Source organism: Pogona vitticeps, chromosome 2 (genome assembly GCF_051106095.1).
Source record: "Pogona vitticeps strain Pit_001003342236 chromosome 2, PviZW2.1, whole genome shotgun sequence".
Classification (NCBI taxonomy): Eukaryota; Metazoa; Chordata; class Lepidosauria; order Squamata; family Agamidae; genus Pogona; species Pogona vitticeps.
The window spans coordinates 94,671,446-94,786,276 of NC_135784.1; the positions used below are offsets into that span (position 1 = coordinate 94,671,446).

Below are 114,831 nucleotides of genomic sequence, written 5' to 3' on the forward strand. Positions count from 1 at the left end.
GCAGCTGGCAAACAGAAACAAGAACTTTTAGAATAATCCGTGCAAAGAAACAGAAGACAACAACATTAAAGGAAAAGCAAGAGGTTGCTTCCATGTATTCCAAAGAAAATGTTAGCCAAGATTAGAAATTCTGAAAGACTAACAGGAGAGCACGTTATCTTTTTAAAAAGAGAGAAGGTAAGAACAATGTGCTGAAGAACTCTATGGAAGTGAAATGGAGATGACAGATTGTTTCAGAGAAGAACCCTGTGATGAAAAACTTGCGATTTAAAAAAAAATAAATGCAAAATATTCCCAAAATAATTGGAAGAAATAAATCATCAGATGTAGATGGAATACTTCAAACTACAGACACAGAATCTATCAAATCCTAACAAACACAGAAAATAAAACAATGGGCCCCAGACTAGAAATGTTCAACATACAATCCCAAATAAACAATATGCTAATGACTGCAGTAGCTATAGGACTGCTACACTGATCTTCTATTCAAGCAACTGATGCTCAAGATTTTGTGACAAAGCCCAAAATCCTATGACTTATTACAACCATAGTAATACACTTTAGACGAATTGGCAAAAGGACACACGAGGTTAGCATAGGCATTTGCTATTGCACAACTAAAAATTCCTATGTCAACTTCTTAACCTGCAGCAATTTGCCAGTGAGACTTATATCAGTTTCATTAAGATAGCATAAAAACTCAGTAGAATTTTGACCAAAAGATTTTTTTATCACATATGGAGCGAGACATGCCAGATATTCAAGCTGGATGCAGAAAAGGAAGCAGCACTAGAGATCACAGAAGTCATTGGAAATATATGTTGCTTATTGGATAGTGCCAAAGCATTTCAGAATAAAATCCATCTGTTCTTAATAGATTCCAACAAAGCCTTTGACTCTGTGAATTAATGTGTGCCTTCCGTGTCTCCATGAGTAAAGGGGTATCAAAGGGTTCTTGAGGTAAGGACATGAAAATCTTCCAGTTGTCAAACTTGCAACACTTGCTTTATTGAACAAACTTAACAGGTAAGTCAGTCAGCCTTCTTCTTTAGGCATAACCCCAATTCTCCTAGTACAAGGTGAGCTGGGGGTGACTGACTTCACCCCCCTAATCAGTCCTTTTCTGGAGCCTGACAGTCACTACTCCAAAGGTTCCCCCCTTCCCAGCTGAAGTTCCTTGTAGGCAGTCTCTCAGCCAGTGAAGCTTCCAGATCTGCCTCCAGCATCTCAAGCAATGATTCTGGTTTGGGGTCAGTTCAAACCTCCAGCCTCTGCTTCTGGTGATGAGGCCTGCTGTGGTCCAGGCCTATCGGAATGAGAAAAATCAGCATGATCACAGTCAGTCCTGCCCAGGAGACCCCAATAAGAGGCCAGCCAGTTGGCAGCATCAGCCCAGACATCCTCCGTGTCACCATCAGCTCCACCCCCTATTGCTTCTTTTATACTGTCTACATTTCCCTATCTCTTGATGCCTCCAGATGTCATTACCAGGGTCCATCCTACATAACTAGCTTTCATTCCCAGAAGGTGGTTCCACTGCTCAATCTTCAGGGGGAGGAGTGGGGCTATCTGGGTGTGCTAGCTGAGGGTTGGATTCTCCTTCTGTCTCAGGAGCAATTGCACTCCAGCAAAACGGCCAACCCAACTCCTGCATCTTTCTTGGATGACTTGCAGAGGCTGGCCTGTCTGCTTACATCTTCTTGTTTCTGTTGTACTTGTGAAAAGCTATAAATTGTTCTACAAGAAATGGGTTTGCTGCAATATATGATTGTACTGAAGACAAAAATAATCACATAAGAATTATTTAACTTTTAAGATTAACAATGAAGACATTGCAATAGTTTAATAATTTCTATACCTTGGCTCAATCAGCAGTCAAAAGAAGACTGAGACTTAGAAGAGATCATCAGCCCTTTTGTACCAAGTATATTTCACTATTAATGATCAACCCTCTAGGAAGGCTAATTTGTAATGAGTATGACAAGGTCTGATGAGGTACCTCGCATTTCAAAGCTGAATTAATGTCGTAGTGTGATAGTGGCAGTCTTAAATGCAAAGTCAGAATGGGAAATGGATTATCTACCTCAGTTCAAAGCCACAAACAGATTTTAAGTCTCCTACATGCTGCATAATGAACACAAGGAAACTAGGGATCAATGCTATGTAGATCCTAACATACTGTGTGTCATTAGAAGGTATACATCCATGTCTACATCTACATACCTATTTCCTTTGTTATGTCTTTCTAAGTTGTTCCACACAGGATATTTAAGAGGGTTCCTCTTAGTCTCTGCTTAAACCCATTTTTAAAAACCTTGCTGCTCCAGGGTCATGATCCGAAGGGACTGTTACAGGTTGTTCACCTTTTTCTTCCTTTTACTGCTTCGTAAAATTCTACATTGATTCTCTTCTTCTTCCTATTTTAAAATTGTTGGCTGTTATTATGGGTGCAACTAGACAGGTAAGGTATGTAGGAATGGGTTAAATAGAGTCAATCTGAGTGTGTTGTGGTATTTAAATTCATCTATTTACACACACAATATTAACATTCTCCAGGTACTTTGGGGACAAGAAACGATACCATACCTCAAACCATTCCAATTCTCAATGGCTACCCTCTCTCCTCTGTCCTTACCACCATCCTCCTGCCCAGCACTTACTCTTCTTTCAATCCCCGCTGTTTCCATCACAGCTGGAAGCCACATATAGAAGTACAAAACTCATATCTATTACTATATTATTATTACTACTGTAGCTGTTATTATGGTAAGTAACATAGTGCTGGATTAATACAACCTGTCAAGTTCAGCATTTGTCTAATACATTGCAGTAATCTCTCTTTACTACTTACCACCTCCTCGCTCTCCTGAAGGTAGTGCTGCCCTCCAATGGATGAAGTGCCAGTGCTGCCACTGCCACCACCAACACCCCAACCAAGCCTCTCTTTCTTTAATGTAAACAAGCCCTCTGGGACCAAGGAAAATTTGCCCCCCCCCCCCGGATGGAGGAGATGTCTTCTCGCCAAACTTGGAATGACGTGGGAATCTTCTGAACTGGGGGTTGGAAAGAGATGTAGAGGTGTGATGCAGGAGGCAAAAGATGCTGGGCTTGTCTCTCGTAGTTCACCAGCAGCCTTCCTTCCACTCTTTGAGGGGCAGGGAAGGGTGGAAAGACCAAATATGTTCGGCTTGTCAAAGTTAGAATGTAAAATTTAATCTGCAAGTTTTGCTATACAATTTTATTTATGTCCAGTACCAAGACTACTGAAGTTCTTTTATAAATAGACTATGATGATGATACAAAGGGGTGAAGTTTTCAATGATCAGATCATAAAGAGCACAGACAGAGTTCTGACTCCCATCTTCCAAAGATGCTGGCCCCAGAGACTGGTAAAACGTTAGGAAGAAAAACCTAACACGGCCAAACAGCCCAGAAAACCTACAACCACCAGAGCATAAAGATTTTGCACCTTTCCTAAAATAAAAGGTGGGAATGAAAAATTAACTTGGATTACATTATACTATTAGTGTAATAAATGCATTAGCCTCCTTCCCTCCCCATATGTATGAAAGTTTTCAGGATCACAATACCTCCTGCATCAGACAAAAGTGTTATAAATGGACAGGGATGGTGGTGAGGCAAAAAAAGCCAAAGTCAGGCTTGTCTTTAAAAGTCTTTGTTATTCCCATCTTGTTACAGCTGTGATAGAGGGAGAGAATCAACAGATTTAATCTCAGCAGATACAGAGTCAGTAATATTTCTCCATCTCTATGGACAAAACATTGTTCAGTGAATTTTCCATTTCTTTATTAATTGGCTCCATCAAGTACAACATCTTTATCTCCAGACATGTTACTATAAATACTGTCTGGTAACTGCCTATTTTCCACCTGTTAATGACTTGTGATCTTTAAACAGGTCAGAGACAAGCTTAAATTCACAGCTGCACTTTATGCTTACAATAATGATGGAGCAAAATGCGTTCGCTGAAAAACATATTGGTCAAATCTTGCTGGTTTTTTCCACCCATGGTAGAGCAATCATGGAAGACACAGTAGCTAACTGGAGGCCGATTAATAAGGTGCTAAGAACACAACCAGGGAGAAAATGACAGTTACTAGTAAGTTTCATAATAACATGTCTCAAGACATTCCCCCATGTAAAGTCAATACAGACCAAACGGCATACTTTTACCTAGTAATTAATGTCAACGTGTGGAAAATTGTCACTCTCGAATTGGCCTCCTCAGCCACACTAGATGCTGTTCCAAGTCCTCCATACAGAGCACGTTACCATAGTCTTTCGAGACTGAAGGATGCCTAACTAAACTAAAATGTCAACTTCCAGCACTCTGCATTTGTCCTTCTCCAAGCATTGCCTCTATTTTGTGTGCACTGACAAATATTCAGTTTATTCAGTAATATGGATTCTGAAATCTGGCACTCTGCTATTTTCTTGGTTTATTGAATACTGTATCCTCAAAGGAAATTGGCCTTTGGCTGGGGATTGTGAGCACTACTGTCCAAATAAAAATAACATTTCAGTGCTCCCGCAAGTAAAGCCTAGTCATTTTATTGTCAAATAAATTTCATTATTAATAATATAATTAACGAATTTAATTACTGAACGAATTTCATTCACTGAACTCACGCCTAGAAACTCAGCGTTTGCTCGTTACAGCAAATCAAACATGGGAGCACCCAGCAGATTTCCATCACTCAGAAAGAAAGAAACCACCAGATCCAAATATTAAAATATGGAAGGAGAAATGCACGTTCTGAAGAGTCTTCTTTGCGTTATCCCAAGAAACCTATTAGCTGAGCCTGGCACAACATCACAAATCGGATTCATGATTTAAATCGGCCCCACTGTCTGGAAACGCGCTGTTCGTAACGGCAGACAGATTGAAACTGTCACCATTTTCTGACACTGAACTATGGGGCTAAGGTTTGGAGGGCACTTTCCCTCTTATTCGCCCAGTCCTTCCAAATAAATAAATAAACAAATAAATAAAGCAGTCGCCCAACGGTCCTCCCCCATGTCAACTTTGAGCGAGGAAGCCATTTTTGTGCCGGGCATCGAGACACTTTCCCTCGCCTCCGGCCTTCCATCTGTCCGGGGGGGGGGGGAGACTTGGAGACTTCCTGGGCGGCGTCCACCATCTTTAGTGCGGGTTTTCCGGTCGGTCTCTGTCTCTCTCACACACACACACACACCGTTTTGGGGCAGTTCCCATTCCTCGTTTTGTTTCGTTTTCCCGGACTCTTTTGATTCCCCCCCACTCGTGTCCACACCGGCTTGTCGGTCTCGGGCCACGCTTGGAATGTTCCAAACCAGGCGAACGACGCGAGCCTAACCGGACTTCCTGATACCGAGGGGGTGCCCGGCTTCATCCGCCGCTATTGCTTCCGGGTGAGAGGAGGCGACCTCTGCCCGCGTGACGCCGGCCTTTTCCTTTCCGCTGCTGGTTGGCGCCTGCAACGACGGTCGAGTAAGTGGCGGGGGGGGAGACCGACTATCCAGCGCCATCCTTGCCCGCCAGGCTCCCCCTCGCTCCCTCTGCTCTTTCGGCGGGCTCCTGGGTGCCGGCCGGGGAGGCTTCAGCCTCTGGGCGGGGAGTAGAGGGGGGTCGCCTCACGGGGAGAAGAAGGTCTCTCTCCCGGAGGGGGCCTTGGGAGTCGGCCTGGCTGGCCGAGCCGTGCAGGGCTTTCCGGGCGAGCTCTTCTTCTGGGGGGGGGGGCGGCGGAGAGGCCTCGCCTGCCAAGTGTGGGGCTTTCCACGTGGTGGAATTTATTATGCTTTTAAGTCGTTCGCGCCGCGTATGGTCACGGTCGCCCTCCGTGGGCTCAGGGGCCGGTGGGGGAGTGGAGGGGGAGAAAGGTTGAGCCGAAGCGGGGGCGCCCACATTTGGGGGCCGGTTTTTCTTCTCTAGTGCGTTAGCTGCTCCCTTTGCTCGTGGAGGAGACGAGCACTCCAGAAGCCGAGATTAATTCGGTGTTATTTCTTGACTTCTGTTTGGTGGGTCAGAAGGCCTGGATTCCATCTTCATTCATACAACTGGGTTTAATGCTTCCCCCTTCCCTTTTGGGAGATAATGCGGTACAATATTTAGTTCAGGTTGCCCTTGGCCCTGAAAATCAACCACATATGAGAGTTGGTTAATGCTGCCTTTCTAGTGCTGCAGTCCTGTCTTGGGCTGTTGAGTTCCTGTAAAAAGGCAGTCCGGTGGAAGAGACTTGTAACTGTGCAGGATTGTGGTCTTCATCTCTACACTTACATTTATCTCTCTTGAGTTGTAGGTATTTACATTTGGAAAAACATTGTTCTATAAAGGTTAAAGCATACTCAAGATTTTTTTTAAAAAATTGGAAAGTCTTGTACCTGTTAGCAGGATTTTAAAAAAAGTACTGTACATTGTACTCTTAAAAAACCAGATGGGAAAATTCAAGCCAGTTGTGGGTCTCTAATGGCTGAAAGACTCAAATGTAATCTTAGTGTCTGGATGTAAGAATTCATATCTCCTAGTACAATGGTTTCCAACTTTGGGTAACCAGGGTTTTCATGGACTGCAGTTCCTAGAAGTTTTCCAACAGCAGCTGTGCAGAATACCTGATTGGGAACCAACTTGCTAATAGAAAATAAGCATGCCTCTGAAACCATCAGGGCAGGAACTGATGCCAAATTGCTGTTTCGCATAAAATGCCATTCACACATGTGTTGGCCAGAGTCCTGTTTTGGCCTGCATTTGGGCAGTGATGTCACTGGCAGTGTGCATTTTCAGTTATTAAACAGCGACCTTCCATCCCAAGGTTGGCATGCACAGTGACACTGGTTAACATGGAAAGTCAGATAAGCCATGGGACAGAAGCAGGAATTCTTCAGTTACCAAAAGTGTCCCCCTCTCAGTGATATATCATCCTTTTAGAAATATAATTCATGGAACTGGATTTTGGCTAATTTGTGTAGAAGTGCTGGCATGGCATGGACACCATCCCTGCGTCATTCTTCCATGTGCTTAGTAACTAACTGGTGGGGACAGTACAGTATTGAGACTTCATTGTGAATGGTATGTCATAAATATTTCTAATTATAGTTAGTAGCAGGAAACAGTTTTGATGGGTAGGATGCTTCTGGTAGCATTCTCAGACCAAGTGTGGCCTACAGATTATAAGGAGTACTGGACTTTTATTTGTACAGTTATGAGTGTAGCAATGTGTACTACCTAAGTACAGTAGCATTCTTTTTTTCATGAACTTGTATTACCAATATAAGATCCCAAGACTTACGATAACTCTCTAAGTCTTCTGGGTAGTTGTTGTAGGTTTTTCGGGCTATTTAGTTGTGTTCCTAAGGTTTTTCTTCCTAACATTTCACCAGTCTCTGTGGCTGGCGTCTTCAGAGGACAGAAGTTAGAAACTCTGAAGATGCCAGCCACAGAGACTGGTGAAACTTTAGGAGGGAAAACCTTCAGAACACAACCAAACAGCCCGAAAAACCTACAACAACCATAGGATCCCGGCCGTGAAAGCCTTTGAGAATATATCTCAAGAATAAGCAGTATGGAAGCAACACATTTGCTTGGATGCTATATATTACATAGTTGCATAGTAGTAGTTTTCTAAGAGAGTAAAAACAGTCTTCTGTATCCTACATTTCATGAAGTTAGATCCTGAAATATTTAGAATATCAATGCAAGTTAGTGTGATCCGAGTTTGATTGTTGGCTGGTTCTATGAGTCTGTTTCTGCTTAATATTAAATAGTTCAGTATCTTACATTATTTTATTCATGACTGAGATAAACAAAACTATAGGGTATAGTAATGTCAGGGAATGTTTTCCTGAAATATATCAGACTGTCTTACATAGGTGACAAGAAGGAGAAAGAAGAGCAGACATTTGCAATGAATACAGTGGAATCTTCAGAATCAGGACAGCTGAAGAGAGTTCTGTTGTATGTGCAGATATCTTTTTGGTAGTTGTCATAGCTAAGTAGTTGGTGTCAAACACCTTGAAAACCTCCATCGCTAGTGACTGGCTTTTTCAGGAAAGCCTATACAGTACTGTATTTTGTTTGCAAGAGGAGCAAGGAAGTCATTGCATGGACTATTAAATTTTTTTTCTTAGACATGTTCCCTCCTTTATGCAGATACAAGTGGGTCTCAAGAAGGAAGTATAAACAATCCATCCAAAAGTTGATAGTCTTTTTTTTTCTGCAGGGAAAAAATCTGGTTTGCTTCAGAGGTGACACAATTGATGAGAATATGTTGCAAATTAAAAGGGTGGGGGACGGTCGGTAGCTATCGATGCTTTCACTGATTGTCAGACAAGGAAGTCATCCCCAGTGCAGAATACATTATTTTTGTCTGCTGTTTTATTTAGTGGCTCTGAACCAACCCGTGTGCCTTCTTTTTAAGTGGCCTGCTTGAGTGATTTGCTCAGCGTGCATCTTAATATAAGGCTGCATGGGCAAACTGCACAGTTCCCAGGGTGTCCCCAGAAGAAAGGAGTAGCAATCCACTTCTGAGTATTCTCTACCTGGAAAATCCTAGGAAGTGCCATAAGTGGAAATGAACTTGATAACATGTAATTATTCTTAGTATTATTGTTAACAGATCTGATCCAAAGGAAAATACTTTGCAGCCCTCTGTCTGCATAACATCTTGTGCTTTTTTTTTTGCACAGAAATGGCACCTCGTAAGGGTAAAGAAAAGAAGGAAGAACAGGTTATCAGTTTGGGTCCCCAAGTGGCTGAAGGAGAGAATGTGTTTGGAGTCTGCCACATCTTTGCTTCCTTCAATGACACTTTTGTCCATGTAACTGACCTGTCTGGCAAGTAAGTAGCACATGTTTGAGTCTTGTCTTGCTTATTAATGATCTTTCTAAGCACGGATGGGCATGGTGTGCTCAAAGTGAACATACATAGATGTCCGCATGCATTTCTATGCCTGCTTAATCCAGGATTCATTTACAGTTTTGGGCTAATAAAACTATACATTGAATGGATATCATTATTCAGAAAGCATGGACATCAACATTTTTGTAGGTAATGGCAGTCCTCCAGTAAGCACTGAGGTAGTTTTCTTTTTGAAAAGGAAGCTTAGGCCATTAAGCCTTCCAGGTAGGCCTTTCTCCAGGTGAGCCACTTTAGGTGCCTGTAGGAGCGGCTCTGTCAGGTGTAACACCCACAATGGGAGAGTACTTGGAATTGAAGTCCAAAAAATAAGAATGGCTCACCCCTATCAACCACCTGGCCTGTCACAACGTATGATTGATACTTAGCATTTGGTCTGATGGACCACGTTTTTCTGTTCAGCTTCACAAGGTCTGGTACAATTTTACATCTCAATACTCTTGAACATTTTTGTTAGCATTGTACTGTAGTTGCAGCAGTGTGTGACATTTCCCTGACACTGCAAACAGAGCATGGATTGATCATGGGACCAAGAATAGAAGACTCTCCTTGATTAGAATCATGAGGTTATCCCAATATATTGTAGTGGCACGAGAATGCATGGGACAGCTAAAATGATACTTGCCATGGTTTTCTCCACTAATGTATTGGTTCCTTTTTCAGGGAAACGATCTGCCGAGTAACTGGTGGCATGAAAGTGAAGGCTGACAGGGATGAGTCTTCTCCTTATGCAGCTATGCTGGCTGCCCAGGATGTAGCCCAGAGATGTAAGGAACTGGGCATAACAGCCCTTCACATCAAGCTGAGGGCTACAGGTGGAAACAGGTGTGTATGTATGTGATGATTTTCTCTCTCTCGGAACTTAATTATTCTATTTATTTTTAGTTACATTTTATCCTGCCTAACTAATAGTGAAAATACTTGAAATGGTGAATGTTCTGTGGTGGTGTTCTGTTAACAGCTTTGCAGAATCTGGTTCTCCAGATTTATTGACTATTGCTCCCATTACTCGCATTGGCTGTAGGGGCTGTTGCAGTTCAATGCATCTGAAGTGTTTGAGAAAGGGCTGCTGTAACGGAATGCTTTTGTGAATGCACGGGTAAAGAGAATGTCCCTGTTTGTTGCCATTGTATGCAGAAAAGATAATGTTGGTGAATGTTTGGTTGCCTTTTCTTCTAACTTGATAAGCTGTACTATTACGATGGGCCAAGATGTGATGAAAGGTATTGCCCGTACTGTATGGTAGTGGCGTTGAACAGAATTGCTACTCTTATGTGCACAAAAGCTTTGATGCCAAAGGTAGTAAAATGGAAGCTCTTCTGGACCAGTCTGTACAAGAGAAAATGAGGAAAGAAGAGGTCTCAGGAATTCACAGGGATGGTGCCTAGTATATGAAAGGGATGGTTTACTTTGGGTAGTAAGTATCCTTCTCAAGAAAAATTAGTGTAGCTACTTAAATAATGGAAACTGGTTTTTGAGATGATAGGTAGAACTCTAGTGGTGTTCATATAAGCTTGTGTAATCTGCCAGAGCAAATTACAGTTAGTTAATGAGATTCCAGGGTGCATTTAGTGTGGAGTTGGGTGCATACCAGGCATGTAGCTAAGGCACACCTCCTCATCTCATCAGATAGCTTCAGCAAACTATGCAGACTTTACACAAATACCAGTTGGATTTTGGCCAATAAGGGCAGCTTAACCCTCAGTTGAATGAAAAGTTTACAGGCAATTAGTACACAGTTTCCCTTCCCTTAACTTCAACATCAGCAAGGAGGAGTCTGTGACACCGTGCAAATCTTTAGGAAAAAAACTTACCAAACCAGACCAAAGGTCCATATTGTCCATCTCGTGACAACTTGGGTTCGTTAGCTAGCTTGAAAGTAGGCTGTTCTCCCATTCCACCCCACTCAAGTCCCTGGTTTGATTTATTGTAGATACTCTTGTGCTATGAACAAGCACAGACCAGTTGTTGTTTTCTTTGCAGAACGAAGACTCCTGGACCTGGTGCGCAGTCAGCCCTCAGAGCTTTGGCTCGATCTGGCATGAAGATTGGGCGCATTGGTGAGTTGTCTTAAGAGACAGCCAGGTTTTGCTTTTGAAAGGGCTCTCGAGGAGAGATGCCTTTGAAGAAGGCATCTTCAGCTATGTTCTGTATTTTTTGTTTTGTCAAACTAGTTCCTTTAGGGCAGTGGTTCTTAACCTTTGTTACTCGGATGTTTTTGAACTGCAATTCCCAGAAACCCCAGCCAGCATAGTTGGCGGTGAAGGCTTCTGGGCGTTGCAGTCCAAAACTCCTGAGTAACCCAAGGTTAAGAACCAGTGCTTTAGGGTACCTCCAGAATGCCTTACAAGACTCCTCTTACAGGTTGTGTGTAACATAGCTGTATGTATAAGGATGTGGTGTATAAGACAGGCTGGGGAACTTTTGGCTCTCCAGGTTTTCAGCTCCCATAATGCTTTCCCTCCCATTGGCCACACTGGCTAGGACCTCTCCCATAATACCTTACCCAATGGCCCATGTTGAATTCTGAACATCCAGATGGCAAAAAAATGCTCACTTCTGGAATAAGACTTAGAAATGCTGGAATATTACAAATTAGATGAGGAGGCAACCCAACATCTCAGCTAGTTAAAAGCTTTGGGCAAAACATAAGAACAACAGTAAGCTTCACTTTTATAATACTTTTGATGTTGACAAATTTCATTGCATTGCAAATTGTTCAAGCGTTTCATAGGAACCGTGTCTTCTATTACTCTGATGTGGGGGCGAAAGTCTAAGCTTCTGCAGACTTGTCTGAACTTGCACTTTCACATCCTGAATTTTAGACGCTGTAAATGTGAAGGATATATTAGCAATCTGTCTCATGGACAAGCTGTATTGAAGTGTTGGGCGGGGGAAGGTTGTATAAAGAAGAACACTTGTAGATTATTTAGAAGTCTCCAAAATGAAAGACTCTGGAAACCTTTTTCTGAATGCTTATTTTCTCTCTCCACAGAGGATGTCACCCCCATTCCATCAGACAGCACCCGCAGAAAGGGTGGTCGACGTGGTCGTCGTCTCTAAACCATGGCTGTTATCTTACAACATTAAAGCTTTCCAATAAACTGTCCTTGTTGTTTCTTTTATATAATTTGAGTCATTGTTAGGCTCCTGTAAAGTGTATCTTTGTGTTGCTATGGGGCTTTTCACTAATAATTGCTTCCTCGAAAAGCAGTCTCTCTGTGGACTGTTTTTCTCTTTGTTAATAGCTCTCCTGAGCATTTTTGTTGTATCCCTTTTCTTTGGGATGTATTTATATGAGATTATTCTCTGCTACTTGGCAAAAGATAAGAATATATTCTTGCAAACAGGATAGTATATTTTTGTTGTTGTTTAGTCGTGTCTGACTCTTTGTGACCCCATGGACCACAGCACGCCAGGCCCACTTGTCTTCCACTACCTCCTGGAGTTGCGTCAAATTCATATTGGTAGCTTCAATGACACTGTCCATCCATCTCATCCTCTGTCGTCGCCTTCTCTTCTTGCCTTCACATTTTCCTAACATCAGGGTCTTTTCCAGGGAGTCTTCTCTTCTCAGGAGATGGCCAAAGTATTGGAGCCTCAGCTTCAGGATCTGTCCTTCCAGTGATGAAGTTACCAGAAAGTAGAGACTAAAAATCTCTATGTTCCTTGTATTGGTTGGACTCTTATTTCTTGGCAACTATATTCCACGAAGTGTTGTTCTTCAGAATATTGCAGGCTGACATAAGCAGTTCTGACATTGTCATCTTGGTGTTATGAGCAGAACACAAATTATGTGCCACTCAGCAGTCTTTCAGGGGAGTCCCTTCTCCAAATAATGTCAGTGAGAGAACGACTGAAAAAACAAAGTTGGCTTTAATTAATTAAAATATTTGTATGCTGCTAAAGGATTCAAGGTGGCTTACCATATTGAAAGAAACTAGGTTTATAACCACATAATTGTTCAGATATTTTAAAAAGGACTTTAGGAAGACATATTAAAACCCAAACTTTGTTCTTTGCCTATGTAATGAGCCTATATCAATGTGGAGGATGTATTCGCGAAGGCTTTCACGGCCGGGATCTAATGGTTGTGGGTTTTTCGGGCTTCTTGGCTGTGTTCTGAAAGTGGTTCTTCCTAACGTTTCGCCAGTCTCTGTGGCCGGCATCTTCCGAGGACAGCAAACTGCTCAGGTTGCTGTCCTCTGAAGATGCCGGCCACAGAGACTGGCGAAACGTTAGGAAGAACCACTTTCAGAACACGGCCAAGAAGCCTGAAAAACCCACAACAACCAATGTGGAGGATATTTGAGGGATCTATGAGGAGTGAAACGTTTCATACTAACAAAAAAGAAGCCCAGTTGCCATGACTCAACTTCCAGATAACACCACCTGGATGATGGAGAATCTTCACATATATATTAAAACCAATAATAATGATACTAAAATAAGTAAAACACAGAATAAAATGCACTCTTTAAAAAAACCATTTGGATAGCCAGTCAGTAAGGGAAAGCTTGCCTTGAGAGAAAGATCCATCTGTTTGTAGGAAGGACAGCAAAGATGGGGCCAGCATAGCCTCCTATGAGAGGGTGTTTCAGAATCTGGGAGCAGTGAAAGAGAAGGGTCTCTTCTGTGTCCCCACCAAATGTGCTTGTGAAGGTAAGCTCATACCTGAGTGTGTGTTGGTACCCTGCCCTTAAAGTAATGTTATACAGTAATTTGTGTAATGCTGCATACTGCATGCTGGGTCCCTTGTGAATGAAGGGTGGTATGCATTTTTTAAATGAATAAATAAAACCAGTTAGCAAAATTTTGAATCTTGTACTAGAGGGGTTCCCACACAAAGTAATGGTCTCTCCTAGTTTGTCCTTGTAAATGGAACCTATTGGTTCATTTTATACTGGTTCTAGAGCTATCAACTACAGATGGTACTTTTCAGGATAACTAAAAGAGCCACTTAAGACATAGCATACATTCTTGAGGAACAGAGCTCACTTCTACAGGTACCTGGTTGCATGTTGGAAGTGAAGCCAGAGTAAGTCTAAGTGGGGGAAAGTATTGACAGTAATTATTACATTAGTAGTCCTGGCATTAGAAATCAATCTCTAGATTGAGAGTGAAGACCAAAGTCCAGCTGAAATGCATACGGGACTTCCTCTTCGCCGATGATGCAGCCATAGTTGCCCACTCTGTTGAAGACCTCCAACAACTCATGAATCGCTTTAGCAAGGCCTGCAAAGACTTTGGACTTCAGCCTGAAGAAAGCACAAGTCATGGGCCAGGGCGTGGACTCACCTCCCTCTATTACCATCTCCACACAAGAATTGGAGGTTGTTCATGACTTTGTGTACCTTGGCTCAACCATCTCTGACTCTCTCCCTAGATGTCGAGCTGGATAAACATATTGGCAAAGCAGCTACCACGTTCTCTAGACTCCCAAAGACAGTATGGTTTAATAAGAAGCTGACGGCATATATCAAGATCCAGGTCTATAGACCCTGTGTCCTGAGCACACTCCTGTACTGCAGTGAATCCTGGACCCTTTGTGCACGGCAGGAGAGGAAGCAGCACACGTTCCATATGTGTTGCCTCCAACGCATTTTTGGTATCACCCGGCAGGACAAAGTTCCAAATAGACTAGTCCTAGATCGAGATGGAATTTTCAGCATGTATACATTAGTGAAACAAACGTCTATATTGGCTTGGGCATGTTTGAGAATGGCTGATGGTCGGATTCCAAAGGATCTCCTGTACAGAGAATTAGTGCAGGAAAATCACCCCAGAGGGAGACCACAGCTGTGATACAAGGATATCTGCAAGCGGGATCTGAAGGCCTTAGGAATGGACCTCAACAGAACCCCTGACATCTGAGCGTTCAACCTGGAGGCAGGCGGTGCATCAGGGCATCTCCCAATTTGAAGAGACCCTCGTCCAGCAGGCTGAGGCAAAGAGGCAGTCCCAAAACCAGCAAAATCAGGGAGTTGGACAGGGGACATATTGGATTTATCTTCAGTGTGGAAGGATTTGTCACTCTCGAATTGGCTTTCTCAGCTGTTCCACGTCCTCTACTCGGAGCACGTTACCATAGTCTCTCGAGACTGAATGATGCCTAATCAATAATCAATTCTGGCCTTTCACAAAAGAGAAAAACTTTCCAATAAGCCAATTGACACATATCACAAGCATCTGTTCTCTGATACAAACCTACACTTGTACTTTTAAAGATGTTTAATGTTGCCAGAATGCTTGAAGGATAGCCATAGATTTGGATTTACTGAGATTGGGGGAGAGGGCTTGGTTTTAATTAGACTGTTTATTTAGTTTTATGTCATTGTCTGCAACAAAATGATAACCATGTTTATGTAAGACATAACATCTTGGGATCAGTGCATAGCATTGCAACTGTCTTTTGATTTAAAACAAGAGAGAATAACTTAGTTGCTGAAGCATGTACTCATGGAGCTGTCCCACATGGCTAGTTTATAAGTCACTGGAATGTCCATTCATCTGTATAAGGACTTAATCATGTTTCACTTGCTAACTCAGGTTGAGCTTGCTAATATGGAGGATTTATTGACCACTTTCTTAATTTTCTGAAAGATCCACAAGATGGTCTCTCTCATTATATATATCGGAAATACATTCACATCTACATCAAAATTGGTATTGATTTTTTGTTTAATGCAGTGGTGCTAAAATCTGATTGACTAGAACCACAGGCAAATTGAAGTTTTAATCTGAGACCTGGAAATTGGCCAGGTGGAAGACCATCACACAAGCATGTCCCATACCTAGTTGCCACTTCCTAACTTCTGAATATGATTTTTGGACAGTTCACAATAGAAATCCTGTTAAAATACCCATATCCTGAGCCATAAAAAGACATCACGTTTAAAAATAAAATAAAGAGACTCCAAAGATACTTCAGGTCACTTGAGTCATTTGGACACGGGTAAAATATATGGATTGTTCCATGAATTGGAGTATCTGGCTGCAGAGCCAGGTATCAGGAATTCAGTCCTCCATTATTCCTCCAGACAGAAAAGGCAGGCTGTATAACCTTGAACAAAGCTGTAAAATTCAGAATGCCTCCAGGAGAAGGGAATGGTAAATCACTTGTCTGTACTCTGTGCCTAGAAACCCTTGGCAAGAGCCACCATCATTTGGACTTGATGGAACATGACTCAGTTGCCAGGACCTCAGTTCCTATATTTTAGACTGCTTGAATTTTCTGAGTTGATTTCAAAGACAGATACTGTAAGTTACTGCTGCGCGTGTTGTACCTACATGCATCTAATCATGGATATGGGTATCAGGAATCAGGCTATGTGTCCAAGTAGTATATTTCCCTTTATACAAAACCCTCAAGTCATATGACTTGTCTCACGTTTCACAGCTCTCATCCTGGATAAGTGAGATGCAAGTTGCTCTGCTGGCAGTTTTTGAGAAACAAATCTGATCTCCCTCAAGGAGACAAAAAGTATTGGGGGGGGGGAATGCTTCTCAGGTGTGTGGTGAGAGAGCGTAAAGAAAAACATCATTTTACTCGGCGTGCGTTGCCTAAAAGGATAGCACTATTGCAGTTCTTGCAATTCAGTGTCACTCCGCCTATAAGTTTGAGTTTGTTGACCACAGTACTTGGCAAAAGTTAAAACTCTGGGACATGTCACCACCTCATCTCTTACCATTTACTGAAACCTGGAAATGAGACCTGACATCTTTGTAGGCCTTGATATTTCACTAATATGTGTGAGACATCTTGAGAACAGTTGCTAATAAAATAGTTTTATTTTTCTGCTTTATGGAAATGGTTCCTTTCTCGCTTCTTTTGCAGCATTGGAAGGAAGGCCATAAAAACAATCTCCTTATTTTGTTTGCTGTGTTTTTGTCTTTCCAGTATCTTTTGTCCAACAGTTGAATATTGGCCAAAACTATGAAAAAGAGACTGTGGATAATTTGGATTGCACTTTTCAGGTTATGGGGGGTTTAATTTAGCGTCGACTCTCCTGCATGGAATGCTAGAAGTGTTTCCTTGAAAAAGAAGGGTTTGCGTTGTGTCATTTTGGTGGCATGAGTCTACTTCAAATTGCTTTTATTATCACTGCATGGGAATGCAACAATGTTATTGTGCAGCAGAGCAAACCACATTCTAAGCAATTCTAAAAATGGGGACAGATGAAACAAAAATTGTAACTTTGAAACTGGACTTTGGATTAGTACCAAATTTGGCACATAGGTAGCAGATTTTCTGTTCTTGCTCTTTGCCAAATTTGGGGAAATCTAGACAAAGGGTTTTCGAGTTATATTTTGTTAAAAGTAAAACATCAGAAAATTGCTTGATATTGTTGCCCAATATGATGCCCGTGTTGCCAGCAGGAAAAGAGATGTCAAGCTTTATGTAGCAAAGGGAATCCCTGGCAGCAGTCAAGATTGTCTACAGCAGTGGTCCCCAACCTTTTCGGGACTGTGGACCAGCTGAGGAAGACAGGGCACCCCCCTGCCCACATGTGGGGGCACGCGGGTGCACAAAGCAGCTGTGGGGGGAGTGTGTGCAGGTGTGTGTGGGAGGTATGTCTTTGTGGCCCGGTCCAGCTCAGGCCACGGATTGGCACCAGGCAGCAGACTGGGGGGTGACGACCTCTGGTCTACAAGATGCTTGTGCTCACTACCAATCACACTGGTTAAAAAACCAGCCCTGATATTTTTGTGTGTGTGATAAGTGGTTAACTGATGAAATGAGTCAGTTTGCAGGATAAGTCACTTTGTGAATGGTAGTGTATGTAATGCTATGTATAGCTTGGCATCCACATTCCTATTGGTAATGTGGGCACAATATTGTGCTTCAATATTGAGCCATTTCCTGGCATTTTGAATCATGCACATAGAACCACAATATCCCATGTTCCTAAAGTGGAAAGGGTTTTTTTTTTTTGGGGGGGGAAGAGAATTTAATAAATAGGATGTTTGAAGAAATTGTATGTAAAATATCATGGGATCTTTACTGTAGCATAGTTCTGCTTTTGTATCTCGGTTTTGAAGGAATATGTCACAGGGAAAAGTGCTCATAGGTGCATCTTCTAGAAGTAATGTTAGCTAGCTTGTTCCTGATATATTTTCAACTTTCAGGATCCTCTTAGGAGTTTTGTTTTGTGACTCATTCTGTGGAAATAAAGGGTTTCTTCCTCATTTTGTTTTCCGTTTTCCAAGTAGCAGCAGTAGATTACAAAATTGCCCTTCTGTTGGGGATAATGGTGGTCCTTTGCCAGCCAATGAGGAATCAGCCGTTTGCTGACATTTGGAGTCACTAAGCAGAAAATCCTTCAAAGAAACCAATACTGTACTTTGAGCATGCAGCAAACTGTGCTGTGGATAGATGGTTCTGCTTGTGTTATAGTCCCTTTCTATCTGCTTATTTTTTTTTTGAATAAACTCTTCTATTCATGTTTTATTTCCATCAGACATAACTGATTGGAGAGCCCTTACCAGCAGAAATGAAAATAATGTCTGTTGAGAATACCTTCTGGAGAAAAGTGCCTCATCATTTGTATTTTGCAATAGCCTTTATTTTAGGATAACTTTGATAGTTTCCTTTGATGTCAGAGCTTTTAAAATATCTCTTATTTGGAGATGTGCTAACTGTACATGTGAGGCAAATTGATTTGCTGTCTTCCACCCTCCTGTAAGGTAGGACAGGCTGGAAAACACTCTCAGTACTGTTTATTCTTATGCTGCTGTCACCTCTCTCTCTCCCCCCCCCTCTTTCCCTCTCCCTCCCTCCCTCCCTCCCTCCCTCCCATACGCACACACACACACATGGGAAAGTGATCAAGACTGTACTGATAGTGGTATAAAATGGAGGACTGCATTTTGTGAGCCTTAAACGGAGGCATCCAGAAACCAATTGGTAGTTCCCAGGACCTTTCCTTCAAAGGTTTAATGTGTGAACAAAATAAGGAAGGAAGGCCAGCTTGTGTGAACTCCTGGAATCCTCCAGGTCCAATGGCAATGAAACTTTACTCACTTTGGATTGAGATTAATAGAGCAGTTTTAGTTAAACCAAAACTTGGAGAGGAATGGTTGTTGTAGAAAGAAGAAGAAATCTGCTAGTTGAAGTCTATGAGAGCTCAGGCAACCTTATCAACCAATGCCTCCTTTCATGCTCCAGGCATGGCCAAATGTGGCAAGTTATCTAGGGAGAGAGAAAGACCAAGGTAATGGAGGAAAGTTTACTATTTTAAGGACCAGGGCAGGGCGAAGAAGGTGTGAATAGCCAGGAGGGGGTCCACAGCAGATCAAAGAAGTGTGAGCGTCTGAAGTCCAGAAGGTGCTAGCTGGGTGCCTCCTACCTCCAGCATTTGGACTGCATTAATCCCGCCATGTCTTGTCTTTCCAAGAGATACGGAGGGCTGCCAGAGGAGAAGGCATTCTCCTTGACTCAAGCAGTCTTCTCTCCAGATGGGTTGGACTGCAATGGCCACCGTCCTTTCTCGCTAGCCCATAGTTCAGGAGCGATAGAAGTTGTAATCCAACAAAAGTCTCCGAGAGCACCAGCTTGCAGGATATTGCCATATGGGGTTTTGGGTGGGTGTTTGAACTGGTTCTCTCTTATGAAATATCTTAATATGTCTTGGCGGCAGCAAAAAAGCTGGAAGGACATGTGTCGCTTCGGGAGGTTTGTGTGGCTACAGCTATTTCAGTTTGGGGTGTTGACAGCAAAGGGATGTCTGTTCATGAAGTGAGGAAACGCTCTTACTTAGTATCTCAAAGTGCCAGGAGTCAAAGTAGGCCATACTTGACTAGACGGATCAATGGCATAACTCAGCACATGTTGTGGTTTTTGAAGTTCACGGATGTATCCGAACTGGCATAGCCATCTCCTATGGCACTGTAGATGGCAGGTATCCATAAGAGACATCGCCATTGTAACAATGCTAGCTTACTCCAGAGTATTGTCCTGCTATTTTAAATACGTCCGATGTTCTTTAAAGTCAGCCATGTGACTTTTTTCCAAAGTTGAATGTTGTGTTTCTATACAAGCCTCACCATACAGCTCTGTCATTATGGCTATGAAACCCAATGATGTGAAAGAGAGGAGGGTCCTGTTACTTATGAAGCAAAAATTATTATTACAAGGAATAATAATAATATTATAATAATAGTCTTGCAGAGCTGGGAGGGACCCTATGGATCACTGAGTCCGGTCCTTGTCAAGGAGGCACAGCTGAGAATCAAACTCCCCACCCAGAGACCTAAATCACTGAGCTATCCAGCCAAAGCAAGCAAGATACGGTGAAAAGGGAAAGAAACCCAGTTCAGGTGGGAATGATTGATTCCCAACCAGTAACAAATTGAGGCAAGCAAGACAGATGGTGTACATGTTTTCATGGGACTTTAGTGGCATGGCTTGGGCTGATTAAGGCATCTCAGGCTTATCTTGTTTTTCACAACAAACTATCAGAGTGCCATGTCTGTGATCTTTTGTATGCTTTCATGATCTCTGAATTCTGCATATGCTGCCTGAGTCAAGGAAGGCACCCAAACCTAATGATCTCCATTCCCTACGCTCCACCTTTAGTCTACTATGATTTTTTTGCTTAAATTTGTTATATTGGCAGTGGCTGCCATATCAACGTGGCCCTGTCAGTGTACCTATGAGTACAGCATCTGCGAGTTAACATTTACTCTCTGTTTCTCCTGAAAAAGTGACAGAGGCAGTTTCGTATTTTGGAACTCAGCATTTCACCCTTATTTGGTTTTTAAAAATGTTTTATTTTAGTATGCAATTGGTAATCATTTTTGACTGCTTGTCTGTTAATAAAGGTTAGACAATGCTCAGTTTTCCTTCCCAACATATTGCTTTTTTGTGTCTTTAACACAGCCCACTACTGTGGGTGGTGACGTCTTGTCAAAATTTAAATGATAAATGGAAACCTTAGTTCCAGTCTAACTTTTACAGTCACTTGTACAAATGTTATTATACACCAGATTCTGGTACATTGTAGGGGTGGGATGTCCCATAAAGATACACAAATATTTTAATGGTTTACCAAATGCAGCCTTATCTGGTCATTTTCTATATCTTCCCTCCACGGATGGCATGATTTTAAACACAGTTAAAACAGATAGATGAACGAACAGATTGTTCTCTCTCTCTCTCTCTCTCTCTCTCTCTCAGCACTGGCAAAAGACTTCATAATACATAGGAGAAAAAAGGGCTCACAACAAGCCATATGTGCTCCAGTATCAGTGCTGGGTCCCTGCAAAGATTATCTGTATAGGAACAGCTTTGCCCAAGAGATGGATCAGGAGCTGAGATATGAGCCTTCTGAGATTTTGCTGCTCTTGAAATCAGCCCAGAGAGATTCACAGAGCTGTCCGCTTGCAATGTAAAAGAGTAATTTAAAGAATAATAAAAAAAATCTCTCTGCAGGAATCATTTCAGAAGCACTCATGCCATAGGATACAACACTGGGTAATAGTTAAGTTCAAAAGCCTGGATCAGAAATGTTGGTGTCATGGAACAAAGCAGTATGAATTCTGCAGTATTTCCTGAATGCCAGCTCCCTGTAACTGTGCACTGAAATCCATTCTGTAACTAGGTTTTTGCAATGTACATGTTAGGAATGAATATACATGTCCTTAAAGCAAAAAGAACAATTTGGTATTCCTTTCCCTCTTATATGAATATACATTCCCACCTACTACCCTGAAAAAACCTGGGACCCTCTCTGTGTGACTGAAGGGCAAGGAAATAGCAAGCTAGCTGCTGAGCTCTTAACGCCAACTATGCGCTGAACTGAAAAAATGAGGAACTCTGCCTGCCAACTGGTGACAGGTTCTTAGTGACCAATGGGATTTTGTTTCAAAGAGCAAACCAGCACAGTGCAGCCCCCGCTAAGACCTGTATAGGGTATTAATGTGGGAGGGGAAAGGACCAAGGGTATTTCCAGTTCTTTAAGTCCTGCAACTTTCACTTCCCACTTCCTTGTGCTTCAAGAAGCTTCTGAAGAGCAAGACAGGTTTCACAGAGCCTGTGCTGGTGCAAGGCAGAGCATAACCCCTGACTACAGCCCCAGAAGTCAGCCAGCGTCTCAGGAGACCCACAGCATGGAGGACGACAGGAACAATCTTCTCTCTGGTTCAGTTGCTGGTCCTATAGGACAACCAGCAGGGTATTTATATTTTTTGAGGATTTATTTATTTTTTCTCTTGCATTTTTAGTTATTTCCCTGGGGTTTCCTCAAATTTTCACAAGGAAAAGTGCCCTCGTGGATTCCCAGAGAAAGCAGAGCACGGAAAAGTTACTTTTTGGGAGTATAACTCCACCAGTCTACTGGGGAACTTGTAGTGCTGGCCATGCAGGCTGTGGGTTTTTGGATGTTGTAATCCCAAGATGTAACTTCCCCATGCCTTATTAGGGAGGCACACGAGAGCGAAAAAGGCTGAGAGTCTGGTAAGTGTGTGGCTTCCCTTCTGCGTAACTCACCTTGCCTGAAAACTCCAGTGATGTGGCAGGAAGGCAGGCAGTGCCAATGGAGGGAGAGAGGAGGTATAATCCCCAGGTATTGGGTACAGAAACCAACCATCATGGGGATTTTGTGCTTTGCTTCTGTTCTCTCTGAGAAGAAGAGATATAGGATACATTGGCCTTTGAAAAGCAAAGGGATGTTGTGCAGTAAAAGCTTTGGTAAGGGAAGGTGGGGAGCCAAGTAAGCAAGCTGCAGGCTGCGCACATTTACTCAGGAGCAAACCCTTTCGCACACAGTTGAGCTTGCTTTTAAGCGAATATGGGTAGGATTACACAGCACAGATGCTCCCTGTGTTAGTTTTCCAGTCCACTGAAAATGAATGCTTTGTCTCTGGGTTTCTGGTCCCTTAATCTCAACTTTTCATGACCCAGTAACTAGTTTTCATCAGATTAATGTGGTTGTGTAGTTATTACATGTTAATTTGTTCAATCTGTCTGGGGTGGACAAGGGGAAACCGTCATGGCATTATGGCAATGAAGACTTCACAAGGTAAGTTTGGAGCAGAAATACTTATTCCCCCTTTATGCTAATTTTTCAGATATTGTGTTTTGTCCATGAAATTTATAGCCGCCAGTTGAATATTTTGGTTGTTTTTCCATTGCAAGGCAATGAATGGTTTCCTCCTCTCATTTTTGACTGGTACATGAGATATTTCATTTCTTTCCTATAATTTTAATTCTGAGTTTTACAAAAAAAATTTTTGAAAATGTGGCTTACTGCCTATCTATCCCTTCCAGAAATACAGCTCTCAGGTATGGCGAAATCAAAATGCTAAACAAAAATCTATATGACATCTTTGTTGCAAAATGCTGGCGACAAACAGAAAATATGAGATTAAAATTTCTGTTTAAAAACAACAATGATGAGGAAAAACATTCCCGCCATTTTGTTGTTTAGTTGTTAAGTTGTGACCCCATGGACCAGAGCACGCCAGGCCCTCCTGTCTTCCACTGCCTCCCGGAGCTGGGTCAAATTCATGTTGGTAGCTTCGGTGACGCTGTCCAACCATCTCGTCCTCTGTCGTCCCCTTTTCCAAACAAGTCCCTGTGTTTTAGGATACCTGACTTTTGTTTCTTGTTATTAGGCTTTATGGCTTCTTATTTTTCTGTGATGAATAATCATTTGTTAACAATAATTGTTGTGCTGGGAAATCATGCAGTTGAGATGCTGCCCATTTTCAATGCATGACAAATTCTACAGCCAAGGCCAATCAGATTACAAATATCTCATGACATCAAATGTTACTAGGGCAAAAATTGTTCATAAAGCTCCTATCCATACTTTAATATGATTTACAGATTTTTCTGGCCTGTTTTCTATCCAGTATAACAATGTTGTTATATCTGTGGAAGACCCACATTTAGCTGGAATTTTTCTTTTATCTATAACCATTTTTATAAGCAACAAGCATTATGTTCAGCTTATGAATCAGATCAAATATATTTTAAAAGAATTAAGTTCAGCATGCACTTATTAGTCTCGAATTAAGAAGAGTGGGGTGAGTGAATAGGAATAAATATAGCCTTAAAAACAGCAATTTTTAAAATTTCTAATTATTTCTAACACAATACTTATGAAACAACATGCATGATGGCCGGTATATTAAGGATAGGAATTTCTTCACATAAAAAGAAGAAATGTGTAATATATTGTTTGAAGTATTTTTTTTTCAGCCACTTTTCAGGGTTTGCTTAAGTCCATTCTTACTTTTCAGGGTTTTCTAAATAGGAAATACATAGAAATGGTTTACTGTTCCCTTTTTTCTGGGGGTATCCTGGACCTGTGCAGCTTGCCCAAGGCTACGCAGGCTGGCTCTTCTCTCTGGAGGCAAAGTTGGGGGACTGAACTCTGCAGCCAAACACCTAACTCACTGAGCTATCCAGTTATCTAGCTCAGTGAGTTAGAAACCTGGCTGTCGGGATTCAGAGGTTGGGAGTTCTATTCCCCACTGCGCATCCCAGAATATCCAGCCTGTGTGGCCTTGGGCAAGTCTTGGATGCCAACAGAAGAAGGGAATGGTAAACCCCTTCTGAGTACTCTTTACCAAGAAAATCCTGGAAAAGACTCACCATAAGTCAAAATGGACTTGAAGGCACATAGCTACTATTCTTATGAGAAAAGCAGCCCATAACTACTGCATCAGTAGAACAAACGAGCCAGTGGAACAAACATTTCTTCTCTTCTACTCATGGGTTATGTCTACCCAGCAACTTATGACATCACAAGTAAAACAGATAATGATTGGCTAAAATTTAGGTGGTTTCCCAACCGGCTTCTCCTTTGACTGGTTAAGTACACAATTACCCTTTGTTACAGAAATTAATTAAATAATGGAGTGGGTAGAAAAAAGAGAAAATCCTAACAAGCAAAGTTTTACCACCATAAGGCAAAGCCCTGTGCCAGTTACAGCTCTGTAGATAGGTAGACATCTGTTAAAAAAATCTCCTGTGAATGACAGCCCAAGTCATAAAGGATGGAATGGTTGTTAAAAAAGAGAAGATAAAAGCAACCATTCAATGCCACTGCCTCTGATAGTTTGAATAAGAAAACAGTACTTCTCGATGCACATTAATGTACAAAACTGTTTGAAGCCAGGTGCCTCATTTCTCTGAGTTTGAAATTCTTTGTAAAATATGTCACAGACTCCCCACAACCGAAATCTCACCAGGTTATATGAAAAACTGTCTGTTTGTTTGTTTATACCCACCTTTCTCCTTTAAAAGGACCCAAAGTGACTGACACCATTAAAAGACCATATTTAAAATTACTGACAGTAATTATACGAATACTAAAAAGGATCAAACAACTACCACACTAAAAAAAAAAAAAGGTAAACAAAAGCAACTCCAAAAGAAAATGCCCTCAGACCTCAGACATGACTTAATAAGAAGAGCTGGACAGCACACACTCGTATGCAAAGTTTAGACAAGTTAATTTGTGGATGACAGTTCCCAGAACTGGTCATGCAGTCTAGGGGATTCCTCGCAGAAAGCTTTACTGAATGCTGTGAAGCCTACAGCCACTTGATATTTTAGAGGCCACCATTTAATGGTTCTCGTTGTTGATCATTCATTGCTCTTTCATTTGTTAAAGATACACGGTGTGGTGTAGTGGAGAGAGTGATGGTCTAGAGACTCAGAAGGTCTCGGTTTGAATCCCTGCTCATGGAAACTCATTGGGAGTGTGGATCTAGTAAAACCACTTCCCTTGAAATCCCTATAAGGGCTGTTATGAATTGATTCCGACTTGATGGTATGTATAATAACACAATTTGTTAAATGTCTAATAGCCCTCTGAGAGCTCGTGTAGTTCAGTGAGTCGGATAGCCTGTGTGCAGAGATGAGGTTGAGAGCTTGAATCCTTTCTGTACCTCCTGGGAGAAGGGCCAAGCCAAGATCCCCTGGAAGAGGTGTGGCTGATGGATGGGTTATATGCCCTGTCACCTATGCAGCCTTGGGCAGACTGCAGAATCACAGAGCACCATCGGATAGAGAGACTGGTAAACGACTTCTGAAGACTATATATATAGTGGAACTCGCCTATCTGCAAGATATGTATCCACTGTTTCACTTACATGCTGGCTGAAAATACTAAATACTGTAAAACCCTCCAGAAATACCTATTTATACGTAGGTATCACCGGGGTGTATTTACCAGGTCTGGCCACTAGAGGGAGCCAGAGACAATGCAGTGTACAGCGTTTGCAAGTTCTGCGTTTTCCAGCCTCTGTTGGGGAGGGACTTGGCATCGATTCCCCCGCTGAGACCCTCGTCCCACTGGACCTAGAAGACCCTGGAAAGGTCATTCGGAATGGATTTGATGGTGCCTAACCGTAATCACCGTCTGAAATCCCTTGAAGTTTAGGAAATGCTATTCTTTTTTTTTTTTTTACAGGAGATTCATGATTAAAACTCTCTTTTTTAAAAATAAAAAATAAAAAATAAAGTAGCTGGAGTGGATGCGAGATGGATTTTCAACCTTTCCTTCCATGATATTTCCCAGGTTCCGCTCCCTTCCCATAGATGCACACATGGAGAAATCTATAGAGATTTCCATGAGACTCAGGTGTATAAACACAGGAGTAGGTGATACTTTTAATCGACCATTAAGAATATTAAAAAAAGAGAAAGGAATGAGCTTTCCAGGATAACTCGTCTTCTTCAAGGCTGGGCATCAAGTTCTTGTGGGCAGTTCCAAACCTAGGTGCTGTTTTTAATGTCCCAAATTCACCTGGCTGACGGGGTGGAGGCCAGGTAAGCTTCTTAGATGGAAAACAGCTGCAGCATGCCTGTTCAACTCCCAGAAATCCTGGCCAGTAGAGGTGGTGGTGAAGGCTTCTGGGAGTTGTAGTACAAGAACATCTGGAGGCCCAAGGTTGGGGACCACTGCTTTATCACACAGTACTACTTGTTTGATGTCAAGAGCCCATGATGTCCAAGAACTCACATTGGGCTTCTGTTGATGCCCTGATTCTATGGCATCTTGCAGTTTCCATGACCATGCCGCCTTAACCAGATTTTTACTCAGATGTATGTTTTATTATCAATGTATACATTTTGTACAAATCTACAACTTCCCTGTAAAAATGCATGGGAAGGAGACTTAAATTAGCAAAACATTGGTGGGGGAGAACACAACCCTCCCTCTTCAATGTATAGCTACTATCCTTTTTAGCCCCTCCTCCATGACTGTCATTAAAAATTATGGGAAGCAAAATTCTAATAAGATCCAGTCACAGATATCCTGCCGCCCTGTCTAGTTTCACCGTTTGTGAACAGGACAAAGCATTCCGTTTTTGTCTGCAAGCTGGAGATACGCCAGGGTAGAACTATTTGCATAGTCTACATTTCCTGCTGATTATTTTGAGCCGGGGCCCTTTCTGCTCCCTGAGATGAGAGGAAACCCACGGGGGGGGGGGGGCGTTGAGTGAGCCGTGACGTGTGTGTGAGTGGGCCAAGATGAAACCTTATTTTAACAAGCAATATTATGCTTTGTTCTTTTATGCTTTATGCTTTATTTATAGTTAATGGTTGATGTATATTTTCTATGATAGATTTTTCTGTAATGAGTTTTAAGCACTGTATGGATTATGTAGTCTGTAATCAAAATACCTTGTAAACTTTGTAACAGAACTCGTGTAACTTTCCATGCTATAAGATTACATTTCCTGCCCTTGTAGTCTTAGAACATCTTCCCACATTTCTGCACCACAATTACCTTGATTCTTGTCAGACCAGCAATAAGAGAAATCAACATTATAATGAGATAAGAGGGAAAAGGAAAATATTTCTTCAGACATTCAGGCAATATTTTTGCACACCCTGGGTACATTTTGACTTTAGGTCAAGGGAACACGGGGGCACAACACATATTTACGCATAACCAATGCTTGGAGTTAATTGGCACTGTTAATCCAATTAGAAGCAGGATCCAAACTTGGGGTTCAGGGAACCAATAAGGGAATGTTTTGCTTTATTGCTCTTTGTGTAAAACCCTATAAAATGCCTATGCAATTTCTAATCGGGGCTCTTCTCTGCTTTTAAGATGAAGAGTCCGGCTGTACTTCTTAAATAAAAATTGGCTTCAGTATCAGCGGTGTGTGTCTTAGCCTGTTATTCTTGCCGGAGATTCCGAACATTAATTTCAAAGGTAACATGTGCTTCTCTTCTCTCTTGCAGGGGCTCTGGCAACCGCAAGGCTGTCTACTCAGCTCTTTCTGTCCTGGCAGCTCTGCTCATTGCCGGCCAGGCAGCCACCGTCTTCTTTGTGTATAATCACCATGACAGGATCACCAAGCTCAGCATGGACACCAAGGAGCTGAAACTGGAATCGCTGACCAACAAGCTCGCTCAGAGTTAGTAGCTTTGCCTCAGAGTTTGCCTCCTTTGGCTTTCTAAACAAGGTGGCCCAAAGGGCAGGAAGAGGGTAACCAAAGGCCTGTGGCTTGTCCCCAGGACCTGCAATAATTCCAGTGTCTTATGACTGACCCGGTAATGTAGAGGGAGGTGCATTTTAGCCATCACATGTGTGTGTGTGTTGTTCTGCTTTGCTTTTTTGCAGGCAAGTTGATTCTGGGTTGTGTCACTCTTGAGAAAGCAAAAGCGCCACCTGGTGGTAGAGGTGTGCAAAGGCTATGAAAGGCAACATCAAGGGAGCAGAGGAGACGAGAGATGGAGGGCAAGGTGGAAGGAGGAAGAGAGGATGTTTTATGCCAGTGGTTCCTAACCTTTGTTACTCGGATGTTTTTGAACTGCAACTCCCAGAAACCCCAATCAGGACAGCTGGTGGTGAAGGCTTCTGGGAGTTGCAGTCCAAAACTCCTGAGTAACCCAAGGTTAAGAACCAGTGTTTTATGCTGTCAAAATTTAAATTGGTAGAATCTGAATTACATCAAAGGAAAACTGATTAACCTGTACGAAGCCCCTTCTTAGGTGTACTAAGCGCACCTAAATGTGGTGAGGGGGCTTGAGTGTGTCAGAGAAGCCAAGAGCAATGCTCTCTGGAGGCTCGATTTCCATTACGAGCCTGGCCTCCCAGCAGGGTCACCCAAGGGAGAAGGTCCATAAGGTGAAACACCAGACTAAGGCACATACCCCTTCTTCAGGAGTACAGGCCACATCAGGTGAAGAGCATACTGTAGGTACTTCCAACAGAGATGGGGACAGAGAAACTTCTGGAAGGCAGGCACGGGGCAGCAGTGGTGGCTGAAGGTGCTGCTGGTGGAGGACCCACCTAGTTTGCACAAGGCCTTTGTCTGCTTGAGAACATTTTAAACATTCTTCATTTGCGTTTTGTACTGCTTTTTGTTTCCCCCACCCTACAGATTCCAAGCCAGGAAACAAGATGAAGATGTCCATGGTCAATATGATGCCCCTGGCCATGAGAGATGAAGAGGTAAACAGGCGAGGCAGAGATGGTGGTAGAGAGGAGGTGTCAGAGTTGAATACTGTAGGATGATCTTGCTTTTTGATCCGTGCCATGTAATTGCTCCAACCCTAATTTTGCAGAAAACTGGTGGAGGTGAGGGAGGACATTCATCTCTTGGTGCCCTTCTTTCCAGCTAGTCTGTGGGTGACAGCAACAACAGAGGGTGAAGCTGTTTTCTAATTTCCTGCATGCATGAGATTTTGAAATAGCTCAGTCACCAATGAACAAAGACCTAAAGTATAGGTGTCCCTGACACTAATATAAGCGTAGGGCTGGAAACAACAGTAATGGAGCTTGCAGCTCATTAAAAAGTAACAAGTTTTACTGAGCATAAGCTTTCACAAAGAGTGCCCCCTTTTACCTGATAACATTGACAAAAGTTTTATGCCAAATAGAAAATGTGAGATTTTAATGTATTCGTGAAGGCTTTCACGGCCAGGATCTAATGGTTGTTGTGGGTTTTTCGGGCTCTTTGACCATGTTCTGAAGGTGGTTCTTCCTAACATTTCGCAAGTCTCTGTGGCCGGCGTCTTCAGAGGACAGGAGTCAGAACTCTGTCCATGCTCTGTTCCTACTCTTGTTCCTCTGAAGATGCCGGCCACAGAGACTGGCAAAACGTCAGGAAGAACAATCTTCAGAACACGGCCAAAGAGCCCGAAAAACCCACAAGAACCATGAGATTTTAAGTTGCCGCAAGACTGGCTGGAACTTTTGCTATACTCTATCTATCACAGCCATCCTGTCAGAAATCTCTGTGATTGAGATATGGTCCTACTCAATAAACAATAGCATGCTTCCATCAAGAGCATGTTGTATGCAAAGCGCTTTCACACATGATGCAATCAGATTGATTGATTGATTTAACCACTCTGGGCAGTTTAAAACAAAATAAGACCATAGTCAAAAGGGACGTGGTGGCGCTGCGGGCTAAACCGCAGAAGCCTGTGCTGCAGGGTCAGAAGACCAAGCAGTCATAAGATCGAATCCACATGACGGAGTGAGCTCCCTTCGCTTGTCCCAGCTCCTGCCAACCTAGCGGTTCGAAAGCATGCAAATGCAAGTAGATCAATAGGGACCACCTTGGTGGGAAGGTAACAGCGTTCCGTATCTAAGTCGCACTGGCCATGTGACCACGGAAGATTGTCTTTGGACAAAACGCTGGCTCTATGGCTTGGAAACGGGGATGAGCACCGCCCCCTAGAGTCGAACACGACTGGACAAAAATTGTCAAGGGGAATCTTTACCTTTTTACCAACAATTATAATAAAACAACATAAAATTGACATCAGGCATCAAAATAATATACTGACTAATGTAGGGTGTATCCAGCTCTTTCAGACCCCACATGAGTTCTGGAAAGGAACCTTAGGGCTCTCTCCAGATGGACTCATTCTGCTTCAGCTCAAGCACTGTAGCCATATTCTTCCTACAAGGACGCTTTCAGAGCACAGAGTGGATTGTTTCATTTGGTCGGTTTGACGTGAATGGAGCAAGACAGCCTGTGAGGCCAGCCCTGTCCTTACCATTCATTCGGGCACTTGCATAAATGGTCTGAGGTGAGATTAACCTCTCTTGCCAATGTTATTTGGAGGGCTGGATCAACGGGATGATACCAAAGGTCACCAGCTAGTTTGGGAACACCAGAAGATCTAATGGGAGGAAATTACATGGTTGCTCATTTCACGTCATTTAACTTCATTTCTATCTCATTTCATGTAAGCCACAACTAACGTTTTTAAACTGATTTCAGTGGGATTTGAGTGCAAACAACTTTAGTCTGGATCCACAACAAAGCAAAAAGTGTGCTGCTTACATACTGCCCCGTAGCACTTGAAGCAGTCCTTGGGCGGCTTACAAGTTAATTATGCAGGCTACACATTGCCTCCCCCCCGCCTGCCCCTCCCCCGAAGATGGGTACTCATTTTACCGACCTTGGAAGGATAGAAGGCTGAGTCAATCTTGAACAACACATCTGCCAGAGTATTGGAACCCTAACCCATCCCTTCAGGGTGTGCTCTTAGCTTGCTGGCAAATCAGAAAACGGGCTTTGGCCCTGCTGAGACGACCCACTCCTGGTGTATAGTGTAGAGGATTAGGCTGAGGATTTACAGGCAAGAGCTTGTGTTTAAGGCACTCTCCAAGGGCCTTCTCCTGGGGCTAATGGAGGAGAGCAACCTGTGACTCCGGGGTGGAAAACATGGAATCCTGAAGATGTACCTGGGGCTGCGGTTCCTGTTAGCCCTGGGCAGCATAACCAATGGTGAATGATAATGGCAGTTGTCGTCCAACCCTACTTCCTTACGACTAAATCTGCACTTAAAATTCTCTCAGGCAAGCAGCTCAGGACTCACATCAGCTCAGTTCGTGACACTTCCTTAGGAATGTGTCTTAAATGTGTCTTTGCATTCCTGTGTTGAAACTTGATAATCCTTGAGATTCCTTCCAAGTATATAATTTTGCTTTCTCTCTCATTGTTCCAATCTGTTTATTTCTGCAGACTTTGTACACAGCTACGGTCATGTGCACTCCTGCTCCACACACTAGGGGCATCACTTGAATTCTCCACTATCACCACTCAAGGGAACCTGGACCCGCTTCTCAGGGTCACTAACTTTCCACATTTGTTCCTCTTTCTGCAGTCTTTGGAATACGAAGCCAAACTGACCAACAGCACTGAAGATCAGGTGAAACGTGTGCTCTTGGTAAGAGTCTCATATTCACCCCCATGTGATAGATAGTCTAGTGCACGTTCAGCCAGGCTGGTCATCTGGAGCTCTAGATTTATGCCTCCAGAGTCAGAAGCATCAGACTGAACAGCCTTAGTCCAGGAGAATGGCTATCCTGCCACTGCCTTCCGGCCATAATATCTGACAGGCATACAAGTGTTGTTACAAATGGGAAACAATGCTACAAATGGGTAGCATTGGACAAAGCATATATATAATAAAGTGAAATGAAGGTGGGGTGGGCTGAGTTGGGGGGTAGGTGCTTGGGCAAGCTTGCCTTCAATGTATCAGCCTGCAGTGCTAAATGGAGCAGCAGTTCATTTCTTCAGCAGTGGCAACCTGCATGCTTTATATGCCGTCAAGTGACTCCTGATGATCCCAATAGGGTTTTTGAGGTGCACAAGATGATCAAGGAGTGGTTTTTACCAGTGCCGTCTCCCCCAATGAGTTTCCATAGGCTGAGCAGAGATTTGAACCCAGATCTCCTCCGCCCATCCCTCTATCCACTGCACCACACTGGCTCTCTCTGGGAACCAGCGTCATCAGAAACGGCCAAGGACAGTGGCTGCTATGTGAGCCGTTCTTCCACATGTGCGCATAAAACTTTTTTTGGATGCTGGTTAGACATCGGAGCCTGAATATTGACTGTGAAAAGTGAATAGGCATCCAAGTAGCTACTTTGGAAATCTTCCCCCACCTAAATAAAAGCAATAAATACAGCACACACTAGTTCTTCTAAATTATCTTGGAGTGAGAAGTAAGATGTGTGGATAATTTGACCTGCTTTTCATGTGGGGTTATGCTGCTGAAGATGGATCCCAAAAACAAATATTCTTCTTTTTTATAACAAAGGCTGAGGCAATGGGAGGCGTAGTGCGTGCTGTGAACATTTATTCTGAGAACTTGGGGAAAGGCAACATGTTCTGCTTCTTATGTCAGTTTTTCCCACCATGACTCTTGTGACACTGTCCTGGAGAGCTCAGTGGTTTAGGGATCCAGCTACAGAGCCTGAGGTTGGAAGTTCAATTCCCCACTGGGCCTCCTTCGATATATTTGATGATCCATAAGGCCTCTTCCCATGCCGTCTATGCTTTTCCCTGAAACTACTTTGGCTTAGGTTGGTGAAGACTGAGTTAGAGACCAGACTTGTCACTCACACCTGATTGAATCACTAACATCACATTCTTCGTTTACAGAGCTTGGAAATGTTACTTTTTCTGTTGTAAGCCCTAGAATCCTTCAGCCAGCATGGTGAGTGCACATGCTGCCTGGGGGATTCTGGGACTTGTAGTCCCTGATTCTGTGTTTCTCAGGCTGTGCCTTTTCATATACTGCCAGTCCAGACTTTCCTTGCCTCCCATTTGATGATAGGGTTAGCCTTGTTTAAGCCATATCAGCCTAACCTAGTGCTATCACCTTCCGGGCTTCCAAATTTCTTCCTCCTCTTATGCACCTTTGTTCATGGTTTCCCACCAACAGCGGGAAAATCCTATGAGAAAATTCCCAGAATTGAGCAGCAGCTTCATGGAAAACATCAGCCAGCTGAGGAAGCACATGACTTATGAGGATTGGAAGGTAAGGGTTGCAATCAGTCCTGGAAATCCAGGAGGGGGATGATGAAGACAATCTTATTTACCACTTTTTTTCCCCTCCACAACCTCCTACACCTCTTTGGTCTGCCAATGGCTGCTTTTGCTTGTTGTGTCTTGTATTGATACCTTCTGTACCTTTATTTGTTAGGGTGTCTCTCCCTAGGTGGACTGTCTGTGTTGTTGTCCAAGAAAGTTATTGCCAAAACTTCGACTTGGTTGCTATGAGTGAGTCGGATGGCCAGTTTTGTATTTGAAGCTTGCTGTTTCTCTCCTCTCTTAAAAAGGAAGACTTTTCCCCAGAGGTCAGAGTTAACTGCACCTCATTTCACCTGGTTTCCCCCCTGCGTCTCCCCCTTTTCACTCATTGATGGAAGACCACAGGTATATTGTGATGTTACAGTAGCAACTTTCCACGCATGGGGGATTATGATTTGCTGCCCAGCCCCTACCAAGTCCCCCAGGCCCTCTCCTTTCTCTGCTTTCTCCTCCTTACTGCTTGTTTCCCTCCCACAATGTCTGTGGCCTTGTTTTAGGGCCATTCACTTAACATGGGGCTTGTGGTTCCTTTCCTGTTCTGTCTTGTTTTTCTCAAATTTCATAAGCTAAAACGCACATGCGCGCACTGTTGGCAGTCTACTGTTAAAGTGCTACAACACTATAGTTGCCACTTTAAGACAGATTTTTCCACAAAGTTCACAACACAATTGTATATGGCAGTGCCAACAAATCTCCATATTGGTTGAGTGCCATTTATTTTTATTTGGTATGCACCTCAGTGTTGTCATCCCTTGGCTGTCGCTTTCTATATGCCCCAGCCTCTCCCTTGCCTCCATATATGTGTGCCCCTCTCTTCCCCACTCACTGCATGCACCCAGCAACAACATGGCCAGTCCACCTAGGGAGAGACTCTCTAACAAATAAAGGTTCAGAATATATCAATACAAGACACAACAAGCAAAAGCAGCCATTGGCAGACCGAAGAGGGAATGTTGTTTGGACGTTGGGGAAACTAAACTAACTGAGTTGGGCAAAACTAACACTTCTACAAGAGTGCTTTTCCCCGCCAGATGTCTGGCGGAACCCTCTGCATACATTCTTTTCTGACCCAGTTCCAAAATAGACAGCAAGCTATTTGCTGGCTTGCTTCATTCAGTAATCCACACTGGCATCTGAATCTGAGATTCATGTTCTCAAAATGACATCTGCTCTCTTCTAGGCTTTTGAAACCTGGCTGCACAAGTGGCTGCTCTTCCAGATGGCCCAAAATGAGATGCCAGAAGAAAAAGGTATGGAGGGTGATAGGCTAGAAAGGGATCCTTTGGGGAATAAATCCTCTGCCCCTCAGGGACTTGTTTTGATACATTCAAACCATATTACAACCCAACATTATGATGATGATGATGATGATGATGATGATGATGATGATGATGATGATGATGATGATTATTATTATTATTATTATTATTATTATTATTATTATTATTATTATTATTATTATTATTATATTATATTTTATTTTTATTTTTATTTTTATTTTTTGCTGAAGTTTTATGGCATTGTAACGAGAGACAGGAAATCAAGTCAAATGAATAATAGCAATTTATTTGGAAGGAAGAACTGAAAGAGATCTAATGTATGCTATATATCTTTGCAGGGGAGTTAGTTGCTATGGTAATATGTTGATTGATAGAACTAGATATTATAGAGAATTTGGGGCTGCGGTTGAAAAAGGCAGCCCTGCGTGGCATTCTTCTATCAGACATCTGTGTGATAACCCACACTCATTTCCGTGCTCCTGACCGGCAGCCACCAGTGGTGGCGTTCTGGGGAACAGAGTCCCCCAGATGCAGAGAGTGAAAACGTTATGACAGACATCAGAAGTGGGTAACTTCTACCCTCCAGATATTCTAAACTACAAGTACCATTGTCCCTAGTTGAGGCCGATGGGACTTAGAGCCCCACAACAGATGGGGAACTGCAGATTTTCCACTCAACATACCACCTTCCTTCTGTCTCCTACAATGGATGGGATCCAAATGAACCCTTGTGTGAGTGAGAAGAAGCTTCTTTTGTGTAAGGAGTCGTTTCTGGGTATTCCAACCCTCTCCTCCAACAGGTGTTTATTTATTTATTTATTCAATTTATATGCCGCCCACACTACCCAGAGGTCTCTGGGCAGTGTTCTCTCCATATCCTCCATTTCTCCAGGGATAGCTACGTTTGATGGCAGAGGAGACTGTGGAGGACTGAAGTGGTGGAAAAGTGGTGGAACTCTGCCAGGAGCTTGTTTGACCTAAGCCAGCATTTGGTTCTTTTTCCATGCAGGCTGAGGGGTGTCAGACAATCATTCAAAGGCCACGTTTTCCCTGCTTTTCTCCCCAAATCAGGCATGGGGAACATGTGGCCCCCTAGATGTTCCTGGGCATCAACTTCCATCTGCCATCCTCAGGATAGCCAGTGTTTAAAGGATCATAGAGATTCAGTCCTGCAACAACATGTAGAGGGCATGGGCACTTTAAAAATGCCGTATTTTGCTTTGTACACATTGGCTGAAATGGCTCACCTGAATGGCATAACTCTATTACTCTACTCATAGTGTAGCATCACCTTTCCCTACATGGTATCCTCGAGATATTTGGATTACGGTTTCTGGGAGTTGTACTCCAGTCCACCTAGAGGGCGCCAAGTTGTGAGAGGGCAAGCTGGTATAAGGTGGTACCTTGTTTATGACCCGATGTGTAAGAACATTTCCTCTGTATCAGTTTCTGCACCTTTGAGATATTCTACCACAACAGAACTGCAATTCACTTCTCATAAAGCCACTGGAACAACCTCTGAATTGGGGATATTAGGGACATGCACTGGCTTTGCAGAAAAGTACCTAAATGGGGCACACAGGAAGATCTGTGAGATTCTGGATTAGCTACAGGGTGATTTAAGAAGCCTTCCCCACCCCTAACCCTGTTCCAATTGTCCTTGGGTTGATATGTATGCCCCTACAAGTCACTAAAGTTTGCTCCTGTATATAGGGGGTTAAAAATGCTAAAACGTAAAAAAAAATTGTCGCCAGTTGCAGATTAGGGGGAAATGAAACTAATACTGTAGCACAGAAGGGGTGGAAGGAGACTGCCAAGTAACGTGTCAATAAAAGCCAAAATCTACCCTTGGGTAGTCCAGTTGCTGAGCCCGCCCACCCTTTTCTTTTTATCTAGCTATCTTTATTACACTTCAGATTGTGTGTGTGTGTGTTGTGAAAGTCAGATGGGCACTACTTGCACACCTGTAATGTGTCTGTTGTTTACTGCACCTCTGTATTACCTTTTTTCATTAGCCAAAATGTCCAACAAATTCATTGCCTTATGACAAAACACAATTATTAGAGTTAAAATAAAGGATCTCCTTGGAACATGAAAAACTTGCTTATTTGTACTGCAAGGCGGACCATTTTGCTCCTGCACTGGGCTTGAAGTGGGGAACATGAAAGGAAATTGCTGTTTTTTCCTTCCGCTTTCAAGAAGGCAGTGCCAGCAGTACAGCAGAACTAAAACATGGCGAAGGAACATATAAACCTGAGCAATGCACGGAAAACTGATTGGCAGGCAGCGATACCTTTAAAACAGCCATTCTCAAAGGCTTCTCTAAAGGTTGACAGAAGACATTTGTTGCAATGAAGATCCATTCCCAAGATAAATCTTTAAAAAATGTAAAACAGCTTCTATCCTGACTGCCCTCTGAATTATTGACAATAATATATATATTATAATTATTATATTTTAGGATTCTTTTTTCTGTGATATCAATGGTTTCAGAACTAAATCCCTGAAGCTGGATTTTTCATACTAATTAGCCACTCAGCAGTAATTGGACACAACCCCATTAGCAGAATTTATATTAATACTACCACCATTAAGCAGTACTCATTAGCATTTGCTCTTGTTAAGTTAAATGGGTTCCCTGGGAGCCATCATAATAAAATAGCTGCCCTAATTAAAGTGCCATATTGTTACAAAAACATTCTTTCCTTACTCTTCCTTCCCCCACGGTGCAGTCGTGACGGAATAACCCATTTTCATATGACGGGCAGTGTACACGTCCAGCCAAACCAGAAGGCAAAGCTTTTCTCGGACTGCTCTCTGTTAAAACATTTATTTGCAGGGTAGTTGGATGAAGGCTGAATGTTTGAATGCACCCTGTTCTGCCTAAAATATGCTCTGCATGCAGAAACATAGGTTGCCAAGGAGAAAAGTACATTTGCTGTACTTAGAGGGGGAAGCATTCAAGTATCAGACCCCATCTTGCCACCCAGAGCATAAGAGCCTAGGGGATGTTTTACCTCTGCATCCTGTTTAAGACACAGATTTACAGACCATGAATGAAGAACTTTTGGCTCTCTAAATGTCTTGAACTTCAGCTCCTGGAAGCCCTAGCCAGGCTAGTCAAAGGGTAAGGGTTATGAGAACGGGAGTCCAGAACAGCTGGAGAACCATATTTTCCCATACTCTATAAAACTGCCAACAATGTCCATTAGATGCTGCCCATCAGGTTGGAGAATTGTGGCCAAACGTTGGAAGGCAGCTCCCCTCGTCCTGTATAATCAGCTACAGTATGTTGATTGAGAATGAAAGGAGTGGATAGCAATCAAGGTCACACACTAAATTTCCTTGGTTTTTGTTTTTGTTTTTAAAGTGAAAACCAAGTGCCAGCAAGAAGAGTGTGGTAAGGGTGTCCACCCAGGAAGATTCTGTGCCCAGTGTGATGAAAAGGGCGACTATCTGCCTAAGCAATGCCATCACAGCACTGGGTACTGCTGGTGTGTCTACAAAAATGGCACAATCATTGAGGGCACTAAAGTCCGTGGACCACTGGACTGCACTGGTAAAGGGTGTTTGTGTGTGTGTGTGTGTGTGTGTGTGTGTGTGTGTGCTATCAAGGGGCAATGATGTTAACAGACATGCTGGTGTTTTTTTGTTTTGTTTTGTGTTTGTTTTACATTTTTAAAGTAAACCAGCTTATGAGTAGTTTGGGAACAATGTCTCAGTGGCTCATGCCTTGAACCAATAAGTACCCATACTAGTTAAGGCCTAGAGTGATGGACAGAAGGATTTAAAGAGCTGGGGAGACAACGAGAATCTACCACCCAGAGCCATGCTTGTTGCGGAAGCCTGAGCTTCTCCCCATGCCCCCCCTTTCCTATGCCCAGGTTGCAGAATTCAGGTTGCAGGACTTGCTGTCAAGTCAGACTTAAGCTACACTGGTGACTCTACTGAGCTGTTTTTTCCCCCCAATGAATCAGACTCTATTGTGACTTGGAACCTACCCACTTCTTTTTTTTCAGGGGAAAATGCTTGTTTTTTTAATAGGGACTCAGACTTGGGGCTTGGTACCCAAGTCTTGGAGCCAAAGACTTGATCCCTGTCCTATGCTCTGGATGGGGACCACTGCCGTTGGTTTCATGTTTCCTGATTGGTGCAGAACAATTCGAGGCCCACAACCAACTTATTCAGAAAACAAGCAAGGAATGAAAGTAGATCAGAATGCCTGGCTGCCCATTGGTTGACCCCAGTATCAATTCAGCTTCCGCTCAGCTTGTGTTCAAATGCCCTGCTAACGGAAATTTGGTTTTTAGCACAGGAGGCTAAAACTTAGCATTAACAGCTTCATTCTCAGTGGAAGAGAAATTGAATTCATTTTCGACACATGCTCTTTAAGCTCCTGAATCTGCATCATGAGGATAAAAGTTGGTCAACAATATTTGGTACAATATTTGGTAACATGCAGCAATAGCACTGTAACTGAGCTGGATGTTATGGTTTCCTGTTTCACAAGGTATGCCAAACTTCATAACCAGTGCAGCAGCAAAATGAAAAAGAAACACAAAACAGAAACGACATGGCTTAAATACTGCATTTGTAAATTATCCAGTCACAATTTTATTCTTGAGGCTAATGTCATGACAGATACTTCAGAACATTCATCTGCATGTCAAAGAGCACTAAAATAATATGAAACTTGGTGGCTAAAATCCTGTTACTCCAGTATAAGTAAAATTGTGTAAGTCATGGCAGTGAACTGTATTTGATTTAAACGTGCTGGCTGTGTGCATGGTTGTGCAGCAGCTGTGTTTGACACATGACTGGCACCTTGCTCAAAAGTGCAATTTGCTGTCACAACTTATGCAATTTAATTTACTCCAAAGTAGAATCCCAATGGCTAGTATCTTCCACTGTGTCAATTACTATTTTTATGGCAATCAATCAGATTCTTTCTCTCATTCTCCCTCTTTGTATAATTAGCCACAGCCTAGGAAAGGACAGGTTTAAATCATTCCATCAGTGTCTTTACTTTTCAATAAGTACATGAGCTCTACTGTAGTTAGGAGGACCAGAAATGTTAGTTAGTAGCTGCCTATCTGCCAGATTTGAAATGAAAATTTCCCATCTGCAACCTATAGAGACTAATATACCCAAGTATCAATTACTGTAGAGTGCTGTGTGGATTAAAACACTACATATGAGAGTAGAAAATGCCTTAGAAGAGATGTGGAATCGAAGATATCTGAGTTTACTGGAAAGCACTGTGTTTTTTTTCTATCTCTCTCACTGTAGGAAAGGTGAACATTCTGGATGCTGAGAATGCGACTTATTCGGGGCTGGAGTTGAACTAGTGAAATGCTCAAGGTAATCTCAGAAAAAGACTGTTAGGTCTGGCCAAGAGGCCTATTGAGTCCAGCATCCACTGCAACCAATCCAAAGCCTCCGGATAACCCAAAAACATGACAGGAGGGAACTGTCCAGCTGGTGTCATTCCTGCTAATGAGAGATATACTGCCTTGAATCTACAAGGTGGTATATAACCAACAAAGCTAGTAGTAACCATAGATTGATAGCCTTAATTTTCATCTGAAGAAAACAGATTTGATCAGGATGATCTAGGAATTTTATTTTATTTATTTCTCTTAACCCAGCTGTGACCAACACATCTCAGGGCTGGGGGGCAATCAACAAAATTGCTTCAAAAGCATCAAGAACTATTCAAGTACTTAACAATTCTGCAATATAACCAACATAAAAACACAGCAAATAGAAAGACTGGAAACCAAGCTATGAAGTAAAAGCAATGTTGGTACATGCTGGGTCTCAAATGGTGGGGGGCTTCCCACTTCCAGGGTGCCACAGCAGAGAAAGCCTTCTCCCAGATCCCCATGCCGTATATGCCCCATGGTTGGGATGGCACATGCTGCCCAATCCCCCCCTCCCCAGTCTTAATGACTTGGTATCATTGCCCTTAAGATCTTAGTATGTGGGAATGTGTCTTGAAGACCTTTTTTGGTACTGATATTGTCAGCTAGATGCACAAAAAGCATGGCAGACAATATACCATATAAAATGGAAGTTCATTTTCACAGTGCCTGAAAGACATGATTTATCTACCCAGATGGCATGGGTCTTGCTGAACCTGTAATTACCAGCCCCTGATGTGCACAGGCAGGCAGTTCCTGGGGACCAACCTGGAATGAAATATAGAGGCAGTGCAGCAATGCAGAAGCTGCATCTGCACCAATATTCTTTCAAAGTTAGCAGGTGGTCGTTCTCTGGGAATTGAAGGTTAGGTATATAGGTAACAGGAAGACTGTGAGCATAAAAGCCAAATGGCTTTCTTGGTACAGCAAATATGCTCAACTAACAAAACTCGATAAAACTGGATTTTAAACATTTTGAGTATGAGTTTTAACATAATCACCACTGCTGTTTGTTAGAAAAGTGCTACAAGCTAGCAGGGAGAAAAGCCTAGGTACAGGAGAACATGTTTCAGTATACAGATAGGTTAACCTTAACTAAAATAATCCGTAGGCTTTTATGACAGCATTTCAGTCAATGCTGTTGAGATCTTCCCAACCTTTTTAAAAAGGGGATTTCAAATAACCTTAGTTGGCTGAACAATATTGTTTTAAAAAAGGAATTTTCTGTTGACAGGAAACAATGGAGGCTCTTTTGGTTACCATCTACCTTAATTTTCCCCCTTCCTCTTTCCTCAGAAAATGGTGGACAAACAAGGAAGTCAACGCCAACCACATCAGCTCAAGGAGCCCAACTTATGTTCTTCAGTTTGCTCTAGTTTCTGCAATGCTTTTGCATTGATTTCTTGAATTAGATTAGCAGCAACCATTTCTAAATGCCTTGGCTTAAGCATTAGCTTTAATGGAAAAGGATAAGGGTGGGGATAGTGATTACATTTCATTGCCTGCTGCGCTCAGCCTTGATTTACCTTTTCAGAAAATGAGAAAGAGAAAAGCCATTCAGCCTTTGTACAAGACCCAAAAACCAGGGTAGCTACTAAATTTGTTGGACGACTAAAATATATTAGAAAACAGATGAATATTCAAGCCTAGTGGGACCCTTTGCATAGTATTCTAATGTTTTAGTGACCCAATACTTTTCGCCTACCCTCATTTTTTAATTTCTTACGAAACTAACTCTTATTAAGACCTCAATAGAAAAACAACTCTGAGAGAAAAATAATCTTTCCTTTGATATTCAACTAGTTACTTCTGTGTGGCCATTTACACAAATGGGTAAGCATTCACTGCAATTTTTTTCACCGACAATAGGATTAATGCAGTACAAGATTTACTGCAGCTAAAAATTTAGAAAGATAGGGCACCCCTTTCCCCAAGAGATTTTTAAAAATGTATTACTGTACACTGAGTCACACTGCTACTCTTTGCCCACTGGGCAACTTCTAAATTTATGGAAGTCCTACAAGTAAAATGAGAGGCTCAGATTCCTACTGATAATTTCATTTATTTGCATGGATATGAAATGCTCCCTGTGGCTGTTCCTTTCAGACAGCATAGCTAATGGCGATGGATTATGGGAGTTTTAGTCCAAAAAGATCTTGGGCGACCCTCAGTTGCCTATCTCTGTACTAGAGGGAAGGAGATATTGGAAACGTTTTCTACAAGATGGTTGATAGTGCAGAATGTTCTGCTTAGATGAACCCATAACATGGAGTCCGCATATTTTGAGAAGTTCTGTCCCCTTTATAATACCAACTTAGCCTGGCACCTGTTTAGTGGCATTCCTCACATAGTAGCAGTGGGCTTGTGAGTACAGCTTTATACATTAATCAATGTACTGGGGCTAATTCTGTCTCTTATCCAAAGCAGTAATAGGTTTTTCTTTCAGTTATATTGTTGAGTGCTTTCAAAACAAAAACTGCTAAAACATGATAGGTCCTTTGATGCTCATCTATACCATTTTAGTATATGAGATGCTAAGTGTATGTTTTGAATGTATAATCTTTGATAACATACTCACCAAGATGATGATTTTAATTATATCTTTTGAAAAAATAAAAATAACCCAGTAATGAAGCACTGTTGTCTGATGAAATGGATGATTGACTCCTTATCACTCCCCATGGCATGTCAGAGCATCCTATGAGAAAATTACCAGTTGTTGGAGGGTAATACTCTTACAAATCCACCCATTCCACTGAGCTGCTTGGTGTGGTTTTTATAGTCCATATTCCTATGGAAGAAAAGACCCTTATGTTCTAGTGATAAACTGTAGCTAACCACGCAACTAGCATATTTAGTCCAGTCGTGTCCGACTCTAAGGGGCAGTGCTCATCCCCATCTCCAAGCTGTAGAGCCAGCGTTTGTCCATAGACAGTTTCTGTGGTCACATGGCCAGCGCGACTAGACACGGAACGCCGTTACCTCCCCACCGAGGTGGTACCTATTTATCTACTCACATTTTTGCATGCTTTTGAACTGCTAGGTTGGCAGCATATTAATTGGCTGCAATTTGCTATCATAACTGACATGATGTCACTTACTCTAGAATAAAATTCCAGTAGGATTCTGCGTACTTCAGTGCAGTATTATACAAACAGCAGAATCCAGCAATCTAGTAGAGATTACCATGGTATAAGGGTATTATTTTTGATACTAAATATAAGCCCCTTTGCTTATTGTTGTTTTGAATATTCACAGACATTCTGAATAATGTTGGCAAGAACTCACCGGCAGAAGGAATGAGGCTAATGAGCGGGAACACCTGTGTTGAGACAGTGGTGACTAAGAGCTTTGGCAAGGGACATGGACCAAAGCAAAGCCGTGTTCCCTGTCCTAATCCATCAACAGGCTTTAACTGGTTATTAAACCAGTGAAGTCTGTCTGCATGATAAAACCTACTTTGAAGCCTGCTTCTCTTGCAAAATTATGAGACAAACACAAAAACCTGAGTATATTCTATACAAAATGCCAGATGCTTTGTGAGATTCCATTTAGCGGTAGCTGAAAGATTTTGTGCATTTTAGGAGACCAAAGATAAGCACACTCTCCTTCCAGTCAAAATCTTTTATTGTGTTCCGTTTATTAAAAAGAGAAAGGACGGATGAATAATAATAATTAAAAAAAAACAATCCCAGGATAACACAGCTTTGTACATATTCAACAGTGGAAGAAAGGCGATACAGAGTTGGACCAGAGGACCATCCCTTTTACCTTTTCAATTTTAACTTGACGTAGAAAGCAGGTAGTATGAAAACAGGGAAGGGGATGTTTTTGTTTAAAAAAATAACTCTTACGGGATGGGTGGCAGTAAAGGAGGATGTGGAGATCGCAATAAAAGATATTGCTGCATTACAATACAGAACAATAGGAGCCGGCTTCTTGCCTTTCCCCCCCCATACACCTCCCTTCTTCAGTTTCTGCCGTCGCAGTGCAAATCAGGGCACCTCCCATGCCTAGGCTGACTGCAAGAAAGGTATACCTTTAAAAATCACAGTTAAAAATAGTTATAAATTAAGATTTAAATCTAAACTTTTGATGTTCTTTTATTCTTTGTTGAAAAAATATAAACAAGCAGTTCCAGTTGGACGAGTACTCCCCTCCCAGTAGACTTCCATTCTTCACTTCGAACTGTAAAATCACTAAAGGAAAAGAAAGAAGCAGTTATGAAAAGTTTTCCCTGCAAGGAAGGAATGTGCAGGAGAACACCCTCCCGAACGGTTATTATAATGAGCAACTGCTATCTCAGTCACACACTGAGAGCATGCAATTCTTACTTCTTTCAAATGTTCAAGAAACCAGTAAAACTGCTCCTCTCCCTCTCTTTGATTTCCCCTCCAAAACAGATCTCAAAAGACACATGGGAGTCTTCTCCAGATTCAACTCTTAGGCATTGCTGGCCTTCAAAAATCTTCCATTGATCCATTTTAGATAGCAACAACTACGTTGCATAGCAACACATGTTTTAAAGATGGCTTTACAGCAGGGTCCTGAACTTTTGGCCCTCTAGACATTTCAGACTCTGATTAGTCCCACCCAGCACAATCCACCATGGGGCCCATGAAACATGTAGTCCAGGATATCTGGGGAGAGGTTCCCCACCTTTGGCTTAAAGGTAGATGTATTAATAAAGGCCTCTAAAGGGGTCTGGGTTTTCAGTTCATTTACAGTACAAGTTCCACAACTCTAAAGGGTTAGATGTTACCTGTAAGATGGTCCAAGTGGATAAGCAGCTTGTCTCCCCCACCCCACCCCTCTGCATTCCAAAACTAGGAGGGACAGGGACAAGAAACATGTTGAAACTACTATATGCCAAAGTTCAGAGAAGTGGCTATTTGAACATGGAGGAAGAGTTCTTTAATGAGCCAGGAACTTTCCTTGGGCAGAACTGGGCACAGAATGGGTAAAATCCAGCTGAGTCTCACCCCCTCTGTGAGTGAAGCTGCTGCCACCGCTGGAGGACATGCGAGTGGACAGTCTGGCCCCAGGGGCTGGACTCACATTAAGTCCAGCTGTGTGGGGATAGTCGTATACGAATACCCCCATCTCTAGTTCTGATGTCCCAGCATATGAAGAAGCTTGGAGGTAACTTAAAACCACAAATCAGGTGTTTCTCCAGAAGGATCCCTCTACCCCAAAATATGTAATATATATTTCTGTCTATTCTTTTCCAAGAAGAGGAAATGGATAGATGATACTTTTCTTTAAACTGTTTCCAGCACTCAGAGAATATATATATCTCCATCCTGCACCATTTGGTAATCACCCCCTGGCTTCCACTTCTTGTCTTTTCTTATTCTTACGGTAGGTCTTGATATTTATTCTTGCTAAAAGGAATACGACTAAAAACACTGGGGTAACTTTCGCTATCGAATACAAGCATCTTATTTAAATTACAGAATTCTTGTTCTTATATTTATATTTTGTCCAATGCCTTGGACCGAACTGATCTGGAAAGGTGGTTTATTGCTGTGTCTCCATGCAAATACACATAGATGGCACATACATGAGAAAGACAGCAAGTGTGTGATGTTCTGGCAGCCAGGTTGCCAGCAAACAATAAATGTGGCCTTTGGGACTGTAAAGGTTAGGCTACTCCTGTGCTGGATAGCTGGGTCAGAGCTCCAGCATTGTGGGAGTTGTACTCCAAAGCATCTGGGTGGGGCAAACTTGGCTGAACACTGCTCTAAACCAGCCATGCTTCACTTGGGCACCTCTATACATCTTTAGACTACAACTTCCACCCTCCCCATCAGCATGGCTAGTTATAAGGATGATGAAAAAAAAAACACAGTCCAAAAACTTGGTGGAATCTTGGCTGGCGAAAGTTGCTTTACATTAACAGGCTGGAATCCAGTTAGTAAAAAACCAAGTGCAGAACAGTAATCATGCAGGCAGTTTCCACCCTTTGGGGGGGGGGGGGTTTCTGTCACACAACTGCCTTCACAACTGGTGTGTGACCTGTCAAGTGATGGACAAATTGCCAAGGGAGAAAACCCATTGTGTGATTTTGTTCCACACACTTCTTGATCCAGTGGGAATCTGGCTAGAGCCTTCATGTAAGGAAAGGACCAGCTGCACTGAACGAGTACATTTTCTAAGCCAGAAAGAAAGATTTAGAGGATCAGTTTTTGCCAAGTTAACTCCAAATAACTGGTAGCGGGTTTTATGATACTTACTTGCTCATGCTGTTCCCTCAAGGTCACCAGATTTCTGAAAGAAATCAAAAGTCAGTTATTCAGATTTGTCTTTTCCTTAAAAAATCACAATAGCAGAGCAAGAATGCTGCGGGTTCAGAGCCTCTTGGCTCATCTCAGAGTACAGAAAACATAAGACTTAATTTCACACAGTGAAATAAGTACTTTCAGTTCTTCTCCGGCTCAGTCACCCATGTAACCACTTTTCTTGCCTTCCTCTTCAGACCAGGCGACCAAATTCCATTTAAGGAACATAAAACATCAGTGTGAAAAAGCATCCTGAAACGCCTCAGTCCTCTCATGAGAAATCAAGTTCTGGGCCATATGTCTGTGTCGGGGTCTGAGTCTGCCTTCTTTCTTGAATTTCACTATTTGATCAGTTGGGCTGAAAGACAGGCCATGTTTCTGACAGACGATGTGGCCAAGTGCTCTTCTCATGGCTCACATTCAAAGCAACAGCACTCTCTCAATACCCTGTTCAAAGCTGCCCCAAATAAAAGCTGCCAGAAGCATGAAGTGCCCAGCAAGGAATTGTACATGGGCAGCCACAAACCAGGAATGCAAAGTGTATAAATACATAAAAATCAATGTCACCAGCATTTTCTAATTTTGTACATTTGCATCCTAGCTTTGGAAATGCTGTTCCTGCATCCCCTCTGATATAATACACAGGCTAATGAATGTCTCTGACAAAGTTGCCTCTTTCTGACTTAAGCAATTTAATTTTTCACTTCTTTGATGTTTTATGAGCTGCAAGTACACCTTCTTTTGGAAGAAGAACAAGGTGATCTGGGGCATCTTAAAGACAATAACATATTTCTAAGGGTACAATCCAGCATACATACTCACGCAGGAGGAAGTCCCACTGAACTACAGTAGCTCTTCCTTTCTCCTAGACATGAGCAGGACTGCACTCCAGCATTAATCCAACTCATCCCACTGCCTCTTATTCCCTGGGTATATCTGTGTATGGCTGCTGCTTAGGAAACTTCGTATCAATCGAACTTCTACACATTAAACCTCAAGCTGTAAACTGAGTCTGGGGATATTTTTTTATTTTTATTTTTTGGAATTGCAACTCCCAGAATCCCCCAGCTATCATGGTCAGGGGGACTGTGATAGCTACACAGTTTTAAAAAAAGTTTAATTACTATATTCTGGATGTTGGCACTTGGTTTTGGTTCAAGGTTAAGTGTTACCAACTATTTTCTTGAAGTTCCAGCTCAATTTAGGCACTCAGCCATGTCTGAATTGTGCTAACGCTTTGATACAAAAAGAAAGGAATTGTACATACCTTCACTATGCGGCATCACACGACAGTAAAAGAAACATCAAGCATATGTTCCCAAGCGCATCTTACCTTCTTTTTCTTCTTCTTTTTCTGTAACCCATCTTCACTAAGAGACTCCATTTTTTTGCTTTTCTTTTTCTCTATAAAACATTTGTAAGGGAGAAAAAACAGACAGACTGTGGTTTCTGTAAAAGCACTGCTAGAGTCACTCACAAAAACTCATTACCACCCTCTTCTATGAAGCAACATTTGCACCATTATACTGAGACCACCGAGTCTTTCCCTGCATAGGGTTCCTGAAAGAGGAAGCATTTTAGGGTTTTGACAGAAGAACATGAAAGGGCAGGGGAAAGAACGACATCACACAGCACTTGTGTCATTTTCATCAGAGAAAATGGACGCATGTCTTTGGCAGATGGATTCTTTTCTGGGCAGCATATCTATATACAAAGAGGCTGTCACGAGAGCCGGTCCTGTTCCACTAGGGTGCACTTCAAATAGTGAACAGTAACGTTATATGGCCAGCGGTGCAGCAAGTGCCATGTGTTTTTAGTATCACATAGACATAGTATCACATAATAATGCACCGTCTCCCGTCACCTCTGGTGACAAAATACAAGGAAAGACGTTCTCAGCCGCTGTGTCCTCAGGTTATTTTTTCAGGAGAAGGAGGTGGTGAGAACATCCCAAGTGCAAGGAGAGACTCTATGTACGTAGAAGAGGGCATGCCCAACACAAATGCTTTTGGCATATGATAAACAAACACCACTGACAAATGTGAAACAATGCTAGCTTTTCCCCCTGTAGACCCAGTGAAAGGGTAGTAACAGGAGAACTCATGAAAAGGGCTTGGGGAGGAAGCAATTCCAGGAAGCTACTTCCCTCACTAATTAGGGTGTTTAAATGTTGGCAATTATCTTATCCTTTGGGAAGGTACAGCAGAATCCAAAGCAATAGACAGTTTCCAAATCACATCTCCAGGGAACAACTGAAGGCTTTCACTACACATTTAGTTAAATCACAAGACAACCCATTATTTTTACAGTAATAATCCTCATCTCCACACCCCCTTTTTTTGGACAAAGTATCCCTAGTTTCTGAATACATGAATCAAGGGAGACATAGCAAGAAAGCTGTGCATAATTGTATTTAATTGTTTTATCTTTTATTGTATCTAAATACAATAAAATAAGCTGCCCAGAGACCTTTGGGTAGTGTGGGCTGCATATAAGTTCACTAACTAACTAACTAAACTAAACTAAACTAACTTTCTTTCCAAAGGATGGGGAGCTGAACGTTGAATCTACCAACGTTGAATCTATCTATATTTGACCCAACCTGTCCCAAGAATGCTCCCTCAGCTCCACCAAACCCCATTTTCAGTTTCTTTCCCACGTATTCCACATCCTTCTGCAAAAGGACGTCTGTGGGCCCCACCTCTCCTTCGTGAGCCAGCACAGTGAGAGAGAAAATCACTCTGGAGGCCTTGGAGGAATTGGGCAAGCCTTAGCTAGAGCTACACATGGGCTAAAACTGTCTTCATAACAGAGTGATTAATAGCAGTCCTCATTAGCAACTCATTGGGAACAGCAGCTCTAAGCATTTAAACAAAGGCTTAAAACTACTGAATCATCTCAACAGATATTTATGGCTTTCTCCAGCTCCTGCTTAATGCAACAAAAAAGAGTAACCCTCGGAGCTGAAGCACAGCAACACTTTTCCCATATAGATAAGCATGCATTTTGGGGGCCTTTAACCACACTAACGCCTTGCCATTTAAACAGTCATACTGGCTTCCTGGCTCTCTTTTGCCTTGCAATGGGGAGAGGAGGGAAGGAGGCAGCGGTGATGGTGCATGCACACATCCTGCATGCATAGATGCACCAGGGCCACACATTTTATGGAATATGTCTACATATTCCATAAAGACAAGACTTCTATTTGCACATGCACTGTGCTAATCTCCCTTAACTGAGAAGTGCTTGCTGTCTGAAAGCAGCCAGTTTTATTCACTGGGGCCTGTTTATACACAGAGGCTTGTTTTGAATGGCAAAAGGTAACAGAAGGAGGCCAATTCTCTGCGCCATTTTATACTGGGATGAAGCACTAGAGCAGACTAAGTTTGATTCTAATTTCATTTTGTACTTTACTTATATTTGACTTTTATATTGAGGCCAATATAAATTTTATTGTACACTTTTATTGTGCATACACACTTGAGCGAGTGTACAATAAAAAGCCAAACACAATGAAAATCATATAGCAAAACAATGTGGCATCTCTCATAGCATAGCCTCGTGTGTCAAAGGCAACTACTAGAGGGGGTTGTTATCCCTCATAACTGTGGGCCCACACTGGCCTGAGAGGAATGGGCAAGGAAGGAGAGACTGATGCTCAGCTTTGGTCCAAGGCAGCAAGGAAAATCTGGCCTGAGAATTGAAAGCTGAGCCCTGGAGCAGAGCAGAGAAGGAACCAGACTAAGACCACACTCTGTGTGGCATAGAAGCGAAGGAGACAGGAAAAAAAAAGGCAACGCCAACGATTGGCGAGGGTACAGCCAGCCGTCTGCACCGAGAGAAAGGGACAAAGCAGCAGAAGAGGCGTGAGTGGTAGTACATGTGAATGAATCCATCTCCTGGCCCCTTCTCTCAGTGTTTCTCTTTAGGGCTGAAAGAAGAGCTGAAACAAAGGGATACTATTCTTTTTCCCATGGGCTGGACATGAAGCCTTAAAGAGAGAGATGGGCATGGGAGGGGATTCATCCATTGTTCCACTATCTTATTCCTGACACCCAGGGAGTCGTCTGCTAGGATTCCACCTACCGAGGGTGAGGCTTATGTCTCCAATTTTCAAGCATTCCCTTCATGTTCCTAACACAAATGAAGATCATGCTTCTGTGGCTGGTAAGCCCTACCACATCAGCCCACAAATTGGGAGAGCAAAATGTGCTCAGCAGACAGAGAAAAACAGGGCAGAGGGTATGCATTGCTATGGAAAGGGTGGGTGCCTGCCAAAGAGTGAGGGTGGCATTCTTACTCTTATCAGCTTTCTTTTCTTTGCCTTCTTTCTTCTTTGGTGTTTTGGTGTCGCCTGGAGTCTTGGATTTCTTTTTCTTCTTCTTCTTCTTCTTCGTCACAGCCTCTGGGTTGCTTTGCGTTTTCAGCTTCTTCCCTTTCGTCTCCCCTAGGCTAGCGTCCCCAGTGGCCAGCTTCCGTTTCTTGGACACCTTCTTCTTCTCCCCACTCTTGGACGCCTTGGCTGCTTTTGGAGTCTTTCCGGCCACGGCAGGGGCGGCCCCTGCCTCCTCCTGGCCTCCAGCGGCCAGGATTTGGGCTGCAGCCTCCTCTTTGCTCTCGGAGGCAACTTGTGCAGGTTGAGCTTTGGACCAGGAAGTGAGCCGGATCTGGACCGCTGGAGCCTCCTTGGCTTTGCCGTTGCTCTGAGCCTTTGCTGTCGTCTTCTTTGCTTTGGAAGCTTTGGGGACCTTGCTTCCTGGTCCTTTTTTCTCCACTGTGGCCTCTTTACCCACCTTGGCCACAACTGTGCCCTTTCCTGAAGAAGGCAACGTGCTGACTTCTGTAAAAACAAACAAACAAAAAGTAAACAGTGAATCCCGTACGGCCTTCGCACCCACTGAGAAGCTGAAATCTGTTGACAGCAACACTGCCACTCATTGGTTAACACAATCCCATGCCCAGAAACGGTGTCTAATCTCATGAAGGGGTGGCACACAACCTGCCAGAGGGAATTCTTTTGGCACAGAGAGTGGAGCCACTTTGGGCTGCTTTGCGGTGGCATGAGAACTTTTCTTCATTTCTTTTATTTCTTTATTACATTCTAATCCCACTTTTTTAAAGTAAGCAACCCAAGCTGGGCATTTCTGTGATACACTTCTAGGTATGGATTGAAGAGCATGCCATGCACCAAAATGAAATTAAATTTATAAAGGACATCCAGGACGAACATGAAGTTTTTACGAACTATTTCAAGATGTAGTGAGGGATGGAGCACATGTTATTCTGTTTTTGGGCTTTTGTTCTTATATGTAAAAATTGCCCTCCCTGATCCTTGGACATGACAGAAACTCTATGGAATCCTAAACATTTAAAAAAAAACAAGCAATATGCGATGGGTTATAAAGGAATGTAGTACACACTGAAAATTCAGATAGGTGGACCCTTGTTTTATTTTCATATCAAGCTTGTTTGCATGGCACCAGAATAAAGAAAAATGTTTGGAAACTTTGTGCCATTGATTAATACAGTCCCAGAGAATCAACACCTAAAAAACCAACAAGGAAGACATCCCCACCTCCTCAGCTTTTAGCAAGAAATATAGTCTCTTTTTGCTGTTCTATTCACTAATGATCCATACTTTATATCAAGCAAAAACAAAAGAAATATAAAAAATAAAGAAGACAAAAACATTGTGGCACCTTAAAGACTAACTGCTATATTTTAATATAAGCTTTTGAGGACACTCCACTTCCTCAGATCCACACTCTGTTCATTTTGCAAACTGTTAAACAATTTCTACAAGGCAGCAAGAAACAGAGTGGGGTGTGGCTGGGGAATACAACGCAAAGCTATGCCTATTACTTACTCAATTCAACTACTTCCTTCAGGTGTCCTGCTTAATGGGCAGACAAGAAAATGCAAAGCACAAGTAGACAGACTTCTGAAGATGTCCAACAGATGGCGGCAAAAGACTTTTCAGAAGGGCTGTTGGCTAGCCTTTATTTAAGCGTTACTTTGTTTAAAAAAAAATCACAGAGCACACCATCGTCTTCAGGAATGGATGTGCTCAGCCAATAGTGAAAACAGAGTGGAAACTTTGCACTGCAAAAACCAAACCTCCAAAACATTCAAGTATTACTTGAAAAAAAAATGTTGTATTCGGGTAGCCCGAAATGTTGGATAAATAAAACACAGAAAGCCAGCATCTGCTTTTAAAACTAGCTTGCTGGCCCCAAAGAGGGAAGACCTATTAAACTGGGGCTAGGGAATTTGTGGCCTTCTAGTTGCTGGATGAGATGGCTGGACACTGTCTGCGAAGCGACCAACATGAATTAGACACAACTCCGGGAGGCAGTGGAAGATAGGAGGGCCTGGCGTGCTCTGGTCCATGAGGTCATGAAGAGTCGGACACGACTAAACAACTAAACGACGACGAGTTGCTGTTGGACGAGAACTATCATCATCCCAGACCAGGGTAATGGGGTTCAACAATATCTGGAAGGGCACGTGCTCCCCACACCTATAACAGTCTAGGAATGTTCCAAAGGAGACTGCCAGATATGTGACATAAAAAGCAAGGCCCTATTACTATTCTATTCTATTAGAAAAGATAATTTTTTTCTAATAGAAAAGATAAAGGAAGATGGGTTAGAATTATGGACAATAAATGAAACAGGAGGTACGAAATTAGGCCTGTTGTGGGACATGATGAAAGTAATTTCAAGAGGAATAACAAAAAGGGAATCATGTAAACTAAAAAAAATTAAGATAAACGTGAAAAGACTGGAAGAAGAATTGAGAAATTTGGAACGCAAGTTTTTTTTTTAAAGAAGGAGATAGAAGGATATTGGCAGAAATTCAGGCAAAGAAAAATGAACTAGAAAACTTATAAAGTTCAGAGGGATCTGATGTATATAAAGAGGATTTTTTTGAATTTAACAATAAAAACTCAAAATTATTAGCTAGAATGTGCAAAAATAGATTAAAAATACGATCGGGATAATTAAAGATAGAATAGGTAAGAGGTATAATATAATGAAAGATAAATTGAAGATTTTTCAAGAATTTTATCAGAAATTATATAAAGAAAACAATACTGTATACTGAAAGAGGATATAGAAATTATAGAAATGAGAATTTTAAAACTAAATTATTAGAATGTGATAAAAGAATATTAGAAGAAGAGATTAAAGAAGAAGAAATTGCTGAAGTCATTAATAAACTGAGATATCTATTTGGGGTAGATTTATTGAATTTGTATTAATGAAAGGAAAGGGGAAAGCCTCTAAGCAACAATTAATACAGTTTTGGAAAGGAGGTTCATAATAAAAGCATTGCTCCAAAGGGTCCCATGGGTATGGGGGTGCACTGCATTTCAGATTGCATTAGTAAGTATTTTGTATTCTTGTATTTGTTTTGGAGATTTAAAAAAATAAAATTAATAAAAAAGCAAGGCCCATGTCGCCATCCCATATACTCAAAAGCTGAGCACTGGGCATACTAGCAGAAAATTAAAGAGTTAATTTCCTGCCCTTCAACTGCTTCTTTTAAAGAAAAACAAGGACAACGGCTATCCAATAGCATCAGAGCACAGGCACTGTTCTATGAAAGAAGAAGTAAGGTGGTGCGGCAAATCAGAAGGAAAGTTTGTGGCACTGAGTGGCACAGTCCAAGCTGAGAACCAGGACCCTAAGCCCCCAAGACCTGGGGATCAATGAATCTTGTTCAGATCAGCCTCATGAATAATATACACAGGAAGATGGCTGCGTAAGCCAGCTTGTGATACAGAAAACTAAGGAAGTGAATATGTAAGCTCAACAACATTAAGGGAAGACCTACAGATAATGAGTCAAAGCTAACCTAGCTACACACATAGATGTTTACATACACATAAGCACAGGCACCAATTCATTTTCTGAAGACAGGCACTTTCAATTCTGTTTGACTTCATGTTACTCATCAACTGAGGTCTTAATCTTTGCCATGCAGTCTGTATTCATCATATCTCAAGCAATAGGAATTTTTAATATCACAAAACAAAACTGCTTTGCTTTGTGTATGTAGAAAGATGTTTTCCCTCAAGCTTCTGATTTAACATTTAGAACATGACTTGAAGAACATTCCATTGTGTTAATGATGCTCAACACACTTAACACATTGAAATTTTTAAGGAAACAAAAAGGCCAGGATAGTCATTTTTCTCAGAATCTGGTAACATGCTTAGAAGGTGGAAGCATGCTCCACGGTCACCTCTACTATGAGAAAACATTCCCACCGTTCACCTACTCTTCTGAGAAGAAATGCTGAGCCCATTACAGAAAGGGTGCATTAAGAAATCCGTAAATCTGTGGCTATCACACATTCCCCGTCATAAGTCCTCTGCAAGGAGTAGATATCAAGAGAGCTTTTAAGCCAGTGAGCATGTCCAAGTAGCACAAGCTGCGTGTTGTGCTGACAGCTTCTCCCCCCAAGTGAGTGAAGAGGGAGGCTTCCGCCGGTTCTACTGAACAGAAGCCCTTGCGGCAAGGCACGTGCCTCCAGTAAGAAGACTTGCTTGCGTAAATCTGAGCACAGTTAATTAACTGTTTAATTGCCCACCCCGTTTCAGTCTTGTCTACTAATCCATCTACCAAGACTAACCTGCCTTGGTTCCAACTATTTCCTCAACATCTGTCTCAGAGTCACTGCTGTCACCTGACGAGATGCCAGCAAAGGCAGGTTTCCCAGAGGTCTTTGCAAGGGTACTGGGGACAGAAGCACCGGCTTTTCCAGAACTCTGTTTCAAAGGCATGGAAGAAGTGTTCTTCAGTGCAGTGTATGCTGGTGTCTTGGAAGGACCTGATGAACCTGCCAAGAGGGACTACAGAGGAAGAGAGAGAACACATACATATGCATGGATTAGAAAGAGGTAGCTTCTGACTGAGAACTACACATCTCCCTTCAAGAAGAGACACTTCAAAGAATCATAAGGTGGCCACAATCCATCATCATCTGTCTCTTTTTTTTTACACTCTCAGGAATAACGATAGAAGAATTTCTAGAACATGGTTCTTCAAAGACTTTTTCTCAAGGGGTCTTGATGGAATATGAGAGAAGGACATGAGCAAGGAGCTGGTAGGAAATTTGCTGAACTGAGGATGGTGAGGGAAGCTGACTGCAATGGCTGTTGGGAGTGAAATGGGGGAAATGCACAATCAGATAAAAAGGACAGGTTCCCCTTGACATTTAGTCCAGTCGCGTTCGACTCTAGGTCGTGGTGCTCATCCCCGTTTCCAAGCCATGGAGCCAGTGTTTGTCCAAAGACAGTTTCTGTGGTCACGTGGCCAGTGCGACTAGACACAGAACGCCGTTACCTTCCCACTGAGATGGTACCTATTTATCTACTTGCATTTTTGCATGCTTTCGAACAGTTAGGTTGGCAGGAGCTGGGACAAGCGATGGAAGCTCACTCCATCACGTGGATTCAATCTTACAACTGCTGGTTTTCCGAACTTACACCACAGAGGCTTCTGTGGTTTAACCTGCAGTGCCACCACGTAGCACAAGCAGATACCAGGAGATAAATTCTTTCAAGTTAAAACCATCCTTCATTGCTCACTACAATTGCTGATGAAAGTAACTCCAAAAAGACACCCCCCCCAACCTCCTAGAACTGCGATGTTACTTTCTACAGCCTGGTTACAAATTTGAAAAGTGTGGGAGATTCGAAAAGCATTATGACTAAGCTGGGAAAATTCCACAAACCCGCCTAGTTCCATGCCTTGCGAGGGCTCCCCTATGGTTCTCCACTGCATGGGTAGGAACACAGAAGCAGCTTGTAAGCCAAGACTGGCTCAGTTGTAGAAATACATAAAGAAAGTTGGGAAGAGTTTTTAAAAAAATTGCTGTCAAAGACTTCCATTCTCCCTTGGGGAGGAGAGGGAGGGAGAAGTTATGTGAGTGTTTTATGGATTTATGATATATACACTAAATTTGCTTCTTTGTTCTCTCGCTGTAAAGCACCCATAGGGGAGGCTGCTGCCCATCAGGCTTGCATGCAAGTCTAATGTATTGCAGATGTACAACACATATTATACATTGCTCATAAAATGGAGTTTTATAGTTTAGACATGAGCTTAAATTGCACATTAAAAATTGCTGCTGTATGCACAACACAGCTTTGCTTGTTTAACTGTTTCATTGCTCTGCTGGGTCTGCCCTTTACTGAGGGCTGAGCAGGTTAACAGATGGTCAGACCAGTACAATTAATTGGGCAAGTTGCTGGGAGCTTCTCTCACTTAGTGGCCCTGAAATCAGCAGGTACATTTTCATTTGACCCTATCCTGTAACTGTATTTTCTATTTACAACTCTGAATACATATACACAGTGCTATTATTAACGTCTAGACACAGATTAAATATTAAATAGAAATCAAACTCATTTTATCCAGCCTATCCATTTTGGAGCAAACTTAATCTAATCCTTGCCATTTCACACTCCACATATTCTATTGCCAAAAATAAATAAATTCTGCATTTCAGTTTCTTAAAGGCATTGGCTGCATTCACAGTAACTGATAGATCAGGATTCCTGGTTTGTTGTGGAACAGCAGCATGTCTGTGAATGAAGCTTATGTGCTCCAGTTTCTCCCTTTTGCATGAACATGTGAATCTCGCCAGAAATTGCTAACATATTCCAGTGTCTGATCAGAAGATTCCACTTGTTTCCCCCAAAGGAAGCCTGTTCCATTAAGTAAACAATTTTTGATAAGTTTCACTTGCTCTGGTGAGTAAGCTATGTGCACTAGCACTACCTGTTCAGGGGAAACCAAGATACCATGGAACTTGATGTAAAGGATGAGTGCATGCAACGGCTGAATTAGTTAGAACAGATGAAGGAAGGGAGGAAAGGAACACTACAGTACTCTTATGCTAGGTGTCCAGGTTTCCTCAACACAGTGAAAACACTTAACTTCAGCAGACAGTAATTATTTTATACTGCAGTCATAAGTAGATGTTCAGATATTTGTATTTTGGTTTAAATTCAAACCTATATATTTTTAAGCAATAGGAAAGACTATGTACTGACGAAAAGCTCTAAACCTCTATTCAACCAATAATCATTAACAACACTTTTATATTGGTTACCCAAAACACAGGGGGCTTTCAAACACACTTCCTTTTCTTTAACCTCCCCCCTTAATTTGACATAAGATTTCAATATTAAACCAGCAAAAGCACTGAAGGTGGCAGCATACAAATCTTGCACAGTGCATTTCACTGATTCAAGAAAGATTCAACCCTGTGTTGTTTGCTCTGCACCTGAACTATGCACTCTACACTATGCTGCCCAATCTGCCACCACTTCCAGTCAACACTTCAGATTCCAGCCAGAACAGAAGTATGGATACCCTTATTTGGATTAAGTCAGATACTGTATATGAACTGGAGCATGCATGTTGAAAAGCAGCACTATCGCCTTACTCTGACAGTCTGGAATAAGACGGGATGGGCAGACTTTCCTTCACAAGGCCTCAGTGGGCAGGGCTAAGTACTGTTCTTAAAAATCAAATTTACACTCTCCGTGTTTGTAAGCCGGCGCACTTTATGAATGCAGCACCATTCATATTTATCTCAACCTTCTCTGAGGGAATCTGAGATGGAGCCATTTTATCCTAAGTAAGGATGCAAGGCTGACATGAGAAACGACCCCATGCTGAAGTCTCAGTCACATACTGTGTGTGTATGTTCTTGTGTTGTCCAGTTGGAACTGACTTAGAGTGACCCTAACAGATCATCCAAGGTAAGTGAGATATTTAAGAGTGGTTTTACCAGTTCCACCACCCCAATGAATTTCTATGGCCAAAGGGGGATTCAAACTGTTCTCCGGAGTCCTTTGCCATCACTCTATCCACCACACCACACTGGGAATCCAGTCACATACTAACAGAGTGGAAACTGGAGAGAAACTAGAGATTCTGAGTCAACAAGCAGATAATTTATGGCCCTCACCCTAATATCAAAAGGCCCCCTGCAAACATATGGTTCTCAGCAGTACAAACATCTTTCGCTTCTGTTCTGTTTTGCAAAGATCTTACTAAATACAGGTGCATGGTTAAATCCACCTTAAGTAACTAGCATTACATCAGCCTTGCACTACCACTACTTCTGTTTCTTAAAATATGGGGGCAAAGACACACTGTTTTAAGACTGGCCACCACCCAGTGCAGCTTCAAGACGTTCGCACCTGTTGGGGCAGCTCCCTTTTTAGCATGCAGTATGTAAATAAGGTTATCAGTACCTGTGAAGGCTCTTCATCGTCACTGGAATCTTCAGATGAGCTCTCTGCCTCTTTTATTGCTCCTTGTTTCTGTGGTACGCCTGAGGAAAGGGAATGTATATATATATTTTCACTAAATGCAGAGCTCTTGCAGTATAAAAAGCTTAGAAACTACCTGGAAGATTAAGACAAACCAAGGGACGTATGAACTTTTCATGCAAACAACCTACGCTGGATTGTAAGTCTAGTATGGCCCACAAAGGTCTCCATGATGGGAACTGCAAAGGTTGTCTCTGCTGTGCTACAAAATGCCAACACTTGTTTTTTTTTGGATGGGCCTGGCAAAAGGTGAGTCACCAGGACAACGTGCATCATCTCAAGGAACAAGAAAGTGGCAGATGATCATGAAGACATTCTGAAGTCACCACAGGCAGCCACCTAGAGAACAGTCCTGATTATTGCAGTGGACTGTTACTTCCAGATGCTAGTGGAGCACCTGCATGTTTTTCTTCTGTAAGAATCAGGCCATCTTCTGGACATCTCAAGAATATCCAAATGTCTCCCAGCGCAGTCTTAGCTCATTAAAGGTTTCTCATCAAGGCAACATTACACACTTTTTTAAAAATGAGGCGGTGGTGGGGAAATAGAGTGAAAGAGACTACCATGAAATTTTTCCTAGATGCCTCCTGCAAAACAGAGATGCAGCCAAGGACTTCCTTCAATGGCAATGTGTGTGTATAGCCTGCTGTGGTTTTAACACATACCCTCCCCTGTACGTGCCAGGTCTTAAATATTACATTTCCCCAAAGGTGAGACATGTCTTTCATACCTGGTTGTGGGATCTGTTTGGTTGTCATCACTGCTGTTTTTACTTTCTCCTCTCCCTCCTGACTGTCCAAGGAACTTCTGCTTTCCACACTATCTAAGCGCTTGAGGAGCACAATGGGATCCTGGTTTTGGCTTGGCCTTGCCTTTTTGGAAGGGCTCCGCTCCACCTTCCCTGTTGCCGCTGTGCCAAGCTCCTGGCGCTGGCTGGAAATGGCACTCGATGTACTGGCGTTGGCCTGTGTGCTTTTTGCCGAAGAAGTGGCTCCTTTACCCACCATCTGTTTAAAAAAGGGATGAATAGGGGGCTGGATGTGGGGAGAGTAAGATATCAGAAATACACATCATCATCACAGCTGGTAGCAGGTGGGAAGAAGCCTCACAACCAACCATTCTCAGAAATAACAGCTGTGTTTGAGACTAAGAAAAACAGTATCAAAAATGGCATATACATTGCCTTCCATATGCCTGCCTGTTCATAAATACACTGTAAGTCTTTTGCGCTCCTCAATTCCTCTTCATTATCTGCTTCACAAGAGTTTAATAAAGAAGCTCAGGTAGTTTATAGAACTGTAATAATTATTATATTCTTGTTGGAATGTATATAGATCATTACTAAAAAGTGATATGATAAGGAAGTGGGCGGAAGATTGGGATGGGTAGGAGGCGTAAGAACTGATACCAGGATGAAGAAGCAAACAGCTTTTCCAATGTATGTGGCAACAGTACAGTGGGGCCTCGACTTACGAACATCCCTACTTATGAAAATTTCGAGTTACGAAAAGCTCAAGCTGCAAAATTTTGCTTCAGCTTGAGGCCAGAGCTTCCAGTTACGAACAGAAAAAGGCAGGGAAAAAAGGCAGGGAATTCAAACCGTTGGTGGCGAAGAGGCTGCTTCTTCACCTCAACAGTTAGGAAAAGGGAGGCTCAGCCTCACGAGCTTCCAACACCACCCTGACCACCACGCCGGATGCCAGTGCTTTGGAAGCCTGGGAAGCTGGCACCCGGTGTGGCTGTTGGGACAGATTTTGGCTTCCTAGGCTTCCCAAGCTGCACCCGCTGCCCTCTGCCTCCTGTCCCCGTGGGGGCAGGAAACAGAGGGCAGTGGGGATGGGAGGCAATGGGTGCAGCTTTGGAAGCCCGGGATTTTTTTTTCTTAGGCCAGAACGGATTAATCAGTTTTCAGTGCATTCCTATGGAAAATGGTGCTTCGACTTACGAAATTTTTGAGTTACGGCCACCGGTCCAATATGGATTAATTTCATAAGTTGAGGCACCACTGTATTTTCCATAACAAGCAAGGCACCACGTTAATATCAGCCCTCTGCCAAGAAGCTAGAAAGAAAAGAATGAATAGTGACCATACAGTCTGGAATTGTGAGAAGATCATTCTTATGGCAGTTCAAACTTCAAATGTGAAGTTTGAACCACCCTAAGAATGATCTTCTTGCAATATTGGGCTCTGCTCTTGCACTCCTGAATGGCTTTTTTCCATTTTACCTGATTTGTTGGCTTCCCGGCCACCTCACTCTGTGAAGAAACAGAGCTGCCTGTCTCTGAGCTCTCTGAGGCTTTCCGAAGAGATGCAGCTGCTGGCTTGGCTGGCCTTGCTCTCTTTTTTCCTGCCAACTGAGCACCGCCTGCTTTGCCTGGTGTGGCACCTGCACCCTTTGCAGCCAGCGCTTTTGCAGGAGCTGGAGCAGGTTTCTGGGTCACCTGAGCTGGTTTCTAGGAAAAGTGTGGTATTATATAATTAGTCTCTAACAAGAACAGAGGCTCTAAATCAGCCATCCTCAACAGGGGCCATACGATCCCCGGGGCAACCTGGCACATGTGAAGGGGGCCACAAACTGGAAACAATTCTTCACACACCAACTTGTAAGGTTCATTATGTGACTTATATTCTCCTGATTCATCCTATATTTCTTTCATATTGTGTTTATGACCATGGCCCCCAAAAAGTTGAGAATGGATGCTCCAAAGCAAAAACATATCAAAGAAGAAAAAGGTGTTGAAGGTGGTACTCCTGATCAAAAGGGATTAAATCGGTTATGCCGATCAAAATACTTATTACCCGTTCAACCACGTGCCACCAATTGTTTAGCTTCTAGCTCCTGCACAGAACCAAAACACTGTGAAAATCTATAGTGTCAACACGCTATGAAGAGCTTTGCCACACCTGTGTGATGGGGCAAGCAGAGCGCAGGTCTGACTCTGAAATCTGGAAACAGTGGCTGTGCTTAGAAAAACATATTGAAACTGAACAAAGTGAGACAAGCAGAGGTCACTTGCCCACATGCCCTACGGTTGTGCCTGTCCATCCCTCCTCAGCAGGCATCAATAACCCAGGAGAGGTATTCTTTTAACCACAGTTTCTAAAATGGGAAGCTGCAGCTACCAAGGGCAGAACAAGCCAGATCTTAAACCAACTTCAACCCATGGTTGTAAGAGCCTAGCGTGCCTCAATCTCCTACCATAAAAGCTTTTATTGGCTCAGGTTATGGAATCTCTGTTGCTTCAGAGTAGGCTCTCTGAAGTGCCCTGTGATAGGTATGCCTTCTCTTTTGTGGCAAGAATTGGTAGTGGAAGGAACCATCCATGCAATGTGGGTGGATGGGGGAATGTTTGGTCCTCCCTGGGTTAAAAGTAAAGGTAAAGGTTCCCCTTGACAATTTTTGTCCAGTCGTGTTCGACTCTAGGGGGCGGTGCTCATCCCTGTTTCCAAGCCATAGAGCCAGTGTTTTGTCCGAAGACAATCTTCCGTGGTCACATGGCCAGTGCGACTTAAACACGGAACGCTGTTACCTTCCCACCGAATTGGTCCCTATTTATCTACTCACATTTGCATGCTTTCGAACCACTAGGTTGGCAGGAGCTGGGACAAGCGACGGGCGCTCACTCCGTCACGTGGATTCGATCTTACGACTGCTTGGTCTTCTGACCCTGCAGCACAGGCTTCTGTGGTTTAGCCCGCAGCGCCACCACGTCCCTTCCCTGGGTTATTGGTCTGTAATTCCCACCATCCCCACCTACAAGTCAATAGTGAGGGATCATGGGAACGACATTCCAAAAAACACCTGGAGGGGCAGATTCTCTGTCCCTGATATAAGATGGTGAGTGCTCTGTCTTGTTTACTTTTGGGTTAAAGACTGTTGAATTTTAATAAAGTTGTAATTAATATTGCTGGCATCTGATATGGTTAACAAGTGTACCATACATTTTATAATCACTGCTATTGAAACCTGAATGTTAGAATATTTATCATGGCTATTGTCTGATTATTGTTCTTACTTTATTTTCTGTGATTTCCTTTGAATACAATGCATTTGTGGGCAATAAACTATGTCTCAAAGGTTACCAGGAGAAAAAGTCCCAATGAACTCTATAGGTCTTATTTCCAAATAGACATGCATAGGACTGCATTGTCAAGCAGTATCTTGAACTTAACTTTGGAGGCAGCAGCAGGTGAGAAGGTATTTTGGCAGCCCTACAGGTAAAATAGAAGCCTTCTCTCAATTTCTTACAAACATTTTCAGCCAAAATGCTACTGACAGCATTGGTTGTTATCTGCCTCTCCCAAGCCACACTACAGTCTGCATTTTTCTAAAGTGCTCTCATCTGTTTTTGATATACAACATCTGGCACAATATTACGAATAATGATACTGCACAGCCAGCATATATTTTTAAAATGTAAGAGTGATTTATAACATCTCTATTAGCAATTCCTCTGTCAATCTTCTTTAAAAACTGAGAGCTTTAAAAAAAAAAAAATCTGGGTGCCAGATTTGATAGCTATGCAAACTACCGTATTTTTCAGTGTATAAGACGTTCCCATGTATAAGATCCCCCCCCCAATTTTCTAATCAAAAATGAAAAACTATAAGTGGGGCTTAGCAAGTGTAGGGGGAAACGGATCAAAGGACTGCAGAATCACTTTGATCCCTGCTTTCCCCTCCATTTGTTTTTGTTCTCTCTTCAGCTTACTTCTGTGTATAAGACGACCCTCAATTTTTAAGTCTTATACATGGAAAAATTCAGCAATAAGTCCTTTTTTAAACTGCCGGCACTGTTAGAACTCTTTTTCTTCTGAGCAGAAACATTGCCTAAGCACTCTGTTGGGAAGCAGACTTGACAATTCTAGACTCCAACATGGGGATGAGGGACAGGCGGTGGAAGAAAAGAGAAAGGATGAAACTACTTGCGGAGCAGCCGTTAAACTGCAGTACTGCAGTCAAGACTAGAGTGGTCTTAATCGACTAGATAGGCGGGATATAAATTATAAAGAAAAAAAAGACTGCTCATAAACTGTGTTTGATTCTGATAGGCTCAGGTGGCCAGTTCGAGATTGACTCAGTCTTCCATCCTTCTGAGGTCAGTAAATTTGAGTACTCAGAGAGTGCTTTAAGTGCTATAGGGTGGTATATAAGTAACACACTTCCCTTTCCTTTTTTCACTGAAGTAATCCAATCACCTGCCACAACTATGTAGAGCTCCTTACCATTTCAAATCCAAGCCAGTACTCTTAGTCTGCTGTTGTTTCTGTGCTACTCATTAGGTGTCTTACAGCTTGGGTGGGTTCGTACAGCAACTGAGTGAACACTGAATTGCCCAATCTAGTCCAATGGTCCCGAGATGTTCTTGGATTAAAACTCCCAGAAGCCTTCCCCACTAGCTGTGCAGGCCAGGATTCCTGGGAACTGTAGACCAAATACATCTGGGGACCCAAAGTTGGGAACCACACATCTAGATACTAATCAACAAAGTAATGGATACTCTTAACACAGGGACAGGTAAAGTGAGGCCTTCAGGGAACTGGTCATGGCGTGGATAAAAAAACTTACAAATAAATAAATAAATAAATAAATAAAGCCCATGGAATTCCCACATTCTACACAGAATACAATGGTTGTGGGAAGGGCTTCTTTTGAGCAAAAAAGGCCTCTAGGAGCAGTTTGCTGTTGTTGTTTTAGAAGGAAGGAGAAATGCCCATGCAGCTACCTCTTTATTTATTTAAGTTTAGCATTTTTGGGTCTCATAGAGCAGAGGTGCCTAACCCTGGTCCGTGACCCAGTGCTGGTCCGTGGCCTGAGCCGGACCAGGCCGCCAAGGCAGACCTCCAGCCCCCACCCCTGCATGCACTCACCCACGCACAGCCTGTTTGCGGCTGCGCACACGCTCCAGCACAAGTGTGCGAGTGCCACAGTGCCATTTGCGTGTGCGTGCATGCTTGTGCGCATCTGCAAATGGTGGTGTGGCGTTCACATGAGTGCACATGCACCTGTGCAAGAGAGTGCCCGTGCAAGAGAGAGAGAGAGCACATGTTCGCGCATGCGCGCAAACGCAGGGGGTGCCCCGCCTTCCCCTGCCAGACTGTGAACTGAAAACGGTTGGGGACCACTGTCATAAAGGCCTGGGCGGGGGCTTTAATTTGGCTCCCAACCCTTAGATCTTACCCTACCCCTTTCTGAACCAGGATCTGTAGCAGCACAATTAGACTTGCACACACACACAGGTCTCCTTCACAAAGTCTGAAATTTTCTGCAGAAGTTAAAATTCAGTTGATCAGATTTACAAAAAACAGAGACCAGTTTCACACTTTTTACTTCTCCCTTCCTGCTAAACATCTGAATAAGGTTTCTAGCAGCTTACTTACTGAGCCTCGTGGCGCAGTGGTTAAAACGCTGTACTGCAGCTAAAACTGTGCTCACGACCTGGGGTTCAAATCCCAGGTAGCCGGCTCAAGGTTGACTCAGCCTTCCATCCTTCCGAGGTCGGTAAAATGAGTACCCAGCTTGCTGGGGGGGGCAATGTGTAGCCTGTATAATTAAAATTGTAAACCGCCCGGAGAGTGCTTGTAGCGCTATGGGGCGGTATATAAGTCCAATAAATAAATAAATATAAATAAATAAATACTTGTCTTTCCCTTTAAGGTTCACTGCATTCAAACCCAAGTAGGTGCTTTGAACTTTGGTAGTGCTGATGTTTACAGTAGACTGCAGCTGTAGAATTCAGTCTCCAGCCACTCCCACCACCAACACACACTGCTCTTCAGTTACCTGGGTGAATACTGTGCCTTCTTTCGAGTCAGACTCATCACTGGAATCCTGACTGCTGTCTTCGCTTTGTTGGGCCTCCTGAAGTGATGTCGACACAGGCTGAGGCTTTGGAGCACCTGCAATGTTTGCCTTGGTTGCTGAAAAAAGTTGGGTGACACAAGATGAGGACTCAACAAGCTACAAACTGGGAGTTCAGAGCTTCTATATGGTCACCACTATTTTTTAAAATATCTTCAATCCTTTCCTTCAAAGACGCCTTTATTCTCCGCGGCCTTCCTCTAAGACAAAGGTGAGAAACCCCCAAGGACTTAACTCAGTTTCAGAGTAACTGCGTGGTGTCATTCCAAGGGTGGATGGGTTACCATGAGCCAAAGACTGGAGCAAAAATATCAGCACATCTTAGTTCAAAGCTCTTACCTCTAGTAACTAAACCTTAGACAAAACATGTCCACATTTTAGAATGGGAAAAATCTCATAAAGGAACTGACAAATGGGGAAGAAGACATGGCTGTCTGGGGAATCCCAGGAGAGCAGGCTGGGACCTTGATCTAATCCCTAGAGGCTTTTTTAAATCCACTATCCTCATTGTGAGCATCTTCCTCTTAGTGCTTCCCATATGTTTATTGAGTATTTTTCGCCTTATTTTTCAAACTACTTGCCCACTTTTCCCTTGTTCTCTTATTACATTCCTTAATAAAAAGTACTGTACATATTTTTCCATTGGGATCAGAGGTTTTGGAGCACCTTTGTAGAACAAGCTCTTCCATCCACCTCAACCACCTGAAACACTTTTAAGGCATAAGAAGTTGGTTGGGGCATAAACAGCTAGGGAAAAGGTGCTGGAATGGCATTTCCCTCACTTCCAGGTAAAGATATCTTATCATTGGGAAAAGTCCAGCGCAAGCTGGCCAAGACTCTGGAGGATGACACAATACCTGCTTTAAATACCATAGTATGCACCAAAACTATGTCGATTCATCATTAACCCCCCCCATGTACTCTTCGACCGCTAGTCTGCAGTCTTAAAAATCCCTCTGTACACTTAAAATAATTTCTTCCTAAACACAACATTGTACTTAGAAAGTGCAATTTATTAAGAATTAAGAATTTATTAAGACACCACTTTGAAGAAGTTAGACATTTCATTCCTTTTATCAAATCTGTAACAAAGACATTATTGTACAAATATCCCCAATAAGAAGCTTTCTGGTCATCAGTTAGCCTTTTTAAAAAGGCAATACCCTGTTACTTCCATATATTTTAACAATTTATGCTTTTGTTCACCTAACAAATTCCTCTTTCCCACATTGTCTAAAGTAGAAAACTGATGAGAGGAAATGACTGCCTTGAACTCAAAAGAGCCTGCATCAAAAGACCTGAACACCACGTTAGGGATGGTGCTTTCAGTATTTTTGTCAAACAACAAATCACAACTAATTCTCCTTCATGAATTAGAAGTTCCTAATATCAAGTCTTTCAACAACGGAAACCATAACCCCCCTAGGCTATTCCAAGCCAATTTTAGACCTCTTTACAATGTTCCTATAGAGAAAGCCCGGGAAATATAAAACAGTTCATTTGATGTTTTCTTCCTTTTCCAGAAGAGCTCATCATTTAGACATGGATCTGCACTTGGCAATACTAAAAAGAATCAGAAACAAAAAAACCATCCTCTCTCCACTCAAAAGAACTGTTCATTAGCGATTCTGGAAGGGTGCACTGGAACAAAACAGAAGAGGAATACAGGACCGCAAACACTGACAGGTCTCTCATGTTCGCTTCAGAATAATTGGCATCTGCTCCCATGTTTCTGCACTTCAGAGCGCAAACGGCATGCTGGCCAAGCAAAGGCACTGACAAAGAAGCAGAAAACAAAAGGCCCCAAACAAAACTGGAGACTGCTTACCGGACAGGGGCGGCAATTTGAGAGCTGCCGGCGCCACGTCATCCTCACTGTCAGATGTGCTGCTGCTGTCGCTGCCCGCTCCCTTCGCTTTCAAAGCACTCGGTGCCGCTTTCACCAGGCTGCCTGGTTTATTATCCTGATTTGGTTTGGTCCCAGTAGGCGCCTGGGGACCCTGCAATCTCTGCACCACAGGAAAAAACCAAAGGACACAACCCACCACTGGTAAATGATCTGTTTTCATGCTCCAGCTGCAGCATGACAAAGAACACCAAAGCGGATAAAATCACAGTTGTTTAGTGAGACTGGTGTGAGGTTGGCAACATTTTAATTCCCAGAAGTGAGTGAGACAGGAGTTCAGGACCAGATGTGAAAAAACACTCCTTTGATACTTTATACAGTGATTCAATGGAGGTGTTCAGCAACGTACAAGGGTCCTAGGAAGTCCTACCGAACCTAAACACTTTGGTTTTAGAGCCCTGGTTTATATCCTAGGCATTTTCTACTTTTAAACTGTTATTTTCTACATTTTTGACCCGGCTTTACATTTGGAGTATCTTACATGGTATGTGCATATACCGTATTTTTCGCTCCATAAGACGCACCTTTCCATAAGACGCACCAATTTTTTAGGAGAAGAAAACAGGAAAATATAATCTGTTTTCTTCACTCCATAAGATGCACAGACTTTCCACCCCCCTGTTTTGTGGGAAAAAAGTGAGTCTTATGGTGCAAAAAATACAGTATATAGAACTTCAAAATCTCTGTACAGTATTAGCTTGGTCTGAGAGCACATGACTAACCCATGTCCCTCAGCAGATGTCATGGAAGGAGCATAGGTATTTTTCGACACTAAACCCACTGGGGTATCCAGACTAATGTCTACTCTGCTTAGCAGCAGTCCTTGATTTCAGGCAAAAATCTTTGCCCATTCAACACAGTGATAGGAGATAACGAACCTGGCACCTTGTTCATGCAGAACCTGAGCTGTGACTATTTCTATCTCAACTGTCACCAGCACAAACTCAACATGTGAGGCAACAACTCAAGCCAGACTCTTGGCAAATAGCTGCCTTTTTAAGACCAAAAGATCGTTTTTGTTTTGATTTGCCACAAGAACTAGACACCTGGACATGGATGAATTTATGAAGGCTAAAACTTACAAAACATTTTGGAGTTGTACAATACGCAATTACTGGCAAAGCCATTTCATGAACTCCTCAGAACACAAACTCTCAATAGGCACTTTCAATAGCATGGCTGTCCCCACCTTTCAATCTCAACCTACTGTATGTTGAAAAGCTCAGGTTTCTATGCTTTCATTCTTCAGAGGTTCTTCTGTGGGAGGGGAATTTCTCTCCTTTGCCCACATACTTGAGCTGGCTGTAAAGGTGGAAAGAATGGGCAATACCTGGTAACACATAGTATCTTGAAGATACTGTATCTGCCTGTTGGTACCCTGAAATGTTCCTTACACTTCCATTTTGTTAAGCAGAGAAGCACATGAGAAGATAACTGGACATTACTCTACACTTCTTTATAAACTTACAGTGGTTTTGAATATATTCAATTTACTGGCTGGCTGGCTAGCTAGCTCAGTGGTTTAGGTATCTGGCTGCGGAGCCAGAGGTTGGGAGTCTGAGTCCCCACTCTGCCTTCTGCAGGAAGAGCCAGCCTCTGTAGCCTTGGATAAATTGTACAGTTGCAGATATTCCCAAAAGATGGGAATAGGAAGCAATTTCTGAGTACTTCCTACCTAGAAAACCCAAAAAAGAGTCAACATAAGTCAGGACTGACTTGATGGCACAGGAGTATTATCATCAATTGATTGGAAGCAAACTCCTGATCCTTTTCAGCACTACCTTAACCACAAGCTTTCTAAACCTGATGCACAACCCTCCTGAAGAGAACTAGTTTACAGATAAAACACCTTCTAGCCTCTCTTCATTACAGAGCTTGCTACAGTTAACACAATCCCAGGAGGAAGCAACCTCTATAATCCAGACAGCAGAGCATAAAAGTGTGTGTGTGTGTGCACAACAAACAAATCGATAAAGCCAGGTGGGTAGTTTGTGGCCCTCCAGGTGCTGCTGGACGATATAGTTTGCACATCTCTAACTACTGGCTCTTAACTGTGGTTGGTGGAAGCTGTAATGTGGACAAAGGCAGGCCCATGAGCTGCATATGTCTCACTGTGGGCCTCCCCCACCCCAAACCCTTCCAAGTGTTTTTTTTTTTTTTTATTATTTCTCTGAAAGTCTCCTTGCATGGGAAGCAACTTTACCATGTTTTGCCCACCTCCCCCTCATTGTTATAGACTATGGATGGGGCTTCCTTCAAGACCACTAATATTTTACCACAGTCCCCAAATGGTGCTATTTCCCCCTACAGTGACTGAGTAACACCCGCCCCCCGAATACTGCCTTTTCTCCCTATGGTGGCTGAAGGGTATGCAGAGGCTTTTTTCAGTTAAAAAAGAAGGGGATGGGGGTGTATGCCAGCACGGCTGAAGCCCTTCAAGATCCAAGAGTTGGCATAAGCTTCTGTTTGTCCTCTGGGAGTTGCCCACCCTTGTACGAAAGAGTGATGTGGCTCAAAACCTACACAACAGAAGTCTCTATGAAAATGAACTCTTCCTTTTTAAGTTTTTAAAACAGGAATTCATAAGGAGTCCTGTTCTTGGAAAACTGAAACATGATCTGGAGCAAAATGAAAGATTTAATCTGATCTGAAGGAGCCCTAGGCTCCGTGCCTCATAAACTCCAGGTCTTCCATAATATTTAAACTTGTTAATTCCTCAGACTAACTCAATTGATTCTTAAATGACAGAAGTATTTGTTGATTTGAAATTCTTTCAACTCAGCAGTATTAAAAAGGATGGGTTGCGCATAAACTACATAAAACTCAAGCTTGTGGAACAGTAAATAGAAAAGAGCTAGTTTTGGAAGGAAAGGCTGAAGAAAAGAACATGCATCAATGTTTTCAGAAAATATAGCCTGCCATTCAATTGCTTCAGAAAGAAGCCAAGCAGGAAGAAGTCTAAGTTGTAGTTGGCGGAATTACACCAAAATTCAAAGGGCCCCACAGGATGCAGAATCAAAGCAGCCTTTTCAAAAAGCCCAGCATCTGGCCTGCTGCATTTTTAAAAACTCTAGGGAGGAAAACAAGGCCTTGGGCATAAAAAGATAGTAGTTTTCTAAGCAGCTTTCATCTATTGAATAGGTCAATACCCGGACTGGTGGGCCTGTAATAGCAAGAGTTCTTTCTTATCATCTCTGCCCAGGGTGTGGCACAAGTAAGTTTCTGTGCAAAACACCTCTGGCAGCTGACTGCCAAAAAAAAGCCTCTTCTGTGGTCAGAATTATTTCACTGAAAAGTTTATTCTTTTGGGTGGGGGAAGAGAGATGAAGAAAGAAGGATTAGATATGATCCCCTTTCCGCTCCCCTCAAAATTATTCAAACATAGGATCACATAGCACACCTTTTCTAGCTGCCAACCTCATGAGAGCTGTGTATAAATCAGACATCAATAGATACAACAATTGCTCGTTGTTTTAAAGTGATTTTTTTTATTTTTATTTTTTTTGCATTTGATTCTATCCTGCATAATTGCTTGTTCTGCTTCCCGCCTGCTTCTGCTTGTGTCAGAGAGAATATTTCCTTCTGCATCAATTGCTCTAGTCTTTCTGCCAAGGGATGGGGCTGCTCACCACACTCACCAAAGGACACTCGTGTGGTGGTGGCAAGGGGAGCTTTTTGTGCTGTGACACCTACTGCATTAATCACTGCTTTTCTGCTGTAAGTTACCAAGTGCACCTGACCTTCCATACTTGGTGAGGATAGTTCTCATTTCCTGTGTATTTATCCTGCTACGTTCCATCTGTAGAGTACCAATGATCAGGATACAGCTATTAGACGTCGGAAAAAAGTAGGTTCAACTGTCAGCGGTTATGAAGCTTTCGCTTGTCTTTCTTAACATGCAGCAATCGTACAATTCACTGATGAAATGTACACCTCTAAAGTTATGCTGATGAAAGTATGTAACAGTGTTCCAGCTTGTACCTATCTAATTACAGTGGTGCCTTGCATCACAACGTTAATTCGTTCCAGCGAAATTGCTGTAGAACAAAAACATCGTGATGCGATTTTAAAAAGCCCATCGAAACACATTAAAACCAGATTAACTCGTTCCTAGGGGCTTCAAACTCACCGTCCAGCGAAGATCCTACATAGCGCGGCCATTTTCGCTGCCTGTGCAGCGAGGAATCCGTGCGGAAACACAGCGGGCAGCCGTTTTGTTTACCCGGTGGCCATTTTGAAACCGCTGATCAGCTGTTAAAAATCATCACTTTGCGATGATCGGTTCCCGAAGCAGGGAACCGATCATCGCAAAGCGAAATTCCCCCATAGGGAACATCGTTTTGCGATCGCAAAAAGTTCATCATGATGCGATTTCGTTGTCAAACGGAGCGCCCGTCTTGCGGGGCACTACTATATATGTAGGCATAGCTACACAATGATCCAAATAATATAGGTTACAGCAAATTTGTGCTGAGGTTCACTTGCCTCAGTTGTTAAAGTGATATGTAATTCTCTTTAAGGAGATGGAAAATAAGTATTAAGAACATTAACATTTCTGAAGACTGCATTCCTCTTCCATCCTTTTCTGGTATAAAGATCAGGACAGCCCCACAATTGTGGAATGCTTTACCGCCTGAAATATGCCTGGCGCCTTCACTGGCAATGTTTAAGTGATTACTAAAACATTTTTATTTAGACAGGCCTTCCTGGACTCTATTATAGCTTGATACAACAGTGCTTAAATTACGAGATATCTGCTACTGTTCAACCCCTGCCATGCTTTTAATATTTTATTTTTATGACTTCCTGATATTATTTTCATTTGTTCATGTTGTATTGACTATTTATATTATTATCCTGTTATTTTATAGTTTTGTCTTTATATTTTGTTTTCTTGAACTGTGTAAGCTACCTAGAGTGGCCTGAGTTGCCAGATGGGATCGACTGATTGACTGGTTGACTGATTCATTACTCACTGCTTTCAACTTTAAATATTGTCTTTTGACATTGAAATCCTCCTTGGGTCCTTTTCAAGGAGAATGGCAGGGCTAAACATTTTAAATCAATCAATCATAGTTTGACTTTCCGCAGTAACAAAATATATGACAGAAATTCACAGAAGCTTATCCAACCACACTGTGAAAGGAAGATCTGTTTGTGGGGATCTGAACTACAACATTTCATTCTTTTCAAACTCTTAGATATCAGAATTAAATGCTCCCTACATTCCTTGTCTCCACTATGCATAACAACAGTTTTTTTAAAAAAAATCCCAGTTAAGTTGGATACCCATTTAAAAAAACATCAGGATAAAGGACTTTGTTTAGCTTCATATGCAGGAACAACTATGTTAAACTGTATTCTGAAGACAATGGCTTTCTAGTTTGATTCCTCCTGCATAAAACACTGGTATCTGCTCCCTTTCAACTAAGGCAAGGAGAACAGGGCATGTTTTATGTGAAAGTATAAGCTGGCAGCTTCATTAGTCATTCTTATTTGCCATACAATCTCAAATGAAATATACCAACAGCTGGATAAACATCCAAAATCTTAAAACTCAATGTAAACATGAAACTCATTTTGACAATGCCAATCAATCCATTTTATCCCACACTCAGTCCTATTTTTTATGTTTTTTGCTTACACAGGCAAAATCCAAAATCCACTTGCCCACTTATGCTGGTGCAATACAAACAGCATAACCTTTGGAAGTAAACTGCCTTAGTTTAAGAAATCTCCATATTATTTGTTGCATATCATACTGAGTTGTGTGACTTAATGTGCAACTGATAATATTTATGGTGATGTCTTAACCTGGGGCAATTTGCCACCAAATGTGCTGTTTGCACAGCTACACAAGAGAATTTTGGTCACAGTCTCAACTATTGGCTCCAAATTTAACTCCTTAGTCTACCTGCCAAAGAAATAAAGAGACCAAAACCCCCTACATCATTACATGGAGGAAAAGAAGATAGTACATGCAGAGAAGTACTGCAATACAGCAGAAACCATGACTAAAATCCTGTTACTTAGCATATAAGTCATATTACAGTAGGCCACTGAATCAGTCAGTTCCACCATAAGGGCCATTTATTCAAATGGGCCTACTCGAGCTGTAATCTACTACACTAAAATATATTACAAATACAGTAAGTACATCTGAATCCTTGGGACATATGAGAAGTCAACTCACCAGATTCTCCACTCTTGAGCAACTTACTGTGTTAAGCAAAGGAATTTCAGCATTCCGGGCTGCTAACCCTCACTCCCCCAGATGGGAATGCGAGAAAGTTTCAAGGGATAGCTATGAGGAGAGTTAAACTCAAAGGCTTTTATAAACATGACCCCTGGAATTCATGATTTGACAAGTATCTCTTTTCTAAGTCCTCAAGGAAACTAAACATTACCTTCAACAATTCTTGTCAACTTATATTAAAAACGGACAAAGTATTCCCTCATTATGTTTTTGCAAGTCCTAATTAATTCAGATCTCTTTTACATGTCAGATCCCTTGTAATCACCTCAATCCACCAACTTATGACATTTAAAAGTTAGTAACCATTCTGTCTGGCAGAAGACAACACACATGAAATGTGTTTGGAGAGGAAAATGGCAGGAGAGGAAGGAGAGTGTGAAAATTCAGTCATGGGGCTATCCATCAAGAAGCAAATAATAGCATTGTTCAAACCCCACTAGATATTTACACACATGCAAGAAATATTACTGATGTTACCAGCACTAATTGCAACTAACTGAGAAGATGCCCTGCACTAACTAGCACATGACTACCATACAACTGGGCACCTTGTCAATTAATTTAATTCCTTTTGTGTAAGCATAAATATCCAACAGATCCTGATCAGTAACAGTAAACCAGTGCAAACGATAGGTTGTTGTCATACAAGTGTTCCACAACCATACTAGGTGTGAATAATTCTTATATGAAAAAAAAACACATGAAAAGAGGTAGAGAGCAATTATACAAGAAAGTAGGTTGAAAGACAAGTAACATTTGAGGTACAGAAGGATTCAGAGGACATATTGAAAGCATCTGAATGTTACTCCACAACCAAGACCAATATTGATAAGTGGACACAAGAAAACGCAGATAAAGTGATGGGTTTTGTAGTGCTTTTTTCCAGTTCTATGGCTGTTCCCATCTTGGCCTGGGAGGCAGCTCTTGTGTCAATTCAGAGGAGAAGAGCCAAGGTCACATCTCAAGACTGATAAACACTGAATACCATTCTAAGTGCTTACCAGTCTAGGAGAAGGAGGTGACAAGTTTAAAACCTACCTTGATTGACTAGGACAGTGGTTCTTAACATGGGCGATAATGCCCCCCAGGGGGCGATTTCATTTTTCAGGGGGGCGGTAGAATGAAAAGGGGCGGCGTGGGGGCGCTGGAGCAGAAGGGGGCGGTAGGGGGGCGCTGGAGCAAGCCAAATCTGTGAAGATGGCTGCAGCCTTTTTACAATTTTAATTTAGTTTCAGACTTTTTGTCTTGAAATTTTTAGTTCCTGCATTTGTTTTTATGCCCCTTTTATATTTCTTTTTGAGTCTTAAAATTCACTTGCAACTAAATCATTAAATGTTACTTTTTGGGGGGCATTTCATTTTCTTGGAATTTAATTTTGTTTTCAGGGGTCATTGGATTTAAGTGTCTTAAATCAATCAATCAATCAATCAATCAATCAATCAATCAATCATCACTGCGGGGAGGGGGCGATGATAACTTCCTCAATGGGTCAAGGGGGCGTTTCTTTCAAAAAGGTTAAGAACCACTGGACTAGGAGACTTAGCAATGGTTACATGGAATAGCATGGTAATTAAGTAGCAAAATCATTAGTTACTTAATCATTTTATTGTTCTATGGGAAAGACCTGCAGGAGCTTATTTTAGATGCTTGGCATTTAACAGTACAATTTGTATCTTTTTGTATTTCTTTTGTTTTATAACTTTTTACCCAAGTATGACTCTTGGGGGGCAAGGGTGTGAGTGCCTAAATAAAGTGTCTTAGCTACGAGGGCTATGCTATTTTTGTTCTTTGGGTGTCCAGCTTGGTAAGGTTAGTGTGGAAGGTTTAAGGTACACAGCTGAAGAGTATTTAAGCCCAAATAAGGGAGGAATTGGAAATCTAGGTTAGAGGCTTGCCCATAGTGGGCCACTCACACACTTTCTATGTCTCACCTAACCTAGAAATAAAGGGTGGTGGATGCTGGGAACTAGAGTCATGGCACCTTCCCCTAGCAAAATGACCTGTCTAAGGCGGCATATTCCTGATACTATAAAGTAGTTATAGATATAGGCAGTAAAGAATTAAGGGTGGGCGAAAAACCCAACCACATGACCTATATTCTCTGAAACTAAGATTCCACTCTCACAAGAAGGATCATCTTGCAAACATTAGCCTAGGTGGAAGGCGACACCGTAAAACCCATTATTTCAAGTAATTCCTACATAATTCTCCCCTTGCCAGGAAAAAGGGGCCTACAAATGATAAAACAAAAACAAAACAAAAACAAATAAAGAAATAAACCTTCTGGCTCACTGGAATTGGAGGAGCCTCATTCTCACTCTCAGACGATGACCCGCTGCTCTCTGAGCTCCCAGCCTTTTTTGCAGGAGTTGACAATTTTGCCAAGCTTGTGATGGGTGGCTTTGGAGTTTGTTTCATTGGAGTTGAAGCACAGGTTTCCCTGTCTGACATTTGATTGGAAGCCGCGTGTTCCACCAGAGGTATGGAAGCTTGAGCAGATTTTCCAGGTAATTTGGTCTATTGTTAAAGAGATATTGAATATGGAACCGTAAAGATAAATTCATTATTTCAGGTAGTTTGTATCTTAAATTCTTAAACACTCCCAGTGTAATCAGATTGAGATGAAGTTTAATGAAGACATTTTCAAGAATCAGATGCCACAGGAAGCTTGCACTGGTTTATCTGTTGCCTGATGGTTGCTGGACGAGTATTAGTATTTCTAGTACAACTATCTTTTAAATAAGCAGTAATAAGTAACTCATCTGAAACATTTTATAACCTATTTTTAAAACAGTTTACAATGATGAGCTAAACCCAACTGTCCCAACTAAAGTAAACTCACTGAATCAATAGAATTTCACTCAATGTGTTTATCAAAGCTTGGACTAAGAAATGGACTGAGTCCATTAAAAGATATTAGCACTAGAATGTAGCTAAAAATCAGTATAATTCGAAACTAGCCATCTGAAGAATGGCTGTGTAATTTACTGGTAAATATTAGCATTTGCAGAAATTGACATTATGGGCTTAGATCGCATTGTTGAACCTTCAATCAACAAATAGTACAGAAAATGACAAAAGTGTTGTATTAATACAGTCCATTTTCAAACCATTAAACATTTAATTTTGTGCCTACGGATTCTAAACCTTGAAAACAAGAACAATAAAAAAGGGTAAATGTCCCTGGTGCATCTCACCTGTGCTGCTGAAGATGGTTCCTCATCTTCACTGTCTGATGAGTCACTTGAACCCGAACTGTCTGTTGACTCTGCGGTTCTAGCTGCAGTTCCGGCTCCTGTGCTGACTTGGTTTGCTTTCACCTTGGCTGGAGGTACCTTTACTGCACTTGCTTTTGAAAGTGCAATAGTGGCTGGTGAGCTTTTTGCTAGCGTTGAACTGACCTGTGTACTCGGCACGCCTGGCTTTGCCTAGTGAGGAGGATAAAAAGAATGGGTGGCGTGAACCTCCAACAATTAGGAGAGCTAGCCAAGTCCCATACTGATCAAGAAGTACATACAGGAAAGTTCTACATACATGGAGTAAAGGATGAAAGATGGACAAAACAACCAACCACATTACCCTAGGTGGAAACATTAACCTATGTGGAATCTGAAACACCAAAACCCCATTATTTCAAATTAACTCCAAACCTTCTGGCTCACTGGAATTGGAGGAGCCTCATTCTCAGTCTCAGACGATGACCCGCTGCTCTCTGAGCTCCCAGCCTTTTTCGCAGGAGTTGACAATTTTGCCAAGCTTGTGATGGGTGGCTTTGGAGTTTGTTTCATTGGAGCTGAAGCACAGGCTCCCCGGTCTGACGTTTGATTGGATGCCGCACTTTTCGCCAGAGATGCAGAAGCCTGACCAGCTTTTCCAGGTAGTTTTGTCTATTGTTAAAGAGAAATGGGAAATGGTATAGAAATTCATGAAATGAGGTAGTTCACATCATGAATTTTTTCATAATTCCAGTGTAAATTGATCAAGATGAAGTTCAGTGAAGCAGTTTTCAGGATTTAGAGAATACAGGCATTTATTTATCTATTCCCTGATGGTTGCTGTATTAGTATTTTTAGTACCAGTTTTGTTTAAATAAATAGTAATAACCAATTCCCTTGAAATATTTTATAATCTATTTTTCTTTATTTGAAAACAGCTTGCAATGCTGAGCTAAACTCAAGTGTCCTAACCAAAGTAGGCTCATTGAATCAATCGAACTTCACTCAAATAGCTGAATATTTTGAAAAAGTGTAAATTCATAAACTCTACGATTTTCATCATGATTATGGATAAGTAACAAAAATATCTTGTAAGGTTGAGTATTTAGTCAAAACACAGATGTTTATGGAAAGAATGTTGCTGACTTGAGGAAACTGAACAGGAATAAAGTGAATGAAGGTTTGCCTTAGGCTAGAACACATGGTAATTTCCTACTGTTAGAAAACCTGAGTGACGAGATAAGCTGTTTTTAGAATTCTGGAAGGCTTTCATAGCCAGCATCTGATGGCTGTTGTAGGTTTTTTGGGCTGTTTGACCATGTTCTGGTGGTTTGTCCTAACGTTTCACCAGTCTCTGTGGCCACAAGGACCGGTGATCACTGCACACAAAAGACTAGCTAACAACACCCATCAAACACAGTGACAGGAATAACAATAAGGGAATCCTATAAACTGAAAAAATTAAGGAGATAAACATGAAAAAACTTGAAGAAGAACAGAAATTTCGAAAGCAAGTTTTTTTTTTTAGAAAGGCAGAAGAATATTGTTAGAAATTCAGGCAAAAAGAAAGGAACTAGAAAACCTAAAGGTAGAGAAAGTTCAGAGGGATTTGATGTATATAAAGAGTATTTTTTTAAAATTTAGCAATAAAAATTCAAAATTATTAGCTAGAATTTGCAAAAATAGAAGATTAAAAAACACGATTGGGATAATTGAACAGAAGAGGTAAGAGGTGTAATATAATGAAAGATAAACTGGAGACTTTTAAGAATTTTATCAGAAATTATATAAAGGAAACAATGTGTTGAAAGAAAGGTATAGAAAATTATATAAATGAGAATTTAAGAACCAAATTATTGGAATGTGACAAAAGAATATTAGAAGAAAAGATTAAAGAAAAAGAAATTGCTGAATTTATTATTAAATTGAAAAATAGTAAAACACCAGGCTTTGATGAATTGGGTCCAGAATATTATAAAGATTTTACTTCCATTCTGATAACTAAGCTAAAAATGCTTCATAATGCCACCTTCTTGGAAACACCGATTACTGATTCTTATTTCAAAACCCAACAAGGACCTAACAGACCCGGGATCTTATAGGTCTGTATCTCTAATAAATCAAGACACAAAGATCTGCTGTATTAGCAAACAGATCAAATCGATTTATAGCAAAATTATATTAAAGAGAACTTTATAAAGGTAAGACAAATGGATAATTTAACTAGGCAGGTTTTGAATATTATACAGTGGTGCCTCGCACAGTGACGATAATCGGTGCAGCAAAAATCGCTGCGAAGCGATTTCGTCGCTATGCAATATTAAAAAGCCCACAGGAACACATTGAAACCCCTTCAATGCATTCCTATGGGCTTCAGACTCACCTCTAAATGAAAATGCTCCATACGGCAGCCATTTTCGCTGCCCGGTAAGCGAGGAATCCGTCCCAGAAAACAGTGGGTGGCCATTTTTTTTAACCCGGTGGTCATTTTGGAACCGCCAATCAGCTGTTAAAAAATCATCGCTTTGCGATGATCGGTAAGCGAAACGGTACCGATCATCGCAAAGCGATTTTTCCCTATTTAAAACATCGCAATACGATCGCAAAAGCAATCGCAAAATCTTCGTTGCTATGCGATTTCATCGTTTAAACGGGGCGCCCGTTAAGCGAGGCACCACTGTATATGAGGTAGAAAAGTATTTAAGGCCCTTGATTGCGTGGAATGGTTAAAGCAGCTTTTAAAGTGTTGGGGATTTGGCAGAAGATTTATTGAGGTTACAGATCAATTATAAACAGATTTGTTGCTGTTTAGTCATTAAGTTGTGTCTGACTCTTTGTGACCCCATGGACCAGGGCAGGTCAGGCCCTCCTGTCTTCCACTGCCTCCTGGAGTTTGGTCAAATTCATGTTGTTATTATATTCAGATAATACAGTGGGGTCTCGACTTATGAACGACCCTACTTGCGAACAATTCAACTTACGAACCCGCCCTATAGGGGAAATAAGGACTCGGCATACGAACTTCCCTCGAGTTACGTACAGGAAAAAAGTGCCCCCTCCCTCCCCTTAGAGGCTTCTGGAGGGGAAAAAAGGGTCAGAAACTTAAAAATAAATAAAAGAAAGTCACTTACCAGGCCTTGGTAGCCCCCAAACAGCAGGAAAAAGAGCAGGAAACAGCTAAAAGCCGACACCCAGAAGGGAGCCTGGCAGCCATTTTGTGCTTTTCCCCCGCTCCTGTACCCTCCTCTCCCTGCCTATCAGCTGATGGGCTGGCTCTGAAGAGGCTTGGGGAGGCTTGCTCAGTACCTAAAAAGCCTGCCTGTGTGTCTTTGTGCTGAAAAAATCAGTACAACATGCTTCAAAACATGATTTAAAATTGGCTTCGTTGCTTTGCAAACTGTTCCCTGCCTTCCTCCTCGTTTCCTGAACCTAAGGGAAAAAATATCCCCCTCTAGTGGCAGAAGGCAGAATAGCAGCTTCCCATTAGTTTCTATGGACAGAAAAGAGCAGATACAGATTAAATGGTTTTCAATGCATTCCTATGGGAAATGCAGATTCGACCTAAGAACTTTTCGACCTAAGAACCACCTTCCAATATGGATTAAGTTCGTAAGTCGAGACCCCACTGTACTTCAGAAATAATAATTAATGATGGTTTAACAGAATGGCTTTTTCTAGACTGAGGTACAAGACAAGGCTATCCACTTTCTCCATTAATGTTTTGTATGATTATAGAACTGTTAGCTAATGCAATAAGAAATCATGAATTAATTCAAGGATTAGGAAAAATGTAACAATTAAGATTAATTTATTTGCTGATGATTCATTATTAACGATTAAAAACCCATTTGAAAGTATGACTAGAATTAAAAATCATTTAGAAAAATTTGGGAAAATAACAGGATTAACTATCAACTGACAAAAAACACAAGTAATGATGTTTAGTCACAATAAATATGAACAAGAAAAGTTTTTAAATAAATATGGATTTAAAATGTGCAATTATATTAAATATTTAGGTACAAATATAGTTAAAGTGACACAAAAAATAAAGGACCAAAGTTTTAATAAATTAAAAAGCAATATTAAGGATAAATTGCAGTAGTATTCTAAATTGAAACTATTGTGGTTTTAGAGAATTGCTATGGTCAAAAGGAAAATATTACCAAGAATAACTTTTTTATTTAGGATGCTCCCAATAAAATTAGAAGAGGGTTTTGGGAGGGAGTGGAGCGATGGCAGCAAGAGCACAGAGAATCCTCAGGGTTCTGAGGATCCTGTGTAAACTCCGGACCAGCAGATCCTCCAGCAGTGGAACGGGAGGGGGCAAGATTCACAGGAGGGTGATTTTTGCAGCGAAGGAGAGCTGGGAAACTCTGAATTCAGACAGCAAATCTGTCTTTGTGAGAAGTTCCTTTCTCAAAGCATCTGGCCCATTTGTGGTGAATCAGCTGCCTAACTTTGCCAGGTGGGAAGTGTGAAAAGAATTTCTTGCTTCACTCCGTCAACTGTGAGTAACTGGCCTTTTAATTATCATAAGCAAGTACAGATCAAACTGAAGCTGCTGACTTAAAAGCAGAAAAGAACGAACTAAGGCTGTGAAGGAGCACTAAAAAGAGAATAAACAAAAACAAGAACAAAGCCAGCTAAACTGGGGTAAACAAGAGACAAATAAGCTGTTACTTAATCTCTCTTTGAAATTAAACAGGAGCTCTAATTTCTACTGTGTCACAAAGAGAAGTGAAACTTAGAAGACATGGACGGAGATCACTTTCTCATCCCCTTGGCTTCCTCCTCCCGATGGCTGGTACACTAACATAATACTAGGTCCTGCGGTGAGCTGCGAATGGTGGATTATAAATTAAAACTACTTTTGGCTGAATTTGGATTTACAATTGGATGTGTTAAGTAGGATGTGTTAAACATGGCTAACAACAAGCCCAGTAGAGGTGATGGCATTCCAGTTGAACTACCGTATTTTTCGCTCCATAAGACGCACTTTTTCATAAGACGCACCATTTTTAGGAGAAAAAACAGGAAAATATAATCTGTTTTCTTTGCTCCATAAGATGCACAGACTTTCCACCCCCCTGTTTTGTGGGGGAAAAGTGCGTCTTATGGTGTGAAAAAAACGGTATTTAAAATATTAAAAGATTTATTTATTTATTTATTTATTGGACTTATATACCGCCCCATAGTAAACCGGGTTTAATGTGTTCCTATCGGGTTTTATGTTCCGTTTAGCGATGTTTCCGGATAGCGACGATTAATCCGGAACGGATTAACGTCGCTATGCGGGGCACCACTGTACATGGAAAAATATGGTATTCAGTCAAGATTATATTTTTGATATTGTATCATGGTTAACACTTCCATGTGTGTTTTGTTTTGTATGTGTTGTTTTTTTGTCTGTTATATAATAAAATAAAAGTTACAAAAAAAGAAGAGGATTTTAAGTATTGGCAGGGACTAATTAATGGATTCTGTAATCAAGGTAAAAAATCAGGAATAAATAAAAGATATTGGTACAAGACTCAAAAAAATGGAAGCTTAGTTATTCCTAATATAAAAATTATTATATAGAGAATCAACTACGATTTATTGTAGATATTATATATAACGAAGAAAGATTAGTTTGGTGGGATACAGTATCCTCAGAAATACATGGGAATATTGAAAAATATTTGTTTAATGTAGTAAAAGAAATATAATAAATCAGGTGAACAACGCCTTAATGTCTGGAACAAATATAAAAAGTTTTGTCCCTTTACTTCACCACTAAAATTAATTAATTAACCAATTAACCAATTAATCAATTAATTAATTAAACATATATGCCACCCGTTCTACCCAAAGTTCTCTGGGTGGCCTACAACAACTAAAATTCAATTAAATACAATAAAAGATAAAATAATTAAAATACAATTAAAATACAATTAAAATTGCCATCAGGACCCACAGTTGATGTTATGACTGAAATAGAAAATTTCCCAGCAACCTTGAACAGCTTTGTTGTTTGTTTAAGGATACAAAAGTTGCCCGACTGAAGGACCGGATGATTAAAATGAGATTGAAGGATCAGATTATAATCAAACTTCAAACTAATAAATTATCATGGTATAATTATATGCAGTTAGATAGATGGACTAACGAATGGTTGAGGACTAATGGCAAATGTAGAGAATGTACTAAGTATGAACAATTTCTATCATCACAAGACCTGCAGAAGGATGCTTTAAGGAAGGGAACAGTAAGTAGAATTTATAACCTAATTTTGGATCAGGAGGAAAATGAAACTGAAATCAAAGGATTGAAGTCAATTTGGGAGCATGATTTCAAGACAGAAATCAGAACAGCAGATTGGACAAAAATTTGGAAGATGAGAGTTTTAAAATTAATGTCAGTAAGAATAAAGGAGAATTTTTTTTAAAAAAATTAGTCTAAGGTGGTACATGACTCTGGTGAAATTGAACATAATAAAATCAGATAATTCTAAGGCCTGTTGGAAATATAATGAAGATATTGGCACGTATTATCATATGTGGTTGGAGTGTAAATTGATTCAGAAATTTTGGAAATTAATTTTGAGGAAATATGTGATATATTTGGAAAAGATATTGAATTTAACTCTAAAATTGCTCTGCCATCAATTTTTGATAAGACAGAACTTGATTATTGCTCAAAGGAATTGATTTCTAATTTTATGACAAGTACTAGAATATTAATAGCTAGACACTGGAAAGACAAACATAGTATTAATTAGAAAATTGGTATAACGAAGTATGAGATATTGCGTTAAATGACAAATTGACTACTGAACTTAAGATGAAAAGAGGAGAAATAAGTTTAAATATTTTTATGCTATTTGGGATAGATCTATTGAATTTGTATTAGTGAAAGAAAAAGGAAAGCCTTTAAGGAACAATCAATACAATTTTGGAAAGGAGGTTTGTAATAAAAGAATTGCTCCAAAGGGTCACGCGGGTATGGGATGCACTGTGTTTTAGATTGTTAGTAAGTATTTTGTATTGTTGTATTAATTTCGGGAAAATAAAATATACTAAACAAACACAGTGACAGGTAATCTTCCCTTTTTATCACAGCAATACACCCATAACAACAAAAAACCCTGATCACCATAATCACCCAATCTCCCCAAAAGGAAAAAAAGCTGATCCCACAGCTACAAATACTCAACTATCCCATGCACTACAGCAGAACACAGACAGAGTTCTAACTCCTGTCCTCTGAAGATGCCAGCCGCAGAGACTGGTAAAACATTAGGAAGAAAAACCTCCAGAACATGGCCAAACAGCTTGATAAACCTACAACAACAATGTTTTTAGAATTCTTAAGGGTACAAAAACAGTTGAGGATAGATAGGCAGATATTCCTTTCAAGAAGGAACAAAAGTAATGACAGGTGAATGTCATTAGAGGAGCAGAAAAGATAGCTAAATGGATCCAGAAAAATCAACAATGGATTTTCCATACATTTTAACATGGCTTGGCTGGGTCAAAACCTTTACAAGTTGCAAGGAAGAATTTTAAATATCTGTGCCTACAGTTTTCTCACATTTTTAAGACTCCTTTAAATATATTTTACTTGTTTCTTCTTGGAAGAAATGTGAGTATGGAACATACAAGCAATGTACATAAGGAAAGCTTGTAGAAATAGATGAGCTGATCTTGCCTGGAATTATTGCAACAATGAAGAAAGTGATGCTTATGAATTTTGATATGATTGTTTGGAGATAGTTTGGTTTTATGGGTTTACATCACATTGTTGATCCATTAAAAGATATTAGCACTAGAATGTAGCTAAAAATCAGTATAATTCGAAACTAGCCATCTGAAGAATGGCTGCGTAGTTTACTGGCAAATATTAGCATTTGCAGAAATTGACATTATGGGCTTAGATTGCATTGTTGATCCTTCAATCAACAAATAGTACAGAAAATGACAAAAGTGTTGTATTAATACAGTCCATTTTCAAACCATTAAACATTTAATATCGTGCCTACGAATTCTAGACCTTAAAAACAACAACAAAAACAAGGTAAATGTCCCTGGTGCATCTCACCTGTGCTGCTGAAGATGGTTCCTCATCTTCACTGTCTGATGAGTCACTTGTATCTGAACTGTCTGTTGACTCTGCGGTTCTAGCTGCAGTTCCGGCTCCTGTGCCGACTTGGTTTGCTTTCACCTTGGCTGGAGGTACCTTTACTGCACTTGCTTTTGAAGGTGCAATAGTGGCTGGTGAGCTTTTTGCCAGCGTTGAACTGACCTGTGTACTCGGCACGCCTGGCTTTGCCTAGTAAGGAGGATAAAAAGAATGGGTGGCGTGAACCTCCAGCAATTAGGAGAGCTGGCCAAGTCCCATACTGATCAAGAAGTACATACAGGAAAGTTCTACATACATGGAGTAAAGGATGAAAGATGGACAAAACAACCAACCACATTACCCTAGGTGGAAACATTAACCTATGTGGAATCTGAAACACCAAAACCCCATTATTTCAAATTAACTCCAAACCTTCTGGCTCACTGGAACCGGAGGAGCCTCATTCTCACTCTCAGACGATGACCCGCTGCTCTCTGAGCTCCCAGCCTTTTTCGCAGGAGTTGACAATTTTGCCAAGCTTGTGATGGGTGGCTTTGGAGTTTGTTTCATTGGAGCTGAAGCACAGGCTCCCCGGTCTGACGTTTGATTGGATGCCGCACTTTTCGCCAGAGATGCAGAAGCCTGACCAGCTTTTCCAGGTAGTTTTGTCTATTGTTAAAGAGAAATGGAAAATGGTATAGAAATTCATGAAATGAGGTAGTTCTTATCATGAATTTTTACATAATTCCAGTGCAAATTGATCAAGATGAAGTTCAGTGAAACAGTTTTCAGGATTTAGAGAATACAGGCATTGATTTATCTATTCCCTGATGGTTGCTGTATTAGTATTTTTAATACCAGTTTTGTTTAAATAAATAGCAATAAGCAATTCCCTTGAAATATTTTATAATCTATTTTTCTTTATTTGAAAACAGCTTGCAATGCTGAGCTAAACTCGTGTCTCAGCCAAACTAGGCTCATTGGACCAATCGGACTTGATTAAATAGATATGTTCTAGTGGGGTCTAAGACCTGGACTGTCCCCATTAAAAGTCGACAGTGACATTGATACACTAAAATGGAGCTACAAAAAGTAACCATTCTATCAACATTTGAAAATCTGAATTCATGGGAACAGGAAAAGTGCCTGGAAGGTATATAAAATTTCAAAGTATGTGGTTCTTGAAGTAATAATTTTTATCAAGTCATAGTTGTTTCCAAATCAAACTCACTTTGAAGTACTTCATTTTGTGTTACAGTTTTTGTGTGTAAGGTAAAAAAAAAGCGCAATGTAATCTGTGGTTTAAAAGACATGGCATTTGTAATTCAATACTGGCATATTTTGAAAAAGTGTAAATTAATAAACTCTACAATTTTCGTCATGATTATTGCTAAGTAACAAAAATCTCTTGTAAGGTTGAGCATTTAGTCAAAACACAGATGTTTATGGAAAGAATGTTGCTGACTTAAGGAAACTGAACAGGAATAAAGTGAATGAAGGTTTGTTTGCCTTAGGCTAGAACACATGGTAATTTCCTACTGTTAGAAAACCTGGGTGATGAGATAGGCTGTTTTTAGAATTCTTAAGGGTATAAAAACAGTTGAGGAGAGATAGCCAGATATTCCTTCCAAGAAGGAACAAAAGTAATGTCAGGTGAATGTCATTAGAGGACCAGAAAAGATAGCAAAGTGGAACCAGAAAAATCAACAATAGATTTTATATTCATTTTAACATGGCTTGGCTGGGTGAAAACTTTTAGAAATATTTTCTCTGTGTGTGTTCCTGATATGCTTGGGGGCTAGAGAAACTATTTCCTTAATATATTTTTACTTATGAAAACTCTGATATTTTTCCATGCTTTTAAAATAAAGATAATGCTTTTTACCTTACACAATCTATATACTGTACTAATAATTTTATTATTTTAAAGATGTATTTTCTGTCTTTTGTTTTTAAATGTGCCTTGTTAGGCTATAAATTCTTATACTTTTAGAATGTATCTGAAACATTCTCATCGTTCATTTTTACTAGTAAAAGAATTTTACGCTTAAAGGAGATACAGTGGCGCCTTGCTTAACGAACGCCCCGTTTAACGATGAATCCGCATAGCGATGGAGTATTTGCGATTGCAAAAACGATCGCATTGCGATGTTTTAAATGAGGGGAAATCGCTTTGCGATGATTGTGGGGAAGCGCTTCCCCACGATCATCCCAAAGGCCCCTGCAGAAAGAGAGCCTCGAAGCACAGCTGATGGGCGGGTGTTTGCAAAGATAGCAGGGAAGCCAGCTTCACAAACCCCCGCGGACTTCGGCGCGCATGCTCTCTCTCTCCCACCCCCTCGCAACTCCAGCCTGGCCAGGGAGACGGAGGCACCGTGCCGCCACCTTGGCCATGGCGGCGCAATGCCTCAGTCTCCTTGCCCAGGCTGGATCTGCAAGGGGAGAGAGAGAGCGTGGGGTTTGCGAAGCCGGCTTCCCCGCGATCTTTGCAAACACCCGCTCATCAGTTGTGCTTTGGGCTGGCTCTGAGAGAGCCAGCCCGAAGCACAGCTGATGGGAGGGTGTTTGCAAAGATCGCGGGGAAGCCAGCTTCGCAAATCCCCTGCTGACTTCGGCGCTCTCTCTCTCTCCCCCCTCGCAACTCCAGCCTGGGCAGGGAGACCCTGGCCTCAGTCTCCCTGCCCAGGCTGGACCTGCAAGGGGTGGAGAGAGAGAGAGAGAGAGAGCGCCGAACAGCTGACCGGCGGTTCCAAAATGGCCGCCCGCTGTGTTACCTCGCTTTAGAGGCACCGAAATTGGCTACCGGATGGAGGATTTTTGGTTAAAGGTGAGTTTTTCCCCCACAGGAATGCATTAAACATGTTTTAATGTGTTCCTATGAGGTTTTTCGCCCCGCATAGCAACGAATCCGTATAGCGATGATTTTTTCGGAACGGATTATCGTCGCTATGCGGGGCACCACTGTACTCATGTAGTTTATATTCAAGTATGACTTACATTGTGTCTATAACTTAAGTTTTAACACTTGCATCCTCTTGCAAGTTGCAAGGAAGAATTTAAATATCTGTGCCTACAGTTTTCTCACATTTTAACACTGGTTCAAATACATTTTACTTGTTTCTTCTTGGAAGAAATTTTGTGAGTATGGAACATAGAAGCAATGTAGATAAGGAAAGCTTGTAGAAATAGATGAGCTGACCTTGCCTGCAATTATCACAACTTATGAATTTTGATACGATTGTTTGAGATAGTTTGGCTTTATGGGCTTACATCACATTGTTGATCCTTGGATGAACAAATGGTACGGAAGAGGACAAAAATGTTCCATGAAGTGTTTTACAGGTCATAGTCCATTTTCAATCTATTAACCCTTTACTTCTGTGCCTATGAATTCCAGATCCTAGAAACAGACAGAGAGAGCAAATGTCCCTGGTGCATCTCACCTGTGCTGCTGAAGATGGTTCCTCATCTTCACTGTCTGATGAGTCACTTGTATCCGAACTGTCTGTTGCCTCTGCTGTTTTAGATGCACTTCCGGCTCCTGTGCTAACTTGGTTTGCTTTCACCTTGGCTGGAGGTACCTTTACTGTACTTGCTTTTGAAAGTGCAATAGTGGCTGGTGAGCTTTTTGCCAGTGCTGAACTGACCTGTGTACTCGGCACGCCTGGCTTTGCCTAGTAAGGAGGATAAAAAGAACGGGTGACATGAACATGCAGCAATTAGGGGAAGTGAAAAATTCTCAATGCAATTAATTGTCTTGGATTAAAAAGGGAGTAAATCATCAACAACAATATAGGCCCTCCAGGAAACTAAACCTGATGATTTCTTCAATTCCTTGACAACTTTGAATATTGCTGTTATTATCCCTGTTTTGAAAACTGAAATTCAGAATCATAAATTTGACTCAGTGTGAACATTCCTTCCATTTGGTTCATATGAGAGCAGGAAGCTAACTAACACATAAGATTGCAAGCCAATTTTAACATACAATTTTAGAGAGAAAGCCACATCTGTTTTGACTATAACAACTTTAATTAAAGAAGATAAACAGAGTCAGTTTGTAACAGGGACTCCTATGGAAGGAACTCAGAAAAGTAAGCCCTCTAAAAAGCACAGAAAGAATAATGAGGATAGTAAGAGACAGTGGACAACATACATAGTGAAGGTGACCCAACACTTCAAAACACCCACACCAGTATTCATCCTGATACACTCCTCAGTATGTCTCTGTCAGCTTTCCTCCCAAATGACACAAAGGATGGCAGCTTTTCGCTTTCAGTGGGAAGGTAAGAGACAGGTGAGTTGGTGTTCCAAACTGTAGAACATCTGATAAACTAAGACTGAGCAAGAACCAGAAAAATCTTGTTGGTATATTGCCACATAGAACAGCTGCTCTCTAGTGCTTCTCAAGTCCTGGAAAGCAGGAGTTTGCTTTTGACTGGAGGCAAAGAAGAATGAAATTTTTGCACATCTATCTCTGCACTCTCTTGGAAATCTCTGGAGTGAAAAAGTGGTGAAAATTCCCTTCTCCACCAAGAGAAGGAAACAAGCAAGATCAGTTGAGAAGCCAGGGAAGCATACCACTTGTTGTAGAAAGCAAAACTACCATGGATGGGGAAAGGAATAAATAAATAGTAAATAGATGAGTGTTGCAAAGAAACAGACAGACCCAGAAATAGGTGCTATCTGCCTCCTCTCCTACCACTGAACAAGAATTTCCATTTGCTATCATCCATCCTAGTTATAAAAGGGCGGTACTAATCCCACTCCTTTTTTAAAGCATTGTTTTGTCTTAAAACCATGCTTAGTAAGTCACTTGAAAATAACACAAGAACCTTTATGCAGGATGTAGCATCTCATTCCAGCTATAGACTGAACAAACTACCTGGACTGTTGCTGCCTGTGATTCTTCTTCCGAGTCAGAATCATCACTTGAGTCCTCACTGCTACTTTCTGCTTTCTTCAGATCTGAAATATGGAGTAATATGTTACATTTGTAACAAAAGGATAACAATAGAAACTATGGCTAAAGAGCTGCTTGTGAAAAATAACAGTACAGTGGTGATTTGCAAGACAATGTTAATTCGTTCCGCAAAAATCACTGTTTTGCGAAAACATCGTCTTGCGAAATGTGATTCCCCATTGGAATACACTGAAATATATTTAATGTTTTCCAATGGGGAAAATAGTCATCTTGCGAAAATAGCCCATAGAAAACCATTTTGCGAAGCACGGATCAGCTGTCAAAATCGCTATCTTGCGAAAAACCGTACCGAAAAGACCCGTTTTGCAAGTCGCGGACCTAGCTGTCAAAATCATCTTGTGAAAAACGGTCCCAAACCCCGACCCCCCGTGTTGCAAAGCATGGACCGAAACATTGTCTAGCAAAAATCACCCATAGTGAAAACTGTTTTGCGAAGTGCTATAGCGATTGCAAAAACTCATCATCTTGTGAATAAGCCATTTTGTGAGGTAATCGTCTAGCGAGGCATCACTGTATTAGAAAGAGAGAGGGGGGAGGGAGTAAATCTTCACTAACAGCACAACACAAACCAGATATACTCTGCCAAACACAGACAGACAAGCAGATTCCAGCCTATTCTGAGCCCAGTCTGCCTGCCTGCCTAAGCCTCAGGCACATACGTACATCCCTCCCCCTCAACATCAGTACACACTTGGAAGTAGAAAACTGTGTAACTGTGTTTGGCTGAAGGACGTGACAGAGGTTTTCTAATTGAAAACATGACCTTATAAGGATTCCTGACCAAGAGGGCCATGTTTGGAGCCCTTAGATATTCAAAGGTAAAAGTCTAACAATCTTCTGGGTTAGCATCAATGACTACAGTTTATGTATAACAATTCCCGTTTCTGCCTTATATGTGAGCAGGCAAATGTCTGCATGCAGGTCATCACAGATCAAGCTGTACCACCTTTTCAAACACCTTTGGTTACAGTTAGTTTGCTTTCTTTTGGTTGTTGTGAGTTTTTCGGGCTCTTTGGCCGTGTTCTGAAGGTTGTTCTTCCTGATGTTTCGCCAGTCTCTGTGGCCGGAATCTTCCGAGGACAGCACTTTTTGTTCCTGAATATATATTTTGCACCTTGTTCTTCCTCTGGAAACCCTACCTTTCTGTCTGTATATCTGTCATGAGTAATCTGCGAGTCGTGTTATATTAAGAACACAATGCTACCTACAGCCTCAGAATTGCAAAGATGAAAGCCATTCCTGCCCCAATGAGGAGAAGTGTAGAAAACTGGGACTCCTGGCAGTGACATCATCTGACCAAACCCTAGACACAGCTTTTTAATACATTAGAGAGCCCTTAGTTTGCATCCTTCAAATCCTTTATTTCTTCCTTCTACCGACACCCGCTTCCTTCAATTTTATCGAAAAGAGAGAGCTGGAACTACTGTAGCTGACCCTCAGCAATACTTGGCAAGGAACATGGGCCCATGTTCCTTGCCAAGTACCGTTGGAGCCTTGCTCGTGCCATGCCATGCAACAACACACGTCTCCAGCCAACTGGCTTTTTACCTGACTTTGGAGGCGGCAGCTTCACTGTGGCCAGTGTCTTCTCTTCCTCACTCTCAGTGGAGCTGCTGCTGTTACTGCTGCTGTTTTCAGAGCTCGCCGTCTTCTTTGCAGCAGCTGCCTGCACTCTGGTCTGCCTTTGCACCCCGAGAGACGGCAAAGCAGCCCCTTGTTGACCAGATGGGGCTTTATTCTGCCTTCCTACGGACGGAGGGAGCGGCTTACTCACAGCTGCTTTCTTCTGTCGCTCTTTTGCCTGGACTGCAGCTACAGCCACCCCTTTGCCTGGAAAGGAATTTGTCTTCTGTGCAGCAAGTTGCAGGCAATCTGTTGTCTTGTTTCCGGTCCCAGGTGTTTTCACCTAAGAAAATAGGGGAAGGGGGAGAAAAAGAAGAATTCCACTGAGATTGTCCTCTTCATGCCACTGGTGGGTGAATCTTATGCACAATGTGCTCTACTGAATTAGGCATTCAAGTCCACCCATCCCACATGAGAGACCACTTGACCCATTTTGTGTAAATTTCAATTGATCTGTTGTCACCATTTGTGGAGGATTTACTATGTGATATTAGTTTATGCTTATGTTGTTTTCTTATTTTACTTGAATTTTATTTTTATTTATTTATTCTTTAGCTTCAAATTTGTCTTGTATGTCCCTTGTATCTTCCTCTGTAAGCTGCCGAGAGTAGTGGTTTGCCACTAGACGGGTGGGTGCTGTGTTTTCATATTCTGTATCATAGTAAATATTGTTGATGAAAAGTCACTCACTGTTGATCACAACAAACACAGCTGATTTTGAGAAATACGCGTTCATAAAATAATAATAGTGTGCCATCAAGTAAATTCTGACTTATGATGACCCTTTCCAAGGATTTCTAGGTACAGAGTATTCAGAAGTGGTTTACCATTTCCTTCTAAAGGCAACCTGGCACTGTGTGCCTTGCGCCCAGCACCACACACACTGACTAAAACATCTTGATACTCACAAATCTCATTGCCCCATCTAGGCACATAGGAAGTTACTTTTACTGTCAAACAACACTGATACACCCAGCCCAGTACCGCTAACACCGACTGGCAGTGGCTGCTTTGAGTTTCAAGAAGAGCCTTTTCCCAGGCCTGTCTGGAAAGGTTGGTGTCACATTCCCACCTGTCCCTTGGTTGTTTCACCTGTCAAAGGGCATAAGCTACAGTATGTGTCTTGTCACTGCCACCAGTTAATTACATCAAAATTATGTATTGTTAATAACAAGATCCAGGAAATGTGTCATTTTAAATAGAACCAAATAGAAGTTTTTCATTATTACAGGTGATGAAGGTACAATCAATGTCTTTAACTCTTAAGCAAACATCCCACTTCATCCACCCTCAACTGCCAACCCCCTCTCTCTACCCCAAACTCCAATCCAATCCAAGAACTTAATCTCCCAACTCCCCAATCTCTCAATCTACCAATCTCCTCCTGCTGCAGGGATTCTTATATCGCGTGACTCCGCCTCTCCAGCACTCTCATTGGTACATGCATATAGCATATTAATATTCATGACCTGGGCGAACACCACAGTTGGGAATCTTACACATGGAAAATATGTCAGCCTTTCCTCAGGATTGATCACGGAATTAATGTGATCCACCACTGTGTTACAGTCTTTCATAAGGACCACACTGGATCTTTGTGCAAAGTGTATGCTCTACCCCATTTCTAACACTAACAAGGGATTCCCACTCACCACTTTCCCAGCAACTGCTTCCTCTTCCGATGATGAATCTTCATCCTCACTGCTAGTTTCTGCTTTAGCCACAGAAATGTTATTCACTGGTAGGTTAGCTGCAACAGTAGAGCATAAACTTCAGAAATTTGCAAGATATTTATTTACCTCTAGCTGGAAACATTTAAATTGCATAACACACTTCTCCCCTCAAGAACAAACTTACACCCTTCTAGGTCAGTGGTTCTCAACCACCTTCTCTGATTTGCACCAACTATTTTTAAATAGCATGCAAGTCTCAAATCATGTATTAAAACAGCTATGTAATGTACTATTGGGGAATAGTAGGTGCTTAAAAGCTTGTCTGATAAAGAGTGTCTTTGCCAGACAACAGAAGGAAAAGCAGGGGTGGGGGTCAACCTGACTTCAAGGCAGAGCATCCCAAAGCCTTGAAACAGCCACTGAGAAGACCCTTTCTTGCATCAACACCAAAGGGGCCTATGAAGATGGTGGGACTGGGAGAAGGTTCTTCCCAGAAGATCTTAAAATTTAAGGACACTCATACTGGCTGACACAGTCCAGCAGATAGCCTGGACCCAATCTGTACAGGGCTTTATAGCACTTTGAACTGGGCCTGGAAACAGACTGGCAGTCAGTGAAGCGGGGAGTTATAGGCTCCCTGTAACCACTGCTAGTCAGCAGGTAGGCAGTCAGCAGCAGGCAACTTTCTGAACCCACTGAAGTTTCCAAACACTCTTGAAAGGCAGTGCCATGTAGTGTGTGTTGCCCTAGTACAGATTGGCATTCATCATCGTAGCTGGATCAGAGATCTCCAGGAACAGGTGAAACTGGCTTTTACTGTATAAATGCACTTCTGACCACCGTCGAGACCAATGCATCCAGGAAAACACACAAACTGCAGACCTGCCTTTTCAGGAGGAATGTAACTTCACCCAGCACAGTCAGAACCCCTATCATCCTAGCTTGCCTTCTGCACCTCTGTCTCCTTTGGATTAAGTTTCAATTTGTTTGTGTTTTGTGTCAGGTTTTTCAAGATTGAAAGCCCGTAGAAGAGGATCAGCTTATTCTATCTTTGTAAGCCACTCTGGAAACCTTTTCAGCTGAAGAGGAGGATTTTAAAAAGAACTTTAATATGTAAACAATACCTAAACACTGTCCTAAGATTCCTACTTATATTGTATTCTGCCACCTACTATAGTGTTCCCCTGTAAAAACTGCCTTCATCAGGTTTTTACAGTAGAGAAGTTGGAAATTCAGTTTCTTGCAGCAAAAATGGCACCCTGGTTATTGCTGTGTCACACAAGAATCTTTCTTCTCAAAGCTTTATCATCAACATTACTTACTCAATTGTAAAGATAACGCTTACTCTTATTTTTTACAGCATTTGCTGCTTCCTCCTCATCTGAGCTCTCCGAGCTGCTCCTGGGATCAGAAACTCTGATCTTTGCTGGAATGCTTTTCTTGGTATCGTCTACCTTTTGTTTCTGGACTTGAGAATAAGTTCTGTTGGACAGATTTCAGAAATGCATTAAACAGGAGTTAATAAGGGCACCCAGCTTTAAAAGGATATTTTTTTAAAATGTTCTACAACATCTCAACAACATACTGTGCATCATGTCTCTTTTGAACAAGAATCATCACTACATATAAAGAAGAGCTTCTTTGCTGCAGCAAAGAACAATGGTTGGCAATTCTTGTCTTGTACAAAAACGTGGACTCAGATAATTGTTTTGGCAAATGCCCATACAAGATGGCCACGAAGACCAGCACTTTGATATTGAGAAGAGGCTCTATGTGTACACGTTCTTACTCATCCAGGATCCCTTCTTACAGGTATAGAATGAATACATAGAAATCCAACTCTTTCAACATATGTGAAGACCATTCAAGGGGGGAACCATGTGAATACTCTCTAACAAGAGGAATGACTGGCATGTGCAAGGGTGAAAAAAATGTGAGTTTCAGTGTTGGTTTTGCATTCTTTGAGGGGGGGGGTCCCCACTGATTTTAATTAATTTATTTATTTTACTTATTTTATTTATTTTATTTATATCCCGCCTATCTGGTCGGATCAGGACCACTCTAGGTGGCTAGAGTGGTCCTGATGGTTAAAAAAAGTCAGTTTTACATCTCTGCAAAGTGGCATTGCAAATGAAACATAAAAAAACTTGCAGATTTTTTCCCCAGGGTATCTGACTATTAAATTTCAAACAGAACTGGATAAGTGTCCCCAACTCAGAAGTGATTTTTAAAAGGTGAGCAGATATGTCATAATTTAACTCAGATCTTTCCAATCTTTCAGGTTCATTTCTCTATCTTTCTATTTCCTGTGCTTTCTCAGTGAACTCTGCATTGCACCCAAAATATCCAATACAAGCGCTACTAAAATAAATGGGGCACACTTCTGTCTCTCTATTCTCTTTTGTATTAATTTTAGAAACAAATGCATCTCTGCCATAAACAGCCTTCTCCAAACTTGGATTCTCCATCTATGTTGGAGGGCACTGGCTATGGAGGTGACTAAAGGAGCTGCAGTCCAACATCCCTAAAGGTAAAGGTTCCCCTTGACAATTTTTTTGTCCAGTCGTGTTCGACTCTAGGGGGTGGTGCTCATCCCCATTTCCAAGCCATAGAGCCAGCGTTTTGTCCGAAGACAATCTTCCGTGGTCACGTGGCCAGTGCGACTTAGACACGGAACGCTGTTACCTTCCCACCGAGGTGGTCCCTATTTATCTACTTGCACTTGCATGCTTTTGAACCGCTAGGTTGGCGGGAGCTGGGACAAGCAACGGGCGCTCACTTGGTCGCGTGGATTCGATCTTACAACTGCTTGGTCTTCTGACCCTGCAGCACAGGCTTCTGCGGTTAACCCCTCAGCGCCACCAACATCCCTACATTTTGGGAAGGCTGCCTTACAGAGCCTAGTATCATGAAGTGTGGAAAAAAGGGCTGTTGTGTGTGTTTTAGTACAATTTTCCAAATCCAAAAGCCAGCATAGCAAGGATGGATACCAGGTTCTGGGAGTGATATTCTTTTAAGAAAGGTCTTCTTTTCAAACTGTAACTCAGACCAGGCAGGACAGATTTTTACTTAGGTGTTAGTAATAAGTATCAAAGGCCTGCCAACCCATCTTGCCAGTATAGGGAACTCTTATTTTTCTTTTTCTAGAATAAATTTCCAAGCAACACTCCTTTTGCATTTTGATAAGAGTATACTTATGTATGATAAAGAAGCCACTAACCATTTGACTAGCAATGATAAAAACTGGCCAGTAAATCTAAAGGGCACCAGAATACAAAAGGCTACACTTTTATGCCTCTGTAAATGCTATTACTCTGATGTCTCCTTTAAAAAAAAAGGTATTCTGGGCACACGCATCTTCACAATTGATTTCTGAGAATAATAGTGGCAATCATTTTCAAACTCACCCAAGTACAAACAGCTAACAATCACATGGTAAGTCTATGAGATTTACAAACTAAGACCTGTAAACTCTTAATCTTACCTCTCCAGAAAAAAAGGGGGTGGGAATATTCTTCTATTTTGAAAGTTAGCTAGACACATTTCTCCATTACACTGCAGTCTGAAAATAGACCACCAGTTAACAACACTTTATTTAGTCTACACTTGTATATTGGCCCTGTAAGTGATATTTCCATAGCAGAAAAAGAAAGTTAAGTAAAGTGTATGGATATATAACAATAAGGATCATACTAAAAATATTTATTAGGCAACAGCAGACAATTTCTTTTTCAATTCCATCCAATCACTGTTAAAAACTTACTTCTTCCATTGAGCAAAGATATCCTGCAGAGAAACAGGTGATGATGGGAAGGTCTTCTGTAAAAGAAGGAAAATCTGTTTTCATACATATCTAGGTGTGGTTGGTGCCAATTTATACTTTAAAAATTACTTTAAACTGCCCAGCACATTTTAAATTTACACAGATTAGCGAGAGTGAAAAGACAGTAAGGAACTGTCACAACTTTTAAACAACATTGGGAAATGTATTCTCCAAGGCTTTCACGACCAGGATCCAATGGTTGTTGTGGGTTTTTCAGGCTGTTTGGCTGTGTTCTGGAGGTTTTTCTTCCTAACATTTCGCCAGTCTCTGTGGCTGCCATCTTCAGAGGACAGGAGTCAGAACTCTGTATGTGCTTTGGTGCAGTTTGTGGCATAGTTGATCCCACAGTTATAAATGCTCAACTAGTTCCGTTTAGCAATGTTTCCGGATAGCGACGATTAATCCGGAATGGATTATCGTCGCTATCCGGGGCACCATTGTACTTTGTTTTGAACTTATACTCCATTCATCAAATACCAAGGCACTACTTTTGGAGACTACAAAAAGTAACATAAATGTACAAACAAAACTTAAAATAATAAACATCCAAACAGCAAGGACCCACCCTAAAAATGCTTGTCTAAAAACATTACTAAATCACAATGTGGCAGAGCTATAAAAAACCAAACAGCAATAGACAATTGACAGTCATCCTAACATTTTCATAAAATAACCTCAAAATTTAAATTAAGAAGGACTGAGGTTTTCAAAAACTTGGGTAAACAACTAGACTATGAGAGATAGTCACAGACTAGATTCAGATAAAGGAGGAGTGAAAATCGGTGAAAAAACATCAATAATCTAACATATACAGATGACACCAGCTTACTTGCAGAAAGCAGCAATGACCTGAATCAACTTTTAGTGAAAGTGAAAGAAGAAAGCAGGCCTGCAGCTAAACACGGAGTAGAAAAAAAATTGTAACTACAAAAGAGCGACACAACTTTAGTGTTGAAAATAGAGAAATTGAAACTGTTAAAGATTTTGTATACTTTGATGGAGACTGCAGGCAAGAAATTTGAAGGAAACAGAATTGGAAGGGCAGCTATGAAGGAACTAGAAAAAGATCATCAAGTTTTAACAACATGTCACTGGAGGCCATCAAGATCATCTACACTATCTTATTTCCAACCACCATGTATGGATGAGAAAACTAGACAGTTTAGAAAGCTGACAGGAAAAAAATGATTTGTTTGAGATAGAGTTCTGGAAAGGAGTAGATACTCTGAACCACCAGAAAAAGAAACAGACGAGCCCTAGATCAAATCAAGTCTGAACTACCTCCGGAAACAAAAATGATGAAACCAAGGCTGTCCATAGTTTGGGAACATCACGAGAAAGCAAGATTCTATGGAAATGACAATAATGCTTGGGACAGTTGAAGGCAGCAGGAAAAGAGGAAGACCAAATCTGAAGTGGAATGATTCCCTAAAGGAAACCACAAGCTTGAGTCTGCAGGACCTGAGCAAGGCTGCTAGGGACAGGAGATTTTGGAGATTGCTCACTCATAGGGTCACTATAAGCTGGAGATGACTTGATGACAGGTAACAACAAAGTTGAGAGGACTCAATCCTTTTGCCAAAATAAAAAACGCACGACTGTATCATTTCTGACAGAAAGCCACCCATCTCTTTTTAAAACCTCCAATGGAGAACAGTGCTCAGAGTAATTAACTCCATTCCTGAACTGGTCTCATTGGAAAGTGTTGCTCTAGATCAGTGGTTCCCAACCGTGGGTAACCCGTTGTTCTTGGACAGCAACTCCCAGAAACCCTGATTAGCACACCTAGTGGTGAAGGCTTCTGGAAATTGCAGTCCAAAAACACCTGGTTTACCCAAGATTGGGAAACTCTGCTCTAGATGAAGAAGCAGGACCCCAAAGCTCTAAAAATAATGTCTGAGATGAGACGAGAGCTATGGAACCTCTACAACCTTTCTCTTCAGGCAAGCTTACCCTCATGGATGTTCCCACTTCTCAAAGTGGCATTAGTTTGATCCTATTTTGTATCTGTATACTTTTCCAGGGAGAAGACTCCCTGGAAAAGACCCTGATGTTGGGAAAGTGTGAAGGCAAGAGGAGAAGGGGACGACAGAGGACGAGACGGTTCGACAGTGTCAACGAAGCGACCAACATGAATTTGACCAGTCTCTGGGAGGCAGTGGAAGACAGGAGGGCCTGGTGTGCTCTGGTCCATGGGGTCACGAAGAGTCAGACATGACTTAACAACTAAACAACAACATATTTATTGTTTATGCTTTCAAATATTGTCTTATAACAATGACAGCTGCCTTGGATCCTTTTTAAGGAGAAAGGTGGGAGAAAATATTTTAAATACATAAATATGGACAAAATGAAACATACTACAGGTGCCTATGAGTTCAGAGGTGGAACAAACCACAGAAAATTCTTGCACTCAACCCAGTTTTCAAAACATCAAATCTTCCATGACCTCCATCATAATATTAATGTTTAAGTATTTTTGAGGTAAGACTACAAGCTATTTTGGGCTATATAAATTATTTTAAAGACAGGTGGGAAAAAACATTAGCATCTGCAGAAATATGGGAATTTGGTATATATGGAATTCACGTTCCCACCAATCGCCCACTCACCACAATTGCCTTTAGCAAGTCAACAGATCCGGGGTTGTGGCTAAGCCACCCTGAGCATAAACAATGTTTATGCTGGGTCCCAAGGATAGTAAGACAGTTTACTCAAGTGTGTGTTTAAGTAGTATCACTATTAGATTTTCTAAAAACCCTTATTTCTTGAGGCTACACTCAAAGACCACACTAACCCCTCACTTCCTCAATCACTCATATTTTTAATACAATCAATATTTAGCCATGGCAATACACCCACCAGGTTTACTGCTAATGTAGAGTTCACATGTTTTATAGAATGCAGCTGGCATCAGTTTTGTAAAGAAGCTGCAACCCACAAGCCAACTTTATTTGGAACTCTAGAACATAAAGAGACTTGTGAAGGCAAGCTCATAGACAGGTATGCAAATGTTCATTTGTGAAACAGCCTCAGACAGGGCTTTCAGATTGCTTCAGGTCACCACAATATTTATGTTAGCAAGTGGGAAAGCTGTGCTATACTTAAAGGACTCATCACAATTCCAGAAGACTTCTAAGGGTGCTATTTTTTTTCTTAGTATTTTTGTTGTGAGGTAGTGAGATCCCCAAGAGTCAAATGGGTGCCAAAAAAAACCCCAAACAAACCCAGTCTTGGGTGAGTCCTCTATGATCCTCTTCAATATCCATTAAAATCATTATGCTTTGCTACAGTGTTAAATAGCTTAGCAGGTTCAAAGACATCAACCACAGCTTTGCACAAATGAGCTTTCAAAATTCTTCATCCTATTTTGGGGGTGGAAAATTGTTGTTGTTTTTCCAATTTCACCAACTCCTCCAGAGGAAGAAAACACTTTCCAACAATTTCTCAAAGGCAAAGCTTACAATTAGCAGCAACTGCAACATTATTTCATTCTTTCTTGTCCATATGTTTTTGTCTTTGACACCAGAAGAGTTACCAACAGCAACCATGCGAGCAACCTACTGACCATTTTGTTCCCATAATGCTCTCTACTTACAATAATGTTCTATGACATTTTGATGGTGGTGGCAGGGAACAAGCCATCAAAAAGTTTGCTGAAATTTTAGAAACAATTCTGCCAAGTGGCTTTCCAGGTCTAAGGGAGTAATAAAAATCTCACAATATTTCTCAGAAAGTATTGTTTCTCAATATTTCTCATCTTCTGAAATGATACTGACTCATACTTCACATTCTTCAATATTCAACAACTTCTTCAGGAATTCCAAACACTTTTTACAGAGAGGGGTCACTGTAGAGACATTCTGTGTTAATAACACAGTTCATTCACTGTAAGCTCTGCGGAGGGCATGAGGAGGACCGCTTTTTGGCATAGTGGTTATACTGCTATACTACAGTGAAGATTGTGCTCATCACCCGAGTTTGATCCTGGGCTCTGGTAGCCTACTTGAGGTTGATTCAGCCTTCAATCCTTCTGAGAATGGTAAATGGAGTACCCAGTCCGCTAAGGGGGGAATGTCTAACATGTATAATTTATATTATAAACACTTCAGAGAGTACTATAAGCGGCATATTTTGTGTTCAGCTCTGGTGAAGCTAGTGGTATGCCACATATTGCACTTTGGCTTCCCCAAAAGTTTCCCACAGAAGAGGGTTTCATTTTGTACCTAATGTAGTGTTTCAGTTAAGGGTCTAATTACTGAAGGATCCTAGCTAAGGACTCCAGCTGAGAGCAATGTAAAGGCATGGACTCCCCATATAAGGCAGGCTCCCATGAGGAATCGGTGTAGGAAACAACTGTTGTCTTTATCTGTAATTTGCCTTGAACCGGACCTGGACTTCTCTTTGTGATTCCTTGACTCTAGCATTATTGCTGCTGGTTCTGACTGATTCTTTCGTTTCTGACCTTGGACTGGCTTATCGGACTCTGCCTTTTGTTTACTGAAGTAAATCACAACACTAATTTTTGTGGCCCTTTAGAATTTCTTTTTTCTGGATGTTATCATAATATTACAAGCAGGTGCAGATGTGGCATTTATTTTTCTCTCTGTTACAGATTTCTTTGTCACTGCAGGCACCTCGGCTGACCACGGTTGCTGAAAAGGCCCTATGGGAGAAGTCACGTTATGAGACCTTCCCCTGGGTTTTAACAAAAGACTGGGAAGGTTTGAATGGTTGCCAGCTACTATATGGAAAGCCAAGATATGCACATCCTCACTTCAGCCACCTTGCAAATAAAGTAACCACAAAAACCTTTAACTTCAACCACAAGAATTTCTCTGTTTCTCTTCCTTTCAAATATTTTTGAAAGATTAAAAGATATTAATTGAACAAAAATGGTCAAAATTCTCATGAGAGGAATTCGTCACACAGCACTTACCAGCAAAACTTACGTAAACCATCTCATGAACACATACCAAACCAAGGCTCTTCCAATATATTTTGTATATTGACACCTGAACATTACTGTTGAACTATATTCAGTGAAAGAATAAAGATCAACAGAAACTATACACAACTGCATGTTATAGTTGCTGATTATTTACTAATTAATTACATACACATCAGTTGGGCTGTAGGTCCCCAACTCCCAGAATTCCTCACCGCTGATGCTACTACAGCTTTTGGGAGTAGAAGACGAATTATGGACTCAAGGCTGGAAGCCACTCTACACAGTCCAAGTGCGGCAATGTGAATTAGAATTCACATTCAAAATTCAGACAGAAGAGCAAAAAAATTACATACCCCTCACAATCCAAAGGCAGCTGACTACAAACAAGGTTTAAACTAACTTGTATAAGTAGGAGCTACAATCCAAAGCAAGGTTACTCTGAAGCTGCTTATGTTGCACATTCAAACAACAGCTTATCCTGCGGTCATTGACCTGTCATCACTCCAGCCTAGCTGAAATTAAAGGAAGCCAAGTACTGGTCTACTTACACATACAGTATCTGGAAAACATTCCACTTGAAAGAACTATCAGACCAGCTAGCTAGCTGGCTGGGGATGATGGTGGTGGGTGGTCCCCATGCAAGGTGGAGAAAAGCTGCATTGCATACAGGTCAAAACCAAACTTCATTAAGGTAAACAGAAGTTTAAGGAGCCAAGCATGTCTCCTTAAAGGAACTGCCTCTTATTCCAGCAACACCATTGCAAGATAAGCACTTCACACTTTAGCAATCTGCACCTCCCTGGGACAGTTTAAAACACTGAAGCATGCCTTGCATTTATAGATCATATTCCACTTACTCTTATTACTTAGCTTAATAACTGTCCTGGGTGGCCTAAAATTATTTGTTGGCGAGTTATACATTTCTATGCCACCTTTCCTCCAAGGATCTCAGGACTCTCTCCCTACCCACTTTTATCTTCACCACAATCTCTGTCAGGTAGGTCAGACCATGAGAGGGGGCACTCAGTCATGAAGGCAGAAAGATGGCATATGGCCCTCTAAGGCAGGCCAGCACCGTTACTACAGTTCTAGCACTGGCACAGCAGGATAAACACGCGCGCACACAATTCAAGTCCGAGGAGACTCAAGCCGAGGAAGACAACCCACTGCAGCTACGCAACCTTTCCCAGGGGCGGGCAGGCAGGGGCGCTACCGTCGCCCGCTTAGACCAGGGAGGGCGCGGGTCCTATTTTCCCACGTGGCTGGCGCTGCCCAGCTTATCACCCGATCCTGGGAAAGACGAGGGGGCGGCGGCAGCCGGCAATGGACAAAGCCCCCCCCCTCCCCCCTGCCCGCCTATCTTCCTACCCTTTCCCACCCACGTGGGAGACGACTCCCCTTACCCGGCCGCTCTGTTGCAACAGCGCCTTCGCGGCTCTCTCGTAGCCAGTCTGGACCAAGTGCTGGTGCATGAGAGCCAACAGCTCTTGCTGCTGCTCGCTGCCTGCGGCTGCCATGCTCTTCCTTCGCGTCACCGCACATGCATTGCGCCCATCATAGGCCCCCGGGGGGGGGGAAAGAGGGTGTCTCAAGAGATAAGCCACATGCCCCTAACCTCCTGTTCCTCTACCCTTTAACCCTGCAGCTCCGCGTATACGTCACTTCCTGGTTTTTAAAGGCGCTTTCCCTAGGGCTTTTGGGAACTGTAGTTTTATCTCCGGATGCAACGCTTCTCCGTTAAGGCTGGCGGTGCTGGAAGGAGGAGCATTTCAGGCCAGCAGAGTGGGCGGCTTAGAGCTATGGGCAGAGTGGATATCCCTCCTCAACCCGCAGACTCGACTCTGCACCCGAGGGTTCCTCTGGAGGGCCGCCAGTTGCTCGTCTGTGTTTTGAAGCAGTGGTTCCCAGATGTTCTTGGACTACAACTCCCGGAAATCTTGGCCAGCACAGCTAGTGGTAAAGGCATCTATCTGGCAGTTGTCGTCCAAGAACAATTGGGACCCCGACTGTTTGGACAGCTGAAAGTGTCAGGCACGAGTTAGGAGTTTGTTTTGCTTCGTTGCCAACAGTGGTTCCATTGGTCTGAGAGGACTATTCTCAACATACTGGAAATAGAATTGAAATAATAGTGCCCAAGGGGACGTGGTGGCGCTGCGGGCTAAACCGCAGAAGCCTGTGCTGCAGGGTCAGAAGACCAAGCAGTCGTAAGATCGAATCCATGCGACGGAGTAAGCGCCCGTCGCTTGTCCCAGCTCCCGCCAACCTAGCGGTTCGAAAGCATGCCAATGCAAGTAGATAAATAGGGACCACCTCGGTGGGAAGGTAACAGCGTTCCGTGTCTAAGTCGCACTGGCCATGTGACCACGGAAGATTGTCTTCGGACAAACGCTGGCTCTATGGCTTGGAAACGGGGATGAGCACCGCCCCCTAGAGTCGAACACGACTGGACAAAAATTGTCAAGGGGAACCTTTACCTTTTTACCCAATAGTGCCCAAGCCTGTTTCTACTGTTTCTAAGGTGAAAAAGTATGCTTCTAGATGTGCATCTGAACACTACTGTACAATTGAATGAATGCCCCTCCGTGATTAGAAGTGAATAGCCTCAGCAAAGAACTAGCACATCAGATTGTAGCATAAACTCTGCTCCTGCCCTTATTTTTCTATATGCAAATAGGCTTTGTATTCACAAAGGCTTTCACAGCCGGGACCTAATGGTTGTGGGTTTTTCGGGCTCTTTGGCTGTGTTCTGAAGGTTGTTCTTCCTAACGTTTCGCCAGTCTCTGTGGCCGGCATCTTCAGAGGACAGCACTCTGTGCTCTGGTTTAGTTTGCTTGGGAGTACAGGTATAGGCTTTCTTTGAAGTTGGCTGTTTTTTAAGGATATAATTTTTGAATAAAGATAATCTAAAACTGATATTGTATCATAGCCAATCACCATATATATATGAGTGTGAAAGCTGGTTAAGAAACCTGGCAGGGGAAAAATGATTCATTTGAAATGTGCTGGAGGAGAGTTCTGCAGATATTCTGGCCTGCCAGAAATACAAACAAATAGTTCCAAGATCACATAAAGCCTGAACTGTGGAGACAAACATATTGAAAGTGAGGCTCTTGTACTTTGGGCACATCAAGACATGATTCTCTGGAAAAGACAATAATGCTAGTAAGACAGGAAGACGGAATATGAGATAGATTGATTTCCTCCTAACCAAGACTGTGGGCCTGAGTCTGCAAGAACTGAGCAGGGCAGCTGAGGACAGGACATCTTGGAAAGCAGTAATTTGTAGGGTTGTTGGAGGTGACTTGATGGCACATAACAACAAAAGGGGTATAACTCGCTTGCATTTACAGATGGAACAGTCCATTTTACTCTATAACTTTATTCTGCTTTATATGTAAAGTAGGCCACAGTAAGTGATGGGTATGTTCCCTCTCACCTTAAATGTAGACCTGTTTCTTCAGAGTGGGCCTCCGTATTACCGTTAGTGGGAGTGGAACACATATTTCAGATGTAGATGCTGGGAGCAGAGATGGCAGCTGCTAAACATTTTCCTTCTGAGATCCTGAACTACTGTACAGTATATCCCTCTGAATACAGAGGGATAGGAGTCACATGGCCTGTGTTGTAAGCCTGCTGCCTGGACCATGATCAAAACTTTTGGATGAGTAGCATTCTATGCCCTGAATTTTCTGTGCCAAAACATGAGGCACATGTTCTCTTGCAATGGCTGATTCCTTGCAATGGCTGGGAAGGGGATTCTGTGTCTCTCTGGATAACAGCAGCAGACACAAGGTTAATATGGGGGTCCAGGCCAAAGTTAAACCTAGCCAATCAGGTAATATAGAAAGCCAGGCACTAAAACTCAAAACTTGTACTTCGTTATCCTACAACACACCTGAAATGTGCTTTCTGCTGCAAGATAGCTGCTGGGGCATGAGGAGCCCACAGAGTGTTTATTCTAGGGCTTGTGCAGAAATAAGGCTCATAGAATCATGAAGTTGGAAGGGACCTAAAAGGCTATTAGGTCCAACCCCCTTCTCAATGCAGGAATGCAAATCAAAGAATATCTAACTGGTGATAGTCTAAATTTTTCTTGAATGTCTCCAGTATTGGAGTACTCACTTCCTCTCGAAGTAAGTGGTTCCATTGCCATACTGTTTTAACACAGTTAACAGTGTTTCCTGATGTTCACCCAAAATCTGGCTTCCTGTAACTTGAGCCCATTGTTGTACTGTACTCTGGGATGATTGAGAACAGATTCTGCCCCTCCTCTGAATGACAGCCTTTCAAATATTTGAAAAGTGCTATCATATCCCCCCCCCCCAGTCTTCTTTTCTCAAGGCTAAACATGCCCAGCTCTTTCAGTCTTTCCTCATAGGGCTTGGTTTCCAGCCCCCTGATCATCCTTTTTGCCTTCCTCTGAACGTGTTCCTATTTGTCAGCATCCTTCTTCAAGTGCAGTGTCCAGAACTGGACACAATACTGAAAATGAGGCCTGACCAATGCTAAATAGAGGGGAATGAGTACCTCGTGGTATTTGGAAACTATACTGTACTTCTACTAATGCAGCCTAAAGTAAAGTAAAGCAGAGCAAAGTAGCATTTGTTTATTATACTGGTTCTCTACTTCCCATCTTGCTCTGAGCTTTTGTTGTTTAGTCGTTTAGTCGTGTCCGACTCTTTGTGACCCCATGGACCAGAGCACGCCAGGCCCTCCTGTCTTCCACTGCCTCCCGGAGTTGGGTCAAATTCATGTTGGTCGCTTCAATGACACTGTCCAACCATCTCGTCTTCTGTCGTCCCCTTCCGTTCTTGCCTTCACACTTTCCCAGCATCAGTGTCTTTTCCAGGGAGTCTTCTCTTCTAATGAGATGGTCAAAATATTGGAGCCTCAGCTTCAGGATCTGTCCTTCCAGTGAGCACTCAGGCTTGATTTCCTTTAGAATGGATAAATTTGTTCTCCTTGCAGTCCCGAGGACTCTCAAGAGCCTCCTCCAGCACCACAATTCAAAAGCATCAATTCTTCGACGGTCAGCTTTCTTTATGGTCCAGCTCTCACTTCCGTACATCGCTACAGGAAAAAACATAGCTTTGACTATTTGGTCTTTTGTCGGCAAGGTGATGTCTCTGCTTTTTAAGATGCTGTCGAGGTTTGTCATCACTTTCCTCCCAAGAAGCAGATGTCTTTTAATTTCGTGGCTGCTGTCACCATCTGCAGTGATCATGGAGCCCAAGAAAGTGAAATCTGTCACTGCCTCCATCTCTTCCCCTTTTATTTGCCAGGAGGTGATGGGGCCAGTGGCCATGATCTTAGGTTTTTTTTTTTTTAATGTTGAGCTTCAGACTGTTTTTTGCACTCTCCTCTTTCACCTTCATTACAAGCTTCCTTAATTCCTTAATTCCTCCTCACTTTCTGCCATCAGCATGGTATCATCTGCATATTGGAGATTGTTGATATTTCTTCCAGCAATCTTAATTCCAGTTTGGGATTCCTCCAGTCCAGCCTTTCGCATGATGTATTCTGCATATAAGTTAAATAAGCTGGGGGACAATATACAGCCTTGACGTACTCCTTTCCCGATTTTGAACCAATCAGTTGTTCCATATCCAGTTCTGTTGCTTCCTGTCCCACATATAGGTTTCTCAGGAAATAGATAAGGTGGTCAGGCACGCCCATTTCTTTAAGGACTTGCCATAGTTTGCTGTGGTCCACATAGTCAAAGGCTTTTGCATAGTCAATGAAGCAGAAGTAGATGTTTTTCTGGAACTCTCTGGCTTTCTCCATAATCCAGCACATGTTAGCAATTTGGTCTCTAGTTCCTCTGCCCCTTTGAAATCCAGCTTGTACTTCTGCTCTTAGCAGCTGCCATTTTTTCACTACTGAGTGACCACTGCCGCCAATGCTTGTTTAGGGGGAAGAGTTTGGGAAGAGAACATATAGTGATGGTTGTTGTAGGTTTTTTGGGCTGTTTGGCCATGTTCTGGAGGTTTTTCTTCCTAATGTTTTGCCAGTATCTGTGGCTGGCATCTTCAGAGGACAGGAGTTAGAACTATGTCTGTGTTCTGGTGCAGTGTGTGGGATAGTTGAGTATTTGTAATTGTGGGATCAGTTTTTTGTCCTTTTCAGGAGATCGGGTGATTATGGTGATCAGGAAGTTTTTTGTTATGGGTGTTCAATACACCCATAATAACAACAAAAACACCCTGATCACCTCGGGCAACTTGATAACCTCTGGCAAGCTGCACAGTTACAAGGTATGCCCAAAAGAAGAGAATGGTAAACCACTTCTGAGTATTCTCTACCTGGAAAACCCTGAAAAAGGTTGTTAAAAGTCAGAATTGACTTGATGGTGCACAGTTATTATTATTATTATAAATAATAGTCTAAAATGCATTAAATACAATCTCATTATTTATTGTAAAATGCAAAGGTATGTATTTTTTGTGTGCATAAGCAATATATAGCTTTTCTTCTTCATTCTGAATACTTACTTTTTCCTTTTCTTCCAATTTCTTTACATTCCTACCACAATATAATTGGTGCAGCATGGGGATTCTCTGCCTAATGAAAAAGGAAAGTTTTAAGCAGGCTTTCCACTAACCCGTAAAGTCTCTGTAAATGTAACATGAAATTAGAATGAATAATGGGATTTTTGAAAAAGCAGTTGAAAAACTGAGGGAATTCTTTACTAGTGCACACCTTTCCACTGGGAATTGTTAAAGGGAGACCCTAACATGGCTAAATCCTCCAAAACAGCATTACCAACTACAGTACAGTGTGCTAGACCTGGCTCATCTTGAAATATTCTTCATGGAGTAAGACTCCATGAAGGAAAATTTGACATCCGTAGCTGATTACTTAAAAGTAGTAGTTGTTTTTTTTAATAGTTTAACTGCAAGATATACCCACTAATGCATAGATCAATGGCAGTGCTTTAAAATCTTCTTGACCTGATTACCACTGGGTACAGGAAGCCACTAATCTGCACACCGCTCCACTGGTTTCAGGGAATTGCAGTGTAACTCAGGACTTTCTAATTTCTGTTATTTGAAAATACACTTTACACAAGTATAGATTGCATCCCATATTTAGCTGCTTTGTAAATATTGCTTTATGTAAATAGTACTTTCACCTATTTAAATACTTTATTATATTTGAAAATTTTGGACACCCACCACATTATCCGGATAAATTAAGCTGTTTTTGCTGGCAGGTAGTTTTAGAATTGATGAAAAAAATTCATAGGTTCTCTGCTGCTGTGGGCAGTTGCTATCATTTACTTTGTGTTGTCTCATTTAAATATACAAAGTTATATATAGGTGCAGAGCAGTCAGGTGAGGTAAGCAGTCACCACAGCTCTCAGCATTAATCTTTAGAAGAGTACCGGTAAGTTGCTTCTGCTCCTCTTTGGCAAAGAAAGATGCCTTTATTTTTAGATGGGTTAATAATATCCAGGGGAAGCTTTTCTGAATATTGAAAAATAAGGCAAATATTTGTGTTACTGGGGATTCAAAATAAAGTTAGTTTCAGGAGGTTCTAGAGATTAAAATAATAATATGTTGTATGTACAGTTATTGTTGAGCCAGGGGACTTAAAATAGCCCCCCTGGCGTCCATATCACAGGTGGGAAACATTGCATTTCATGTGTAAGATCCATAAGATTAGCAGTGTTGGCCGGGATATTTCCTGTAAAAGGTTCCAAATTCTGCTCTCTGAGAATGATCTCTACCTGAGGCCTTGAAAACCAATGACCCTCAGAATACACAATGCAAAACTCAATGGACCCCAAATGAACATGAGAATCTTCTCTATAATATAATAGTTATGTGTTTATTTAAAATATCCATGCCACTTTTCAAGGCAAAGTCCATTCACACAATAAAGCTTTTTAAAATATAGTTAATTGAAACAATATGTAAAATAACCAGAACAGTGTACAATAAAGTAGTCTGGAATAACTAGAAGGTCTGTTTAAGAAAAAATGAAGGAGGAAGCCATGCACAAATACACCCATGCTGAACTGGAACATTTTATAAAGATGGGTCCAAAAGTTAGCCTCTGTTTCTCATGTCCACGAACTCTATGGTAGATATTGGGGCCCAGGTAGGTATATTCGGATAATTGTGTTCTAAACCATTTAGGTGTTTAAGGGACAATTGCTTTGCATTCTGTAAACAAAGATACATTTTGAAGGTTTGGAGAAAGGGAACAGTGATTTACAGGAGAGAAAAATACTCCTCTCTGGTTGCATCCCTAGTTAGTTTTGCTTCTTAAGACTTACAGGAAATAAAGACATAGGAAGCAAAAAAAAAAACAATTTAGACTTCTGTGTCAGTATGACAACCAGTGTTCAAGTCACAGCCCTCATTTCTTCCCAATAATAGGTTCACTGCTAATTTAAAATGTCCAAACTCAAAATAACCAAGTCCAAGACAGAACTTTTCAAGGGTGTTTTGGTAAACAAAACAAAATAAAACCTAATTACCACTGAACCAATTGTTTAGATGTCAGACTAACGAGACATTAAGCCTAACACTGCCCCCTCATGCATACACTATCATGCACAGGTGAATAATAGAAGTAAAATCTGTGCAATGCTACCACTGATTGTTGTGGGTTTTTCGGGCTCTTTGGCCGTGTTCTGAAGGTTGTTCTTCCTAACATTTTGCCAGTCTCTGTGGCCGGCATCTTCAGAGTCAGAACTCTCTGACAGCACTTTGTGGAAAACTGTTCAGGAAGAACTGAATTTAACTGTCAGGGAAAGGAACTGGTAACAGCCACAGGAAATTTAGCTCTTTGGCTATAGAGCAGTGGTCAGGGAACAGGGGTAAATTACCCCAAATGGGATAAAAATGAAAATCTTGGGGGTAATGAGAATGGTCGCGGCAGTGCAACCTTCCTCATTACCCTCAGGCATTTTATTCCCGACGATACTGTGTGTAGACAGGCATTCTGTCGTGGGGAGAGCGAGCCCCGGCGAGGAACTGCACAGGGCACCCACCTGTCCTCCTCGCCTCCAGTGTGTGGGGGGAGGGCGGTGGACTGGGCCAGCTGGACTCTGCCTGGCAGAGCCTTGGCTGGGCTCTCCTTCCTGCCCATGCCCGCCCACCCAGTGCACTGGTGAGGAGGACCCCTTCCGACCCCGCCTCACCTGAGTTCATGGATGTAGACCTGCCAGCCCTGCGGTGCCTGCCTCCCCTCGCCAAGGTTGCGCTTTCCCGGCGGCGTGGCAGCTCCAGATTGGCTGCTCGGGCAGCGGCTGCAGGTCCTGGGCAAGCGCAGAGCAGGGGAGGGGTCAGTCACGGATGGCAAGAGCGGAGGGGTGGTGCTGGGAGGGGGTGGGGTAATGTTGGTGTATATAAATTTGGGGGGGGGGGAATGTAAAAAAGTTCCCTGACCCCTGCTATAGAGTCAGCATTTTGCAATATTTTAAGAGAAATTGCCGAAGCTACATACTCACACTCCATTCTCTTCTTTCTGTAGTGTTTCTAAACTAGATTAGTGATTTTCTTTAATTTTATTTACATCTTGTTGTTCTGCCATTTCTACTAGGAACAGTCTAGCTGTCTCTTCTCTCATCCCCTCTTTTATCGTCAGAAAACTCTGTAAAATAGGTTAATCTTAGAATTAGTGAGTGGGTGGCCCATCACCCCTTGTGTTTCATGGCTGACATTTCCCTGCACTTGGTCTCCTGTCTGACATGCATTTTGACAATCTAGGATACATATGACGTTGCGCCTGTTCTGTTTTATGTTTAAAATGGTACTGTGTAATGCTTTCAATTTATCACTAGATGGTAATATAGGGCTTTTAAGCAAAAGCATGGAAGAGCAAGGTAGGCCACCCTTGAAAAGCAACCTGTCCTTATTTTTGTCTCTATCATAGGAGCTTACTCCTCAGAAATACTGCAAATACATTCGGGGTTGGAACTTCTCAGTCTTATCTGCTCCAGGAAACTGTAACACAAACATTTTTACCTACAACAGAACCAGAAAGGAAAGATTCCACCATGCTTAAAGGAGGTGATATCAAGAGCATTGTTGAAAAAACCCTTCATGGATCCCGCTCTACTAAATAATTACTGAGCAGTATCTAATACTCCATTCTTGGTCAAGGTGCTGGAGTAGGTTGTGGCTTCCCAGCTTCAGGGTTCCTGGATGAGATGGAATATCTAGATCCATTTAAGTCTGGCTTCAGGACTGGATATGGGATGGAGATTGCTTTGGTCACCTTGGTGAATGACCTACATTGGAAACTTGCGCCTCTCAGCGGCATTTAGTACCATTGACCATGGTATCCTGGGCCATCTCTCAAGGACTGGACTTGGAGGCCCTGTTTTATGATGGCTCTGGTCCTTCCTGGAGGAGAGAGCTCAGAAGGTGGCGCTGGGGGACTCCTGTCTGACACCCTGGCTGCTGGCATGCAGGGTCCCTCAGAGTTCTGTTTTGTCTCCTGTGTTATTTAACATTTGGTACATGAAATTGCTGGGAGAGGTTTCTGGAGTTTTGCGGTTTGATGCCACCAGTATGTGGATGACACCCAACTCTGTCTCTCCTTTCCATCTACATCTGAGGGAAATGTTTAGACTCTAGATCAGTATCTGATGTCAACAATAGACTGGATGAAGGTGAATAATCTAAAACTTAATCCAGACAAGACAGTGTTGCGCCTGGTCAGCTGAAAGGCAGATCAAGGAACAGGGATTCAGCCTTTGCCGGCTAGGCTTGATCTTTCTCTGAAAACAGAGACGTAGAGTTTAGGGGTGCTCCTGAATTTGTCTCTGAGCCTGGATGTCCAGGTTTTGGAGGTGGCCAGGAGTGTCTTTGCACAATTAAAACTAGTATGCCAGCTGCGCCTGGAGAGGTCTCTGATCAGGCCACAGTGATACATGTGTTAGTTATATCCCAGCTGGATTACTGTAATGTTCTCTGTGTGGGGTTGACTCTGAAAAGTGTTTAGAAACTTCAGTGGATCCAAAACCCAGTAGCTGGATTGTTGACTGGGGCTGGTTACAGGGATCACATAACCTCCCTGATTGTTGATTCATTTCCAGGCTGAATTCAAAATACTGATACTAACCTAAAAAATTCTAAATGGCTTGGACCCAAGCTGTCTCAAGGACTTCATCTCCTTTTGTGAGCCTGCTTGAATGTAAAGATCACCAACAGAGGCCTTCCTCTCAGTTCCAACACCATCAAAGTTGCTCTTGGTGGGTTCACAGAAGAGGGCCTTCTCTGTTGTTGCTCTCAGACTTTGGAACTCCCTCTCACAGGAGGCCAGACTGGCCCCATCTTTGCTGTCCCTCCACTGGCAGGTGAAGACCTTTCTCTTCAGGCAAGCTTTCCCTGAGTTACTGGCTGCCCGAGAGGGCTCTGAGAATTGATGCCTCACTGCTTTGAATGAGTTTTTGGTGTTGCTTTGTTTATACAGTATTTTAGTGTGGCATTTGTTTGATCTTTTTTAGTATTTATATACTTACTGTCTTTAGCTTTAAATATAGTCTTTTAATAATGTAAGCTGCCTTGGGTTCTCTTTAAAGAGAAAGGTGGGATAAATAATGAGTATGTAAATATGTGCATATGTAAGGAAATCCACTGAAAGCTATTGCTAAGGTACCTAGCACTAAATTACCATTTGATGGTACAAGAACAAACCACATTAAACTTCAGTTTCAGGCACTCTTCTTTGTTTAGAGTTGCTATAAGAAGTTCAGATAATTTTGTTTGCATTTTGACTACAGGTGGGCAATTTTGAAGAACTCAGATGCCATATACCACATACCACTACCCCTGGACCTTCCACAGGCCATACCAGATCTTCCCAGCCAAACCAAAAATCACCAAATATTTACTTCTGCTTTTTTAAACAAGTTTTTTAAGAAGGTGCTTTGTTTTAGTTGATAACTGTGTCCCTGGAAGCCTTCTGGACCCCCCCCCCCCAATAATTTTAAAAGTGAGGGGACAGGCACATTTCTTGATTTAAGTAGCCAGGCACATTTCATGTGTCATAGTATCCCTGTCCCTAATTTTTAGATAAGCCACACTTTGCCAAGACATCTGAACTGCACAATTTAAGAGTAACCCTAACCATGGTTGTTTGAAACAAGCGGACTTCAGACCCTAATTTAGGAAACTAGCTTATCTGAATAAATGATAATTAAAATTCACCACTTTTGGGGGCACTGGAGTTAATTCTAAACTATGGTTAATGTAAAATGGAAGTTAAAGTTTCCAGTCCATTCTAACCTAAAGTGGAAGAAAAAACTTATTGCCAAGCTAAAACAAAACGGAGGTGGAGTGTGAAAGCTGGAAACTTGCTTCAGCTCATCTTTATAACACCAACTGATCCCAAAACTGGCCATAGAAT

General features: G+C 41.8%; 3 protein-coding genes across 9 annotated transcripts; 2 read left to right on the top strand and 1 right to left on the bottom strand.

Annotated features, from left to right (window-relative positions):
• Window positions 1-5,339: 5,339 nt before the first annotated feature.
• RPS14 (ribosomal protein S14) lies at window positions 5,340-12,023 on the top strand. 2 transcript variants are annotated; one of them, XM_020806800.3, is made up of 5 exons: window positions 5,340-5,494; window positions 8,686-8,836; window positions 9,578-9,739; window positions 10,898-10,974; window positions 11,910-12,023. In XM_020806800.3, the coding sequence occupies exons 2-5, from the start codon at window positions 8,688-8,690 to the stop codon at window positions 11,975-11,977; spliced, it is 456 nt and encodes a 151-aa protein (XP_020662459.1). In that variant the 5' UTR covers window positions 5,340-5,494; window positions 8,686-8,687; the 3' UTR covers window positions 11,978-12,023. The 2 variants fall into 2 exon arrangements, with proteins under 2 accessions (XP_020662459.1, XP_078241765.1); XM_078385639.1 differs by lacking the exon at window positions 5,340-5,494 and adding an exon at window positions 5,967-6,298.
• A 9,770-nt stretch (window positions 12,024-21,793) lies between these two features.
• On the top strand, window positions 21,794-43,064 carry CD74 (CD74 molecule). Its single transcript, XM_020806790.3, has 9 exons — window positions 21,794-22,089; window positions 28,125-28,300; window positions 29,270-29,340; window positions 32,013-32,075; window positions 33,579-33,674; window positions 34,908-34,977; window positions 38,378-38,566; window positions 40,297-40,368; window positions 41,727-43,064. The coding sequence occupies exons 1-8, from the start codon at window positions 22,025-22,027 to the stop codon at window positions 40,353-40,355; spliced, it is 789 nt and encodes a 262-aa protein (XP_020662449.3). The 5' UTR covers window positions 21,794-22,024; the 3' UTR covers window positions 40,356-40,368; window positions 41,727-43,064.
• Window positions 43,065-44,039: 975 nt separating this feature from the next.
• On the bottom strand, window positions 44,040-104,114 carry TCOF1 (treacle ribosome biogenesis factor 1). 6 transcript variants are annotated; one of them, XM_072990056.2, is made up of 22 exons: window positions 103,869-104,106; window positions 97,455-97,510; window positions 95,037-95,173; window positions 93,671-93,768; window positions 91,944-92,301; window positions 90,297-90,379; window positions 88,855-89,085; window positions 85,844-86,080; window positions 85,391-85,621; window positions 77,744-77,980; window positions 77,291-77,521; window positions 76,386-76,610; window positions 67,760-67,940; window positions 65,854-65,990; window positions 61,296-61,523; window positions 59,800-60,103; window positions 58,992-59,071; window positions 55,352-55,571; window positions 51,012-51,551; window positions 48,045-48,115; window positions 46,667-46,700; window positions 44,040-44,629 (listed from the first exon to the last, which is right to left on the bottom strand). In XM_072990056.2, the coding sequence occupies exons 1-21, from the start codon at window positions 103,980-103,982 to the stop codon at window positions 46,671-46,673; spliced, it is 4,029 nt and encodes a 1,342-aa protein (XP_072846157.2). In that variant the 5' UTR covers window positions 103,983-104,106; the 3' UTR covers window positions 44,040-44,629; window positions 46,667-46,670. The 6 variants fall into 6 exon arrangements, with proteins under 6 accessions (XP_072846157.2, XP_072846158.2, XP_072846156.2 ...); XM_072990057.2 differs by having other exon boundaries at window positions 59,800-60,076; window positions 76,374-76,610; XM_072990055.2 differs by having other exon boundaries at window positions 76,374-76,610.
• Window positions 104,115-114,831: the final 10,717 nt, after the last annotated feature.

Bases quoted from the DNA above. Each gene is read 5' to 3' on its own strand.
- RPS14 (XM_020806800.3), top strand. From the start codon at position 8,688: ATGGCACCTCGTAAGGGTAAAGAAAAGAAGGAAGAACAGGTTATCAGT. The intron at 8,837-9,577 runs GTAAGTAGCACA...TTCCTTTTTCAG, and splicing joins GTAACTGACCTGTCTGGCAA to GGAAACGATCTGCCGAGTAA. The intron at 10,975-11,909 runs GTGAGTTGTCTT...CTCTCTCCACAG, and splicing joins CATGAAGATTGGGCGCATTG to AGGATGTCACCCCCATTCCA.
- CD74 (XM_020806790.3), top strand. From the start codon at position 22,025: ATGGAGGACGACAGGAACAATCTTCTCTCTGGTTCAGTTGCTGGTCCT. The intron at 22,090-28,124 runs GTATTTATATTT...TCTCTCTTGCAG, and splicing joins CCTATAGGACAACCAGCAGG to GGGCTCTGGCAACCGCAAGG. The intron at 34,978-38,377 runs GTATGGAGGGTG...TTGTTTTTAAAG, and splicing joins TGAGATGCCAGAAGAAAAAG to TGAAAACCAAGTGCCAGCAA.
- TCOF1 (XM_072990055.2), bottom strand. From the start codon at position 103,982: ATGGCAGCCGCAGGCAGCGAGCAGCAGCAAGAGCTGTTGGCTCTCATG. The intron at 92,302-93,670 runs GTGAGTGGGAAT...CTATTTTCTTAG, and splicing joins AAGCAGTTGCTGGGAAAGTG to GTGAAAACACCTGGGACCGG. The intron at 55,572-58,991 runs GTACTGATAACC...CTTCCTCTGTAG, and splicing joins ACGATGAAGAGCCTTCACAG to TCCCTCTTGGCAGGTTCATC.